Source organism: Gossypium hirsutum, chromosome D11 (assembly GCF_007990345.1).
Source record: "Gossypium hirsutum isolate 1008001.06 chromosome D11, Gossypium_hirsutum_v2.1, whole genome shotgun sequence".
NCBI lineage: Eukaryota > Viridiplantae > Streptophyta > Magnoliopsida > Malvales > Malvaceae > Gossypium > Gossypium hirsutum.
Window position 1 is genome coordinate 25,380,685 of NC_053447.1, and position 144,179 is coordinate 25,524,863.

The 144,179-nt window shown below is 32.9% G+C and overlaps 2 protein-coding genes across 4 annotated transcripts; both read right to left on the reverse strand.

Annotated features, from left to right (window-relative positions):
- Window positions 1-43,880: 43,880 nt before the first annotated feature.
- LOC107913233 (probable E3 ubiquitin-protein ligase HIP1) lies at window positions 43,881-49,104 on the reverse strand. 3 transcript variants are annotated; one of them, XM_016841754.2, is made up of 6 exons: window positions 48,959-49,104; window positions 45,058-46,668; window positions 44,922-44,972; window positions 44,657-44,689; window positions 44,425-44,568; window positions 43,881-44,317 (listed from the first exon to the last, which is right to left on the reverse strand). In XM_016841754.2, exons 2-6 carry the CDS (start codon window positions 46,651-46,653, stop codon window positions 44,186-44,188), a joined length of 1,956 nt encoding a protein of 651 aa, XP_016697243.2. In that variant the 5' UTR covers window positions 46,654-46,668; window positions 48,959-49,104; the 3' UTR covers window positions 43,881-44,185. The 3 variants fall into 3 exon arrangements, with proteins under 3 accessions (XP_016697243.2, XP_040959866.1, XP_016697244.2); XM_041103932.1 differs by having other exon boundaries at window positions 44,657-44,710; XM_016841755.2 differs by lacking the exon at window positions 44,657-44,689.
- A 40,731-nt stretch (window positions 49,105-89,835) lies between these two features.
- On the reverse strand, window positions 89,836-91,110 carry LOC107911106 (probable E3 ubiquitin-protein ligase RHG1A). Its single transcript, XM_016838997.1, has 5 exons — window positions 90,718-91,110; window positions 90,582-90,632; window positions 90,377-90,421; window positions 90,076-90,219; window positions 89,836-89,967 (listed from the first exon to the last, which is right to left on the reverse strand). Exons 1-5 carry the CDS (start codon window positions 91,108-91,110, stop codon window positions 89,836-89,838), a joined length of 765 nt encoding a protein of 254 aa, XP_016694486.1.
- Between the last annotated feature and the right edge of the window lie 53,069 nt (window positions 91,111-144,179).

A 144,179-nucleotide genomic window follows, 5' to 3' on the forward strand; every position in this document is an offset into this window, starting at 1 on the left:
AGGTCTCTCTTGTTCATTATTAGAAGTAGCACCATTTATTTAGCATACCTGAAGTTATTGAGAAAAGTAATACGTATGATACTTGGAAAACAAATCTGTTTTCACCATTCTGACAGGAAATCTTGTCTCAAAAGTCCAAAGTTAATAACTACGGGGGAAGGCTCAGCATGAATAAATTGCTTTCTGATTAAGAATCCCATGTAAAGAAACATCATTCTTTGTTCCGGTAATTTTTGACAGGAAAAAAAGAATATTCCAGAATACAAGCATCATAAGAACTAAGAGAGTGTTTCCAAGAAGAATAAAAGATGAAAACAACTCAGAGATGCTGAAAAAGACTAACCTCCTTTAGTTTAGTGCCTGGAAATGGTTCCCCTTCACTATCACAAGGTTGATAACTCATTGACTCATTCCATTTCCCAGTCATCAATATCTTTGGCTCCTCAGCGGAATTATACACGTATCCATCAATCTCATACTGACCAGCTCTGTGAACAACCAATACCTAATGTTAAATTGTGAAGTGAAATCCTTTCAAGATTTTGATGAACCCTTTTTTTTTTCTTTTTCGGTCTTCAAAGAATATAGAGAGAAAAAAACACTGGCAATTTGTGCCTACATATGCAAATGAATATAATTTCTCGTAACAGAACTATACCCAAACTATTTAAAGGGAAGAAGAAGAAAATAAACTCTCACCTGTGGAAGAGGAACAAAGAAACGGAAAGAGCTTTGAAAGCCGAAAATGTGAAAAAAATGGGTATATAGCTCCAAAGAACCAGCAGAGGGGAAAGAATATTTTGGGGAGAAGACAGGTTAATTTGGTCAATTATCAGCCAAAAGCACATCAAGCTGAAGAAAATGAGAAATTTTTAGCTTCTTCATCTGGAGAAAAGCCCTTTTCTGACGGTGAAATTTTTAGGTGAAATGAGGCCGTTCTTCATTCCTTTGAAGAGAAAATGACTTTTTTCTGAAAAAGTCCGTCTAAAATGTGCAGAAGAACGGGCCCTAAGATGGCTTCAGATGGTGTTTTGGCTTCTAGGGCCTGAGCAATTGAATCAGTGGTTGTTGGGAGATTTGATGAAGACATTGTAATTCCAAATTCTGCAAAACCAACAAGTCAGTTTGACATAGATAAACTCGCAGAAATAACAAAATTCCATTTCAAAAATACAAGTAAACCAAGAAGTTACTACCTAATTTGGCATCATGGATTGTAACCATTTTAGTCAGTAAATATTATACTAAACCAACCCACAAAATGCAGCAGTTGATGGGAATTTAAAAAACAAGCATCATCAAACAACTTGTCTTTTTGATAAATACACAAGTATTTTTATTGTTGGGGATCAACCTGATTAAGCAACGGACAAGTAAAAATAGCGAAAGAAATTGAGAAATCAAACACACAAATTTAACGTGGAAAAACCCCTCCAAAGAGGATAAAAAACCATAGGTTAAGATAAATTTACTATAATGGCAAAAGAATGAAGAGTACAAAAGATGGAGATAAAAACTAAATCTCGAAAACCTGAAAACAAAGAACCCTCAAAACGTAAACACAAAATTCTCTAAATGTGTTATGAGTTCTAATTTATAATAGGTGTATTTTCTAATATTGTAAAAGAGCCTATTTATAGGCTAAATTCATAGGTCAAATAATAATCAAATAATCTAGACTAATCAGAGTTTGATTAAAACAAATAAACAGAGTTTAACTAGAAGATTATTTCTCAAATTTGACTGAAATATGAGTCATACGTAACAAATCTTCACCTTGACTCATATTTCCACAACACCATCTTTGCCAAAGCCTGCCACGAGCCTATCTTGAACTATGCACGAAATTAACTGAGTCGAATTTGTGTTTAGAAATTGGAAGACTTCTAACCTTCGACTTGTGCACTGCCAAATCAAAACTAACCTGGGTCTGATTTTCACGAACTAGTGCCCTCACTTTTCAAAACTTGCATCCAAAAGAGAACCTCTCTTCAACAAAATGACCATACCTTTTTCCCTTCTATGACCAAGTTGCTTCTGCTCCAAACGAGTTGACTTTGACTCCGTAATGGACGAGGGACATCCGATTTCACCGGTCACTGTAGAACCTTTCAGAATATAAAGACTGTAAGTTCTTTTACCTTTTAACAAAACGAGAACTCCACGAGATACTTTAATGTCACTCGACTCGATGTTGATTTTGTATCCTTTCAAGTCTAAAATACTTAAGGAAATGATATTATTTCGTAAATTAGGGACATACCTGACATCTGAGATTGTCCTAATCCTCTCATTGTGTATCCTAATTTTAACAGTACAAATACCAATTACCTTACTGGATGAATCATTTCCCATGCTCACAACTCCACCTTCAACCGAACTATATATGGAGAACCATTCTCTATTGGGACACATGTGGAAAGAACATCCAGAATTTAGGATCTACTCGGACGTAAGCTTAGAGTTATCGCTCGTTGACACTAACAAGAAATCATCACCGCTTTCATCAGCCAAATTAGCACCAGCTACATCTTCCTCGTTACTCTTAGCAGCTCTTTTATTTTGCAGTTTATAACAATCTGCTTTGACATGACCTAACTTTTTACAATAGCAACACCTTTTGTCCCGCTTATTTGATGCTACCAAAATAGAAGCTTGCCTATCTGTCTTGCTATCCAAAACAAACTCATCGTCGAGTTTGTCTCTACTCGACAAATGACCCTTCACATCTTCAAACGAGAGTTTGTCTCCGCCATAAATCAGGGTCTCCTTGAAAGACTTGTATGAAGGGGTAAAGAGCACAATAATAACATAGCTTGATCTTGATCGTCAATCTGAGCCTCAATGTTTTTTAAATCATTTAAAAGAGTAATGAATTAACTGATGTGATCTCTAAGAAGCTCACATTCGTTCATGCGAAATATAAATAGACGTTGTTTCAACACTAAACGGTTAGCTAAAGACTTAATTTCATAAAGAATTTCTAACCTTTTCCACAAGGCGGATGAGGTCTTCTCCATCAATACCTCCTACAATACCATATTCGCGAGGCATAACTAGATTATAGACAAAGCCTTTTCATCAAGCTCTTCTCATTCTATTTTATTTAGATTCTCAGGCTTTTTCCCGGTGACAACCTTTTTCAAGCCGGATTGAACTAGAATTGCCATCATCCGAACTTGCCACAGATTGAAATTTGTCTCAACATCGAACTTCTCAATTTCAAACCTTGTTGCTACCATCTCTAAACGGGCTGATCTATGAAAATTGAACTAGCTCTGATTCCACTTGTTGGGGATCAACCCGATTAAGCAACGAACAACGAAAAATAGCGAAAGAAATTGAGAAATTGAACACACAAATTTAACGTGGAAAAACCTCTCTAAAGAGGATAAAAAACCATGAGTCAAGATCATTTTACTATAATGGCAAAAGAACGAAGAGTATAAAAGATGGAGATAAAAAAGTAAACCCCGAAAACTCGAAAAGAAAGAACCCTTAAAATGTAAACACAAAATTCTCTAAATGTGTTATGAGTTCTAATCTCTAATGGGTGTATTTTCTAAGTGTTGACACCATTTTTTTGATGAAAACGGGGTCGACTTGGTTTTGAAAACAAAAACGAAAACGGGAGTCGCCACCAATCCTTTTTGATGAGGTGTGATCGGATCACCTCGAAAACTGGTTGTTTTTTATAAATGATTTAATTTTATTAAAACAACGAGTTTGGTCCACGAAATTCAGAAAAAATGGGTTCGGGAGTCGGTTACGTACGAGGAAGGATTAGCACCCTCGTAACGCCCAAAATTGGTACCTAGTCGATTAGTTAATACTTAATATTGAAAATTGAAAACTTTGAAGAATTAAAAATACGATCATTGTATTAAAATGTTGAAAATTTTGGGAAAAGAAGTATATTCACGTTAATCGAGAAAGGCATCATATCCAGTAAGTTAGGACACAATGTATCAAATTTACGATACGCGAATGAATGCCAAAATTTTACTTATTTGAAAGATATTTTATTATCTCGGGTTTAGAAAACGAATCATGCCCAGTAAGTTAGGACACGATCTTTCTTAATTCTCGAGATCGTTTAAAAACTTGAGTTTGAAAAGATTCGTGTATTTAGATTTATTATGAAAATCGAAACCCAGTAAGTTAGGGTACGATCTTTTCGAATCTAAACACGAAATATTATTTTTTCAAAAACAAATTTTGTTATATCGAGTAATATAAAACGCGAAAATCGTAGTAAAATATGAAAGCAAATTACATTGTTGTTATGCGTGGTAAAATCATAATACACATAAAAGTATAAAAATGATACGAGTAATAGCAACAATATAGAATAAATAAAAGTCATACCATATAAAATAACAATGTATATAAACAAATAAATTAAAACATTCATTCAAAATGATAAAGAAAATGAAATAAATAAATATCAGATACAATTAAATGTAAAGAGATATACATGGACATGAACCAAAATATGTGTGCATATGTATATGTATTTACAAAGGTTAGAGTATATATATATATATATTAAGAAGGGTGTACATAAATATTACGAAACATAAAAATATATGTATGTAGATAAAATATATATGTGGATTATAAAAATAAAATAAGATAATATATATAATGTACATATTTTAATACGTAAAAAAAAGCATACATATAGATATAAAAGAAACCATATAAAGTATATAAGTACGTATACATATATTCATAAAAGAGGGTTATATAGATACACATATAAAAGGTATTTATATATATTGAATAAGTCTAAAAAGGAAATAATAATAATAATATTGTACATGTATGTATGTCGAAACTATCATATAATAATAGTATGATAAATAAAATAATAATATTATAAATAACAATAATATTATGAATAATGATAATAATAAATGATAATACATTGAAATAATAAAGAAAATGATGAAAATGCTAAACAGGGGGCTAAATCGAAGTAAAATCTAAAATATGGGGCGGAATCGAAAAAAAAAGGACTAAAATATGTAGCGCGCCGAAAGAGGGGGACTAAAGTGGTAAATACCCCGAAGCCCCAAAACGTTGCGCTTAGACATGGACTAAAATGAACCAAAAATAAAATTTTGTGGCCAAATCGCAAAATAAAAAGGTTCGGGGGCTGTAATGAAGCACGCTCAAAATGTGAAGGACTGATCAGGCAATATGCCCCAGTCCTGCAGCGCGCCCCCTATGCCTGGACTAAATCGAGACATGCAACAAATTTGCGAGGCCAATTTAAATAATGAAGAAACAAGCAGAAGGATCAAATTAAAACAAAACGATAATGAAAGGGGTTAAGGGCGCAAATAGCCCATTTGTCAGAAATGCGCGGATCCCCTGGAGCGGGTCGGGTCGCGCGCGGATCTTAAAGGCCAAAACGGCGCCGTTTCATTTTTATTATTTAAACTAAATTTTTTTTACCCTCATTCAGCCCCATTTCTGAAGAAAAAAAAATAAAACTCCCCTTTTCTCTCCCCCTTTTCTCTTATGCTTTCAGGCCGGCCTACGCCGCCGGCGAGCTTGTACGGTGGCTCCGCCACACTCTGCTGTAGCTCCGTCGTGCCGGATGGCCCGAAATCAGCTTTTTAGAGAAGGGTCCCCTTTATTTTCCTTTTTTTTTAAAAAAAATAAACAACCCTAAATAAAAGGTGACCTTTCGGCCTCACCGTCTTTTAGGTTATGGTCCGAGCGGAACCCTAAAGGCCTCCGTGACCCTGAAGAATGGAGAAGATCTCCGACGGTGGCTCGTGGCCGAATCTCAGGTACGTTTCAAAACCCTTTTTCTATATTTTCGTTATTATTCTTATCTACAACAGTGCGAAAAAAGGAAAATAAAATCTAAAAAGAAACAGAGGCTCGAAGTAAGAAAAAAATATCAACCTTTGATACTTTGATTGATTTTTTTTGTTCTCTACTTGTATTCTCTTTGTCTTGTAAAGATTACATTTTTTTTCAGGCTTTATAGCCAATTACAAAGATTTGTTTTTTTTTTCTGTGTTCTGTCCTCTATTTTTGCTTTGTTTTGCAGGGTTAGGCAAGGTCAAAGGAGGTGACCTTGCCATTTCGGTGCAAAGGGGAGGCAGACCTCGGGACGAAGCACCTCGGGTGGCCCGAAAAAAGGGGGGAACGGCGCGAGAGGGGAGGGAACCCTAGGGTTCCTTGGTGCTTGCTTAATTTTGGGCCCCTTTGGGCCGTTTAGATTTTTTTAGAAATTGGGCCGTTTTTGGGCCTATTGTACATGGGTCACTTAGTTTCATTATTTTGGTTTTGTTTTGGGCCCGGGCTGAATTGGGCCTCTACACTAAGGATGTAAAAGAGTCTATTTATAGGCTAAATTCATAGGTCAAATAATAATCAAATAATTTAGACTAATCAGAGTTTGATTAAAATAAATAAACAGGGTTTAACTAGAAGATTATTTCTCAAATTTGACTAAAATAGGAGTCATACTTAACATTTACAAAGCCAATTCCATACTTTAAAGGCCATAAAACAATTTATCCTAAATTTTGAAAATAAAAAATTTTCTTATTGAATCCCTTTGAACATCCATTGATAGTCTAGAAAATCGTTTGTCGTTCCATGTACCATGTTAGCTTCAACTACAAAGCATGTCACTTGTTATAGGTATCACATATTAAAAATGATTAAGAATAAAAAGGCATATCAGTATTTCCTGATCACTACTTGCCACTCAAATCTCATTGAAGTTGGCCTCAAATTACTATGGATTGCAATGCAGTTTCTCACAGAAGAAACAACAAATGCTAATTAGCACCGCCAAAAGAATATATAAACGAATAAAATGATGACAAATCAAAAGTGTCATAGTTTTCTTTGAGAAGTTTGAATAAGAAAGATATTAGAAACCCAATGATTAGCTATTCAATGTTCTATTTATCGCTAATATGGAAAGAAAGAGCTAAGCCATCAAATAGAGGCCTCTTTGTTACCTGGACTCGATAATTTGGGGTGTAGTACCTATGTCGACACGATCCGACATGGGATATGGGTCAGATCCGAATAAAACTAGTAGAAATAGAGGTGGGTGAGGATTAAGATGAAAAGAGAAGAAAATTGATTTACAGAGATGAGAGAGGGAGAGGGTAACAGAGGGATGGTGGGGGGAGAGAGAGAATCAGAGTAGGGGGAGGGATGGTGGGGATGAGGGAAAGGGATAGGAGAGAAGTGGTAGGGGGAATGAGATGAGAAGGGAGGGGAGAGGGAAAGAAGGATGGAAAATGGTAGCCCCGTTAAGTTTGTAACAGAAAATGGCAGCTGAAAATGGCAGGTGTTACGTTTGTAACGGAAAATAGTTAGCTGCGACTGATTTGGTATTTTTTAAAAGTTTAATGAGTGAATTGAAAGTCGAGTGACTGTTTTGTCATTGAAATCAAGCTTGAGTGACAATTGGTGTAATTTACCCTTTTATAAAATCTAAAATAATATTGTTTGGATTGAAGATATTTAAATATTAACTCATAAGACATTTTATCCACATCAGCGCATATTCTCAAGAATACTAGGCACCTTAGGTATGAGATACAAAAAAGAACAATCAATTACCATTACATCCTAACATACATGCCATGTTTGTTGAAAGCCAAAGCTAAATAACATATATGAACAACCACTGATATCTAACTAAAACTTTATAAATAAATAATACTTTAGTCTTACCTTAAGTCGTAAGCCACTATGCCTACGTATAAGTCCTAAGGCATTACAAACCTATTCTGGAAAAGGTAGGTAGTTTAGTAGCAGCTAGTAAGACAATATACTTCAACAAAATATATTAGCATATGGGACAACATACTTTAGATACAAGTCTATTTCTCCTTTGAGCACTAATTTGAGATAATACTATTGATGAGACTCTAGAATTATAACCAACTTGTGTTTCAACCCTTGGTCCCAACCTCATAGGAACATGAGCAGGCCTGGGATTACCACCTCTCACTGAAAGGTCCATGTCTCGAGTAGTTGGGGAAGAACTAGAATGTATCAGATGGTAATTCCCTTGCTTCTAGGGCTTAAATGGATTAGCAATAGCTAGCATTATTTTTCGTTTTGTTTAACCATTTTTGGATTAGGGGACCTTATGGATGAATACGATAGGTGCATGTCAGGACCAGATTGGCTCCTAGAAAAGGAGGCAACGTTTCCAGTGAAGTTTAAATTCTCATTGGCTAAGTTTTTGGCACCTCAAACTCGGCTGGAACGGACCAACCCGAATCTGAAACGTCACATTAGCCATTTATGTGACTCTCCTTACCGGTCATCCAAACACACCATAAAACCATGCTTGATCAAGTATTTCTAGTCATGAAAGCCTAAATCATGCTTCAATTAACACAAATTAGCAATTTAAGAATAGGGGTAAACTTGTCATTTTGCACATCAATGGCGAGAAACACGTAAATCATAAAATTAATCCAACAAGTTTTTTGGGCATTTTATTTTAAACCATTTGTGAAAATTTCATCTTAAAATGACATTTAAAACTCACTTAATTTCAAAACTAAATTTAAGGATTAAAACATAAATTTTACAAAATATCCAGATAAACCATTTAAAGAAATTGAAGTTAAAATATTGAAATTCAATGTATAAATCCATGTCATATAAATTTTTAAAGCCTTTCACGGTGTTTAAGGATCCAATTTTATTGTGTAAAAGTCAAGACTTATTCGCAACAATTTCAAAATATGCCCAGAACACTTTGAAAACCTTGTCGCGACCACGTGATTCTCACGTCGCGACATCGAGCCCTTATTGCGACACCGATTGGAAAAATTGTAGAAAAAATTTAGCACTTACATATAGCACTTTAACACTCAAATGCACATACCAATTCATGGTTTCATGCCATATTCCTTATTCAAACATATCATATAACATTCTTAAATCATATTAATCATGCTTAAACACACAAGGTCATATATTAACATGTTTTGGCTCCAAATCAATCACCTAAGCTAACATGCTTTTCTAAAGTCTCAAACCAATTTACTCAACATAGAAAATTTGCATAAAAGGCAATTTAAAGTGAAATAAAGGTACATTCCTTGCCATTTGGACATTTTACATTTGTCCAAACCCTTAACATATCATTTAAGCTATTTTAACCACAAATCAATAATTCACATGTATGCTATTCAAAAAATTAACTAAATATTCATCTAACATACTTCATGCAATTATCCAAGCAATTAAAACATCCACAGAACAGTCCATGGAAAGTCCATTTACAAATAAAAACAAATCCAAATTCTAATCCCTCAATATAAACCCACATTGCCATCCCTTATTAGCCAAATCCATCCCACATGTATAACCAAGATGCCTTTGCCTTTGGATCTCAAGTTTGCCCATTTCACCACTCCACACAAGCTATTTCTTTGTAAAAAATAGACAAAAAAAAGTGTGAGCTTAACCAAGCTTAATGAGTACTTAAGATGCTACAATAAATCACAAACACAAGAGTTAAAACAAGCATGTTAAATACACTTATCACATAGCATCATCAAACATCATATCATATTAATAAATTGACAACTTGTGAAGATGCAAATGCATAACAATGACTCTCATTGGATACTCGGATCTTCATCACACCATGAGTCCAAAGAGTCTACATGTCCCAAGTAAGTGTAGCATAAAGGCTAACACTCTCCAACACACCCAACATGTCTCATGAATGGAGCAATGCTCTACATTCCCTTATCCCTCCAAATGTCCCAATAGCAAAAGATATAAATGAATACTCAAATTCTATGACATGCCAATTATATCCAATGTTTTCAAAGGTTCACAAGACCAATATATCCGTTTCACACATTTATTTTTTGGTTTATGCACACTACAAATATAATGCTTTTACCATAACCAAACACTTACACATATTCACATATCGCACTAAAAGTTCTAACACTTTGCTGATTGAAATCCTTAAATTCATAAACTTAATTACCAAATGAAACTTTTGTTATGCAGAAATTTATAACATCAAAAAAATAGTACCAACTAACATAAGAATATGTATATATAATGGAAAAAAAATAACAGTATGAAAATGAAAAGCCACTATATTAACATAGAAAAGTTTAAATCTCAAATTCAGACTTAATAAAAAAGTGGAGTGAAAATTAAAAACCAAATTAGGTGAGTTTTCGTGTGTGACTATTTAAACAAATTACTTGAATAAATTTAAATGAGCCCTAAATTATAGAAAAAAAAGAATTAAAGGTTAGATTCAAGAAATAAAAAATTAAGAAAAAAAAGTAGATTAATGAAGAAAAATAAAAACAAATGTATCTAAAAATGAGACAAATCTCAAAATTATACATGAATTTTAATTCAATGTGTAATTTTATACATTAATTTTGATTTGGTGTAATTATATACATAAAACTTTAATATTGATTCAATTATATACACATTTTAAAAAATAAATACATCACATTACCTTTTTTATTGTATAAATATAGTTATTTGTGCATGAAATATATAAACATAAAATGATGTTATATCAATAATCGTGTTAATAAATTGTGAAAATAAAATCAAATTAAAATTTCATGTATAAAACTGCACAAGAAAATAAAGTTAACGTATAATTTTAAGATTATCCCATAAAGATTTAGCAAATTTAATTCAGAGGATGTGATTAAGAGACTAAAGATAATTGCACCATTTATTAAGAAAAATGAAATAAAATTAATTATCACTGACAAAGATATCGTCTTAAGATTTAAACTATTGAGATTTCTTTATATATTTAAACTAAGTAGATTAAAAGGATTTCGATGGGCAAAACGCAAGTATGAAAAGTTGAAAACATTCTCTATCGGCTGATAAAACATAAACCGTCATATTGTTTTTTTATTTTTTCCATCCATTGATTAAAATTTATCAGCTTGAACTAGTAAGTAAATTTGTGATCCAAATTAACATAAGGATGAAAAAGTGCAGATTAAAAACAAATAAAATAACAATCTGAAACTTCCAGGTCCTATATAAAATCAAGCCTATCAATGAGTTAATTCATAAAACTCTTTAAAATATCATCTAAAAAACAAAAACTCATATAGACACCATGAAACCAAATCCCAATTCATGAAAGACCTCTGGCTTGACACAAAAGAAGATCAAAGAAAAGGTTTATACCGAAAGTGATAATGAAAGCAGGCAGTGGAGCCCTTATGGCAAACAGACGCGATTGTGTAACTACCCATAGACTCTTTTTATGTATTGTTTCCCTTTTTTTTTCATCACTCGGTACTTACCTCAAACTTGAATTGTGATTAAATTTAACAATACAAAACAAATAGTTATAAAATGTTCAAAAATAAAAGAGAAATACATACTTTTGGAGATATTTAAGCCAACTTTCCAATGAAAAATTAGAGCCATAATTACAAAAGAAAAAAGAGACGAGTATGGTAGGAAGTAGGTTCCTTGGTTGGCCTCAAACTAATTGGATACTCAACGTTATTGTCGAAACCATTTTTTAAAAACAAAAAATTTAGGTTGTCGACTTTAAAAAATGAAAATTGGGAGTCGCCACCAATCTTTTATTAAGGTGTGATTAGATCACCTAAAAAAACGGCTTTGGTCTACGAGTTTTAGAAAAACGGATCTGGAAGTCAATTACGTACGAGGAAGGATTAGTACCCTCGTAACTCCCAAAATTGGTACCTAGTTAATTAATTAGTGTTTTAATGTCAAAAATTTTAAAAATATAATCCTTAGCAAAAACTTAAAAATGTTACTTATTAAGACCCTTATCATTTCGAAGAAAGAAAATGTCACACCCAATGCGTTAGGGCACAACATTCTAATTTCCTCAAAAATGAATTAGTCTAAAACTCGTGTAATAAAAAATTAAAAGAATATTCATTTGTTTAAGATTTAAGAAATCGCGGCCCAATACATTAGGGCACAATTCCTCAAAATCCCAAACTTGAAATATTTCATTTATTATTATTTTTTCAAAAAAATCCTTGTCTCGAGAAATCAATACGTCACATCCAATACGTTAGGATACAACATATTTAACTCTCCAACAACAAGCTTTTTATTTTATATATTTTTTATTAATGAGCAACTCTCGATCGTTGGATTTAACGAAGAAAATCAGAACCCAATACATTAGGGCTAAATTTCCTTGAAAATCCTAAATACTAGTGTTATCTCAATTTTGAAAATTTTAAAATCGAAAAAAATGATGTGATGCTACATTAAATATAAAATGTAATAATAAATACAGCAATAGCATAGAAATAAACGAAATTAATGTACATAAACAACGACATGTAAAATATCAAATGAATATAAATGAAAACATAAATCAATAAGCAAATGAAGGAAATAAACAAAAAAATATAAAGAGAAAAATGTACAAAATATATATACATTAGAAATTATGAAGAATAAAAGACATAAAGATAATTTACTCATAAAATTTTGGGTTATAAAACTTATATATATATAAAATACATAATGCATTTATGAAAACAAGGAAAATATAAATATATACATATAAAATATATTCATGCATTTACAAAAAAATGGAATATATAAGTATAATATAAAACGTGGAAAATATTTATAATAAGCTTTGAATGGAGTATAAATATATGTGTATATATTACAAAAATGTATAAACATATAAAAATCATATAATATGGGCAAATGTATAAATATTATGAAATATAAATGTGTGTATATATATATGTATAAAAAGCTATGAAAATAAAATAATAATAAAGTATGTATATAATATGTATATATATTAAAACGTTTAAAATATATATGTATATGGGTCAATCTCGATTCTGTCTTTACCTCTATTTTTATTTATATTTTCCCTCACTATTGCTATATGTTGCAATGCAAGTTACTCTCTATTTCTTTATATGAATTTTCTGAAAACATATAGAAACTTGGCACTTCTACTGCGAGCCGCTAGTTTCTTATTGGGACTTTAAAAAAAAAATCTAATTTCTTATTATCCTCTCTTTCTTTGTTTTCAGTTTCCCTCTCTTGTAATTATCTAGTCATTTCTTGTAATTATCTAGTCATTTCTTGTAATATAAAATTCGCAGTGGTATCACCTTCTCCATTTTTTAAAATTGTAAATAAGTAAAAAATAATCGAAAAAGAAAAAAAAAGAAAACAGTAAGCCATCTTTAAAAAACTTCCAATCATTCTCCCTTTTTTATTGATTCTTTCTTTTTCTCTGGACAATGAAAGGAGAGGCCTCTATTTATAGCTGATCCTCCTCAAATCCAACGGTACAGATCAATTACATCAACGGCTAAGATTAAAGGGTATCTACAAATTAAATCTCTAAGATTACAAAATCATATCTTCTAAGATTGTATATATCATATCTAAGATTGCATATGTCATATCTAAGATTGCATATCATATCTAAGATTGTATATCCTCGAAAATTATGTTTCCATATGTGAGCCCGGGCTAAAATTGGGTATTACAGCTATCCTCTTTGCTCGTTGTCGTGTAACAGGAACGGAGCAAAGACTTTAGAAATGGCCAATTTTTGCCCGGTCACGCTGGATCTTGGTGCTCTTCTTCTTCAAGCAGCCACATCCATCCTAATGCATCTTCAGAGGAATAGGAATTGGTGTCTCGATCCACTCTACCGCAACATCGAAGAGATAGGATTGGTGACTCGTAACTTTTAATCTGCTTAACTGTAATTTCAAAGAGATCAAATCCATCACTCTAATCCACTCCACTACAACTTAGGGAGACAGGATTAGTTTATTTAGCCTGTCTCACTGCAACTTCAGGAGGATAAGACTTGTTTACTTAGTCTGCTCCACTGCAACTTCAGGGAGATAAGACTAGACGCGATCAGCTCTCTATAACTTCAAAGAGATAAGATCCAAGGTTTTGATCCGCTCCACTGCAACTTCAGGGAGATAGGATTATCGGCTCTAATCTGCTCCACTACAACTTCAGGGAGATAAGATTTGCCATCTTCAGTCTACCTCACTGCAACTTCAGGAGGATAAGACTTGCTTGCTGAGTCTGCTCCATTGCAACTTTAGGGAGATAAGATTAGATGCGATCTGCTCTCTGCAACTTCAGAGAGATAAGATCCAAGGCTTTAATCCGCTCCACTACAACTTCAATGAGATAGGATTATCGACTTTAATCTGCTCCACTGCAACTTCAGGGAGATAAGATTTGCCATCTTCAACCTACTCCGCTGCTGCTCAGGGAGATAAGGCTTGGTGGCTTAAATCTGCTTCTCACTATCTTGGAAAGATAAGATTTGCCGTCTTTGATCTGCTCCCCTACTGCTTAAGGAGATAAGATCTACAATCTTCAACCTTCTCCGCTGCTGCTCAGGGAGACAAGGCTTGGTGGCTTAAATCTGCTTCCCACTATCTTGGAAAGATAAGATTTGCCGTCTTCGATCTACTCCACTACTGCTTAGGGAGATAGGATCTACAACCTACTCCGCTGCTGCTCAGGGAGATAAGGCTTTGTGGCTTAAATCTGCTTCTCACTATCTTGGAAAGATAAGATTTGCCTTCTTTGATCTGCTCCACTACTGCTTAGGGAGATAAGATCTACAATCTTCAACCTACTCCGCTGCTGCTCAGGGAGACAACGCTTGGTGGCTTAAATATGCTTCCCACTATCTTGGAAAGATAAGATTTGTCGTCTTCGATCTGCTCCACTACTGCTTAGGGAGATAAGATCTACAATCTTCAACCTTCTCCGCTGCTGCTCAGGGAGACAAGGCTTGGTGTTTCACCGATTTGTTCTCTGGGGAACATGACCTGTATAATTCATTTTATGAACCTAATCATGCCTAGTGATTAGGATGTCATGATCAGAATGAGTCAAATGCTCCCAACTAGGTATGTATGAATGATGTTTGCATGAATGCAGAATGTCACTTTTTTTACAGCGATCCTTCTTTATCATTGCTCGACATTTATTAAGGTTTTATCACTACGCGCCGTAACGCCTTCTCTCTGCTGGCATTTCCATTTAGTCAGATTGCCCCTACTGTAAACTTCAAAGTTTAATCCACTAGGACGCAAAATTTGTACCATTATTCTTCCACTGCAACCCGAGGGTAAACATATACAACTTTTTCTCAATTCACTCCTATCATTATTCAAGGCTACAAAATGTGAAGTTTTTTGGTCCTTTACACTATGCCTATGGTGTTGTACCAAAGACTTATGCTCAAATGAAGGCTTTCTTCTCCGAGGGAACCTCTTCCTATTGCCTGGTGATCATTGTTTATTTAAGCCTTATCACCGACACGACATCTCGTTATTTTGCTCAATCGATGCTTTTTGACAACAAAATCCGAAGAGAAAGTCCTTATTTAGACTCTTCCTTCTCAAATTTCCAACTTTTAAACTTGGTGCATTCTAAACAATAGTCCTGTTTCAGGTTCCTATATTATTTAGAAACTTCTAAAATAATATGCAAAACTTCCCTTGTGAAAGTTTTATTAGTCCATTAATCATTATTCCAATGCAACATGCTTGCAAAAAGGTCATAACAATGGATAATAATAAAGTTAATTTTAAGCATAGCTCGAAAGGAATAGATTATCAAAAATAGTAAACAAAGAAATTGAATGGGAATATGTATCTTTGGAAAAGAATTAAGTATTCCAAGAACAACAAATTCAATATAAATAGTATAAAAATTGGGTGCCCCAGATATCGCAGCTTGAGCTTCTCTATACAAACTTTCTGAAGACCATTCTGAGTTTGACATGTGTTTAGGGGATCTACAGTGCTTTGTCGATGCCCCAATATGTCGCCTACCCTTTCCTATTAATTCAGGTATAGTAAGATCATCATATGCCCCAATCAAAATCTAAACTGCTCTGATTACCTCATGCCCCATTCTGATCAAATATTTGAGCCGCCCTTTTTGGGTTTTCAACTCAAATCCTCTTTGATCTCTAGGCGTCCTTTGCAGATTTTCACCTTGGCCTCTCATTTTGCTTTTCTTTTCCTTTTTCTTTCTTTTTCTTTTCTTTCTTTCTCTTTTTTTTTTTGAAAAATTTGAATCTGAACTCATAGGATTAGGCATGTCCCTGTTATCCCTTCTGATCAAAATCGACGCTTTTCAGATAAGGCCTTCCACATAAGATCTTTTCCAGCTTGGGATGAAGTTCTTCTTTGTATGGGAAGGATCTTCTTCAGTACCAAGTCCCTCTCAAAGAATTCTATAGGGCGGACCTTTTTTGTGAGCTCGTATCATTTGCTTTTGGCACATTTGACCATGATGAATAACTTTAAACATTCCTCTTCAATCGTAAATAATCCAAAAAATCAGAGAGAAAGAATCCTGTCTTCAATAGGCAATACCGCAATGGACCTAGGAGAAAGACATTGCCCCGGTGGAGTTTTTTTTCTGCGATATGGCATTAATCGCGAATAGACTGCAAATCTTTGATATTTTGCTATTGTTCAAATTTAGTACATTGTCAGATATGATCTTTTTGGGGTTCCATACTGACATAGGATTCTTCAAGAATTTATTGACTGTCGGCTTTATGACATTGGCATACGATACAACTTCCACCCATTTAGTAAAGTAATTGACGACCACAAAGATGAATCGATGACCGTCAGACTCTTTTGGCGAAATCAACCAAATGACCTTCATGCCCCACATAAGGAGAAGTCATGTGTCCCAATGATTTTTTTGTAGGGTAAGATCTATTTCTCGACTTGTTCTACCATCCTTAACAGGTTCAGAAATAGGCTACGATCTATGTCATCATCAAAGTCATGAGATCCCTTTAAACACATGTCTCGCTCAGAAGGAGATTCTAAGTCATTAGCAGCATCACTCATGTCATTGATATCTGGGGACCCATAGTAAGCGTAAAAGAATATACAAAGAATGTGTGAATTTACGAATAATTATTTGTATAATATAATTATGAATGAAAGAATGATTCAAAAGAATGAAAGAATAATTATTCACATGAAAAGAATGGAAGAATATTTGCTCAAAATGCAAAGATGTTTTTCATTAAAATAATAACATTCAGACATTAGCCTATTTCACAAAAAGTTCTCATTGCTTCTAGGCTAAAAGCAACAAGTGTTCTGAGTATTACTCTAAATAAGCTCTAAAAACTATAGAGATTTCTTTCGCAGTCCAATTATTTAGAACACTTCCAAGTTGATGAGGGCAAATATCGAACAAGGACCATTTTCAGTTGTCTTCATGCACGGCATTGATGTGAACGCTTCCTAACACTTCTTCATACATTGCATTCACCCCATCATCGATGTGATTGGGCAGCAAATTTTCTACACTGGATGAACCATCAAATTTGACAACGCCTATATTGATGAGTCTTTCAACTAAATTTTTGAAGGCAATGCAATTCTCTACTGAGTGCCCCGTAATTCCCGTATGATAATCACATTGCGTGTTTGTATCATACCATTTAGGGTACGAAGGTTGTGGGGGTTTTGAGTAGAAAGGTGCAACAACGTGTGCATCGAATAAGCTTTGATACAGCTCATTATACGCCATCGGAATTGGCGTGAACTGGAGATTCTTAGTTCCTGGTTTCCCACCAGATTCATGCTTTAAAGGACTCTGATGTCTGGTGGTTTCTATCTTTGGCTGGCCCACAGTGATTGGTTTTGAGTGGCCTTTGTTATATCGGCCTGCATTATCCCCCTTATTCCCCTTTCTCTTTGGGGCCTTTATAGTATCTGAGTATTCTACCCTCGCCTGTTTTATTTCTGCTGGATTATCAAGAGCAATAGGATTGACTAAATTATTCTTCAGATTGGATCTTGAGCCTGTCGGGTGATTTATTGGTGTTAAGGTATTGGTCTGATATTGCTGGGATTTGATAGTAAGGGGTGCCCCTTGTGGGTGCATATCTGGCTGGACACTTATCGGGATAAAATTTGAGGGATAATTAAGGTCTTTTTTATCCTCCCCAAAGTGGACCACTGGGCTTTCCTCTCTTTCTAACCCTCTAGCCAATAACTGGGTTAACTGGTTTATCACATTGCTTTGGAATTCTAGCATCTGATCCTTCATATTTTGTTGAAATTTTGTCAATTGCTCTTGCATCTGTATTTGCATTTGCTCTATTCTTTCCAATCTTTGGTCCATGCCTCCTGACTTTGCTCGGGTACTATAACGGAGTTTGGCAGGTTGGTTGGTTTCCAAATTAGCTGAAGAATGATTTTAATCGATTAGGCTCTTTTAGTGGATTTTAATGCGTATGATGTCATGTAACGCGAATGCATGCAATGAATGCATAAAGAGATGTTAATTCTGATTCAATTCCATTTAGAAAACTTTACTAGAAAACAAATCTCTTTACATAAAGTGGATATTTATACGGCTTTGCCCTCATAGGTGAAGATATTCGATCCTCTTCTTCATTCGAGCGTTAAGATAAATCTCACGAACTCTTCAAAAAAACGTCTCTTCTATCTCCTTTTTGCTCAATCTAGGCCGTAACTTGTTGCTCACTCATCCTTGTGATGCTCGTTGGCTTCTCTTTAAGAAGGTTCAACAGCTCTCGAATAATCTTTGTCATCTTGAATCCCTGGGCAACGGAGCCATAGTCGTGTATTCCTCCATTAAATTATCATCTTTCTCTTATCACATGTTCTTGGACCATATTCGGACAACCATATTGTCATCCCATTTATCAAGAAACCCTTTTCCTTATGACAAGCTCTCTATTTAGCAACTGAACGTGAATCAACACCTCTTTTTTAAGATGCAAATGCAATGCAATCATAATAAAAACAATATAAAAAACAAGTTAGTACAAGTAAAAGCAAATGAATAAAGTACCTACTCGGGAAACCACTAGGGTTTGGTGTAATTATTCCTAATGTAGGCAACTAGGGTTCACTATATGTAGTTTGGCTCTAAGGTAAGGGTACCTGAACTAGCAGATTCCTCGATCCTTACCCATTATAGGCTCATACAGACCAAGTTCAATTCAGGGGAATACATTTCCCTATGGCTGCATGGAGATGAAAATCTCACGAAGACATAGGTACGGATGTATCCCGAAAGCAATCCGCTATCCTGCACGGAGGTGAAGACCTCACGAAGGAAATAGCTTCTCACTCCCACCTAAAAGGATATAATCGAGTGGTTATGTAATGCAATATGCAAAAACATCAAAATTCAAACCAATAAAGTAATTACAAATTGAAGTAATTACAATCGTAACAAAAATGGACAAAATACAACAAAATGATCATAAATTTAAACCAAGTTTTCGGGTGACCTCTAGGCATTCGGTGTGATTCTACCTAAGGCAGGCTCCTAAGGCTCATTATATGCGGTTCGGTTCTAAAGTAAGGGTACCCGAACCAGCAGATTCCTCGATCTTCACCCATTATAGGCTCATATAGATTAGGTTCGGTTCAGGGGAACACATTTTCCCTATGACTATACGGAGATGATAATCTCACGAAGGCATAGGTACCGATGTATTTCGAAAGCGATCCACTATCCTATACGGAGGTGAAAACCTCACGAAGGAATAGTTTCTCACTCCCACTTAGAAGGGTAAAATCATTCAACTCATGTAATGAATAATGCAAAGATCAATTAAGCAAGAAAATGAATGGATGTACAATGATCTCATGATTTTTTAAAAAAATTATTTTCTCGATAATAAGATAGAAATTAATCGAATTTGTGGCTCGACTCTAGTATGTGTCCCTAGTGGAGTCGCCAAGCTGTCGAAACCATTTTTTAAAAATAAAAAATTTAGGTTGTCAACTTTAAAAAATGAAAATTGGGAGTCACCGCCAATCGTTTATTAATGTGTGATTGGATCACCTAAAAAACGGCTTTGGTCTACGAGTTTTAGAAAAACGGATCCGGGAGTCAGTTACGTACGAGGAAGGATTAGCACCCTCGTAACACCCAAAATTGGTACCTAGTTAATTAATTAGTGTCTTAATGTCGAAAATTTGAAAAATATAATCCTTAGCAAAAACTTAAAAACGTTACTTATTAAGACTCTTATCATTTCGAAGAAAGAAAATGTCACACCCAATGCGTTAGGGCACAACATTCTAATTTCCTCAAAAATGAATTAGTCTAAAACTCGTGTAATAAAAAATTAAAAGAATATTCATTTGTTTAAGATTTAAGAAATCGCGGCCCAATACGTTAGGGCACAATTCCTCAAAATCCCAAACTTGAAATATTTCATTTATTATTATTTTTTCAAAAAATCTTTGTCTCGAGAAATCAATACGTCACATCCAATACGTTAGGATACAACATATTTAACTCCCCAACAACAAGCTTTTTATTTTATATATTTTTTATTAATGAGCAACCCTCGATCGTTGGATTTAACGAAGAAAATCGGAACCCAATACGTTAGGGCTAAATTTCCTTGAAAATCCTAAATACTAGTGTTATCTCAATTTTGAAAATTTTAAAATCGAAAAAAATAGTGTGATGCTACATTAAATATAAAATGTAATAATAAATACAACAATGACATAGAAATAAACGAAATTAATGTACATAAACAACGACATGTAAAATATCAAATGAATATAAATGAAAACATAAATCAATAAGCAAATGAAGGAAATAAACAAAAAAATATAAAGAGAAAAAGGTACAAAATATTTATACATTTGAAATTATGAAGAATAAAAGACATAAAGATAATTTACTCATAAAATTTTGGGTTATAAAACTTATATATATAAAAGACATAATGCATTTATGAAAACAAGGAAAATATAAATATATACAAATAAAATATATTCATGCATTTACAAAAAAAATGAAATATATAAGTATAATATAAAACGTGGAAAATATTTATAATAAGCTTTGAATGGAGTATAAATATATGTGTATATATTACAAAAATGTATAAACATATAAAAAGCATATAATATGGGCAAACGTATAAATATTATGAAATATAAATGTGTATATATATATATGTATAAAAAGCTATGAAAATAAAATAATAATAAAGTATGTATATAATATGTATATATATTAAAACGTTTAAAATATATATGTATATGGGTCAATCTCGATTCTGTCTTTACCTCTCTTTTTATTTATATTTTCCCTCACTATTGCTATATGTTGCAATGCAAGTTACTCTCTATTTCTTTATATGAATTTTCTGAAAACATATAGAAACTTGGCACTTCTACTGCGAGCCGCTAGTTTCTTATTGGGACTTTAAAAAAAAATTCTAATTTCTTATTATCCTCTCTTTTTTTTGTTTCCAGTTTCCCTCTCTTGTAATTATCTAGTCATTTCTTGTAATTATCTAGTCATTTCAAACCTTTTTAATAGACATATTTCATTAATGGCCAAATTTGGTAAAAGCACTATGGAAGCCTTTGTATCAGGATTTATATTGTATTTTTCCCATTTTCTTCAAAAATAGATAAATTAGTCCCTGTACGTTAGATCAAAGCGCAACTTGGTCCTTTTTGTTAAAAAAATCATCCATTCTTATTGTTAAAAATTGGTGTGACTGTTAGAACAACCAAACAATTACACGTACCTTATGGTGTACATAGATCGATTTTTAATAGTAAAAATGGATGAAATTTTCATCAGAAGGATCGATTTGTTCTTTGATCTAAAATATATGAATTAATTTGATTTTTTTAGTAGATGAGGCAAAATACAATATGACTTTTAGTATAAGAGCCTCCATGATACCTTTATCCGCGAAGCACTTATGTATAGTAGATTTGTTTTCTTATTTATATATTTCCTTTTGTTTACTATAGAATAGTATAGAGCATAATAATAAAGGGCAGAAGAAGTAGTTTTACAACATTTTTTTCTTTATCTAAGAAGCAGTTTTACAACATTTTTTTCTTTATCTATTGTTATAACTTCATTAAAACTTTAATTGTCACAATATTATTGTTCAAAAATAATTGAAATATTAATTAACATAGCTTATGCTTTATATTTTATTAGAGTCCTGGACTTTAAAAAGAGTGAATAAATCACTTAAACTAAATCCAAGATTCATTAAAATTATACTATAATCAATGAGGCAATATTATCTAGTTAATATACAATTGAAATATTAACTAACATTGCTTGCTTTATTGGAGTATTATATTTTAAAATGAGTGAATGAATCATTTAAATTAAATCTATGATTCATATAACATATGTTTTGTAACACCCCTACTCGACCCGTTCGCCAGATCCAGGTACGGGTGTTACAACTGAACTGGATTATCGTTCATACTAAATATCACTAAGTTTAACCATATGGTACTAACACTTTAAAAATAAAAACTTACAACGAGGTTTAAATTCAGTATAAAGTTTAATGGTCCTAGCTTCGAACTCTGTGAAATCTAAGTAAATACAATCTATTCGCCTTATTGACGAAATCCCTAAAGGAGTCCCCTAACCTATGTGCATGACTTTTCCTTTTTCTAACTATAAATCCTTGATTTCAACATGATTTGGCTTGGTCCCCCTTGAGTCCCCCTGTCCATCGAGTCCTGCAACCACAAATCCAACCTTTGTAGGTTCAAAAGAAGTTAGTGAGTTTTTTAATTACACAAAACATACTCCACCCTGCCAGGGTTCAAATAAATGATAATAGATACAACAAACTCCCTATTCATTGGAACATTTCTCTTAATCCGTCATAGTAGACTTTATCCAATTCTTGATCCTATCCACTGACGAATAGATCGTTGAGTGATTACCCTCCGATCACTCTACCAGCTTTCGATCTGCCTTAATAGTTCCTCTTTGTGTCTCGAAATCTCTATGGACTCTACCCTATCCTTTACTTACACTCTTTCTTCCACTTATCCCCAAATGTGGATTCTTTCTTTTACCAGGTCTCTACAAGGTAGTTTTCTACCTACCATTCTATTGATCCTTGAATATTTCTCCCAAGATGACCATTTCAATTCGGTTTAGTCTAGGGCAGTTCCTCCTTTTGCCATAGTCTCAAAAAACTTGCCATCATCTCAACTTCTAGCTTGAATACTGTGATTTCTCACCTCTTAGTGGATTTAACCCCTCTTTGGACTATAACGGTTGGATTACTTCCTTGTAATCCACCTTATCCGATTACCATGCTCGAAGGTATATAATATTCTTTTGTTGAGGGTCACATTGACCTTCTGTACTTCGCTGACAATCGTCGGAGTGGTTATTTGTGCCTACTATTCCTCTCGTCTTGGTCCCCTATGGAACTAGCCTTTTGGCGGGTACTTTTCCAATGGTTTTCCTCCTTTTTGTTAACTTTTTCTGTCCTTGTTGACTAATTGACATTCCTTCGATCAACCACCAACATACAGGGTCCCTTGGACACCCTCTTAATATCCTTGATGGCAGATCTTTACCTAAGATCCTTGGTTAATCATTTCTCGTTCACATGTACATTAGGTGCCAATCGTACGTCAACTTACATGACTACCTTCTGATTAACATTTCTGTACCCCTCTAGGTTACACGACTACTATTCCCGCAATCCTTTTTCATTTCCAATAAGTTCTCATTGGCTAGTGGGTTCCTTTGACCCGCTAATTGTTTGTCGCTTGCCCATACTTTTATTTTCCTTTCAGCCCTCTTTTTCCTCATTGTCGGGTTGTCATAAGGTTCTTGTCCTAAATTCTTTCTTGAGTTTATTATCTCGGTGGACTTTCTCTCATATTTCCTCTATACTGCTATAACCGAGTTACTTTCTTCGTAAGTACCCCATGTTTTCTGTCCCGACAAATTCCGTTAGTTACCATGGTCTAACTAGGGCTCTTCACTTCTGCATTCTCGTGTTGAAAGTCCTGTCGGACTATCCCGTGCTTAATGTCTGAAACGACAGAAATGTGCAAGTGTACACAATTGCAACAAGTAATAAAGTGACAAGTAAATGTTGAGTTACCGTACCTACAGGGACTATGAAAAGAATTATTTATGAATGCAATTAAAAACACTTTGGTGAAGAAAAATATTTTGATTTGAGGAGGTGATTAAAAACTAAGATTTTAACTAAGTAAAATAAATAAAAATAAAATAAAAGTTCCAATGCACGATTTCAAAAGATGATTTGAATCAAGATGACATAATTGTGCTAGATTATTTACATATCTTAACTTAGAATTATTAAACTCATGTTTATGTTGTTACGAATAAATTCACGGCAACTTGGTAAATTGCTAACTTATGAACATACTTACCTACCAAAATCTATTTATCTCTTGACTATATTTCTATGTCAATTCAACAGATTAAACAAAATTTAATAAGCAAATGTGTTAATGCACATACATACTTATGAAATTAAAATAATCTCTTGTACATATCTCTATACCAATTCAAACAATTAATTTAATCTCATAAGCACATAAAAGATTACACGAGGTAACAATGTATTTCTACCTTGAAACAGTTTAATCACAATAATCTTGCAAGTTATGCAAGGCTAATGTATCGTTAGATACCGTTGCTAATTTAACCCTCAGCTACCTTAAATGATTAAACATGCAATGATTAAGTATCGTTTCAATTAATTACAATTTCAATCCATTTAAATAATTAATTCATTAGTTACCTTACAATTGTAATGCAAGAATAACTTAGTCATGATTTTACTTAATCAAACATCTTACCGAGGCCTATAACAACACAAACACAATTTTAATAACTCAAGTAGACGAAATGCAATCAACCTAACACAAATTAAATTTAAACCATATTAATTAAATTAAACATATCAACATAAAAAATATTTATAGGCGTGTTCATAACAACAACAATAAAATTAAAAGGATAATGAACAAGAATCAAATCCAGCATTTCTCCAAAGCTTGACTAGTTTGCTCCGCTCCTCCTTCTCTGCTTGGTCTTGTTGAACTGAGGCTTCCATGAACACTTGAATGCTGCTCCAAATGGTGGTTGAATAACTTTTTTTCAAGAGGTGAAATCGGTAAGGGAATGGGGAAGAAAATGAAGAACAATGAAGAGAGAAAAGTGAGAGAGAAGTGAAGAATGAATGATTTTGAGATGTGTTTGAAATGAGCGGCCAAAGGGGGTATTTATAGGTTGATTAGGCTGCTAAGAATAGAAAACCAGCAGCCATAGGGTCCCCCCATGGCCGGCCACACATGTGGCAAGTTTGAAGGTTTCAAACTTGCTATTTTAAGGTAGGGGCAAATCTAGAAAGACATGATAAGTGGGGGGTTTGAATGCAAATTCAAGGAGTCTTCTAGGGCTGTTTTGCAAGCCAAATAATTAGCCAAACAAGCTGATTGGGTCAGCATGTGGGATAGTTTTGGGCAGCCTAGTGCTCGGTTGGATCGGTTGGATTGGTTCAGCTCAACTGGGCCTCTTTTCATAATTAATTAATAATAATTATTTAACCCAAAATAAATTGGATTAAAATTAAAATTAATTATATTATGAATTAATATTCATAATTTGGACCGTCTTCGGCTGAAAAATTAATTCTCCTTGATGCTTCAAAAGTTGTTTCTCGATTTTGCGCTTTTAGTAGTGCCTGCGAGCCAATTTTCGCCATTTGTGCAAATTTGTCAAAAATGATCAAAATTAATCAAAATTAATTATAAAATTAATTAAAATTCAACATGTTAATAATTTAAATATAATTTAATTATTTTATAATTATTATATATTTTTGGACAATAATTACTATGAACTTGCATGAATTTGAGTTAAAAAGGGAATGAAAAAATGTGTATATTTTCGTGTTTCCACACCCCCAAACTTAATTCATTGCTCATCCTGAGTAATGCACAAATTGAAAAGAATTTCTCGGAAACACCTTTGAAAAATTCCTTCAGAACAACATTCTTCCCAAAATTATGAATTTAGTATACTTATGCTTAAGAACAAGAGTTTTGAGATTTACACTACTTAAGTATACATATCATTCAAATTAATCTCAGTTATTATTATGAGAGCAAAAATAGACTAAATTCTTACTCAATAAAGACATTTTAAATCCCTACCAATATGATTTTATTCCCTTATTTAAGATTAAGCTGCAATCATCAAGTGTAATTTATGCCTTCATATGTTGAGCATAGCAATTTCTCTCCACTAATGTAGGTAGTATAGAAACTTGAATCAATAGGTCTTTTAAATAGGTTGTAACATGGCTAGGCTAGGGGTAGGTAAAAGATAGATAAATTTAGGCTTAAAACCCTAAACTCAGCTTCAACCTGACCTTCAGAATATTTACCTTCAATACACCAACTTATTTTGCTCTCACATGCTCATTTGTACATCTATTTTCTTTCAAGTACGTATGCTCTTCTCTTCTTCTTCTTTTTTTCTTTTCTTTTTCTTTTTTCTTTTGTTGTTTTTTCACGAGCATTTTGTTGTATGTACTACAATTTTTTGAGCATTTGATACTTCTTTTCAACTCCCCCAAACTTATTTTCAAAGAATATTTAAAATAGTACTGAGTCTAGTGTTTGAGACAATTTAAAGATAATTAAGAAAGAAGTGATGGCTAAATATTGCAAGGGTTCAAATAAAATTAGGCCATATAGTCTCAAATTTGAGTTTCAAATGATAAAATTTCATCAAGGTTGGCTTGAAAGGATCAAATGGTCCAAACAAAAGTTGCTTAAATCATTTTCAACATTCCATGCTTCCTAGGATTTCGCCTCAAGAAAATACTAAGTCAATTCTAGAGACTTAAACTTTCATGCATGCCTAACTTTCCTAAGGAACTAAAAATTTTATGGTATGATTTGCATGCTTTAAAAATACATTTATGTCATAATTCAGCTAACATAATAATTATTAAAATAATCAAACTTTATTTATACTGAAGTTTAGCATACTTAACAAAATTTCAAATTTTTGAAAAAAATATAACCTAATCATAATTAAAAGAAAAATTTATTTTGAGAGGAAATAATTTCAATTTTTCGGTCCCCCTACTTATGATGAACAATGTCATCATTGTTAAAATTGAATAAATACTATACACCAGGTAGGATTCTAAAAAATAGGAGGTAAGTCAATTTGACTGCTTAAGTGTCAAGCTCTCTGTAGATCCAATCCTAGACATGTATATATCTATTGACACACTTTGTACTTTGCAACTTATTCATTTTTATTTATAATTTCCACCTCTTGTTTTATTATGTAAAAATAAAAAATTCCTAATAAAACCTAATCCTAAAATATTAAATAACCTAAGAACGAAAAGAAAAAAAAAGTCAAGATCGCCTCTTTTATTTATTCGCAGATCCCTCTGAATTCGACTAATCTTTTGCTCCATCGTCTTTTTTTTTGCATGAATCGCTTCGCTCCCTCTTCGATAGTGGACTCCATAGTTCAAATATGAAATATGGAAATTCAAGCACAAAAATAAACGGGTCATTGTATACTTTTGTAAGAGCGCTTCTGATTGAGTCATCCCGTATTTTTGAATATCTCTAGTAAGCTTGTTGTTGCCACTACATATGTTGCATTATGTCCATCAAATTTGACAGCTCATTTCTAAGATCTGGGCGAGACGAATGAGTTCTGAACATTGAGGTCACGACGTCAGGTTCGATTATTAGTTCCATTGGTTTTGACTTATCAGAGATTTCAACTGACTGCATTAGTTTGATCTCTGTGGGATCTTCTTCTTCTTCTTCGAGATCCTCGCTCTCTTCAACTCGTTGCTAGAGAATAGAATCTTTGGCTATTCGGTAGAGGTCCCAATATGTGATTGTGTCCTGGCTATAACCTGTCTTCTTTATGTTTGCAAGAATTTTAGCTTTCAAGCACAAAATTGTTATCGTAAAGGGAAAGTAATTTGGACCAGAACATCTAGCGGCACAATTTCGCATTTCTCTCAGAATGATTTTTCCCACATCAATGGTCTTTGTTGTTAAAATTGAGTACAACAAGACCATTCGCTCTAATGAAATTGTAGTCCCATGTGAATTGGACATATGTCTAAATCAAATGAAATAGAGCCATACATTCGCTAGTGCTGCCAAATATTCTCTGCGATAAGTGTAAATTCCTTGCTTTGACACAATCCACTTAGAACTTGGAACTATAAGCTCCTCGAGAATTTCTTGCATATTTTAAGTCTCAATATTTCTTATCAAGGAAGAATATTCATCATCTTTGAAATCAGGTAATTCAAAAAATTCATTAATAGCATTTGAGCTTATTGGTACCTCGATTCCTCGGATAGAGACTTCCATCAATTCGCTAGAGGTCAAATTCACATAAAATTCACGAACTAATTCCTCATCTGTACTTGGTCTTTTCTCACAAAACAACTCTTAATTGAGAGCTTTAGCAATTTGTCGAATACACGCCATGAAATCAATATAGTTGCTTTCTTTCAACGTAAAGCCTTTTTCTGGATGCATCTGTTGATTCTTGAAAACTCTTTCGTATCTCGCTTTGGCTTCTTCACAGTGGAATTTGTTTTGTGATTCGTCAATTTGGACAGAGGCACGAGTTCTTTTACGAGGCATGATTAACTTGAACATAAGATAGAAACAAATATTTTCTCAAAAAATTAATTAGTATAAAATATTAATAATTCAATAAATTGAAAAATTAAATAATTAAATAAAATCAAAATGTAGGAGAAAATTTGTCTTACCACCTTTATATAAAAATTAAGAACTCAAAGAAAATAAATATAAAGCAAAAGAGGTCGGTTTAAGGATGGTTGTAGGGTGTCTTGATGGTGTGGTGCGATAGGCCAGGGTGTTGGTGCGAGTAGCAAAGCAGCAGCAGCACGCAAGGGAGCAGCGGTGTGATAGGTGTGGCTTGGCACGATGAAGGTAGCAGCAATGTGTGGATCCTTGCATGTGTTGCGTAGATGCGGGAGTGTGGACAGCATGTAGGTGCGTCGAGCAGGCCTAGCGAGCTGGTGCGGAGGCTGCTGGAGCTAGACATGTGGGGAGGTGTAACGACAAGAAGTAGGCTACTGGGCTATTGGCCCTGCACAAGCTGGAGCTGGAAGTAGTAACTGGTGTGCATTGGGGCTGTTGGCCGACTAGGATTACTGGGCAGTGCTATTCCTGGTGGTTTTTGAATGCTAGGATTGATGGTGGAATGGGCGAATGAATGTTGGTTTGATGAGTGAGGAATGACGGAGAAAGTTGGTGGAATTTATAGGAAAAAGGGTAGGAGTTCAATTAGAATTCTTAGAACAATTTAATAGGTAAAATATTCTAAGTTCTAATTCTACACAAAGTTAACAACAATTAATAATTAATATAATGCATATTAAATTATTATTTGCTATTAATTTATTAAAAAACTATAAAATATGATCAAATTTAAACTAATCCTAATTCTATGCAAAGTTGATAATAATAATATATATTATAATAAATATAATTATATACTAGTTATTATCATCTTATTTATTAAATTAAATTAAAAACATTTATTCTAGATGCCTTTTGAAGAAATTTATAAAAAGAGACATCTAATTTTTAATATTTATAAAAAGAGCAACCAAATTTTGAAAACAATTCAATTAAGTACCTAGACTTAAAGAAGCTTTGAAATTGAGTTGCAATTAAGACTTGGATCAAAATTGACCCTTTTATTTGAGAAACTAAAAATTTATTTTGCCATTTAGGGAATAATTTCTCGAAAGATTATGTTAAAATCAATTCCTAGGAAACATTGGAGGGGTCACAAGCGGTTCTGCTTAAGTTCCAATCTTCTAGATAGAATTTATTTAAACATACTAATCCCGAAAATATACCCTAAATAATTTATTTAAAAAGAAAAATTAAATATGTGATAAAATGAACGAGATTTGATCCCGTTCAATTTTATCCCCTAGTAATGTTTTAAGTGCTGAGCACTGACTTAAAAATTACCTCCCTTACTTTGAAGTTCGACAACTCCGTATGGATAAACTTGGTGAATCGTAAATGGGCTGTACCAATGTGATTTTAACTTACATGGAAATAACCTTAATCTGGAATGGAATAATAAGACTTGCTGACCTGATTCAAATTCTTGAACTCGAATATGCTTGTCATGCCATCTTTTAAGTCTTTACTTGAGTAATTTGGCATTCTCGTATGAGAACATTCGAAATTCTTCTAACTCATTGAGTTGAATCATCTATTTCTCTTTAGCAAGCTTAAGATCCAAGTTGAGTTGTTGGAGAGCCCAGTAAGCTTTTTGCTCTAACTCTAAGGGTAGATGAAAGGCTTTCCGAAAGACCAACCTATAGGGAGACATCCCTAAAGGTGTCTTCTATGTTGTCCTGTAGTCCCATAAAGCATCATCCAGTCTTTTGGACCAATCTCGTCGGTTCGAGCAAACTACCTTCTCGAGTATGCATTTGATCTCTTTGTTTGCCAGTTCAGCTTGCCCATTCGTCTGCAGATGGTAAGCTGTGGCAACCTTATACTTCACTCAATGTTTTTCGAGTAACTATTTCAACCATTTGTTCACAAAATGGGACCCTTCATCACTGATGATAGCTCTTGGGGTTCCAAACCTTGTGAACACATGCTTCTGCAAAAACTTCATCACAACCCTCGGCCTTAACCCACTTAGACACGTAGTCTACTGCTACCAATATGTAATTGTGAGCAAAAGATGGAGGGAAAGGGCCAAGAAATTCAATACCTCAAACATCAAATAATTCTACCTCAATGATGTTTGTTTGGGGCATCTCATTTCTGTTGGTAACGTTTCCAACCCTTTGACATCGATCACAGCTCTTTACGTAAGCATATGCGTCTTTGAATAGCGCTGGCCAAAAGAATTTGGCTTGTAATCTCTTGGCCGCAGTACGTGTACCTCCGAAGTGTCCTCCACTCGGAGCTGAGTGGCAATGATATAGAATATTATGTACTTTATCTTCTGCCACGCATCTCCTGATCATTTGATCTATACACCTTTTAAACAAGTATGGCTCTTCCCAGAAATAGTACTTCACATCGTGAAGAAACTTTTTCTTTTGATGATACGTCTTATCAATCGGCATCAAACCACAAGCTAAATAGTTAGCAATATCAGCAAACCAAGGGGTATTATGGACATGATTTACCTTCAGTATGTGTTCATCTAGAAATGTTTCTTGAGTTGGTATTAGTGGAGAATTCCCTTCTTGCGGCTCCAATCTGGACAAGTTGTCAGCTACTTGATTTTCTACTGTCTTTCAATCTTGAATTTCTAGATCGAGCTCTTGAAGTAGAAGTACCCATCGGATCAGTCTTGACTTAGCGTCTTTCTTGACTAGTAAATACTTAATTGTTGAATAGTTCGTATAGACAGTCACTTTGGTACCTACAAGATAAGATCAAAACATGTCAAAAGAAGACACAATAGCAAGTAACTTTTTCTTTGTTACCGTATAATTCAACTAAGCTCCCGTCAGAGTCTGACTTGCGTAGTAGATGGGAGAAAAACTTTGTTCCTTCGCTGGTCCATGACAACTCCTATCGTAAAGTCACTTGTGTCACACATCAATTCAAATGGAAAATTCCAGTCTGGTGTGATGATTATGGATGCCGAAACTGACCGACTCTTCAAATCTTTGAAAGCTCTTAGGAACTCCTCATCAAATTTGAACGTCGTGTCTTTCTCCAATAATTTGCATAAGGGTTTAGAAATTTTGGAGAAGTCCTTGATAAATCTTCGATAGAAACCGACGTGGCCCAAAAAGCTCCTAACACTCTTTATAGATGTTGGAGGTGGGAGTTTCTCAATAATGTCTACCTTTGCTTTATCTACCTCAGTTCCATATCTTATTATCTGATGCCTTAGAACAATACCTTTTCGTACCATGAAATGACACTTTTCCCAGTTGAGTACGAGGTTTGTTTCCTCGCATCGCCTTAATACCTTGGCTAGATAGGCTAAGAAATCATCATATGTATCTCTGAATACTGAAAAATCATCCATAAATACTTCCAAGTATTTCTCAACCATGTGAATAAAAATAGACATCATACATATTTGAAATGTAGCAGGTGCATTACATAAACCAAATGGCATGTGTCTAAATGCAAATGTACTATACGGGCAGGTGAAAAGGAAAGTGATCTTTCCTAGTCGCCTTGTTTAGCTTCTGGTAATTGATGCAAATTCTTCATCCCGTAACCATTCTAGTCGTTATTCTCGTTGTTAACGACTGTAATACCTTTTTTCTTTGGCACACACTGGACAAGACTTACCTATGAACTATCTGAGATGGGGTAAATTATACCCACATCTAACCACTTGATGATTTCTTTCTTTACCACGTCCTTCATGATGGGGTTTAGTCTTTGTTGTCCATCAATTGTCCCTTTCTCGCCATCTTTTAGGATGATCTTGTGCATGCATACTGACGGACTAATACTGTGAATATCGGCTGTGATCCATTCGATAGCCTTCTTGAATTGTTTCAATACTAGGATGAGTTTCTCTTCTTGCTCAACGGTTAATTCCGCTGAAACAATCACAGGAAAAGTAGAAGCGTTACCTAAATAAACATATTTTAAATGCGAGGGAAGTACCTTCAGTTCTAATTTAGGTGGCTCATCGATTGACATTTTTGGTTAGGCATAATCCCTATTCTCTAACTCTAAAGATTCAAAGTGGGATTGTGGATTAAATCCCCTTTGATTAGCCTCTAGCAAAGCTAAGTATTCATCCTCCACTTCATCACTTGGAGGATCTGATGTCAAAATTTGTTTTAATGGGTCCTAAAAATAGTTGAGTTCCTTTTCCATGATTAATTCCTTTAAATCAGAAACTGCAGAACAATCATCAATTGTGTCAAGAAATCGCATAGACTTAAAAACATTAAATGTTACCTGATTCTCCTGAACACACATAGTAAACTCACCTTTCTGTACATCAATAAGGGTCTTTCTAGTTGCTAGGAAAGGCCTTCCTAGGATGATTGGCACTTCATTATCTGCTTCAAAGTCTAGAATAACAAAGTTAGTGGGAAAAATAAATTTATATACACGTACCAATACATCCTCTATTTTTCCTTCTAGATATGCTAAGGGTCGATTTGCTAATTGAAGTGTAACCGTAGTAGGTCTAACTTCACCTATCCTCAACTTCCTAAATATTGACATTGGCATCAAGTTGATACTCGTACCCAAATCACATAGTGCCTTACCACAATATGTTGCTCCAATGTTGCAAGGTATGGTAAAACATCTAAGATCCTTCAAATTTGAAGGGTGGTTTATCTTAAAGATATGCACTGCATTCTTTTGTCAGGGCTACCGTATCAAATTTTCCAAGTCTTCATTTTTTTGATAGGATATCATTCATGAATCTGACGTAGTTCGGCATTTATTCAAGTGCTTCAACCAACGGAATGTTGATATGAAGTTGCTTGAGTACGTCTAGGAACTTCTTGAACTGAACTTCCTGCTTTTGCTTCTAAAGTCTTAGAGGGTAGGGTGGTGGAGGATTCTTTACTGGAATCGATTGATTCGTCTTCTGTGGTAATTTTGCGTTTAACCAAGTTGTTAGTTTATCAGAATTAACTGGTTTAGAAGTTACCTTATCAGATTTTACAGATTCAGTGTAACACCCCGAACCCGAGACCGTCACCGGAGTCGAATACGAGGTGCTGACAGACTTTTTTTTTTTTTTTTTTAAAAAATTTCCTGACACTGCCCAGTCTGAGTACTAGTCACTTCAAAAATCATATCTTGAGTTTCACAACTCGAAAATTAGTTTTGTGATTTTTCCCTGAAACTAGACTCATGTCCCCACCTATGTATTTTTTTCTAGAATTTTTGGTCAGGCCAATTAGTACAGTTTATTAGTCAAAGTCTCCCATGTTATAGGGGTCGACTACACTGACCTTTTCCCATTACGACTAGGATATCTCTCTGCACAGAGCTTCAATACTAATGCCGTTTGTTTCTATGGAAACTAGACTCAGAGAGGAATCCATACATATATGGTATGACCCTTAATTATCTCTGGTCAATTTATAGTGAATTTCCAAAGGCGGAACAGTGAATCCAGAAACTGTTCTGGCCCTGTTCCACAAGAACCCGAATATCTCTTTCTGTACTGTTCCTATAATTGTTTCGTTACTTCCATATGAAAGTAGATTCATCAAGGTTCGATTACATAATTTATTCACTATTTAATTCCACTCCTACGAATTTATGTGATTTTTCAATTCTACACCACTGTTGCTGTCAAAATCTGTTTTCAAGATAAACTTTACCTATTTTGTGGTTACCATGGACCAACTAGGGTTTTGCCATACATAGGTCCACATGTGATCATATTTAGCCATTCCAATGGCTGATCATTAGCCCAACACTTCCATTTCAAACCATAGTCACATCGTGAAACCATATATATACATACATAAACACAAATGGTCTAATGCCATACTCCACTTTTACAAGCCATTTTCGCATGGCTTTACACACATACATCACAAAAGAACTTAAACAACAGGGGGTAGTCCTATACATGCCATATCCAGAGTTCAACTAAAAGAGTACCAAAAGAGCTTGATAGTGTAGATGACTTCGACTTCGCTGATCCCGAATCCGATAGCTAACGAACAAAATCTATAAAACAGAGAGCCAAAGCAACCGGGTAAGCATTTTAAGCTTAGTAAGTCTCAAGTAATGAAATCGGCTTTGACTACAGTATTACATTCACATAGCTAACTAAATCACTTTATTAACACACATTCTCATAATCATACTTACTTCACACTTCATCAACATAGATACACAAGGTATCAACCTTTCTAAAAGCCGAAAATTCGTTAGCCGATCGCACGAATACTATTTAAAACGAACCGACTTTTCCAATGCACATGCAAACATACCTTATCATTCGGGTTGGTCAAGCATAATTATTAAATTAGTTACAGCACAAAACGCTCACATTCAAACCCAAGTTTCTTCGGTATTTAACCGAATACAGCCGCAAACACATTTGCCTTCGGGTCTTAACCCGGACATATCAACTCGCATAACTGCCTTCGGGTCTTAGCCCGGATATATCATCTCGCATAATTGCCTTCGGGTCACAGCCCGGTTATATCAACTCGCATAATTGCCTTCGGGTCTTAGCCCGGATATATCAACTCGCATAATTGCCTTCGGGTCTTAGCCCGGATATATCAACTCGCATAATTGCCTTCGGGTCTTAGCCCGGATATATCATCTCGCATAATTGCCTTCGGGTCTTAGCCCGGATATAATCCAATGCTCATGCACACATATATCAATAATCATAACACATCCATATCATTTCTTCGTTACTAAGGCTCAAACACAAAACATTTATTAAACCTTTCAATTTTCGGCTCAGTAGCCACACACAAAGAGCATGATTTCAATTGGCTTTATAAGATAGTCTCTAAGCACATTCGACAATCCGTCATAGTATGACTATTCATTTCAATATAATTCAAGTAGGGTCATTACTCGAAGACTTACCTCAAATGTCGTCGAACGACTTCAACGGCTATTCAATTACTTTTTCCTTCCCTTTATCGGATCTAGTTCCCCTTTGCTCTTGAGCTTAAGTTCAACAAAATTTAAAATAGTCATTAATCGACTATTCAAGTATTACTTTCAGAATAATATATATATTGATCCGACTTTCACACACATAGATTTTATTAAATAACTTATCAATTTAGCTATTCGATTTAATACATGTATACCATACAATTAAGTACAAATGATGTTATTAACTAGATATTAAACATCATACATATGCTCTACTCATGTTCCAACGAACATAATTCTAGCTTAATACCATGCATAATCGAATTTATTTAACATCATTTAGTTTCATATAAATACACATATCGTCCCAAATCGACACAAGAGTCAAATTCATCACTCAAACATTCACACCAATTTATTTTAATATTTTGGCCGAAACCCTCAATTGGCTATCATAGCCTTAATAATTCAATATAAATATGTATACATATATATACAATCTAAATCCCTCACTTAACACATAATCTACTAACTTGGAAATTATTTTCTAACAAATTTTAACTTACACTAAAGCCGAGTGTTACTCAAGCTTTAAGCTCATGTTCTTTCATTATTAAGCAAGTGTTATAACACAAGGATTCATGGCCGAAACCTATGCATAACATTATTCAAGATTTAAACTCTTAAATTCATTTACAAAGCCGAACCTTTTGATTTATATATATAAAATAATCTCTAATTATTTTATTCAAGCACCCAATGGCATTTTCTTTAATTTAACCCTAAGATAAACAAAAGATTTATTCATGCAACTTAATAAGTTCAAGTTCATCTCTTTCACATATAAATACCAACAATTAAGTATTTACTAGTTCAAACTCCATTAAACTGTTAGAACATCAATCTATCCCTTACCATATCTCCCAAAAAAACGAATGCACAAATATATATAAATGAAAAATAATGTTAAATGTCATTAACAAATAAAGCCATACACACACAACTTATAAGTAAATTCCATCCTTGCAAAGCCTATAGTTCACTCGGCCACTCAACCCACAACCTATCGAAACTTCAATTTAAACTCATTAGCCGAATATACATATACTTATAATAAGCACATATGACATCTTCTTCAAGACACATTCGGCTATGGCATAATTTCCTTATAAAACCCAATTAATCAATCCACCATCACATGTATCATTACAAAGCTTCACACTTAGCATGCTAATGACATCAAAACAATCCACCTTAACCGAAACTTAACTCATACAAAACCTATCTTCAAACCATAAAATAGGTAGAAGTTAAACTAATCATCCAAATGGTGCATAAGTTTCCCAAGAATGACATTGAACTTACCTTACTTTAGGTATCCACCTTAGCCGAATTTTCTTCCCCAAAGACTTTTCTTCCTCTTCTTTCTCTAGTTACGGCAATGGAGGAGAAAACATAGGCTAACTTTGGTTTCTCCTCCCACTAACTTGTATTTTATTAACCTTATTCATTATTTCATTTTGTAACATAAACTATTAGCATAAAATAGTTATAATATTCTTTAATCCATAACATGGCCGGCCACTATCTAAAATTTGGCTAATTTGACATGCAAGTACATTTTTTTTGACATCATGCACTATTAGATCACTTTTACCTTTGTCTAGCACATTTCTAAATTTTCTCATATAAGTCCTATTTAATAAAATTCACTTACAATTAACAAAATTCAAACATGAAATTTTCACACATGCATATATACATATAATAAGCATCAAATATGACGGTTAATTATTTTTACGACTCGGTTTTTTGTGGTCCCGAAACCACTTTCCGACTAGGGTCAACTTTGGGCCGTCACATTCAGGTTCCGATGAAACTGAAATTTCAACACTTGGTTGAACTTCCTCTAAGTCTTGAGCATCAGCTGGTTCTTTTTCAACTTTGACGGTGTTAGGATCTAATGTCTTTCCGCTCCTCAATGTCAATGCTTTACAATGCTCCTTCCTAGAATTCCTTGGATTCTCCATATCACTAGGTAAAGCTCCTTGTGATCGGTTTCTGAGTTTAGTTGCAAGCTGGCCCATTTGGTTTTTTAGATTTTTCAATGTAACTGCTTGGCTTTAGATTCATGCATCATTCATGGCTATGTATGCCTTGAACAAGTTTTCTAAGCCATTGGATGGTTCAGTTTGAGTTTGTTTTTGAACTTGTTAGGTAAAAATAGGTGGTTGGGTCAGTCTAGGTTGGGCATATATGTTACTGGGTCCAGCCCCTTGGTTACTCCAGGAGAAATTAGAGTGGTTTCACCACGATGTGTTATAGGAATTGGATTGTAGTCCTTGCCTTCCTCGATTTTGGTTCTGGTTACCCATGTAATACACGGATTCTGGGTTCGATGGACATTCTTTGAATAGATGTCCTTCCCCACAATAGACACAGGCTAGATTTTCAAATTGATTCGGTGGCTGAGCTGCAAAACTATTAAACCCATTAGTGGTAAAATTTTTAAGCATTGAGGATATTGATGATACCTGAGATACAAGTGAAGTGAGAGCGTTTACTTCATGTATTCTAGCGACTCGTCTTCCTGACGCTGCTCGATTGGTTGGCCATTGATAATTGTTGCTGGTAATCCTCTCAATGATTTCATAAGCCTCATTATAAGACTTAGAAAGGAAAACATCATTAGTAGAGTCTTTCATAATACCATATAACAAAACATTTCATTCGAACCAATCCATTCACTTGAATCTCATGCATATAATCAAACTACTTTACATTATACCGTTCAACCTTGTTCGACATATAAACACAAGGGTGTATCTCGAGGGGTTGGCAAGGAATGTAAAATTTTTCATTTAGGTCCTTTCAATTTTTTAAAATTTTAAATTAGTAAAGGTAAAATTACACATTGGCCCCTTAAAAATGATAAAATTTTGATTTAATCCTTTAAAAATTATAAAATTATAGGCTATTCAAATGGTGAAATTGTATTTTTACTTTCGTAAAAATTACAATTTAATTTTGCCCCTAAAAAGTTTTCTGACTTCACCCATGTAAACATATCAATGGAACTCATATTCAACTCATACTAATTTTTGTAACATTATAATTAAATTCATGTTCAATACTTCCAATCATTTCATTTCCATTTAAGTAACGTTTTCATCCAGAGAACTACAGTAATTTAACTTTGGATAATTGAAATTACTTTGCTTCCACAATTTGTAGAGTTGATTTACTTAAGTGAACTTTATTCGATGTTGCTCACTCAAGCTATTGAGAATCCACAAAATGTGTTGGATCTCAGCTATCGATAAGGTATAATGCGGTGTTGTTCACTCAAGCTATCAAGAATCCGCAACACATGTTGGATCTCAGCCATCGTTAAATAATGACTCGATGTTGCTCACTCAAGTTGTCAAGAATCCACAACTTAAGTTGTATCTCAGCCATCGCAGGTCGCTAAATAATAATTCCATGCTGCTCACTTAAGCTTTTAAGAACATCAAATAAATCTCTATTCACAATTCCCATTTTTTTTTCTTTTAGAACCCTAATGACTTTCCATTAGTATCTAAACCGTTTATTGAATTCATACTGGTTCTTTTACCTATTCCATATTATTTCTAACCGACAACATCATCATATACATGCTATCCAACCACATACATTCATTGTCATGTATCTTTTCATATTTATCAAGTATTTCATATTTTACGATTTAATCCACTTGATACCAAAAGTCATTAAATTTACAATTATATATATAAACACACAATTCAAGCATAATAAGAAAATTAAAGTAAGTTCCATATGAACTTACCTGGGAAAACAACAACCACGAGGTGTTAAGGACTAATATGCAATTTCTCCTATTCCTCGATTAACTTCCGATTGATTTAAATCTTGATCTATAATAATTCATTACAATTTATCAATTCCAATTAACTTATAATAATCAATTTTATGATTACGACATTTAAATGTTCATTTTCTTACAAAAGTTCCCTAGAGTTTAACATTTTAGTCAATTTAGTCTCTAAAGCCGAAATATCTATATATTTCAAATTCAAGCTTCGTTGTACAATCCAATTCAATTTCATCCCTTTAAAGCCCTCTAAATTCAATAATTACAAAAATTTCATCTCAATTTTGAAATGTTTTCATTTTAGTCTGTAACCTCAAAACTAATAAATTTCACTTTACAAATTAGTCGTTAATCAATTTAAAGCTTACAACTAAGCCATTTAACAATAAAAACATCAAAAACCATCAATGACAACATTTCAAAACTTTAACATTTTTATGATTTATTACCCGAACTAGCTAGATTAAGCTACAACAATCTTAAAAATATAAAAATATTAAAAACCGACCTTAAATACACGTACATGAAGGGTTTGGCCGAATCTCAAGCTTTAAAAATGGCCGCCTTTTCTCTGTTCTTGTTGATGAAACGGTGAAGAAATGTAAAATGATGATAATGTTTGTATTTTATTTCATTTTAACATATATTATTAATCATGAAAATATAAATTTAACATATATAATTTTTAAATAGGCACAAACCGCCCTTAAAAGTGGTCTAATTTCCACTTAGACCCTTATGTTTATTAAATAAGTATTTTAACTAATAAAAATCAATAGTGATTAACTTTTACAAGTTTTACGATTTAGTTCTTATACCTTAATTGACCATCAATTCAATAAAATTTTTAGAAAAAAAATTAATTCACCTATATAACAACTCCGTAAATATTCAATAAAAATATTTATAGGCTCGATTTATAAAAACGATGTCCCAATACCTCATTTTCCAAAACCCCTGACTCTAAGGTCAAACCACTTGTACTCTAACTAACTATCCGAACGGTGTTCTAAAACTACCATTTCCAACACCACCGAAAATCGGGCTATTACAGGTCACTTTGGTGGGATTTTGTTCCAACTAATCTATTTAAAATATCAAACATCCTTAATTAAAACCCAAAGCCAAAATTTGAATTTATTTATTTAAAAATACTTCTCTTTATATATCACATTGAAATTAGATTTGTTAAGAACGTACATATTTTAGCCTTTTCGTTCTTGACAAATCTCTTTTAAATGTCGACCATGAATTATTTAATTATGGTAATCTTATCGGGCATAATACCCTTGAATGTTTCAATGCATATAGTGATGTTGAAAAGTATAATAATAGTTAAATAAATCAAAACAACTTCACATAAGACTTCAAATTTAAACCAAAATAATTTGAATAAAAGAAAATCCCATCTCAAGATAACGGACACTCCATTAATATTTCATATTTGGACAAAAGTATTAAATTGTAAGTGATATCTTATTGTAGCAATTAAAGATTGAAAATAAAAAACATGTTGAATAATATATCTTTCATTGGGCCAATTTATTGCTTACTCGTGAAACCAAATAATCGTCACATGTTTATTACCACAATTTTGTTAACTATTAACCTTTCTTTGGGTTGATTAATATTAATGTAGTTTAAGTTACCTGCACATAACCTTTTATATTTTAAAACAAAATAAATTCAATAACAAAGATCACTTTGGCAACTTATTATTTCAATTAAGTTATTTATATATATATATATATAAGTATTCAAATTTAAAATTTTCATAATAGTCAAAGGTTAGAACTGGAATGTCTAATTGTGTTGCGTTTCCTGAAATAACCCAAAGTAAGATTGTCGTAATAAAAAATAAAAAACGTTAATCTTTGAATTTTTTTTAATAATAACATAAATCCATAAATCATATACTTCTTTTGCTTTAAAACTATATATGTCAAAACTAAACAGAAATAATGTAATGAATTAAGGCCAAATAATTAATAAGCACATGTATTCATAATTTTGACATAGACAAAACACCAATGCAATTCATGCATATATGTAACAATTTGTAAAATTTACCCAATCACCCCATAAAATCTAGAATATAAGTTGAATTTCATTCAGTTAAACCTTAACCTCATTGTTCCTAAACAAAGCAACTGGAAACAAATTTATCCTACAATTACCTTTAAACAACCCAATCAAAGAAACACAACAAATTTGTTCAAACAGTTTCAGAGAATAGTGAAGAGACTAGTTTTTTTTTTATTAACAAATAAAAGGAATTAATAATTTAAATCTCAAATTTAGGATTTATTGATACTCAAAATATCAAAGAAACAAACGACTTAATCTAAAATTTGAGAAGCTCCTTAACATTTAAATGAAACAGCATCATATTTGTTTCGATCGCGAGAGATAAATCTTTGACTGTCAGATTTCAAAATAATCTCATTTAACTTGACAAATCAACCCATACAAGAGATTCTTCATCTCAACAACAATGTAGTGAGTAAGAGTTAAAAGGAAGTTTATGTAAACCAGTACAAAGTTTCCATCTTCTTTCTTCTGTTTCCATGAATAAATAAATTCAATCAAACCAATCAAGATTGAAAGAACTATAACCGAAAATCATCACAGATCAAGATTAACTTCTTCAGGAGAACAAAAAAAACAAACATTGAAATAAGTTGTATACATAATAATTTTGGCGGTGGAAAATCCAAAGTTGTATAATTGATATTAATTTGTAAGTTTCATAAACCCCAAATTTTAATATAATAATTAAAATATAAAAAACTTCAATATGAATCCCAAACATCAATACATATAATCGAAAATCAAAATATCAAATTCATAAAATTTCAAAAATGAATCAATCTAAAAGTAATACAGAATCAATTCGTTCTCAATGATTTAACATGACGAGGCTCGAATGCCTCTTGCTAGAACCGTAAAACTCTTATACAAAACTTAATAAGTCAAGATCTGTTATGTCAAATCATCAAGAGTAAAATTAAATGCGGAAGCATACCTAAATCCATTGATTTATTGGAATCTTCGATCTTTTGGTTTTGATAATCTAAATTAGCACACAAGTAATTTAGACGTCACTCTCTCTTTTCTGAAAATGGGGTGTTAGAAAAATTATGTATGTGTAATTTGGGGACCATAACCCTAATATGTAATTTTTGCACATTAAACTTAATTTCTAATCAGCCCATCATCAATTAGAAGTTAGTTACTAGAGTATCTACACATATTTGACTCATACTTTATTTAATAACTAAACCCCAATAAACCTTAACCAAATTAGATCACTTTTAATTTCAGCTAATCTTTTATGATGATAAATAATAACATGTAATTACTCTTATTATATATGTGATGTTCATATTTTCTAACACGATTCACCTATGAGGTTAGGAAGATATGGAGAGTGAGTATAGGTTCCCTTGTTGATCTTCACGTATAATCTAGACTAAAGCCAACAAACTAAACTAAAACCTACCCATGATAGCCACATATGATGCGACTTGAAAACCTATACACATAATTGTGCATCTATGTTTCTAGGTATTCGAGTCTCACCATGTGAGGGGTTTTGATTCTTCTACTTGGACATGTATTTGTATTTTGTTTGTACTAATCTTTTTAAAAAATAGATTTCTTTAATACATATAGTGTTTTTTAATTGAAAATAATTTTTTTAGAAATTGATTTATTTTCTAGAATAGTTGATTTCTTTTGGTATTTTTGCCTAAAATAATTTTTTTAACAAATTTTCCCTAAAATCATTCTTTTAAAAAATTGTTTTTAATAAAATAAACACAATATTTATAAAAAAATATTTTATAATAAGTTATGTTTTATATAAGCTTAATAATAAGCTATGTACATTAAAAATAACAGATGTCTAATTAAAACTTAATTTAAATTTAGAAAAGTGAAGGTTGATTTTATTGACTAAAAGAAAAGACTGTGACCACACATCGAAACTATAATTATTATTAAAATAAAAATGATAGTATTTAACAATTTTATTATAATAGTAAATTCTATTAATAAATTATTAAATATAAATATGTAATTAGAATAATATTTAAAAATTATAATATTAGAGGTTAATATTTTAATATTTTTAAATATTTTAAAAATTAAAAATTGTTTTTAATGAAATAATATTTGACTTAATTTTATATAAAAATTAATTTAGTTATAAGGGTGGTTTTCAAAAGAAGATGTTAATTGTTTATTTTAAAGGAGAGTTTAGTCTCCTTGACTAGCAAGTCAATGCCATTTTCTAGTTACCAACGAAAAAAGCATATAAAAATGCAAACATTATTTTTTAGGAAACAAACCCACCCCAAAATACTTTGATGTATTTTCTCTTTTAATTTGTGAACAGGCTAGTTATAAGATGATACAATCTCCAACTTCAATTTAAATATTGAATAATAAAAAGAAGTAAAATACTAAAATTCTAGATGGTGATAAAGATTCAAAGGTAAAACACTTCTTAATAGCTGAAGAAGGAAACCATAGAACTCTAAAGTTTTAGAAATTTGGAATATGAGCAGTTAAAAAAATGTCCCAATTTGAATGCACTGGACCTCCGATCATAGTTTCCTAAGTAGAATGATTCATTGTTTGCCAACATGAAAGTCTCCGAAATGGAAGGAAAAGTAAAATAACAAAATGTGTATCAAAATACTAGGTGACCGGCAGGTCCAAAAATTCAACAGCTTATGGTTTTTTTTTTATTCAAATATTAGGAGGCATGAGGATGAGGATCCTGATTTCAAATAGCCAAAGCTGTCTTTTTGCATATGGGGCATGAATTCTTCTGCACCAGCCATTGCTTAATGCAACTGAAGTGAAAGTCATGACCACAGTCCAGCTTACCAAGCTCTTCGCCATTAGCATAATCCTCCTGTAAATCGTTTTCAAGCATAGAGAAATGGAAATTATTTTCAATAATCAAACCATGTCTTATTCATGGAAATAACAAGAAATGAGGGATCACATTCACATACATACCTGACAAATACAGCAGGGTTCAGTTTCTGCTGGGGGTCCCATTGTTATGGACTGATATTTTTGCCTTCTCAGATTCCCCAGAATAGCTTCCTCGCTTAGCCCAGTGCCAAAGTTCCCAATTTGCTCCTCCAGATTCTGTAGTTCCTAGAAAATAAACAAACAGGAGCTTCATCCCGAGCAGTTTGCTAACATTTTATAAAATTTGAAATAATATCCATTGGATTAAAGTTACCTCATTAGACATATTATCAACATCAAGGCGCATCTGCTCAAGAATAACAGGCACCTCAGGTATGCCATAAAAAACAAAACATGAACAACCGATTACCATTACATCCTAACACACATGCCATGTTTGTGGATACCCAAAGATAAAAATTGATATAGCAGCAATTTCCTTTGTATTGAAACTAGAGAAACAAATATGTTACAATATATATGAACAACCACTGCTATCTAACTAAAACTTTATAAAATAAATAATACTTTAGTCTTACCTCAGGTCGTAAGCCACCATGCCTACGTACATGTCCCAAGGCATTGCGAACCTGTTATGGAAAAGGCACGTAGTTTAGTTGCAGCTAGTAAGACAATACACTTCTGCAAAACACATTAGCTTATGGAACAACATACCTCAGATATCGGCCTACTTCTTTGAGCAGCAGTTTGAGATTGTTCTGTCAATGATAGCCTATAATTATGACCAGCTTGTCCCTCAGCTCTTGGTACCAACCTCAGAGGAAGCTGAGCACGCCTAGGATTGCCGTCTCTCACTGAAACGTCCATGTCTTGAACAACTAGGGAAGCACCAGAATGTATCGTATTGTTATTCCCCTGCCTCCAGGGGTCTGATGGATTGGAAATATGTTGCAATCTTTGTCTGTATTGTTCAACCATATTTGGATGAGGGGACCTTATGGATGAATACGGTAGATGCATGCCAGGGCCGGATTGGATCCTGGAAGAGGAGGCTACGTTTCCAATGAAGTTTGAGTTCTCATTGGCCAAGTTGAGGTTTGCTTGCATGTTCGCCAAAGAAATCATCATATTCCTTCTATTGTTTCTTAAGTTGTTTTTCTGTCGCAATAAGGTCTGATAACGAGAGATGGAAGGACCAACCCTTGACATGGTTGTCCCGTTCCAATATCGAGAAGGTAGCGGAGCTTGCAACGAGTTGGAGACTTGCATAGTCTGATGCTGCATGGCTGGATTTGCTAGAACTGGCGCTGGTGCTAAGCTTGTAAGGGTAACGGGGCATTGACTTGTAGGTTGTGCATTAGAATTGATTGAGTTCCACGCCTGCAAGTTTGCTGATGTGGGAACCGGTTGACTTGCAGTCCTTCTCAAACGAGTATTTCTTCCAAAGTTGTCAGCTTGCCTAACTTCTGTTGAAACTTGATAGAAGTTAGAGGGTATCGGCGAAGCAGCCCCATGTCTTGAATGACCACTATTGAAGGAATTAACTGCACTCAAGTAGTTCCTAACATTATGTTGGCCAATATTAGTCCCTGGTTGGTGAGAATTGGCAGCTTGCCGTGCGGAGCTTGAACTACCACCAGTAGCATATTCAAGCGCCTTTCTTTTGCATAAAAGCCTTGTTTGACCATTGGCTGGAAGGCCATCTCTGATTCTATTTTCTTCTAGAATATATCTCGCTATTCCTGAGTAAGTCATGGCTAGGTTAGAAGAAGAACCGCCGAAGGTCTGAATGCGATCATGATCTCCTGCCGTTGTTCTTGTTCCAGCTCTAAAAAGGTCTAATGATAAGTATGGTCCATTACCCTGACCTGCATCGAATCTTCTTCCTTCATGTACCACAGCATTCAGGTCTAAGTTACGTTGTTGTTGTAGAAGACCAGAACCAGCCTCTCGCCTTGGAAATAACGATGAGCCGATCGAACCATTTTCACTACTGTTATGACCATTACCGGCGATGCCGCTATTATTTTCTAGAAAAGGGTTAATGGTTGGCACAGACCTTTGGTTCATGCCAACTTGATCACCTAGAGGAGAAAACCCAAAGTCATCACCCAAGAATTGACTAAAGCCAGCATGATTTTGGGTATCAAGACTAGAATTGGGTTGACCAATCCATCTCATGGAAGTATGTCCGTCTCTGTCATGAACTAAAGCATCTGGAACCACATTACGATGACCAGATCTAAGATGACCATTGGAGTAAAAGTTTCCGGAAGGGAAAGAATTGGAGCCGCTGCCTTGACCTTGCATTTTGTCCCGAAAGACCTGAAAACAAATGTCAGCAAAATTTTTAGTAATAAGTAATTACTTGATTTTACCATAGTCCAAGTGCAAGATAACAATGTAAGATATGCATGATATCAGTAGAGGCAATAGGTGTCAGTTGCTGAATGTCAAAAAGTGAAATAGTATATAGTAATTAACACATATTTATATGCTAGTTTTATCAACTTTAATGATCTCCCATGTGCATTAAGTTCTTTCTTTCCTTGTTCTTCATAAAGCATTTCAGCATTTTAATTTAACCTACTTCAACCTAACCAGTTTACAGCTTTAGCATAAATACTCTGGTCACTTATCTCAATATTAATTATTACTTATATGTTTACATTATGAACTAAAATGAACAGGATTTGCATGCTCTTTTAAATGAAAGGATTACATGATATACCGTCAGGTCTAAAACCAGAAAAAAATGATTGGTCATAATCAGGTAAAAGCTTATTCTATTTTATGAAACGATGATCATAATGCACGCAACAACGTCTGGACGTCCTATCTAATTCCATAAAAAAGATGATAATAGTTTTCGTTAGGTTCAGTTTTTATGATGAAAATTTTATTCCATAATATATATATATATATACACAAACCTATGAGTATGGCGGAATAAACATGGATGAAGTACTTAAAAGGCATGTGTTTGCGACCCTCAAACTATACCGTTAATAACAGTCTAAATAAAAAAAAGCTTAAATGCAAAATAGGCCCTTCAACTATATTATTTTTCTCACTTAGGTACTTTTAGTTTTTTTTATTATCAAAAGTGGTACTTAAACTATTAATTCATCTCATTTTACCCCCAAACACAATATCAGTCAATAAGAAAGTCCCATGTGTCACATTCTTACTAGATTCCATTCAATTTTGAGGTAAAATGAGACATATTTGATATTTCAAGTGTCACTTTTAATTAAAAAAAACTTAGGTACTTAAGTGAGAAAAATAGTATTATTTGAGGCCAATTTTATAATTAAACCTTAAAAAAATGTTTGCAAGAATGAAAAGTTCTTGCCAGAATTCCTAAAAATACAGATTTAACAACCAACCAGTCAATCTAAACTCTAGATTTATAAACATGATTGTCTATTTTCAAGAGGAATAGCAGCATAGAAAAGCAAAGGGAATACATATAATATTGAAATATTAATACTATCAAAGTTTATGCGGCAAACTCACTGTAATTTTAACTATCTTGTTAGCTTAGATTATGGTACATATGCAAGCGGGCTATAAAATTACAGGTACATATAAAATCCTTGAAGTCACAAACTTAATTACCAGACGAAATTTTCATTATGCAGAAATTTATAACATAAGAAAAAAATACCATAAGAATATGTATATATAATGTATCAAATAACTATACGAAAAAATATATATTAACATCAGAAACGTTTTTTTAAAATACTAGAGATAGGGGATGAGGTAACACTGTTTGAACCCATGCTAAACGGTATCTAATAAGAATTTTAATCATCATTTTTTCCAAGTAAAAACATCAAGAAAGTTTGAACCTCAAATTCTAAAGAATATCAAAATAGAGTGAAAATTAAAAACTAATGAGACGAGATTTTGTGTGTGAATATTTAAACAAATTAATTTAATAAATTTCAATTAACCCCAAATTACAAAAAAAAATAAAGGTTAGAATAAAGAATTAAAAATTAAGCAAAAAGTGTAAGATTAATGAAGGAAAATAAAAACAATGTAGCCAAAAATTGGACTTGAAGATTTAGCCAACTTGAACCACACAATCACCTAATAAGGATGGGATTAAGAGACAAAAGATAATCAGAAACTTAATCATTAAACTTATATATATATATATATATACACACACACTAACTTGTTTCAAAGGATTTGGATGGGCAAAACGCAAGGCTGAAAATTTGAAAACAATACCAAAATGAGTTATTCACTATGTCAAATATATAACAATTGGCTAATAAAACATCAACCCTCATTTTGTTTTTGTTTTATTTTTTCCACCATTGATTAAAATTTATCAACTTGCACTAGTAAGTAAATTTATTAATTCAAACTAATATAAGGATGAAAAAGTGCAGATGAAACCAAATAAAATCCAACAAAACACAATTTAAAACTTCTGTATCCTATATAAAATCAAGCCTATCAATGAGTTAAGTCATAGAATTCTTAAAAAAAAAATCATGTAAAAAGAAAAATTCATATAGACACCATAAAACCAAATCTAAATTCGTTAAACAACTCAAACTTAACACAAAAGAAGGTCAAAGAAAAGGGTTTATACCGAAAGTGAGGATGAAAACAGGGAGTGAAGCCTTTAAGGGAAATAGACACGATTATATAAGCACCCCCAAACTCTTTTTATGTTTTGTTTCCCCCTCTTCTTTTTTCACTCGGCGCGTATCTAAAACTTGAATTGTGGTGAAATTTGACAAGGCAAAATAAGTTATTATATAATGTTCAAAAATAAAAGAGAAACGCATGTTTTTGGAGATATTTAAGCGAACTTTCCTATGAAAGATTATAGTCATAATTATAATGGAAACAACGGACAAATATGGTAGGAAGCAGGTATCATGGCTGGCCTCTAACCAATTGGATACTCTGCATTTTCAGACTCTTTAAATGGGTTAGCCTCGATTTTGTCTTCACCTCTCTTTTTATTTATTTCCCCCCTCAATATTGCTATATGTTGCAATGCAATTACTCTCTATTTATTTATATGGATATTCTGGAAAAGTATAGAAACTTGGCACTTTTACTGTAAGCCGTCAATTTCTTCTTAATTCTCATTCATCCTCTCTTTCTTCATTTTTAGTTTCTCTCTCTTTCTTGTATTTTTTGTTTCAAACATTTCTTAATAGACATATCTCCTTAATGGCTAAACACAGTAAAAGTCTCATGGAGGCTCTTGTATTAGGAGTTGGATTGTATTTTGCTCATTTACTTGAAAAATGGGAAAATTAATCCTTGTACGTTAGATCAAAGAGTAACTTGGTTCTTCTTGTTAAAATTTTCATCAATTTGTATTGTTAAAAATTGGAGTGGCTGTCGGAATAGCCAAATAGTTACACGTGGCATAGCACATGTACCTTATGCTAACGTACAAGGACCAATTTTTATTAATAGAAATGGATTTTAACATAAGGACTAGTTTTCTCTTTGATTTAATGTATAAGGATTAGTTTTCCCATTCATTTTAGTAGAGGGGGGAAAATGTAATCTAACTTCTAGTACAAGAGTCTCCATGGTACTTTTATCCACCAAACACTTATATATAGTTGATTTATTTTATTATTTATTTATATATTTGCTTTTTTATCGTAAAATAGTGTAAAACATAATAAAAATGGGAAAAGGATGTCACACACCAAATTTGGCGGGTCCAAGAATAAGGCATATAGATGCGAAATTGTCTGTTTTGGCGTACTCTGATAGTTAGTCCGCCAATTTATAGGCTTCTGGCAAACTAATGTTTGGCACATAGAGTATTTGTTCATAGAAGTATCTAAGGATTTATTCTCGTAGTATTTTCTAATTGAAGAAAGAGTACGACAAGCAAATAGTATGCCTCAGAATGTTGGATTAAGTATGACGCGCCTACTAAGTGTATGTTATATCTAAAAGGGGCTAAAGTCTTTTTAAGGCCATGCCATTTACGAGTTATCGCCATAGGTGTGATACGCGAAGTTTACTCAAACGATGTGCAAATTGGGTTCTGTATCGTGATTGGTTGAAAGTTAACTAAATGGTTTGACTAGTCAAAAAGGATTGGCATCAGATCTTCTTTATTTACTCTCTCCGATTTTTGTAGGACATTAAAGGGACAACTTCTCCATGTATTTGACACTTGTCAAGATCCATTAAGAGGTATTGAGTGTAAATATATATGATAAGAAGGGAACGTCGAAATGATTTTTCTTCTTTCAATATTTCTCTTTGGTTCTTCTTCTTAAACTTAAATTTTCTTTTCTTCTTTCTTAAGTTGGAAGTTAAGGTTTCTGAGTTGGTCAGTGGATGTTCCACCTCCTAGTAAGTTTAATAACTTTGCATGCTGAGTTTTTTAATGAGTAAAGAAGTTATGAAGCATAAACAACAAGATATGAATAAGAAACCCTTCATACGGGTCGTCTGAATTAAGATGTTAGCAATCTGTCTGCAAATGGGTTTTAATGGTAGTTTCATGTTCTTTAAGCAGTTGTTGTTGCTGGTTCAAGAAGAACGTTTGGCTTTGGAACTTTGAGCTGCAATAAATGTGAGTTTTAGGTGAGTCATTGTCCTGATTCTTGCATGTTAACTGTTAATGTGTGGAACATAGTAATGTTGCTACATGTTCACATTTGAGACAAATGAATTATTGTGTGAATAAAATGATGTGTGATGTAAACGTATGTGAAATCAGGTATGGAAACGTGAATTTTGTTAAGAGAATATGAAAAATTTAGGTATGGAAATGAATCTGGGTAAGTTTATACTGTGTTGGATAAGCCAACGTTTATTTGTGATACCTCTGGTAGGACAAGGTCATCGCTAATTGGACAGGCAGATCACGATGATAACGAAAACACTCATGGTGATGCCTCCTGTGAGATAAGGACTAGAGTAGTAGATCATGACATGAGATTATGTATAATACCATGTGGGAGAAACCCCATAACAACCTCTGAGATAGTGCGACAGGACAGTAAAAATGTAACTCTCTATGATGCCTTCATGGCCTGAACTGTAAGGCCTTTATGGTGTATTTTGATGAAGTTTGTCTGGCTTATTCTGTGATGTTTATGTTACGTATTCTGCAATGCCTTTATGGCAAAGTCTGATCAGACTCTTTGGTGTCGTGATCTGGGTAAAATTCGAGACTTCTCTACTAACTAATGTGATGATGGAGAATTGGTAAGTTTAATGATATATCTACTTGGTTAATCTTAGGGCGGAATTTGAATATGATCTAAGTAAAACTTTTGAAAGAGTCTCTAGCAGTGTTATTTGAAGGGTGAATCCACTATATTAGTTTTTCAGTACAAGAAATTGGCGTATTTGTAGTTATGAAAGGTTTAAGTGTTTGCTGGGCTTGAGTTTGACTATGCCATTCAAGGAAGTAATTTGATTTATCTGGTAACCACTAAATCTAAATAATTTTCACGTCATGTATAGAGGCCATCTGGAATTTGAGTTGTTTTGTCAAGATGGACGCTCTTGTGATATGTAATATAGTTGTCTGGAATTCTTTTAAATAATTTAGAACGTTTCATTATCAATATAAGTTATGATATTGGGTTGATTTGAGATATGATCTGTTTGGTATTTTGATTGTTACCAGAAGCAGTATGAGAATCCGTCAAAGGTAAGGTCAGTATAGAGTTTTTCTTAAAAGATCAGTTAGATTAATTATCCGAAAGGAATAGTGTCTATAAGTAACCATCCTAGGTGACAAGTATTCAATGTTTCTTTGAAGAAGAATCTATTGATGATAGGTTTTGTATAAATATTGTTCTGAGAAGTACATTTGCAGAGAAGGAAATGAGATTACTAGTGATTAATGAAATCTGGAATCAGTCAAAAGGGTGATTTGTGAATAGATTAGTCAAGTTCGGAAGTTGATGAATGTGTATACGTCGATATAGTAAAGTATCCGTAAAAAACAAAGATGAAATCCAAAATCTTCAAGATTGGAAGTTCAACTGAAAATGTTTCAAGGTAATTTGGGATAAAACTCACTAAGTTTGTATGGACTTACAAATGTTTGTTCTTGTCCCAAGTTTTGCTATAAGATTGAGTTCACTTGGAGGGACCAAGCTAGGAATGCGCCAGGGTAGCAACTAGTTGGGATATTATGCATACAGAGGACATTTTAGGATATGGCGTGTAGTTCTCTATGCTAGAAAGAGTATTTTCAAAAATATATATATTGTATCGATATATATTGTTTGATACTGGAATGTAATTATTGAATATCGTCTTTTATATTAAAAAGCAGTTCAAAAGAAACAATAAATATGTTTAAATATAATTTTCAATAGTAGTTTGAAATTTTCTGTTAAGGGTTTTGAGTTGTAACATCCAATATCCAGATTTGATAATTTGAGTCTGGTTGAGGGTGTTACGGAGGAAGCATTTTAACATCTTTTTTTTTTCTTTATCTATTATTATAAATTCATTAAAACTATTTTTTCTTTATCTATTGTTATAAACATCATTAAAACTTAAGGGAAATATTAGGTACACTGGTAGTGGAGTTTTTAGACTCAATAAGCAAGGTCACAGGGTTGACAAGTGTCCCATAAATGTATAGTAAAATATTAAAAAATAGTTGTTTAAAAAAAATGAGACATGTGACAATTTTTAAAGATTGTTTGTGGAATAAAAAAGTACACTACCAGGGTATCAAATACTAGCCCAAACTTTAATTGTCACTATATTATCCGATTAATTTGTAATTGAAATATTTATTAACATAGCTTACCCTTTATATCTTATAGGAGTCCTAGACTTTAAAAAGAGTGAATGAATCATTTAAACTTGATTCGATATTTATTAAAATTTTACCATAATCAATGAGGTCTTATTATCTAGTTAACTTCTAATTGAAAAATTAAGTAACATTATTTGCCTTTTTGTAGTCTTATATTTTAAAAATGAGTGAATGAATCATTTAAATTCAATCCAAGATTCATATAATATATGTTTTTTTTATCCTTACAACTTTACTAAAATTTGTACTATCAATAATGAGGTTGTGGCATTCAATTAACTCATAATCGAAATGTTAACTAACATTGTTTACCTTATTAGAGTCTTAGATTTTAAATAGATTGAATGAATCATTTAAATTAAATCCAAGATTCATATAATAAATATTTATTTATCCTTATAATTTCATTTAAATTTGTATGATCCTTAATTAGTTCATACTATTTTGTTAACTATAATTGAAATATTAATTAATTGTTGTTTACCATTTATTTTTTTAATAATATCAATTTTTAAAATTAATTATAAACACTAATATAAAAAGATGATTTTTTGAGCACGTTCAATAAATATTACAAATTAGTATAATAAAATTTAAGGAGTGTGCAATAAAAGAAGAGTATCAGAGCAAACCTTGAAAAACAATTGTGATTTCTAATACATATTTTGAGTCTATATTGACCAATTTCTAAATCATATTCTAATATGTCTAACCTAGTTACTAACTCATATTTCAGTATCAAGCTTTTAGTTTTTTCCCTTCACAGTAGAAACTTAAGAGATGTTTAATTGTAATCAAATTCTACGACTCTCAAACATTTCTTGAACTTTCATCAAGTATAGCAAAAGATGCAGTATAATAAGCCTTATTAACATAATCTAGGCCCTCCTAAAATTACATATGTTATGCTGATTTTTCTAGCAAATGGTAATTCATTTTGAAGACATTCCAAAAATCACCATAAATAAATACAAGATTGCATAGTACATAAAAAAAACAAAAATATAATGACCTAATAATGACCTAGGCAAAATGAAACAAAGGCCAGTCCAAAAAAACCCAAACCTAAAGTAGCCTCAAAGTCAATAGCTCAACAATCCTAAAAGAACAATCATCCAACCGCATGAAGTACCAACTACTGTACCTACTCATTACTTCCATGCAAAATGGGATGTAAGGTTTGTCTACCATCGATCCTCATTGGAAAGTCTTAATTTGAATTGAGCTCAACCACCAGGAGCCTTCCGATGTGTTAACAATGCTAGGAAATGGAGGAACAAATAAAACCATCTCCGTTGACTACCTAACGATAGGAGATGACCCTTCCTCAACTTCTAGAACAATATTATCAATTTTAACACCAACAAAAATAGGTATAGTGCCTTACCAAGACTGCAATTACCACAAAGTGGCAAAGGATGATTGTACTATCCCCATACTTTGGAGAGGTGAAAAGAGTTAAAAAAAGCTTACAAAAACAATAGTAATGCCAGATATTGTCCCATTCAAAGGTTCAAATAAGATAAGGTTTCCTCCTTTAGTTGGAGAAAAAAACTCATGAGCTCATAAACATAGATGGGTCCCAGATCCTTCTAGAATTTAATGACATTATTTCTATGTAAATCCATCTTAAGTAAAACTTCTCACTTTAGGTAAGACTAAAATCACTTCTAAATAATTCCCTATCCTTTTTCCTTTCCCATCTAGTTCAACCTCTCATAACGGTGTAATGTGAAGGAAACTTTTACAATGTTTGTATTTTATTCATTCTTATATGTAAACCTTGCTTATAGTTTTGTATTATTTTGGTATTGTGGGGTCTTTGAAGAGCATACTAGCAAACTCACATAATTTATCCAACTTAGTAACTAGTTTTCTATTTCCAAAATAATATTTATTTAAATAAACTAAAACAAATATAACTAATTCTTTCAATTAAATTATTCCCTCAACTCAATTTTAATTTTATTAAAGTCATGATACATAATCACGTTTCTTTTCCATCAACCATGCAATGTCAATGAGATATTGTTTACTCTTTATTGGGCAATGAATTGCACTACTATAAGTAAAGTTATTTCATACATAAGTTGTATACCCAATGTACCAGCTTTTGACTCTATTACCAATTGAATTCAGGTTTTTAATATATCAAATTATACGAGGTACATACACATAGTCAATCACTTACTCAAGATTGAGGTAAGTCACACCATGAACTTCAAAAGTAAGTGAATTAAACTTGGGTCCTATCTAATGTATTGCCAATCTAGACAATCACCAGATAACTACATTTAAATTTCTATCTTTTTGGGAGCCATTCGCTTCAATGCTCAAGATAAGATATCTCCCCAATTGCACTTGATAGACAACATAATAGTCTCTTGAATCAATTTGTTTAATTTTGATCCTTCAAACTACGGGTCATTTAAATTACCTACTAATATAAGTTATTTTCTCACATCACGATCCAACCACATGCTACAACTTAATATTAGTTAAACCTTAGATAATCAGTGAGCCAAAGTAAGCAAATAAAAATAAAAAATTCATACTACATCTTGAGTGTCTATTCTCTTTACCATATTTAGATTATGTTCAACATACACATGAATATATATAAGAAAAAAAATTGGAATTCTAAATTTCCATTAAAGTATTTACAAATAATTTAAATTAGATGAAAATTGAATAATATAAATGGTATGGGAGAAAATAAAGGATTGTAGTATTTCTTATAGGACAAAAAGATGATTTATTAAACATTTATAGCATCACACATAAAAAAGTCACAGATAACATCCGGATGATAAAAAACAAAATGCAAAACATTCACACAACTACATACCCAACTAGCGAAGTGGTGCACAACAAAACTATTGATATGATTAACATACACAAAAGAAATAGAAGTAAAAGTACTAATAATATTATCAGCCACCGGAAAGTGCACGCCAAGTAATGATAAATATGTGCCTTTCGGGCTGAGTCTATTGATCACAATCATGGAATCGCTAAGGATTGTAATGAATATATTTACGAGAGAAAAGAAGAAGAAGGATGAGAACGTGCAATATTGAAACACACATGTAGACATGCATTCGTGTATGAGACAATGAGCGAAGCATTTACCTCCACTCCTATATGTTTATATGAGCTAACTTACATTATGAAAGGAAGGCGACCTTTTGAGGGCAACTGGACAGGTTTGGAATCTTGTTTAATTACTAGCAAACAATAAATCAAAAAATATGTCAACTTTCAACACAACATTTAGACATACAAGTGGTTGCTCTCTCATGCTTGGGAGGAATTTGCTTGAATAGAGGTTTGTTACAATACTTTTTTTGCTACATAATTATCAAGTGAGTTTTTTTTTTATTTCAAAATATCAAACCAACAAATTTTACAGAAAGGATTTTAACAGAGTTAATAGCTATACCTAAATTTTAAAATTTGAAAAGTAAGGCGAGTAAATTACTGGAAATAAAAACAAAAGAATTGAATTCCAAATATATGAAGAGTACAGGGAGTTGGAGCATATTTTAACCATGTTAGAAATTCAGAGTTTTTTTTATTATCATTTTAAAGTCTTAGCAGGCGAGTTTTACATTATAATTTTTTAAAATTTTTAATTAATCATTGATGTTGCATATAAGATAAAATAGTCGCATTAACAATGAATACATATGAATTATCGAGTGACATTCACATCATCAAGTTAATTATTGTGTCATAATTATTTTCTCTAATTAATTTAAATTAATTAAGAGATAAATAATAAAAATTTATGAAAATAATAAAAAATTATGTAACGCCCTTCGCCTGACCTGATAATCAGATCCAAGCTGCAGGAAGCTACAACCATTGTTGGAGAAAATTCAGACAATTTTACAACATTTGACGAATCACATATATGAACAGGCATTATTCACGTTCTAAATATGCATTCCAATCATTTTCGAGCTCTCATCTTTTCTTAAACCGTACATGAATTAGGACCAAATTGTAAAATTTTAAAAATTCAGGATTGACGTCGTGACTTCACAATCTCCACGTTGTGACGTCGCCAACTCATTAAGTCATGTTGTGATGTCATGCATACCGACGTCGCAACGTCACTCACTTTCGGCGTCATGTTGCAATGTTGGAAGTTAGTGGTCGTGACATTGCCTCTGTCTTTGGCTAAAAGCACATTTGGTACCTAATACAAACTTTCAAACAACCACCTAAAGGCTTCCTACATCTTCATACCATTAAATAATCTAGATTCATGCCAAATCTAAACTAAACAATGCTCATGTTCATTTAACACCAAACAAAAACATAATACCCCAAGTATTTAACATATAAACATAATCATTGCATGATATTAAATCAACTACAACAACTAACTTCATTTCCAATTCAAATACTTCACATCTGTGCAATATAATAACTAAACAATCAATGAACTTGACCTATAATTTACCAAAACATACAACAAGCTACATTTCATGCTTAGCATTCAAAACTTACCATTTATTTCAGTAAGCAAGTCTTAGCATATATATATTTCATGTGCAAGCTTGAAAACATCAACTAAATAGTAACACTTAGTATATACACTAAACTTCATATGCAACTTAACCATTAATACTAATTCAAACTTATCATTCTGTCAAGAAAATGACCATTTCTATAATACCTTATCCTTATATACATGCCACTGTTGGGAAATGTGTTCATATTGTAGTAAACATATAATTGTTTTCTATGTATTTGAACGATGAATAAATAAATAAAGTTAATTTCAAATTTCATTGTTATATATTTTGTGTTTATGTATTTCATGTTTTGCATACATAACAAAATTGTGACAAGCAAATATTAGCTCATTGATTGTCTAAATTCAAATTGATTATAAGTGGCACTGTAAGAACGCTTACATTGCGAGAATGACAACGTACTTCAATAGATAATCTAAACGAGCTTGTAATCCCATAAAAGAATCAAAGTGAGCATTTGATGCAAATACTTAGAAGGATTATTATGTTGTCTACAATTCCAATTGGGGAGATGTCTAATCTTGGCTATCGGAGCATTTGACTTCACAAGTAGAGACATAGATGTACTCATTAGAAGAATGATACATTAGATTGGAACTATGTTGAATTGATTTTGAATTCATTTGTGACGTTCATGGTGTAATTTACCTAAATCCTAAGTTAGTCACTGACCATGTGTATGTAACTCATGTGTTTTGACATAAGTGGAGGCTTATGCTCTAAAGATGATCGAGCCCATTGTCGATATGTTAGGTACATGACTTGTGTATGACATGGCTTTACTAGCAACAATGTAAATCATAGTTCATTTAAAGAGTTAACGATATTCTCCCATTGGCATTGTGTGGATTGATAAATATGGAATGTGGTTTATCACTGTCATTTGTTGACAATGATCATATTAATCATTAAAAAGACACAATGGTGATAATGAGATAAAATAGGATTGTATTGAGTTAACAGATTTAACTCAAAGGAATCAAGGATATCATATAAAGGTAACACACACATGACGAGGTCATTGGACAAAATTGTTGGATGAATTGCTTTCGTAAAGAGTATACAATAAGGAGTTTTCAATCATGGTACTTCTTGTGGACCGACTCCATGAATAAGTAAATTGCAAATTATCGGAGCGATACTTCTGGACATAATTGCAATTACTAGAGTCTAATTGTATATGTCTGGTTGGCCACTCCACTAGCTCAACAAAACCTTAATCAAATTGTATTTGAATCTGAAGAAAATTCTACGAATTTTGAAATAATTTCATTGATCCAATTTATTGGACTTGGAATTAAATTATGCAGTAGTAAGAATTGTTCAATTAGAAAATTTGATTAAAGAATTTTCTTGAAAATTTAATTGAAAAATCTTAGTGATTTTTGGGAAATTAATTTTGATAAAGTAAAATTAAATTAATCAAATTAATTAAAACAAATATGATATTTTTGGAAGTTAATTTTCAAGCTAGACAATTGGCCCAATGGGTAATCTAACTTGAAAATCCGACTTGATATAAAAAATTGGGCACGAGGACCAAAAACCCAGATCGAGACCCAAAACTAGTCTAAACGAGCCCTGTATGTGAAACCGAGCATACGATTGAGCCATCACTAGGCCTAGACTGATTCAACAATAGTCGAACCAGCTTGTGGTGCGGTGAGGGTGTCCCAGCTACGATGACACCACCGGACACAACGATGCAGGCAATGACGACATTCCGGTGACTGGCAGGTGGTCCTTTGACAGTTGACACTCCTACTGGGACTTTACTAGATAATTTGATTTCAGATTAACTATTCTAAAAATAATGTTATTTTAATAGTTTTAATATTAAATTTAATTTAGTACCTATCTTGATAGTGTTTATATTAATTTAATATTAAAATAATTATCTTACTATTAAATTTAATTTAATATTTATCTTGGAGATAAATGTTCTATTAAATTAATAGATTTAATATTAAATTTAATCTAATATTTATCTTGGTAAGTATTATATTAATTTAATATTAAAGTGATCAAGTTTAATCATAGTTGAACTCTCTAAACTCTTCCTATATAAAAAGAGCTTTGAGTCATTATTTTTCACACACTTGAATTCAAGAGAAAGTTGTAGAGAGAAAATTCTCTGAAGAAATTATTTCAAAAGATTTCTAGAGATATTTTTCTTATTTATAACTTGACCCAAAAGTTTAGAGAAATCTTAAAATTATCCCATGACCGCCACCGAACATGCTAACGTCTAGAGTAATTACCTACGACCAAATATGAATGTTAGGCGATTTCCGCAAGTATACAGATCAGGTTGTAATATAGTTTGTACAACGAAGTAGGTGAGTACTCCAAGGATCATACCTAAGGGAGGCAAGTACAAAATTTATAATGATCTAAACGTTAATAGATCTAATTAGTATTTTAATTAAATTATAGTACGATAAAATAGAAAGTGAAAAGATTTTGTTTTTATAAGAAAAGAAATAAAATTGCATAAAAGAAAAACAGAGAACTAATATGTTGACTCAATCAAATCTAAGCATAAGAGAGTAACTCGCTTTGGTGGTCATAACTAATTCTTACTCCAGGTTTTACTCAATCAACAAGTCGCTAACCTAGCAGTATCTTTTGATCTTTCACTAAACTAACGAGTTGACAAGAACTACTTATCTCTCAACCTCATAGTCCATACCGGATTGGGGTAAGGGGTTCACGAATAGGTAATATCAATTTTGGGTTAATTCCCACCTAGATGACTTACTAGGGTTGTTAGGCCTAGGGTTTAGGTTCTTCCTATCCCAAATAGCTGATCCGTTAAGAAAACCTATATAAAAATTAAGTACCCCATGTCTATTCGCTAATCCCCCATAAGAGGATTAGTTTCTCATGGATCTCATAAACAATATAAACTTGATGAAGAGGATGAACATGAAAAAAAATCAAGAGTAAAAGTTTAGAGAAATAATAATTTGTAGTGAATAATTGAAGTTCATAAATCCACAAAGAGTTTGTTGAATCCACAAGTCAGATTCTCTACAGAACTCTAATGAAAATAAATTGAAAAGAAATCCTAAGTACAAAAGAAATTAAAAACTAAAACATAAATTTGAAAGAAAATTCTAAGATATAGAAAAGATGTCTCTCAGGTGTTTAGTGAGGCCTATTTATAATATTAGGGTTGGCATTCGTCCCTAGCCCTAGTTCGGCTAACGTTTCTAAATTAAATTTCATTTTGCAGACCAAAACACCCTCAGTTTGTTAATTTTTCATGTACAGGGCTAGTGTCGCGACATCATCTGCTCTATATCGCAAAATTGATGGCAGTTTGCTTAGCTACGGCTTGGATTCAAGGCTGTGTCGTGACATCCTGTCACGTAAATATTTTTTTATGCTAGTTTATATCATAAGGGAATTAATGGTCTAGTGGTTAAGTGTGCTAGTTGTTTCCGTAATGTCCCAAGTTCAAGCCCCGCTTTTTAATTAAATTTTTTGACAATTTTGAGCTAGTGTGAACACTATTGTCGTCCAACCCATCTTGCCTTGTCGGGAGGATTTCTTTCCCTTTTTGTTAGGTCAACATGCCTTTCACAAAGGTCAACATGCCTTTCACAACCCCCTTTTCACTCTTTTATTCTCTCATGACCCACCTTTCACACCCCTTGTCCCCAAACCTACCTTTTCTTCCCAATAGACCACCTTGGGCAGCCATTGAACCTAGACATTCCCCATTTCTTTTTTATTTTCTCCTTTTTGCTCTCTTCCTCTTCTTAAGCCACTCCTTCACCTTGCGCCTCCATTTTTTCATCTTTTTCTTCCTTTTGACCACCTTTGACATCCTTTTTTCCTTATTTCTCTTCCAGTCCACCATCACACAAGGCTATTGCACTTCCACCACACCATCACCTCTCATTCGCCCCCGTCGTCTGCTACCACCAAAATTCTTTAGTTTTCTTCTTTCTTCCTCTTTTCGAAACTCATCTCTATAATACCTCATTTTTGATTTTTTATTTATTAAAGATCACTTCTCATCCTATTTTTCTAACTCGTCATTTTATGCATTATAGTGTCGAATCCTTCTCTATAGTCAACTTTTCGGGTAATATTGTTGAGCCTTTTCCTCTGTCATTACATAAGTATGGAAGATCCTTCGTTCATGACTTTCTTTCGTACTATTACTTCAATTAGAATGTTACTAATAATGTAACACCCATATCCCATCTCCATTATCGAATTAAAGTTATAAAGTGTTATCAATCAAAACAGAACATTTCACATTATTTTAGAACAGTTAAACAAATAATTTATAAACATATAACAAACAATATCAATTCATGCTATGAATACAATTATGGGCCTTAAATTGGGCTTATGGGGCCTTAAAAAATAGTTTTAGAATAATCCGAGATCAAATCCAAACAAAATAGGAAATTTTAGAAAAAACTTGAAAATTTGCAAAACAGGGGTCACACGGCCGTGTGACATAGCCCATATCATGTGAACATTTGAAGTTAGGACACATGGTCGTGTCCCAGCCCGTGTGTCCACCCATGTGAGTATTTGAAATAAGGCCACACAGTCATGTCGTGGACCATGTGCTAGGCCGTGTGCTAGGTCGTGTTGATACTATACCTAAAATCGATATTGACACATGGCTGTGTGTGTTGACCATGTGTGGCACACGATCGTGTGGTAGGCCATGTCCCAAGAAACCCGAAATATACCTTAAAATTCAAGTTTACCAAAACATGCTTACTTAGTCATCAAGAAACCCAATTTCCATCAATTAAACTCATTCAAAACATGATTAAATCAACTCAAAACATGTCAAAACATCCATCCTAAGTGCCTAACCAATGTGCCCTCATTGACACCACAATTCAATAATCACATTAATATCACATTGCAAACCAAAATATATGCACTCAAGCACTCAATCATTAATAACATTTCATACCAAAACACCAGTCCTTTCAATCCATAACTCAAATTGCCAAATTCACACTCTTTTATAATACTTATACCTTATATATCCAAAAAGTTCCATATTTACATATATACCAAATTCAATCAAACATATTCTTATGTATTTAAAACTATTTAAAGACAGGCACCATTCTAGTCAATAAACTTCACAAATAACCAACATAAAACATATAAATAAAAATCTATCCAATGTACCAAAAACTATCTAAACCACAAGACATTCACAAGTGACCAAAACCCATACTTACGTATATACATTTATATGCTAACATCTAGTCATTTAGGCAATTAAACTTAAACCACATCACATTTATAAATATCACAAAATAAATTCCTATTACATGCCATTTATAACTGATAACTAGAAGAACTAAGAACTACCAATTTAACGAATGGATAGTGTGATGGTGCTCCGACGAGATTCCAACCGATCGAGCTTTCCGATGATCTATAGGAAAATAAAACAACTAACCTAAGTAATAATGATTAGTAAGTTTGTACAAAGGCAACTTAACTTATCAAACATTTTAAGTTAAACAACCAAGCCTAATTTCATTATATCATAAGCTAACTTTCATTTCATATACACATCACCTCACATGATTAATTGGTGTAACATTACACATATATATAAATTCAAATACTCATTTCAGACATCCCTTTTTCTATATTTATAATCTTATGAATATTTGAATATAAATATTTCATATAACCATTTCATATATATAAATGTTTCTATATAATCATTTTGTATAACAATTTCACTTAAACATTTCATCTTACCATATCATTTTCACATTTAACACATAACAATTCTGTAAATCACATTTCGTTTCAAACATTCATATAGACATATCATCCCCAAATCACTTACTTTCATTAAACAATGTGAAAACTAAATAAATAGATTAATCATACCTGTCAATCATTACGAGACACCTATAGGATTAGTACTAAAAATGGTTTATCATATGCTTCATGTACTATTTAATTCAATCCAAGGTAAAACATATTTGTATATAAATATCTATCTTTAATCACATAATTATCAATATGAAACATATTATAAGATCATTCATGATACGATATTCAAATGGCATTCATCAATATTTCAACATTAAGCACATATTTTCATATCTCGATGAACTATAGCAACATGACTCGGATACTCAGGTAACTACACCACACCAAAGGCATCAAAGATACATACAGAGGCACCGAAGTGCAGACAAAGGAAAAATGTGCAATCAGAGGAACCAGAGTGCAAATAGAAACACCAAAGTGTTTACAGAGGCGCCAAAGTGCAAATAGAGGCACCGTAGTGCAATCCCATACAAGTTGCAAACTGACTTTATTGTCATGCCAATTATATCTTAATTGTTTACTACGTTCAAACGAGCATTTTTAACAGAATTCATATCACTTATAAATCAAAACATTCCCACTTTATCTATACACAAATTGTAATAAAATCATGTCCATTCATAAATACGTATGTATCATATTTCACTTGTATTTAGCAATTCTCAATTTAATCCTCTCTCACCTTAGCAACCATTTGTAGTATGTCAATGTCAATTCATAAAATCACCAACATATGTATATATATAAACAAAATTTGCAGCAAGCAATATATATAAATTCATTGCAATACGCTATGAACTTACCTCAACAATTACAATTGTAAACGTAAAGCCGATGACTAATCTAAAATCTTAGCTTTTCTTCGATTCAAGTCCAATTGATTTGTTTCTTAATCTAAATAATATTTTTTATTCAATTAAACCATTTAAATAAATAAACATTATTAATTAAACTTATAACTCTTATCAATGGGAAAGTTATAAAATTACCCCCAATGTTTTACCTTTTATGCAATTTAGTCCCTAAAATCGAAATATGCAATTTAATCATTTTTCATTAAAATTCATGCTAGTTTATTTTCCCTTACTCTTATAACAGCACATACTTTTTCTTCTTTCACACAATTTACATTAAATTTTACTATTTCTACAATTTAATCCTTAAACATTAAAATCATCAAAAATCACTTAACAAAATACTTATATCTACCTATTAACTTTAATAATTTAACAAATAAATTCAACAACACATCAAAATAATTCATGGAAAGTCCCTAAAATTTTAAAAAAAATTACAAATTGACCTCCAGGCTAGCTAGGTTAAGCTAATACAAGCTTAAAAACATAAAAATTACAAGAAACGGGTGAAAATGGTTTACCATGCATGAGAATATTAATGGCCGAACATTTTTTCTTCTTGCCATGGTGTTTCAATTGCTAAATTCTTAATGAAGAATATGATGGTTTTAATTTTATTATCATTTATGCCCTTATTAATTAAATTACCATTTAATAACTAATTAAATTTCATGAAATTTGCCATCAAAACCATCCACTATAATGCTAAATGGCACATTTTCCATTTAAGTCCCCTTATTAATTCTTCCCTAGCCATTTGAAACCATTATCTAATAGCAACTTACTGTTACAAATTTTACAACTTTTACAATTTAGTCCTTTTCGTGTAATTAACTATATAAACATTAAAATTTCTTAACCAAAACTTAATAAAACCTTAATAACACTCTGTAAATATTTTATTAAATATTTACTGGTTCAGTTTATAAAAACGAGGTCTTGATACCTCATTTTCTAAAACCACTTAGAATTAACCACTTGAACTTGATTATACGACTATTTAGCAAATTTTATTAAATTATAACTTCAATAATATTATACATAACTCATAAGTATTAATTAATAATATGTACAAGCTCATTCGTTGAATTTGTGGTCTCGAAACCATTGTGTCTAATGCCACTAAAAAACAGGTTGTTACAAACAATTTGTTTATCTTACATTCATGAAGTGCCACTCAAAAATCTCGGAATCGTATCCCACTTGTAGAAGTGTGTGAATTGAAAATCGTTTGCTTAAGTTTCACTGAATCACAATAATTTTTAATCAAGGGTTGTTTATTGATTAATCTGTACTAACACGAGTTTTGGTCGAAATCGTAGTGACTTAAGAATCGAACTCTCCCATTTCGAAGTTGGAATCGGATTTGTACAATAAGTTATACAAGGTGTAAGGATTTATTTTTAATAATAATAGGTGATATTTATTATGATAAAAATAATAAAATGAATAATATAATATTATTTTTTTATATTATTCTATGAATAATGAAATATTGGGAGATTATGAAAATATTCATAAAAATCAGTAAGATCCGATAAAAGAGGATACCAAGTAAGTATTCCTGAAACCTAAGATATGTGATGGTGATTGTGATTTGATGATTTTTTTATAATATGTTATTATGTGGTTTCCATTACTTATGTCATGTGATTTATGGCTAATGAAATATGTATGTGCAAGTGATGTGAAAATATGATTATCGATGTTCTGATTTGCATGAAATTATGTTATTATTCTGATCATTTGATTTGTATGTTAAGCATGCTATTGTGAAAAATATATTGAGATCTAATTCACATGTTACGTATGTTATATGTCTGATTTCTGATTCGCATGTAAGCTTGCCTACTAAAAATCTATTTTGTATGCCATAACAAATGCATGGGGTTGGGAAAAATATGTACAAAGGAAGTATCTGGAAGTAAATCTACATTGTCTGGCAGCTTGTTCACAATATTCTGTATCTGACAGTAAATCTGCAATATATGGTGGTTCGACCACAATAATCTGTTTCTGGCAGCTTGACTGCATGATTTGATGGCTAGACCACAATATTGGTGTGTTATTGGATGGACGAGTTCTGGAGGACTCTTTATGGTGTGTAGAAGAATTGGGTAGGATCTGTTTTCTAAAAATCTACATTGTTTTCTGAAAACCATTGCATTGACATTGTCATTATACATTTTGCCATATCTGATTCCATGACAGAATATTTAATATGTTGTGATATATTTAAAATGATGTTGTTATTAGTTAAATTTTGTTATTATCATTATTTGTAACCCACAATAGGCTTTATAAGCTCACCCCATTTAAATTCTAATTTTTCAGATAATCAAGGTTAGGATGGGCTTGACTACGGAGTTGCTCTCGTTCATTTTCAAAATATATATTTATTGGTATTTGATATTTTGGGACATGTTTTATTACTTTGGACTTGGAATTTGGTATTTGGACTTTGGATTTTGGATTTGGATTCTTTTGCATGGTTTTTTTTTAAACTATCATAAAAGGGATTTGTGAAAATAACAACTTACGATGGATTTTATTTAAAATAATGTCATGAAAAGCTCAAATATGATGTTCTCCAAATTCAGTACTATGTTTTCAAAACTCGACTCTATTTGCCTCTGAAACTTATATTTTACGAAGTTTATGTTTAATCCATGTTTATGAATGACAAATGGGTTTTTAAAATAGAAATTGTCCACTGCAATATTTTAGTTGAAATACGATTTTCCCAAAGATATCGATATTTAAGTTTCGTATCGATGTGTTTGTGGTGTTAATTGATAAATTATTAATCGTGGTTGTAAAATAAACATGTTTTGTTAAATGATTTTTGATGAAATTGCAAATAGGGATTAAATTGTTGAAAATGTAAATATATGGGTTTTATTGTAAAATGTTGGTAATAATGGGTTGTTTCAAATTCCCTTGTAACATTGGTTAACATGGATTTAGATTAAAATGATTAATGTTCAAGTTATGAGCTTAGGGACTAAATTGTAAAAATTTAAAGTATTAAGGGTAATTTCATAATATTAAATAAATATTAGTAATGTATTGAATTGAATACTTGAAGTACTTAATTGAATGAAATTATTTATATAGATCAAGATAAACCATAATCGAACTTAAATCGAGAAAAGGCTAAAGTTACAAATTAGTGTTTAATTCTATATTTATGACCCTAGTTATCGAGGTAAGTTTATATGAATTATGATCATATTAATGTTAGTTAAATTGAATATTTGCTATGTTGTATTAATATAAATGTACTTGAAATTTGCATATATATATATCGATGCTTGAGAAATTGGCAAATAATGAATCTTGTTTAAACCTTAAGAATTATTAGAATATGAATGACATGTCATTAGGGATTTCATGTTTCGGGTGCTGGTCTTGAATGTTCTACCGATGGCTAAGGTCCTACATTTGTTACGGATTCTCCACAACTCATGTGAGCAATATTGTATAGCTAACATCCTACCCCATAGCTCGTGTGAGCAAGCTCATTTCACAGCTCGTGTGAGCATTGTTAAAAAGGAAATGTTACAGTTATATGGAAAGGTACACTATGTGTGTGAGCATTCCTGAGTATCTGATGTAATTTTAAATGGTTCAACGGGTAAGAAAAGGAATTTTATGGTAAGTACATAATGGGATATTGAATCATGATCTATGGAAAGGCTAATGAAATAAATTTTGTGCATATGGAAATCTACTTACATTATGGTTGAATTCATATATATTATTGATGAACTTACTAACTTGTGAGTTTGATGATGCTTGTGTAGGCTTTTACTAAGCTTATGGTCTTGGTAATGACATTATACTTATTCTATAAATTGTGTTAATGAAATGGTAAGTTTTGTTTGAGTTTATACGAGCTTACTAAGCACTCGTTGCTTACGTAGCTACTTTCCTTTGTTTTATAGATTATTGAAAGCTTGATCGATTGGAAGCTTGTTAGGGATAAATCACACTATCCAGCAACCATTTCAGTAGTTTTGTGTATTTTGGCCAATGTTATATGTGGCATGTATAGGAACTTTTGTAATGTTATTTCTTGAATGTTCAAATGGCTGATTTAGTATGTTTATGCCTTTAAAGTTTATATTTGGCTAGATGGACTTGTAATGTCTTGTTAACTTAGGTCATTTTGACCACTTTTAGGTAATTGAAATGCATGATATTTTGGTATGTTGTGATGGCTTGGATATGGTCATTTGTGATATGATCTGGTAGGTAATTGAGTTAGGGTATATGCTTGAAAAGTAGCTATGCTGCTTTAGTTTGATCCATGATGGTTTGATACAATTGTGGTGCATTTTAATGGCATATTGGTCAGATGAATTAGAATGTTTGAAATGGTATGTTTAGGTGTATTTGAATGATGTTTAAATCCCTTAAATGTGTACCCAAATGGAATGATTCGTTAGGTATTGTTTGGTCTTGAAAAGGTTTGATTTTAGGGTCAATTTTTTGATCACACGGCCTAGGACACGGGCTATCACACGGCCATGTGACGTACACGACCTGGCTGCACGGTCGTGTATCATTTGCAAATTCAAAGTGTTTTAAGTCAGTGAGTTACACGGCCTAACACACAGCCTGCAACACGGCTGTGTGTGGTAACATAGAGAGTTACATGGTCTGACACACGGTCTGCGACATGGCCGTGTGATCCAACCCAGTAAGTTACATGGGTATGGACACGAGCTGGGACACGACCATGTGTCCCTTATTGGATTGTTACATAGCCTGGGCTTTGTTACACGGCCTTATGTCCCCTGTTTTCAAAATTTTCAAATTTTTTCTAAATTTCTTATTTTGTTTCAATTTAGTCTCGAATTGCTTCTAAGCTATTTTAGGGCATCGAAGGCTCGATTTAGGGACCAAATGCATATGTTTGATGTGATTTCAATTGAGATTAATTTATTAAACGTTATGATGCTAAATGTTTTTTTGATTGTTCGATAATGCTCCGTAATCGTAATTTGGTGACGGAGACAGGTTAGGAGGTGTTACATTTAGTGTTATTAGAGCTACAGTTTAGTCGGTTCTTAGGCTAAACGTAGCATGTGTGGAGTGTAGAAATACATGCCATTATATAACATGTGATAGTGCGATATCTCTTGAATCAAAATGAATTATGTTTTCATATAGATAAAAGATGTCATCCAACTGAGCTGATTCTAATGAGGTTAAAAGTAATGTGCAAGCCTCCGTTCACGGAGCAAGTAGTAGTGGGCCCATAATTGAGGGTTGGGGAAGTGAGGCGAAAGAAGCCTTCTTCCAAATGATGTTTGAGTGGTTCTTTGAGTTCGTTAGAACTAACCTTATAGCTCAACGAACTCCATCCCCTCCAGTTGATAAAATTCGTAAGTATAGAACTGAAGAGTTTCGTGGAACAACTGAAGACGACCCTAGAAAAGCTAAATTTTGGTTAGAATATACTATGAGGGTTTTTGATGAACTATCTTGTTCCCTCGTTGAATGTTTAAAATATGCGGTATCTCTGTTAAAAGACTTAGCGTATCAGTGGTTGAATACTTTGATTTTTGTAGTACTAAAGGATCGTGTGAACTAGGATTTCTTTCAAACAAAATCTAGGAAGAAATATGTTAGTTAGTGGTATCTATGTTAGTCAGTGGTATCTCGACAAAAGGCGAAAAGAGTTTTTTGAGTTAAAATAGGGTCGTATGGCTGTAGCTGAGTATGAAAGAGAGTTCGTGCGACTTAGCAAGTATGCTCGGGAATGTATATCATCTGAGGTTGTTATGTGTACCTGATTTGAAGACGGTTTGAATAAATATATTGAATTGCTAGTTGGGATTCTAGAATTGAAAGAATTCGTGGTTTTAGTAGATCGAGCACATAAACTTGAAGAACTTAGTAAGGTTAAAGAAAGGCAGATTCCGAGGCTCGTGACACTGGTAAACGACCTATGGGAAAATTATTTTCGTCTCCATCGAAGAAATCAAAAGAATTTCATAGTCGTACATTAACTTCAGTGGGATTTTTGATAAGAGACAAAGGAAAGCAACATTCAAATTCGAGACCTCAGGCTATTTTTGTAGCAAGTGTGGGAAGGGTTTGAAATAATAAACCCAAAGGTCAACAGTGCAATAGACAACATTTCAAAGAGTGCAGATTGAGAGACAGGTCGTGCTTTAAATGTGGTTCCTATGACTATTTCCCTAGAGACTGTCTTGAAAGATCTGATAGAGAAAAAGCTCAAAATACTCGGTCGACTAACACCACTGCAAGAGGGAGACCACCCAGATTAAATTTTTCTATGTTTTTCCTTAAGGTTTCATATGTTTTTGATTTAGTCCCGAATCATTTTTAAAGTGTTTCTAAAGCCCCGAGGGCTCGAATAAGAGACAATATGCATGTGTTTGATTGGACTATAATATGATTTACGAAATGTTTTTGAAATGGATGATTTTAAATTATTTTTTATGGTAATGTTTTGTAACCCTATTCCGGTGATGGATACGGGTTAAGGGTGTTACATGTGAAGCTTAGAAAAGTGATTTAGAGTTGATTGCTAAACAGGAACAGATTGAAAAGGCACCTAATTCGAAATTTCATGTTAGTTCTAACAGTATTTTATACTTTCGAAATAGAATTTGTGTTCCGAGAAATTTTGATGTCATTTAGAAGATTTTTATAGGAAGCTCACAGTAGTAATTTTTTGATACACCCTAGTAGTGATAAAATGTACAGTAATTTGAAACAGATGTACTAGTGGTCAGGTATGAAACGAGAGATTTCAGAGTTTGTATCAAAATGTTTGATTTGTCAGCAAGTCAAAGCCGAACATTAGGTACCTTCTGGGTTATTATAGCCTGTGATGATTCCAGAGTGGAAATGGCAATGGGTTACTAAGGATTTTGTATCGGGATTACCTTTGCCTCCACGAAAAAAAGATGCTATCTAGGTTATTGTTGATCATTTGACTAAATCTGCATATTTCATTCCGGTACGTACGGATTATTCACTTGAGAAGTTAACAAAATTGTACGTTTCAGAGATTGTTAGACTGCATGGTGTACCTGTATCTATTATCTCCGATAGATACCCATGATTTACTTCTAGATTTTGGCGTAAGTTACATGAAGCTCTAGGTACTTGACTGCATTTCAGTACAACATTCCATTCGTAGATTGATGGTCAGTCTGAGCGAATGATTCAGGTACTCGAAGATATTCTCCGTTGTTGTATTATCAAGTGAGTATTAAAATGGCACCGTATGAAGCTTTATATGGTCGAAAATGTCAAACTCCATTATATTGGATTGAACCGAGTGAGAAAAAGCTACTCGGTGTTGATTTAATTCGAGAAACTGAAAAAAATGTCAAAGTAGTACCTGATAGTTTAAAAGCTACTTCTGATTGTCAGAAATCACATACAGATTTGAAAAGAAAAGGCATTGAATTTCAAGTTGGCGACAAAGTGTTCTTAAAAAGATCGCCTTGGAGAAAATTTCTCCGTTTTGGCCAAAAAGGAAAGCTTAGTCCACGATTCATTGAGCTGTATGAGATCATTAAGAGAATTGGGCCAGTGGCTAATCGTTTGGCCTTACCATCTGAATTAGAGAAAATACATAATGTATTTCATGTATCGATGTTACGGAAGTATCGATCAGGCCCTTCACACATGATTTCACCTGTTGATGTTGAGATTTAACTAGATATGTTGTACAGTGAAGAACCGATCAGAATTTTAGCTAGAGAAGTTAAAGAGCTAAGGAATAAACGAATAGCTTTAGTTAAATTTCTCTAGCAACATCACAAAGTCGAGGAAGCTAGCTGGGAAGTCGAAGAAGCTATGAAAGTGCAATACCCGAACCTATTTTCTGGTAAGATTTTCAAGGACGAAAATTCCTTCAGGGGGGAGAGTTGTAACAACCTGTTTACAGTGGTGTTGAAAATAGTGGTTTCGAGACCACAATTTTGACGAGTGAGTTATTATGTTAATATTTATTTAATTTCTATGTACGAGATTAGTTTAAGGTTGTATTAAAATTCTGTTTAAGAAATTTGATGTTTAAATGGTTAATTAGGTAAAAAGGACTAAATCGTAAAAGATGTAAAAGTTGAATTCTATTAGTTAAAAGGGTTAAATGGCTATGAAATTTTAAACCAATTGACTAAGATAGTAATTATACCATTTAAAAAGTTAGTGGACAAATATGGACATGGTTTACTTGAAATTGTTTATTATTAATAAGGGTAAAGTGGTAATTTAGTAAATAAACCTAAAATAAACTAAGTGAAAGTTATCATCTTCTTCCATTTTCACTTGTTATTGTCAAAAATCACAATTGTTAGGTTGAGAGCATTTGGCCAAGCTTTCTTTGATGCATGGTAGGTTTTCTAAACTCGTTTTTAATGATTTTATGTTTTTGAGTTTGTTTTAGCTTAATCTAGCTAGCTTGGGGGTTAATTTGCAAAAATTTTAAAGGTTGAAGGACTTGCAATGAATGAGATTGATCTGTTTGTGGTGTTCATTGATAGATTATTAATCTTGGTTGTAAAATAAACATGTTTTGTTAAATGATTTTTGATGAAATTGCAAATAGGGATTAAATTGTTGAAAATGTAAATCTATGGATTTTATTGTGAAATGTTGGTAATAATGGGTTGTTTCAAGGTCCCTTGTAACATTGGTTAACATGGATTTAGGTTAAAATGATTAATGTTCAAGTTATGAGCTCAGGGACTAAATTGTAAAAAGTTAAAGTATTTTTAGGAATTCTGTTTGAATCTTAAGAATTCTTAGGATACTAATGGCATGTCATTAGGGATTTCATATTTTAGGTGCTAGTCTTGAATGTCCTACCGGTGGCTGAGGTCCTGCATTTGTTGCAGATTCTCTACAGCTCGTTTGAGCAGCATCTTGTAGCTAACATTCCGACCCACAGCTCATGTGACCAGGCCCATTTCATAGCTCGTGTGAGCACTATTGAAAAGGAAATGTTACAGTTATATGGAAAGGCACACTATGTGTGTGAGCATTCCTGAGTATCCGATGTAATTCTAGACTGTTCAACAGGTAAGTAAAGGAATGGCATGGTAAGTACATAATGGGATATTGAATCATGATCTATGGAAAGGCTAATGAAATAAATGTTGTTCATGTGGAAATCTACTTACATTATGGTTGAATTCATATATATTTATGAACTTACTAACTTGTGAGTTTCATAATGCTTGTATAGGCTTTTACTAAGCTTATGGTCTTGGTAATGACATTATACTTATTCTATAAATTATGCTAATGTAATGGTAAGTTTTGTTTGAGTTTATACGAGCTTACTAAGCACTCGTTGCTTACGTAGTTACTTTTCTTTGTTTTATAGATTATTAGAAGCTTGATTGGTTAGAAGCTTGTCGAGGGATCAATCATATTATCTAGCAACCATTTTAGTAGTTTTGGTGTATTTTGGCCAATGTTATCTGTGGCATGTATAGGACCTTTTCTAATGGTATTTCTTGAATGTTCAAGAGGTTGATTTAGTATGTTTATGCCTTTGAAGTTTATGTTTGGCTTAGGGTATATGCTTGAAAAGTAACTATGTTGCTTTAGTTTGATCCATGATGGTTTGATACAATTGTGGTGCCTTTTAATGGCATATTGGTTAGATGAATTAAGATGTTTGAAATGGTATGTTTAGGTGTATTTGAATGATGTTTAAATCCCTTGAATGTGTGCCCAAATGGAATGATTGGTTAGGTATGGTTTGCTCTTGAAAGGGCTTGATTTTAGGGTTAATTTTTGGATCACACGGCCTAGGACATGAGCTATCACACGGCCGTGTGACGCACATGGCCTAGCTACACAGTCGTGTGTCATTTCCAAATTCCAAGTATTTTAAGTCAATGAGTTACACGGCCTAGCACTGGCCTACGACACGGTCATATGTGGCAACTCATAGAGTTACACTGTGTGACACACGGTCTGCGACATGGTCGTGTAACCCAACTCAGTGAGTTACACGGGTGCGGACACGGGCTGGGACACGACCATGTGTCCCTTATTCGATTGGCACACGGCTTGGGCTACGTCACACGGCCTTGTGTCTCCTATTTTCAAAATTTTCAACTTTTTCCCAAATTTCCTGTTTTATTTCAATTTAGTCCTAAATTGCATCTAAGCTATTTTAGGGCATCGAAGGCTGGATTTAAGGACCAAATGCATATGTTTGGTGTGGTTCTGATTTAGACTAATTTATTAAATGTTATCATGGTAAATGTTTTTCTATTGTTCGATAATGCTCTATAACTCTAATCTGACGACAAAGACGGGTTAGGGTGTTGCATTCCCCTTTAATAACCTTCACCTGTTCATCGCATTGTTTCTCCTTCTCTCACTTTCGTTATTTCTCTATGTAGGAAGTCACAACATAATAATGTAACTATGGTTAGCTCAAAAGTTTTTGTGCACTAATGACTGATGTTTCTAATTTTGTGGCTTTTATTTTTGGAGTCACTTTTGATTTTTTCAACAATTCTCACTCGCAATTCTTTTGTTTTCATTGCTCAAGTACTTTTTCTACTTGTTTCGACTTTTTTCTGGATGTTACTTTTATTTTGCACATTTTTTGCTAGACCTATAATTACTTATCACACTGCTTCTTCCTATTTCACTCTCATTTTTACAAAACCACCATGATGTATCTACCTATCCCTTAATACGTATGGTCAGGCATCTAAATTTGTGCATTTCTGAGACCAAAGAAAAAAGGTAAGTACAAATTTATATTTTGGCTTAGGTTTTGTATGAAGGTTCATCAAGAAGCGTTTTCTAGCTCAAATATGGGTACTAAGATTGATGAATAAGGTTAGCTTTTTTGCACTGGTTATACCAAACAATGCCTTAGGTCATCCCTAAGTATCTTAATATTCATAAATCTAATCAATCAAGCAATCACAATATTAACTATTCATTATACATACTATCATACTCGTTTCCCTATATTTTCTATGTCATTTGGTATATTCAATTACTTAATGCCTATTTACAATGTAATATATAGAACTTAGTAGTCTAATAACTGAAAATATAAAATCATTTGCTATCATGTCAAATTTGTAGTAAGTACAATCCACCTATATACATGCTCCTAATCAATCACTTATATTTCTTCAAGCTCAAGCATATTTTTTACAAGATAAATAAAACAAAATTTTCTATGTTACCCCCCACACTTTAGATAGCACATTGTCCCTAATGTGCAACCCCTAAATAAATAAATAAAGAATTCACTCGATTGATCATGACATTATTGTAATCTTATGGTGGATGCTCCCTTCCTTGTTCGTTGAAAGCTCATAAATGACATGCTCCCTTAATGTGAGTTCCTACATAGAAAATTTAAAAATAGAAAATATATTTAAATTTATTGTTAATCCTACTCCTAAAACAATAAAATAAAAAAATCATCCTAATTATCCTTAAGTACCTAGGTAAGAGTGTTTGATGCTGCCATATGAGATATAAGACTTATAGATGGTCGTAGAAACATGAATGCTTGAATTGATTATTATTCTTTCAATTTATTTTGAAGAATGAAAGAAATTGTGTATGGTGGGAATATTAGTACCAGGACGATGCTTCCATTCACCCCTACCTTCTATTAGATGGTTTATAATGTTATCCATATTAATATTTCAAAAATACTTTAAGTCACTTACTTCCACAAAATAGGATTCATAATATGAGGCATTATAAAACTCACAAACTTCTCTAGGGGTGACGAACATCTCTTTCCCATGTACTGGTATGGTTTCCTAAAAAGCCCCATAAAGTTTCCTCGACTCTTGGTCCCAAAAAGATGCATAAAATTCTTATACTATCGAGGCTATAGTGGGATATTTAGGGGTTACGCAAAAGCGTTCCCACATATGGTATTGAACCAATGACCAAATTTCCTTACACAAAATCATTGATGGTTCAAACCCCCACTCTTGTATAAACGTCTTTCCTTAAAGATCTGAAAAGAGTTTTTCGACGTTTGGGTTTGGAAATTTTGAAGGGTTTGCAACCACCAATTGTTCAAGTTCAGTAATTCTTTTAGATGTCCTAGGAGGCATTTTCAATGATATTCTAACTAAAAGAATTAACCCAAGATCAATCAATAAATTTCAAAATCAACAAGAACAATGCAATGGAGCAGTAAAAATCTAAGTTATAACCCATAACCTTTACTGAAAGCTCGTGATTTCTCTTGAAGATTCGTTACACCTCCTTGTTGATGTGATGCTTTTATCCCTACACAATACAAGAATAGAAAGAAAAAGGAAGAAAAAGTGCAGCAAAATAAAAAGAGAAAGAAGAAGCAGGTTTAGAGTTTGAAGAGTTTGAGAGGTTTTAGAACTAGACGGAGGTTAGAAATAGGTTAAAAGTGTTTAAGTTTTTTTTAAAAAAATAGTGTTTTTAAGTTAACAACCTTGTAAAATAAGGGTTAAAACCGGCAGGTTGCACAATAGGTCAGGTCGACCTTGCAGAAAATTGCAGTGATGTCGCAACATAAGGATTCCATGTCGCAACACCCTTGGCAGGACAACGATGTCGCAACATCGAGGTTCAATGTCGCGACTCACCTTGAAATTTTTAGACTTTCGGGTAAACTGGTTGTTTTTTCGTGACACAGAGGTACTCTGTCGTGACAATGAGCTGAATTGCTCGATTCTATGAACCTGTGATCGGTGTTATGACATAGAGGTTTTGTGTTACGACATCAACTCTGGTTCGGCCCCTCCTTCTGAATTTCAAAGCGCTGGGAATAAAACTAATTCCTAAACTATACGTAAGTCTATTAAAAATACAATAATATACAAAATTTTAACTCAGTTATATCAAGTATTGCTGTCAGGTTTGTCCGTCAACTCTGTACGTATTGGTCCAACATCCATCATGCCACTCCATTTTACTCCGTTTGTCATGCTCTTTAAATATGCTCTTTCAGCCTGCACTTATTACAAAAAATACATTTTTTGGCTCAAGGTAATTAGGGATTTTTACATATATTTTGAAACATGTTCTCTCTAACTTTTCCCTACTTTCCCTCATTCTGTTAGTAACCACATTTAAATATTTCACTTTTATCCCTTAACACGAACGTCTCCTTAATATAGTAGAATATCATGAAATCAAATTCTTACTAACCCAAGTGGCGATTACCATACGCTTACACATATACACCAAAATGATCATTTGAGTGGATACTACTTCGCCATAGACTATTTTGAAATTACGCGCCATAACTTGGAATTCACCAAAACTGAGGTGTTACAGTGAAGCTCTTATAGCTAACGGTGGTGAACAACTGAACGGCGTAGCACCTTTTGCTGTTGAATTAATAGCTTCTAGGGGTTTTTTTTTTTTTGCTTTTTGGGTGGGTTTGGGGGGGATAGGTTTAGACATTTAGCAAATGTTGGGGGGTTGTTGAGGAATCAGGGTTGAACTTTTATTTTTTTATTTGGGTTATGTTTTATTAGATTTATGGTTAGTTTAGTATGGTTTCTAAGAAGTATTTTTGGGGCAAAAAAAATACTTTTTGAAATACAAAATATTGCTAAATAAAATGCTTTTAAGCTTTTCAAAAGTGTTTTTGAAAAAAAAAATATTTTACAAAAGCACTCTTTTAGTCAAAAGCAGTAGCAAAAAATTTTAACTTTTGTTCAAAAGTACTTTTTAACCCAACACTTGAAAAATAATGTTAAACTAAACCTTAATGGTTTAAAGATTAGGTTAATGGCTTGGGTTTTATAAGTTATTTATTCATTACATAATATAAAGAGTAAATATATTTTAAATAATTAAAAATGATATAATATAAATTAATTTTTTTGATTGGTTGAATTTGTAAGATTCAAAAATAAAAAACAGACAACTAAGGGTGGGTTTGGATGGGCGATTGGATGCGGTGCGGTGCGTTTAGCTTATTTTTTGTCTCACGCTACAGTATCGCTACAGTATCTAATCTCACTGTCACTGTTATTTTTACACTAACCGCAAATAAACGCACCGTCCATCCAAATTCACCCTAAATCATGTAAATCAATTATAAAGCTGTCAAAATTAACTAAACCGAAAATGAAGAAAATGACTGTTCTGCTCACCCCTACCCTAAAGTGCCTAAAGTAACACAAATCAGAGCAAAAAATAAAAAATTAACCCCCCCTGTTCCCTAAGGTTTTCGGCCCGTCATTCACCCCTCTGCTGCTCCTGCCTCCTGTTTCGCCTTTTGTGACCATCTTCTAGTGAGCTCTGTTACTTCTGCCCCTACTGCCAATAACCACGGTGGAGTTTTTTCTTATGGATTATTATTTGTTAATGTTACTTTTTCTTTTTGGGTACAAAATTTGTTAATGTTATTAATATTACGTTAGTTTGTTAAAAAAATGTTAGTGTTGGAATATAAATGTGTTTATGATTCTTTTTACAATTTTTTCCAAATTTTTTTTTTAATTTTCCTGATTTTACTCACTTCTCTCTCTCTCTGGTTTTTTTAAGTTCTTTTTTTATAACAGTAAACGAGTTGAACTCAGCGATCAAACCATTTAATCGAGAGCCGGTTGTCTAAGTAACCCGACCATAATCCAATTTCAAACAGTGTGTTTGATAGATAATAAAAAATTTCTAGAAAATGTTTTTAAACATTTCGGGTATTTGATAAGGGTTAGGGAAAAAGTCAAAGGAAAATGTGGGTTAGGTCAAAGGGTAAAAGGGGTGTTTTCCTGTAAAACAACTTACAACTTTTTTTGGTTAGTCATTTCATAGCAGCTAGCCCCTAAAACCCAAAAGTTACCTCTGTCAATATTTATTCTCCTCACTCAATTGTCACCGACCCTAAACCCTCACTGGCGACCAAATCAGCAAGCTCACCAGTGGTCTAAATCCAGTCAAGTAAGCTCTGTTCCTTGTTTTTACTCCTGTTGTTTTGCATCAGTACAGAGGTTGTTAATCTGTGGAAACTCCATCACCGGCAACCTTGTTTATTCGGCATCTTCTTCTTATAGTATAGTGTTTCTGTTTTGGGTTTAGCAAGATCTCTGGAAGCTATTTCTAGTTAATCTCGAAAGACGGTGGAACTTGTCCATACACCATTTCACGACTCATGTCTTCAAAATCTGAGGATCACTAGCAATAACATTGGTAGCAAATCTAGTCATCCCAGGTCGTAAGAGTTCCGCACCTGTGGTATATTTTTTCATATAATCAACTGTCCAAGTATGATTGTATATAAAAGAAGTTATCTTTTTTTTGCCTCATCTAATTCTTTTTTCACATTTTTTCTATTACCAATTTCTTCCAAAATAAAATTCAAGTAATGAGCAAAACATGTAGACCAATACAAGTGCCTTCTCTTTTGCATCAACATATGACCCTTTCTTTTGCATCAACATATGACCCTGACTTTGAAAGCTGCTTCATTGTCTGTAACAACTTGAACAACAAATTCTTCACCGATTTCATCGACCATTTTATCCATTAAACCAAAATAATACTCAGCAGTATGGGAGGTAACACTACTAGCATCAATGGATTTTTTAAAAATAGTACTCTTGTACTATAAATCAAGAAACTGATTATATGTTGTTTAGCTGTCCCTTTCCGCCCATCACATATAATGGTCACCTCTCTTTCTTCCCATATAGGCCTAAAGCTATTTTCCTATTATTGTATCTCTTTATACTCATCTTTCAAATGCACCCATGTCAACTCATAAGCTGAAGGACCCCTAAACAATTTTCCAACTTCCGCTACAACTTGAAGTATAGGTTGGAGAAATGGTGACTCTGCGATTCTGCAGGTAAAGTTTCATGCAGTATCAACTTGGACGTTGCTTTCCCTAGCTTAGCTTTTGCATTTTTAAGAAAGCTCGAACTAAGTTTTGATTGCTTCGAACTTTTTGATGTTTCAAGAACAGTATCCATGTTTGCTAATCTAGCTCTAGCAGAGCCAAGATTAGTCCATTGACGTTCCCTCCCACTTCTTTCAGAATTAAGGACACTAAATGATCGTTTAATTCATTGAGTTCCAAAATTACTACCTCCAATTTCAAAAACTGAATCTTGACTAGTTCTTGCTCTTCGACGTTGCCTTTCTTCCCATTCAACTTGAGATCTCATACTCTCACGTCTTGCGATAGTTAACCCATCGTCATCATCATCACCACTATCACCATAGTCTGCATGGTCTCTTAATCTTATTTTTTCCTCTAATCCTTCTTTCCTCCTTTACTTCGCAATTCTTGAAGCTGTTGTGGAATGGTTTTTCTAATTTCTGTTAAGACATGTGGACAAGGTGCTACATTCCTTTCTTTTTTTTTTTGCAGCCAAATGCTCTTTCAATGTGTTATTCCTCTTTAATAATTCTTCCACAAAATCTGTATTTGACATTATTACGATTACCTTCAACAGGTTTTCCTCATCTCTAACCATAATCATCACTAGAACCTGCATCTTCTTTATTTCTTGAAAATTATATCTACATGAAAATTATTATTAATCATTACTTGAGTTCAAACCAACTAGTAAAATATTCATAAAAATGAAACAAAAACCGTAGGACTTAAAACTAAAAATAAAAAATATTCACCAAAATAAAAAAAAATGATAAGGCTTAACAAAAATAATAAGACTTAAAACTCTAACAGCAGAAACACTACTAATAAGACTTAAAACTAAAAAATGGAAAAAAAAATTATAAGACCTATAATTAATAATACAAAATATTCACAAAAATATAAAATTTATAATTAACACTACAAAATATTTACAAAAATTCAGATAAAATTCAATATAAATGTAAATAATTATTAATTAAATATGTAATAAACAAAATATTAATATTTTAAAAGTAATAATTACATAACTTACTTGTATTTCCTGCTTCAAAAATGAGTTGAGATGATGTTGATTTCTCACTATTAACTCAAGAACGCAACTCTTGAAATAGAAAGCAAAAGAAATAGCTCTTGAAATGTTAGGATAGAATAGTTGAGAGAATTTGAAATTCAATACTCTGCTCTTTCACCCGAAAATGTTATTATGTAGTAAACTAGTAGTGTAAAAAAAATTAGACCTTTTACAATTTTTACTTTAAAGCTTTTAGCTGAATTTTAGGAGAAAAGGAATATATATATATATATACTCACATATATAAATACATTAGTTCCTATTGTTATTCAAAGCATGTGATAGTGTCATTTCACATAGCTTTAGACAGCTTTATTTTTTAAAAATTCAAAAGAAAATTTAATACCCACATGCCTAGTTTTTGCCAAAATAATTGTACAAGAAGCCACAACTCTTCAATATAATAATTGATATAAAAATTTGATATACTACCAAAAGTTCAAAACTAAAAATTTCGGTCAAACTAAAAAAATGTTTTGTAATTTACATAAACATGATCTAAATCTGTCTACTTTTAACAAATTATATTTATACATTTTATGAGTTTTATTTAATTTTCAAGAACAAGAAACCGAATCATTTTAATTGCTTTATTGTATCTTAGGGGAACTTAGTTTTCAAGTTTCTCAGAATGTCTACAAGTTTCATGCTTGCTACTGTCATACTGCTAATGATTATTTATGGTTCTTACTTTAAAATTCTCAAGATTCAATGGTGTTTTCATTTTGATTCTCTTATTCTTTTGACCCAACAGACAAGTATCTTTAGCCATTGATTATCTTGGTGGTTGCCTACTATAGTTATCCCGTTATAGCCTAAACATTGAAAAACTCCAACATTAATTTATAGAAGCTTTAAATTTGATTATTAGATGCAATTAAATTTGCATTAAGCAAACAAAGCTCTAAACCACCTGTTATGGTGCTGATGCGGTGTTGCGCTGCTTTTTAATAATTGCTGAGGCGTTATATAATGGATTTTAACTGCAACGATCGTGATACGATTTCTTTGATGCGTTGCGCCAATATTACATCGCGGTAGTTTCCATTTCCGTTACGATGCGGCCGTTACATTGCGTTGTGGCCGCAATTTAATACTATGAATTCATTTAACCTTTTAAGCCATTGCCAACATGAAGCTGAAAAGACCAAAATTTTGAAGAAACATACTTGGGATCATGGTTAATGGAAGGCCGAACTCATTGGTAAAGAAACCTTGGGGTGGAATCTTGCATATATTCACACACATCCCAACACACCCACTGTTCTCCAGGTACCTTTTGAGAAAAAATGCAGAGTTAAGTAGATTTAAAAGCTTTCATGAATTCATATATGAATGAATAATCAAGTTCTGCCCCTGCATTTCTTAATATGAACTCCACTTTTTGGCTTCACTCCATTTACCTCCACTTCCACAACCTAATAAAAGTATCATCAGTTAGAATTAGAGATGCAAAAATGGAGAATATATGAGGCTTTTGATGTTAAAGAATCAAGCTTATGTTGCTTGGGAAGATGACCATTTAAGATTATGACCAAAGCAATCAAAGGGATATATGCTTTTATCTTACATTGAAAAGCAGGGGAAGCAATCAAATGTACAACCTATGATACGAAAACCGCATTTTTCTTAGCAATATTCGAATTGGTATGCAGGGCCCAACACTAATCAACGTTTCCATTAACATATAATTTATTATAAAATTATTGAGTAGAATTAACCATTCATAAATTTCAAATTGAATTTATTTAAACTTACATATTAGATTATAAATTTTTCTCAATCAAATAGAAATAACGAGTTACGTTTTAATTTTCATTCATCGTTTTATATTGATCTTCGTTCCAAGTAATTTGATTACAATTAGGTGACAAAAGAAATTACTAAACAGAACAGATTGTTCAAAGAGTACACATTATTTACCCACAGATGGACCAACTAACCATTTTGGCCTTGTTTCTATATGAAAACTTGCAATTGAGGAAATTAAAGTGACAAGCACGTATACTAAAAATTGCTAATAGAAATTATTTGAGATATCAAACATTTATAAAATATCTGTGTGAGCACCTTCAGGATTTCATAACAATTATGAATATATATATATTTCAATGTTTTCATAATATCATGGCAAATTTTTATGAAATTGTTTTTTTTTCATAATTTAATGTTTATTGATTTATATTTAATACTCAAATTTAGTTTTACAAATTAATTAATGAAAGTGGAATTTTGTTTAAATGTGAAAATGTTTATGTTTTGTTTGTTTCGATAAAACATTTTTTGAAAAATAAAGTTTAGAAAATTTCTCAAACAGTAGAAAATATTTTATACAGATTTGTTGGGGATTGACCTGATTAAACAACAAACAAGTAAAAAAATAGTGGAAATTTTGAGAAATTGAACGCACAAATTTAACGTGGAATCCAAGGATAAAAAAATCACGGGTAAAGATAATTTTACTATAATGGCAAAAGAATGAATAGTACAAAAGATGGAGATAAAAACTAAATCCCAAAATTCGAAAATAAAGAACCCTCAAAAAGTAAACACAAATTTCTCCAAAAGTGTTATGAGTTCTAATATTTTAATGGGTGTATTTTCTAATGTTGTAAAAGAGCCTATTATAGGCTAAATTCGTAGGCCAAATAATAAAATAATCTAGACTAATCAGAGTTCGACTAAAACAAATAAACAGAGTTTAAATGAGAGATTATCTCTCAAATTTTGACTGAAATATGAGGCATACTCTCCACCTTGACTCGTATTTCCATGACGTCATCTTTGCCAAAATTAGCCATGGGTCTATCTTGAACTATGCAGGGAATTAATTGAGTCGAATCTGTGCTTAGAAGTTGGAAGACTTCTAGCCTTCAACTTGTACACTGTCAAATCAAAACTAACTCGGGTCTGATTTTACAAACACAATGCCCTAACTTTTCAAAACCTGCATCCAAAAGAGAACCTCTCTTCAATGAAACGGTCATACCTTTTTCCCTCCTATGACCAAGTTGTGTCTACTCCAAACGAGTTGACTTTGGCTCCGTAATGGACGAGGGACATCTGGTTTCACCGGTCGCTGTAGAACCTTTCAAAATATAAAGTCTTTCTATCCTTTTACCTTTTAACAAAACGAAAGCTCCACGAGACACCTTAATTTTGCTCGACTCGATGTTGATTCTGCAATCTTTTGAGTCTAAAATACTCAAGGAAATGTGATTCTTTCGTAAATCAGGTACATACCTAACATCTGAGAGTGCCCTAATTGTCCTATTGTGCATCCTAATTTTAACAGTACAAATACCAATTACCCTACTGGATGAATTATTTCTAATGCGTACAACTCCACCTTCAACCAAACTGTATGTGGAAAACCATTCTTTGTTGGGACACATGTGAAAGGAACATTCTGAATCTAGGACCCATTCAAACGTAAGCTCGGAGCTATCGCTCATTGACACTAATAAAAAATCATCACCACTTTCGTTGGCCAAATTAGCATCAGTTACATCTTCTTTGTCACTCTCAGTAGCTCTTTTATTTTAAAGTTTATAACAATCTGCTTTGACGTGACCTAACTCCTTACAATAGCAACACCTTTGTCTCGCTTCTTTGATGCCACCAAAACGGAAGTTTGCCATCTGCCTTTCTATTCGAACCAAACTCATTGTCGAGTTTGTGTTTACTCAACAAATAACCCTTCACATCCTCGAGCAAGAGTTTGTCTCTACTATAAATTAGGGTCTCCCTGAAAGAACTTGTATGAAGAGGGTAAAGAGCACAATAATAGCATAGCCCGATCTTCATCATCAATCTTAACTTCAACATTCTTTAAATCATTCAAAATGAATAATAAATTGACTAATGTGATCTCTAAGAAGCTCACATTCGTTCATGCAAAACGTAAATAGACGTTGCTTCAACACTAAAATGTTAGCCAGAGACTTAGTTGCATAAAAAGTTTCTAACCTTTTCCACAAGGTGAATGAGGTTTTCTCCATCAATACTTCTTGCAATACCCTATTCGTGAGGCACAACTGGATTGCAGACAAGGCCTTTTCATCAAATTCTTCTCATTCTGTCTGATCTAGATTCTCAAGCTTTTTCCCGGTAACGACATTTTTCAAGCCGGTCTGAACTAGAATTGTCATCATTCGAACTTGCCATAGATTGAAACTTGTGACACCATCGAACTTCTCAATGTTAAACCTTGTTGCTGTCATATTTGAGCGAGTTGATCTACAAAAATTAAAGTAGCTCTGATACCACTTATTGGGGATCGACCTGGTTAAAACAAGTAAAAAATATCGTAATAAATTGAAAAATTGAGCACACAAATTTAACGTGGAAAAACCCCTCCAAATATGATAAAAAATCACGGGTACAAATAATTTTACTATAATGACAAAAGAATTAAGAGTACAAAAGATAAAGATAAAAACTAAACCCCAAAACTCGAAAACAAAGAACCCTAAAAAGTAAATATAAAATTCTTCAAAAGTGTTATGAGTTATAATATTTAAATGGGTGTATTTTTTGAGGTTGTAAAAGAAAATAGCCTATTTATAGGCTAAATTCGTTGGTCAAATAATAATAAAATAATCTAGACTAATTTGACTAAAATAAATAAACAAAGTTTAATTGAGAGATTACCTCTCAAATTTGACTGAAATATGAGGCATACTCAACAAGATTCAATCAAATATCGGAAAAAAAAATCATGTTTTCCAGAAAACTAATCTATTTTTTTGGAAAATGTTTTTAGTGAATCAAACATACCCTAAATCGGAAAATAACAAAAAAATCCATTCTTTTTATAGATTATAAATATAACTATTAAAGTATTTTTTTATATTATATATATATAAAAATCAATTTAAACCCAAAATAACTCTAAAAAATAGCCACAAATGTTTTAAAGTAAGAGAACCATAGACTTCAATGTCTTAATTTTACCCTTCCAATCCAACTAAAGTCACATTTGATTTTTATATAAATCTTTAGTAAATATATCTTACACCATGGATATACTGTAATCTAATTATTTATATTATTATTTAAAAAGTTGATTGAGTTGATGTCACCCATCAATCGAGTCCCAGCATAGTTGAAAAATTACTGAAAATCCCATCATTTTATAAAGTAATAAATATTACTACGATGGGAGTATTTTTTTTTCATTTTACATCTTATGTAAAATCTATAAAATGCACATTATGAAAATTGAACTAAAACTTCGGTTTTAATATTTTAGCTTTACCATTTCAACTAAAGTCTCATTTATTTTTTACATCAAAACTTTAAATATATTTATTACATTTTTTTCACCAACATCATAGATGTACCATAATCTAGTTATATATAATGTTCTTAATTAAAATAATTAAAAGACAAATTAGAAATAAAATATATTTATAAAATTGTTTTAATAATTTCATTTTCTTAAAAGAAGCCTATATTGCTTTTATGAACACATTTCCACCATTTTCACCCTTTAAAAAGGTGCAAGTAATTTTTGCAAAAATAAAACTAAAATTATTTAATTATTTTTTATTAATTTTTATTTTAATTATCTTATTTTATTTATAAATATATAAACATTTAATCACCAAAAAATAAATACATAAAATAATTTGTTGATACTAGTGTACAATAAAAAGGAGGGAGAGAGGAGGAAGGGAGGAAAAGGTGATGGTTATTAAGAAGGCTGGTTCACCTGTAATAGAGGAAGAGTCGGAGATAAAGACTAAGTAGGGAAGATGAGATCAGACTTAGGATGATCTAGAGAGTGGGTATAGATTGTCTAGTAGTGTGCTTGAGGGAGAAGAAGATCCCTTGTTCTTCGTGTACAATTTAGAGTCTAGACAAAAACTAATAAACTGGACTAAAACCTACCATGGCAACTGCACATGATAAGACTCGAGAACCTACACATCTAATTGTGTAACTATGTGTATAGATATTCAAGTCTCACCATGTGTGAGTTTCTATTTTACTAAAAATAAAAATATATTGTGTTTTTAATTGAAAATAACTTTTGAAATTTAAGTTTTGGAAATAGATTGATTTTTTAGAAAAGTTGAATTTTTTGGGTGTTTTTAGAATAAAATATTTTTTTGCTGTTTAACAAATTTTTTAAATCATTTTTAAAAAATTAATAAAATAAACACAAAATTTATAAAAGCATTTTCTTTAGACAATCGGAATTTATTTTATAATAAAATAATATTTTATAATAAGTAATGTTTTCTATAGACTTAACAATTAGTGATGCATTCTTAAAAAAATGATGCTTAATTAAAACTTAATTTGAATTTACATATATGAAAATGTCACGAGCCACGGATCAAAGTCCATGACAAATGCATACAAAGCGTCTCATGGAGTTCAATTGATTAAATGAGGCTCATTTGACCCAATTGAATTGGCACGGTTCATAGAAAATGTGCAGAAACCCATCTACTTGAAGCCTTGATAGTCCGGTGAAACACTTAAGTAAAACTAGAGTTACCAAGATAAATATGTAAAGAAATATTAGAAAATTTTGTAATATTAGAGGATCTTGGAAAACCCCTTAAGAATCTCAATTTATAGATTGATTTTGATCTCGGTCTTTGATGTAATTTAAACTAAAATGTTAGATCTGGTGGAGCTCAACTATAAATAGAGGACTTCCCCTCTTTTGTAATCACTTCATTCTTAAGTAAGAATATTTTTTAGAGCACTTACTCAAACACTTGGTGTGTTATTACTTTCTTATGTCTTTTTTGTTTGATTTGTGCTTCTTTGTCTTTTGTGTTTACTTTTGTTTTAATTCGGGACCTTACAAAATTTCCTCTGTGAATTCTCATTTTAGAGAGTAAGACTAACTTGACAGATTTGAAGTTAAAAAATCGCCTAAGGCCACACAATTTGTAAAACAAAAGTTTTAGTCCCGTGACAAAAGTAAATGATGATCACATTGACCAAAAGAAAATATAGTGATCACACATTGAAACTATAATTAGTATTAAATAATTGGGTAAACTACCAAAATATTCACTTTTGTTTGCCTTAAGTTACATTTTAATCACTTATGTTTGAAATGCTACGTTTTAGTCACTTACGTTGTTGTGTTGTAACATTTTAGTCACTAAGTTGTTAATTGCTGTTAACAGTATAACGGTAAGCTGACATGGCATGTTAAATCATCATTTCAAACGAAAATTTTTGGTTAAAATCTACAATTGGTCCCTATATTTTTTCATTTTGAGTAATTTAATTTTTTTATGTTCTTTAAACTTTCATTTTTCCATTCTCTTCTGCTTCTCCCTCTGTTTTCCTCCCTTCTTCATTTTTTTAACGTAGTTTTTCTATGATTTTCATTTGTTAAAACTAGTTCACAAGTTCGACTCACTTGAAAAAATTAAATTGTTCAAAAAATAAAAGTATAGGGACTAGTTTTAACAAATGAAAAACATAGAAAAATTACGTTAAAGGAAATGGATAAGGGAGGAAAACAGAAGGAGAAACAGGAGAGAATGGAAAAAAAAGAAAAAAAAAGTAAAGTTAAAAAAACATAAAAGAAAAAATTTTAAATTGCTCAAAACGAACAAATATGGGGACTGATTGTATAAATTAACCTAAATTTTTTATTTGAAATGATTAGTTAACGTGTCACGTCAGCTTACCGTTACACCGTTAAGGCAATTAATTACTTAGTGATTAAAATGATACAACGCGATAACGTAAGTGACTAAAACGTAAAATTTCAAACATATGTGACTAAAATGTAACCTGAGGTAAACAAAAGTGACTATTTTAGTGGTTTACCCTAAATAATTTTATTAAAATTAATTTGAATAATATTAAAACTATAATATTAGAGATTAATATTCTAATATTTACAAATATTTTAAAAATTAAAAATTTTAATTTATTTTTAGTATAATATTCTCTTGACTAATAAGACATTGTCATTTTCTATTATTAATCTATTTTTCATGAAATAAACAAAAACAATATAAAAATTATTTTTCATGAAACATACCTCGAAATGATTTGATGTATGTTTTCTTTTAATTTGTGAACAGGTTAGTTATATGATCACACAATCTCCAAATTCAATTGAAATAGTGAATAATAAAAAGAAGTAAAATACTAGCAGTCTAAATGGTGATAAAGATTCAAAGGTAACACTTTTTCATAGTTTTAGGGTAAAAAGGCTAGGCTAAAGAAGAAAACCATAGAACTCTTTAAAGTTTTAGAAATTTGGAATACGAGTAGTTAACAGTATCGCCCAATTTGAATGCATTGGACCACCGATCACTGCTTTCCTAAGTAGAATGATCCATTGTTTACTATCATGAAAATCTCCAGGAAAAGTAAAATAACAAATTTGTATAAATATACTGAGGTGACTGGCAGGTCCAAAAAATTTCAGCAGCTTATGTGTTTTTATTTATTTATTCAGATATTAAAAGGAGCCATGAAGAATGAGGATCCTGATTTTAAATAGCCAAAGCTGTCTTTCTGCATATGGGACATGAATTCTTCTCCACCAGCCATTGCTTAATGCAATTGAAGTGAAAGTCATGACCACAGTCCAGCAGACCAAGCTCTTCGCCATTAGCATAATCCTCCTGTAAATCGTTTCCAAGCACAGAGAAATGGAAATTAATTTCAATAATAAAAAAGATGTCTTGTTCATGGAAATAACAAGAAATGAGGGATCACATTCACATACATACCTGACAAATACAGCAGGGTTCAGTTTCTATTAGAGGTCCCATTGTTAAGGATTGATATTTTCGCCTTCTCAGATTCCCCAAAATAGCTTCCTCGCTTAGCCCAATGCAAACGTTCCCAATTTGCTCCTCCAGGTCCAGTAGTTCCTAAAAAATAAGCAAACAAACAGGAGCTTCATCCCTAGCAGTTTTCTAACAATTTATAAAATCCGAAATAATATCCTTCGGGTTGAAGATATTTAAATGTTATCTCATAAGGCATATTATCAACACCAAGGCGCATATGCTCAAGAAAATTACGCACCTCAGGTATGCCATACAAACATGAACCATCGATTACCATTACATCCTAACATACATGCCATGTTTGTTAAAACCAAAGTTAAACATGGACATAGCAGTAATTTCCTTTGTATTGAAACTAGAGAAACGAATATCTTACAAAATATATGAACAACCACTGATATCAAAACTAAAACTTAATAAAATAAATAATACTTTAGTCTTACCTCAAGTCGTAAGCCACCATGCCCACCTACAAGTCCCAAGGCATTGCGAACCTGTTATGGAAAAGGCAGGTACTTCAGTTGCAGATAGTAAAACAATATACTTCATCAAAACATATTACCTTATAAAGCAACAAACCTCAGATACCAGTCTACTACTTTGAGCAGCAGTTTGAGATAATACCGTTGATGAGAGTCCAGAATTATCACCGACTTGTCTCTCAGCTCTTGGTCCCAACCTCAGAGGAACCTGAGTAGGCCTGGGATTGCCACCTCTCTCTGGAATGTCCATGTCTTGGACAGCTAGGAAAACACCAAAATGTATCGGATAGTGATTCCCCTGCCACCAGAACTCAGATGGATTGGCAATATCTCGCACACTTTGTCTGTATTGTTCAACCATATTTGGATGAGGGGACCTTATGGACGAACACAATAGATGCATGCCAGGACCGAATTGGATCCTGGAAGAGGAGGCAACGTTTTCAATGAAGTTTGAATTCTCATTGGCCAAGTTGAGGTTTTCTTGCATGTTCGCCAAAGACATCATCATATGTCTTCTTGTTGGAACAATGAGACAATAACAGGCTGTTTTGTATCTTGCTTGAATAGCAAGCCTCGAGCCTTGGTGAAGAAGCAAACTCGGAAGCAGAAACAGAAAATGAAACTAGCTAGTGAATAACAGAAAAGAGAGAAGAAGATTGAATGAAAAATGAGCTGATATTTTTCATTAACACACCAACAAGGCATTAAGCCATTACATATTTTAGTCAACAAGTAAAACAAACAAGTAATCACCTAATCAACTACCTAACTCCACTAATTTGCATTGAAACTTACAAGATTAGCTTGTACAACTTGCATTGCTGATTTTTCAGTCAATCAATATCAAAACATTTACCTACTTAGTTCAACATGAACTAGATTACAAAACAATCAAAATGGAACTAAAAACAGCAAGTGGATTGGCAGCTTCAAACTTCAGTTGCTGCACACCATGGCACCACTGCTTGCTGCTATTTCTTCGAGCATGACCACCTTTGCATGTCGTGCATGGCCACCTTTGCATGGGAACTAAACTTAACACTTCTGTTGTTTCTTAAGTTGTCTTCCTATCGCAATATAGAGATAGAAGGAACAATCCATGACACGGTTGTTCCGTTCCAATATTGGGAAGGTTGTGGAGCTTGTAACGAGTTGGAGACTTGCACAGTTGGTTGTTGCATGGCTGGATTTGCTAGCACTGGCATTGGTGCTAAGTTTGCTGATGTGGGAATCAGTTGACTTGCAGTCCTTCTCAAACGGGTATTTCTTTGAAAGTTGTCAGCTTGCCTAGCTTCTGTTGGAACTTGATAGAAGTTAGAGGGTGTTGGCAAAGCAGCCCCATGTCCTAAATGAATTCTATTGAAGGAATTAACTGCACTTGAGCAATTTCTGACATTATGTTGGGCAATATTAGTCCCTAGTTGGTGAGAATTGGCAGCTTGCCGTGCGGAGCTTGCACTACCACCAGTAGCATATTCAGGTGCCTTTCTTTTGCATAAAAGCCTTGTCTGACCATTGACTGGAAGGCCATCGCTGTTTATATTTTCTTCTAGAATATATCCCGCTATTCCTGAGGAAATCATGACTGGGCTAGAAGAAGAACCATCAAAGGTCTGAATGTGATCATGATCTCCTTCCGTTGTTCTTGGTCCAGCTCTAAAAAGGTCTAATGATAAGTATGGTCCATTACCCTGACCTGCATCGACTCCGCTTCCTTCATGTACCACGGCATTCAGGTCTAAGTTACGTTGTAGTTGTAGAAGACCAGAACCAGCCTCTCGCCCTAGAAATAACGATGAGCCGATCGAACCATTTTCACTACTGGTGTGACCATTAACGGTGACACCGCTATTATTTTCGAAAAAAGGGTTAAAAGTTGGCTCAGACCTTTGGTTCGTACCAACCTGATCACTAAGAGGCGAAAGCCCAAAGTCATTGCACAAGAATTGACTAAAGCCAACATGATTTTGGGTATCAAGACTAGAATTGGGTTGACCAATCCATCTCATGGAAGTATGTTCGTCTCCGTCATGAACTAAAGCATCAGGAACCACATTACGATGATCAGATCCAAGATCACCATTGGAGTAAAAGTTTCTGAAAGGGAAAGAATTGGAGCCGTTGCCTTGACCTTGCATTGTGTCCCGAAAGACCTGAAAACAAGTGTCAGCCAAATTTTCTTAGCAATAAAGTAATTACTTGATTTTACCACAGTCCAAGTGCAAGGTGACAATGTAAGATATGCATGATATCAGTAGACACAATAGATATCTGTTGCTGAGTGTCGAAAAGAGAAATAATATATAATAATTAACGCAATTATATGCTAGTTTTCTCAACTTTAAAGATCTCCCAATGCTAGTTTTATCAATTTTAAAGATCTCCCATGTACATTAAGTTCTTTCTTTCTTTCCTTGTTTTTCTTCTTAAAACATTTCAACATTTCAACTTAACCTACTTCAACCTAACCAGTTTCCAGCTTTAGCCTAGATACTCTGGTCACTTATCTCAATATTAATTATTACTTATATGTTTACATTATGAAGTAAAATGAACAAGATTTGCAGGTTTTTTAAATGAAATGATTACATGATATACTGTTAGGTTTAAAAGCATAAAAAATGATTGGTCATGATTGGGTAAAAACTTGCTCTAATTTGAGAAACAATGATCATACAAATATGTTGCATGCATGCATACAACGACGTCTGGACGTCGTACTCAATTCCATCAAAAAGATGATAATAGTTTTCTTCAGATTCAGCCTTTAAAACGAAAATTTTATTCCATGAAATATATAAACACAAACCTATCATCTATGGCGGAATAAATATGGATGAATTACTTAAACCCGAGACTAAGGGTGGGTTTGGATGGGCGATTGGGTGCGGTGCAGTGCGTTTAGCTTACTTTTTGTCTCACGCTACAATATTGTTACAGTATCTAATCTCACCGCCACCGCTATTTTTACACTAACCGCAGGTAAACGCACTGCCCATCTAAACTCACCCTAAGCTCAATAATAACACAGTCTAAAAAAGTCTTAAATGCAAAATAGGCCCTCAAACTATACTGTTTTTCTCACTTAAGTCTTTAAATTTTTTTTGTCAAAAGTGGTATTTAAAGTCTCATTTTATCCCCCAAACACAAAACCATTCAATAAGAAAGCACCACGTGTCACATTCTTACTAAATTTCGTAAGATAAAATGAGATGAATTCAATAATTTAAATACCACTTTTAATTAAAAAATCTTGAAGTAACTAAGTGGAAAAAATGGTACAATTTGTAGCTAATTTTATATTTAAGCCTTAAAAAATTGATTTGCAAGAATGAAAAGTTCTTTGCCAGAATTCCTAAAAACACAGGTTAAACATCAATCATTAAATCTAAACTCTAGATTTATAAACATGATTGTCTATTTCAAGAGGAATCCCAGCATAAAAATGGAAAGGAAATACATATATTATGGAAATATTAATGCTATCAAATTTTATGTGGCAAGCTCACTGCATTCTTAACTATCTTGTTCGCTTAGATTTATGGTACATTTGCAAGCAGGCTATAAAATTACATGTACAAATAAAATCCTTTAATTCACAAACTTAATTACCGGATGAAATTTTCATTATGCAGAAACTTTTAACATTAAAAAGGATAGTACCAACAAAATAAGAATATGTATATACATAATGTATAAAATAACTGTATGAAAAAAGAAAAGCGACTATATTAACAGGGAATAGGGTAACACGATTTGAACCTATGCTAAATGAGTGTTTAGTAAGAATTTTAATTACCATTTCATTCAAGTCAAGACAACATTAAGAAAGTTTAAATCTCAAATTCTAAACCCTTAATATATCAAGTGGAGAGAAAATTAAAAACCAATAAGGTGAAGTTTCATGTATGAATATTTAAATAAATAAATTTAAATTAACCCCATATTACAAAAAAAGAATTACATGCTAGATTAAAGAATTAAAAATTAAAAAAAGTATTAGATTAATGAAAGAAAATAAAAAATATGAACCCAAAAATTGATCCCAAGGATTTAGCCTACTTGAACCACATAACCAACTAGTAAGGATGGGATTAAGAGACTAAAGATAATCAGAAGCTTAATCATTAGCAGAAGATTCCACCAGAAAATAAGAAGTAAAATGAAATAAAACTAATAATGATTGACAAAGATCTCTTCTTAAGATTTCAACTATTGAGTGTTCTTATATATATACTAGTTTCAAAGGATTCAGATGCGCAAAACGCAGGGATGAAAAGTTGAAAACAATACCATAACGCGTTATCAACTTGGCTAATAAAGCATCAACCCTCATTTTGTTTTTTGATTTTTGTTCCATCCATTGATTAAAATTTATCAACTTGCACTAGTAAGTAATATTATTAATCCAATTAAGATAAGGATGAAAACGTGCAGATTAAAACCAAATACAATCCAACATAACACAATTTGAAACTCTGGATCCTATATAAAACTAAGCCTATCAATGAGTTAAGTCATAGAAATCATCAAAAAAAACGAAAATTTATTTATAGAACATGAAACTAAATATAAATTCATTAGACTTGACATAAAAGATCAAAGAAAAGCATTTATACCTGAAGTGTTGATGAAAACAGGCAATGAAGACCTTAAGGCAAATAGACACCACTGTAAACAACCCACAGACTCTTTTTATGTTTTGTTTTCCCCTTTTTCTTAACGCGGTACTGATATGAAACTTGAATTGTGGTTAAATTTGACAATGAAAAACAATTGGTTATATAATATTCAAAAATAAGAGAAAAATGTATGTTTTTGGAGAAATTGAAGCGGAACTTTCCAATGAAAGATTAGAGTCAAAATTACAAAGGAGACAAGAGACAAGTATGGTAGGAAGCATATATCATGATTGGCCTCTAACCAATTGGATACTCTGTATTATCAAACTCTTTAAACGGGTCAGCCTCGATTATGTCTTCACCTCACTTTTTATTTATTTTTTCCCTCAATACTTCTATATCTTACAATGCAATTACGCTCTATTTCTTTATATGGATTTTTTGGAAACATAAGAAACTTGATACTTTTACTGTAAACTCTGAGCTGTCAGTTTCTTCTTGGGATTTTTTTAAAAAAAAATTATTAATTCTTATTCATCCTCTCTTTCTTTGTTTTTGATTTCCCTCTCTTTCTTGTCTTTATCTGGATATTTCAAACCTTCCTTAAAAAACATATTTCCTTAATGGCCAAACACAATAGAAGTATCATGGAGGCCATTGTATTAGGAGTCAGATTGTATTTTGCCCCTTTACTTAAAAAATGAGAAAATTAGTCCTTATAGGTTAGATCAAATAGCAACTTAGTCCTTTCTATTCAAACTTTTATCAATTTTTATTGTTAAAAATTGGCATGGCTATAAGAATAACCAGATAGTTACACATGGTGTGTCACAAATACATTAAGCTGACGTACAACAACTAGTTTTTAATAATAGAAATGAATTACATTTTTAATAGAAGGACTATTTTACTTTTTGATCTAACGTGCACAAATTAATTTGCCCATTCTTTTTAGTAAAAGGGGCAAAATGCATTTTAACTCCTCCTACAAAAGCCTCCATAGTAGTTTTGCCACCAATCACCTATGTGTAGTAGATTTATTTTCTTATTTATTATTTATTTATATATTTTCTTTTTTCTTTTACCGTGAAATAGTGTAAAACAAATAATAAAGGGAAGAAGAAGCAATTTTACAACTATTTTTCTTTATCTATTGTTATAACTTCATTAAAACTTTAATTATCACTATATTATCAGATTAACTTGTAATTGAAATATTAATTAGCATAGCTTACCCTTTATATTTTATTGGAGTCCTAAACTTTAAAAAGAGTGAATGAATCATTAAACTAAATCCAAGATCCATTAAAATTGTACCATAATCAATGAGGTTGTATTATTTAGTTAACTTATAACTGAAATTTAAGTAACATTATTTGCCTTTTCAGAGTCTTATATTTTAAAATGAGTGAATGAATCATTTAAATTCAATGTAGGATTCATATAATATATTTTGTTTTTATTCCTACAACTTTATTAAAATTTGTACTATTAAGAACAAGGTCGTGGTCTTCAATTAACTCATAATCAAAATATTAACTAACATTGTTACCTTATTGGAATCTTAGATTTTAAATCGAGTGAATGAATCATTTAAATTAAATTCAAGGTTAATATAATATATATTTTCTTATCCTTACAATTTTATTTAAATTTGTATGATCCTTAATGAGGTTATATTATCCCGTTAACTCATAATTGAAATGTTAATTAATTGTTATTTACCATTTTTTATTTTAATAATAATATACAAAGATAATTTTTTTTAGCACATTAAGTAAACTTTACAAATTAGTAGAATAAATTTTAAAGAGGGTGTAATCAAAGAAGAGTATCAGAGCAAACATTTAAAAGAAACTATGATTTCTAACACATATTCTAAGTCTATATTGACCAATTTCTAACTCATATTTCTATTTGTTTGAACAAATTTCTAACTCATATTTCGATATCAAGCTTTTAGGTTTTTTCCTTTCACAGTAGAATCTTAAGAGATGTTTGATTGTAACAAAATTTTACAATTCTCAAACATTTCTTGACCTTTCACCAAATCTAGCAGAGGGTGCAATATAATAAGCCTTACTGACATAACCTAAGCCCTCCTAAGATTACATATGTTGTGTTGATTTTTTTAGCAAATGGTAATTCATTTCAAAGACATGCCAAATATTATCATCAATAAATGCAGGATCGCATAGTACAAACAAAAAAGAAAATAAAAAAATTAACAGCCCAATAATGACCCGAACAAAATGAAACAAAGACCAATCCAAAAAAACCAACCCTAAAGTAGTCCAAAAATCAATGGCCCAACAATCCTTAAAGAACAATCATCTAACCGCATGAAGTACCAAATTTTGCACCTACTACCCACCACTTCCATTGTAACACCCCAAACCCAGCCTAGACGTTATGGCCGAATCTGACGATGTCACAAGGTAGTGCTTTTCGAAAAATATGTCGTCACTAAATCCCCTTTTCTATTTAACCATTTTTTCATTATCTTATGTTAATTTCAAATTGTGTTGTTCGTTTTCAAAATATTATTCATTTACAAATCGTTATTCAATTTCAAAACGTTTTCTTATTGCGGAAGCTTTTAAATGATTTGCGTATTCATGGTATTTTTGATAAAATATTAATTTTATTTGAAAACCCGAGTTTTACCTAACAGTAGCAGATTTAAATCATAAAACCATATAAAAACCAAATTTAAACCAAAATCCGTAAAGGCCATAATTACAGCAAAATACTCCCAAATAAAAGTAAAATCATAAATAGGTAATACACAGTGTAAAAGAAGTCGTGTGGCCACCACTGAGTCCTCCGCCGCACCGATCTGCCTAAATATGGGGATTACCTGTACAGATTAAACAGAAGGGGTGAGTTTACGTAAACTCAGTGTGTAATCCCTATACAAATGAACAGACAGTAAACAAATAATCACAGTTTGGGCTTAAGCCCTTTTCAGTATTAATATCAGTCCAGTTTGGGCCTTAGCTCATCTCGGTACAAAAACAATCATGCAGTAGGGGCTTTAGCCCATCACAGTATCAGTAGCAGTAACAGATATTCAGTTACAAAAATCTTACCCATCTAGCCTCTACATACCATCTCCGTCCAACCCTACACTCTATGTGGGGATATAATCAACCCACCCATCCCTACACTCCAAGTAGTACCAAATGCGGCACTAGACAGTAGTTTACAGCTTAGCTGCAAGTAGATTAGGCTCGAGGCCTTTCAGTACACTTCCTCCAAACATTATAATCCCCCAACCCAATGCAATGCAATATACAGATATGACATGCTATAACATAATATCATGCATGTAAACAAGGCATACATTATCAAATCAGTGGGACATCATCAGGCTTAATCATATCAGTCATACAGTCATTTCAGTCAATTAGGGGTCTAGGTAAGCTTACCAACCCTACAGTAGGTTCACAATCGACTTGGGCGACCCGTGCAACCTTATCAGTCAAACAGTGAAAATGGGCCTACAAGCCGGTGATGTTAGCCTATGTGGACCCACACTCCCGTGTGGCCCACATGACCCAAATTGGCCTTGGCCTCGTGATCCATTTTAATGTAGCCCGTGTTAGTTAATTATTCATATGTGTTTCCACTATTTACTCATATGATCCTTCAAAGCTATCTACTTGAGTCACTGTTACTAAATTATTTATATCTTAAGCTACAGAATTCCAAATTAAGATTTGCAAATTTTCTCTGAAACCAAATTCACATAATTTTCAGAATTATTGGTTTAGCTAGTAATTATAGTTTATTCCTTAAAGTTTCCCCTGTTCTGCTGTATGATAGTTTTGACCTTTTTGCACTAAAAATTAATTATCTTCTCGTACATAATTCAGATGATATTCCCATTTATTTCTCTTGAAATTAGACTCATTAATGATTTTAAACATTTAAACTATAACCCATAATTATTTTTATACAATTTTTAATAATTTTCCAAAGTTAGGACAGGGAATTCCAAAATCATTCTGACATTGTCTCACTAAAATTCGAAAATCTCATAATATGATTTTTTTACTTCGTTTCTTCTATGAGAAACTAGACTCAAATATCTTTAATGTCATATTTTTTTCGTCCTCTAATTCGATTTCCACAATTTATGGTGATTTTTCAAAGTTAGCCTACTGCTGCTGTCCAAACAGCAAGCAATTTCTACTTTTCGTCGAATCCCTTATTTTTGTGTTTTAGGTACACACCTGGTTTTGTTTGATGCTAAAACAGTCCTCGAGCACTCCAAAGCCTATAATTGAACAAATAACACCATAATCAGTCTTACCTCATGATTAATCAAAATCCCGAAACCAAAATACTTACTCATAAAACGATGAACACTTACCGCAAAAACTTCAAATTGGTACGTTTATGAAAATCACGAGGAGAGCCTTAATCCTCGCGAAATGCTACTACCAACACCCCGAAATTAGACTATTGAACACAAAATAATCTCTTAAAATGATACCCAACAACTTACTGAATTTGCACAAGTGCTGCTTAACGCTACGAAATCAAGAGGAAAGAATGGTTTAGGGGGAACAAGGGAATTTTGACAGTAAAGGAAAGAAAAGAAAAGATAATCGAGTAAGAAGCAAAGAAGAAAAAAAAATTCGGTAGAGATGGGGGACAGAAAACGTCAAAAAGATAGAGAGAAAAATGACTTTTTTTCGGAAAAGGAAAAAGTGATCAGATTTTGGATATTCTCCCCCATAATCCCCTAATTCACTCCTAAAATTGCTCCCTCACCTCCCACTATACATCCACCACTCAGAAACCCAGTTTAGCACAACTCTTGCCAAAATTAGGAGCAAAAATACAACATTTGCCGTCCCAAAAATTCGAACCCATGACTTCCCTCACACCAACACTCCACTTATCCACCAGACCAGCAGGCCCATCCTGTTAATTGTTTGCCAAATTTTATTTAAAAGCCTATTGACCAAAGATAGGGCGGCTTATTCACAAAAATTCCAAGATTTGCCCAAGTACTGGCTTGAACTTGGGACCTCCCAAACACTTCCAGAACACATAACCACTAAAGCTGACAGATTTTTGTGTCACACATTCATAATACCCAAAATTAAAATTTTGGGGCGTTACATCCATGCAAAATGGAGATGCATAGTTTTTTTGCCATCGATGCTCATTGGAAAGTCTTACTCTGAATTGGGTCAACCACTAAGAGCCTTTTGATGCATTGACAATGATGAAAAAATGGGGGAGCAAAAAGACCCATCTCTATTGGCTACCTAACAATAGAAGTTGACCCTTCTTCAACTTCCAGAATAATATTATTAATTTTAACACCAACAACAATAGGTATAATGCTCCACCACGACTACAATTATCATAAAGTGGCAAAGGATGATAATACTATCCCCATCCTATGGAGAGGTGAAAAGAGTTTAAAAATCTTACAGCAATAATAGTAATGTCAAATATTGTCCTATTTAAAGGCTCAATGACCGCTTCTACCATTGGCGTGCGAACACCGAGCCAGAGAATCAACACTGGACAATCAACTATAATGTGGTATGCTGCAAGTATGACAAGTCAGTTGTAATATTTGTAATGTTCAATGGAATACTCGAGTATTCTAAGGATTAAACCCAAAAAAGTCAGGGATTAACTGCTCTCTAAAAAATTGGCATGCAAATATGGAGTCTAGCTAACTACTCACTAAGTGTCATATAATGACAGACTAGAATTGAGGTTAATTGTGCTAATTAATTTCCTAATTACTAAAAAGGACTAACTTTTAAAACAAGCAAAATTATGAAATTAACTAATTAATAACATATAGCAGTTCGTTGACTTCCATGTTGTTAATTAACTTTCAGATTAGGGATCTAAATCACTTGCACTCCTAAATTGGCTTAATTTTACCTCTCGGTCTCAATTTTACTAAGTTAGACAAATTAGTCTGGTTTATCTCTCAACTTCACCAAACTAAATCTGGGACTATCAAATTGGTGTTCAATAAGATCTCCTTTCGGTATCACTCATCTAAATTTTCCCTTAGGGTGTCAATCCTAAGTTTTGAAGTCTATTCAATTTATTCCATATTTTGTAATTTATTCCCTGAACTAAAAAATAACTAAACAACATTTTCATCAACCAACCACTTAGGATTTAGCTACTCATATTCATTTCTAAATAGGTAAACATCCAACATTGAAGCAAAATATGCATTAAAGTAAACTTAAAGAAAAATTGATGAGAAAAACTTAAGCTTTCTTGCAAAATCTTAAAGAAAACAATAATTGTAGTAATAGTAGTAGGTAAAACCAAAAAAGATCAGATTTTTATAAGGTACAAGAAAACAAGGTTGAGTTATATTAAACCTAAGGATTAAATTGCAAATACAAAGAAAGTTTAAGGTACTAAATAGCTGTTAGCACCAAGCTACAATAAACTTAACTAACCAACTAACTATTTAACCAAAAACCAAAAAAATTGAAACTTAAACCCTAAAAAGATGAATAAAGTAACTAAACCCTAAGCTAAAAATATGATAAAAGTTGAAGAATGTGAAAGTGTATTTTTTTTCCTTCCAGCCAAAATGCAGCTTTTCGGCTTATTAAAACCCAATTTTTGTGACCAAAATGCCCCTCAACGTCTGATTTTGATTGGTGTTGAGTTTGGATAAGGACTACCCTTGCAGTAATTTTTGTCTCTGCTTGACAAAGGTATTGCAATACCCAAGCTCTGATATCACAATATCCACGACAGTCTTGAAATGGTGGGTCCTTGGATGTCTCGGTATCTTGACACCTATGGCTAGTATCGTGATACCACTGAAAATGGCATCAATTCTTTTCGTTTCAACATTGTCAGGGGCATCACGAATTTCATGCTTCAATATAATAAAACCCCCTATTCTAGGTGATGTTTTCTTCATATTCGGACCACCATCAACTCCCTACAACACTTAACCAACTTGTTAGGTTACGTATGACACATTTGGTCAACTCGGATCTCAAAAATAACATAAATCACACAAAATCACTTATTCAAGTGAAAATCTAAAACTAAATAAAACATGAAAAAGACATCCAAATTGCTCGAGAATAAGGTCTTCAACTGTAATGGAAATCCTAATTTAATGTATCACACTACGACAAATTAAAACTTGCCCACACTTAAGTCTTTTCTTGTCCTCAAGCAAACACACAAAACATACAAAAGAAAACCTTTAAACTAAATTGGACAAAAGAGAACATGATCGTCGAATATCGAATTTGAGCAAAGATTATCTTACATGCAACTTAAGATTGATATTTAGTTTACTACTCCTAAAGCAAACATGCATAGTTCAACAAGTTAAAGAACTAACAAATTTAGAGGTAATTTAAATGAATACGTATTTAATTGTGTTATCCATAAACATAAACTATGTAAATACATAATAGACACAAAATGCACATCAAAAGCATTTAAGTATACATAAGTCAAGAAAATCATGCAAAGGAAATGTTTAGGTCAAATAGGTCTTCTAGGCTTGTAACAATTAGAGGCTTAGGACGGTTTGGATTCTAAACAAAAGATAGCTCAAAATGGTTTCAAGCACTAGAAAAGGTGAAGCATATGGCATTGTCCCCTAATTACCATCAATTTAATCATTAAGCTCACCTCCTTATTTCTCATTCTCTTACCTTTCTTATCTCTTTAAAGATTTAGAAGATACCATTTGATATTGGTGCATACAAGAAGCTAGTAAGTGCTAATACATTATAAACTAAAAGATTCCTTTTAAGTCTTGAAATTGTTTTTTTTTTCGTTTGAGCTTTTTTAATTTTTTTCACTATTTCAATCACAATTACTTTTATTCTACGCACTTTGCTTTTAACCCTCACTTTGCTTTTATTCGTTCACTTTTCTGTTTCATTTAGTTCACTTAGCAAAGGGTTTATATGCACCATATCAAACAATCTCTTCTCTTTTCTCTCAAGAACATATTGAAACCACCATAATGTGTCTACCTAACTTTCAATATCCTTTGCCCAACATCTATTTCATAGTGCATTTTAATATTAAGGACAAAGAGGGATTGAGTTTTTAACTCAGTTTAGGCTCAAGGCTTCAATAATTTGAGTTTATCAAGAAAGGATTATTAAAGGCTCAAAATATGGGAACTAAAGATATATAGCATAAAGGTTAGTCTTTTAAGCTCTTGGGTAGTCAAACAGTGCCTAAGGTCCTTCCCAAACATTTCACAAAACACAATTTCTATCATGTCTACATTTATTCAAATTAACAATCATTGATTCAAGCATTATTTATCTACAAATAATTATACAACCTATCTATTATCTGGCACAATTCATACATTTTTTCATGAAAAACAATTTCCTTTAGTCTATTATGTGATTTAACCTATTGAACTAACTAGTCTACTTTTAAGAAAACCAAATTTAACTAGTATTGATCAAAATTTACATGCATGAAAGTCTAACATAATTTATTTAATATTCACAACTAATGGCCTATTGCCCAATAAAAAGTCCAAACACCATGCAAAAACAAGACAATAAAAAAACCAAAAGAAAAATATTTTTGAATTTTTTGAAAAATGGCATAAAAACATAAAACATGCAATCAAACATACAAAACCAAAGCAAAATAAAATGTATAGTCTCCCCACACTTAAATTACACATTGTCCCCAATATGTATGCCCTAAAAAAAGATAAAAGGTTATTGGAATTCCCTATTGTCATAACGATTCATAATTGCTATCGTTCAAGCTCAAAATTGTAGTGTCATTGTTGCATGGGGTGGCTTGCATAGAAAAACAAAAAAAAATAAAGAAAACATATGAAAATAAAAAAAGAAAAAAAAAGCAAGTCTAAAATACGTCTAAAAATAAGTTCAGTAGTTATTTAGTTACATTCCATGTAAACATAAAAATATGCAAAGAAATGCAACTAAAGGGATTCATTAGAGTTGGTCTCCAACTTCACGATCATCTTTCCTTTCCCTCCTTAGTGGTCCTCTTGTAGCTTTGCATAGGTGGTTGACGACGTGACTCGTCCTTATTGGGGCCACGAAAGACTACCCCTTTAGTGGAGGGATGTTCAAGAGCGAAAACCACCTCGTAATCATCAACATATGGTGTGAGGTCATCGTCTTCATCTTCCCCTTCCTCTTCATCCTCTTTTTTTTTCTTCTTTATTCCCTTTATTTTCTTGGGTGGATATAAATCTCGACTTCATCAACCAATGTAGGTCCTCCTGCCCATGCCTTGCAACGTAATGGTCTACGTACAGTTTCATTGAATCCATCATCTGAGTGTTGTAGTGCATGGCCTCTTGCAACTCATCGAGTTGCAATTGTGTACCTCCAGAAGCGTTCTTTGAAGTGGCTTTCTTCGAGAGGGATGGAGGCTTCTCCATTTTGTGTTTGTGGTATTAATTCCACTCTTGAATTTGCTTTCACTATAGCTCTCGAAATTGAAAGAGCATGGAGTTGCCAATTATGCTCCATGTGGGGTGATAGAATTGCTTAGTCAATTCCATCACCACCCCCACTTTACGACATAAATCCATAATTAGGTGGAGGAAATAGATATTGACCTTGCCACCCACAACACATTTCCTCATCTCTTTGAGGATCCATGTTCCTAGACAGATTCATATACATTGTAAAATTGAAAACAACAATACAAATTGAAATACGTTAACCGTGTTAGTGTTAAGTACAAGGCTAACACGAGTGAAAATGAATTACATTCACATTTTGGCTAGTGTGAACATAATGGCTTAAATTGAAAGATAGAGGAAAATACTTGCACAGTTCCCTTTTCCATTCTCCCCTATTTTCAGTTAAATAGGCCAAAATGGAATCCTTATTGACATTACAGAAAAATTGTAAATTCATTTCCTCAATGTCGTCATTTTTTTAAAACAAGATGCCATAATAGATGCAAACCTTTTTAGGAGAGATGTCAATTTCCTTGTTGTGGACAATCACCCAAGTAGTAGTAGAATATTTTAAGTTGGAGTAAAACTCCAAAATGATAAGTATTACCGCGGGTGCTCCTGACAACGAACATAAATTATGCCACCCATGGAACTGAGCAAGATCCCAAATTTCCTCACATAATGAAGTGGCTGGGTCAAAACCACGTTCAAGGATGAACGTTTGTCCTTGAAGTGTTAGGAAGAATTGTTCAGCCTTTGTTGATTTAAACTTAATCGAAACATACTTTGGTGGCGGAGGAGGTTTCCATTTGGATCTAATTCATTTTATTTGTGTTGAGTATGACTCCTATTTCAGTCAAATTTGAGAAATAATCTTTCAGTTAAACTCTGTTTATTTGTTTCAATTAAACTCTGATTAGTCTAGATTATTTTATTATTATTTGACCTATGAATTTAGCCTATAAATACAATTTTTTACAACCTTAGAAAATACACCCATTAGAGATTAAAATTCATAACACATTTAGAGAATTTTGTATTTACATTTTGAGGGTTCTTTGTTTTTGGCTTTTCGGGGTTTAGTTTTTATCTCCATCTTTTGTACTCTTCGTTCTTTTTCCATTATAATAAAATTATCTTTGCCCGTGGTTTTTTATCATCTTTGGAGTGGTTTTTCCATGTTTAATTTGTGTGTTCAATTTTTCAATTTCTTTCGCTATTTTTACTTGTTCGCTGCTTAATAGTGTCGATTCTCAACAAATGGTATCAGAGCTAGTTTAATTTTCATATATCAGCCCATTTAGATATGGCAGCAACAAGGTTTTAAATTGAGAATTTTGATGGTGAGACAAATTTCAATCTGTGGCAAGTTCGGATACCGGGAAAAAGCCTAAGAATCTAAATCAAACAGAATGGGAAGAGCTTGATGAAAAGGCCTTATTTGCAATCCAGTTGTGCCTTGCGAATACGGTATTGTAGGAGGTATTGATGGAGAAGACCTCATTCGGCTTGTGGAAAAGGTTAAAATCACTTTATGCGACTAAGTCTCTGGCTAACCATTTAGTGTTGAAACAACGTCTATTTACGTTTCGCATGAACAAAAGTGAGCTTCTTAGAGATCATATTAGTCAATTATTACTCTTTTAAATGATTTAAAAAACGTTGAGCTTCATATTGACCATGAAGATCAAGCTATGCTATTATTGTACTCTTTACCCTATTCATACAAGTATTTCAGGAAGACCCTGATTTATAGCAGAGATAAACTCTCGTTCGGAGATATGAAGGGTCTTTTGTTGAGTAGAGACAAACTCGAAAATGAGTTTGGTTTGGATAGCAAGGCAGATAGGCAAGCTTCCATTTTGGTAGCATCAAAGGAACAAGACAAAAGGTGTTGCTATTGTAAAAAGTTAGGTCACGTCAAAGCAGATTGTTATAAACTACGAAATTAAAGAGCTGCTAAGATTAATAAGGAAGATGTAGCTGGTGCTAAGTTAGCCGATGAAAACGGTGATGATTTCTTTTTAGTGTCAATGAGCAATAACTCCAAGCTCACGTTTGAATGGATCCTTGATTCGGGATGTTCTTTCCACATGTGACCCAATAGAGAATGGTTCTTCACATATAGTTCTATTGAAGGTGGAGTTGTGCGCATGGGAAACGATTCATCTAGTAAGGTAATTGGTATTGGTACTGTTAAAATTAGGATACACGACGGGATGATTAGGACACTCTCTGATGTCAGTTATATACCTGATTTACGAAAGAATCTCATCTCATTGAGTATTTTATACTTGAAAGGATGCAGAATCAACATCAAGTCGAGCGACATTAATGTATCTCGTGGAGCTCTCATTTTGCTAAAAGGTAAAAGAACTGGCAGTCTTTATATTCTAGAAGGTTCTACTGTGGCTGGTGAAATCAAACATCCCTCGTCCATTACAGAGTCAAATTCAACTCGTTTGGAGCGGAGGCAACTTGGTCATAGGAGGGAAAAGGTATGACCGTTTCATTGAAGAGAGGTTCTTTTTCGGATGCAGGTTTTGAAAAGTTAGGGCACTGTGTTCGTGAAAATCAGACTTGGGTTAATTTTAATTCGGCAGTGTACAAGTCGAATGCTAGAAGTCTTCCGGTTTCTAAGCACAGATTCGACTCAATTAATTCTTTGCATAGTTCAAGATAGGCCTGTGGCGGGCTTTGGCAAAGATGACATTGTGGAAATATAAGTCAAGGTGGAGATTTGTTGAGTATGACTCCTATTTCAGTCAAATTTGAGAAATAATCTTTCAGTTAAACTCTGTTTATTTGTTTCAATCAAACTCTAATTAGTCTAGATTATTTTATTATTATTTGACCTGTGAATTTAGCCTATAAATACGATTTTTTACAACCTTATAACATACACCCATTAGAGATTAGAACTCAAAACACATTTAGAGAATTTCGTGTTTACGTTTTGAGGGTTCTTTATTTTCGGCTTTTTGGGGTTTAGTTTTTATCTCCATCTTTTGTACTCTTCATTCTTTTATCATTATAATAAAATTATCTTTGCCCGTGGTTTTTTATCCTCTTTGGAGGGGTTTTTCCACGTTAAATTTGTGTGTTCAATTTTTCAATTTCTTCCTCTATTTTTACTTGTTCACTGATTAATCAGGCCGATTCCTAACAATTTGTCTAGGTGAAGTTGTAACAATATTTTCCTTTATTTACAATAAATAATTCAATAAAAATACTAACCAACTAGCCTCAATAGCAACAATCATACAAGCAAAACTAATAAGTTTCCTAATTATTCTAACATGCAATAATTAATTTTTGCAAAAATTACAACAAATCGAAAGAATAATAGAGTAGGAAATTTAAACTGTAAGTGATTGTTGATGATGAATACTATTCATTGTGGTCCTTTGTGGTGTATTCATCCCCCATACAAAGGAAGATAATTGAATATAAGAAGGAAAACAAAGAAAAACTAACAATACTAATGCAAAAGATGAAGAGATTAGAGAGAAATTTGAAAGGAAAATAGAAAGGAAGATGTTTAGAGGGAGTTAGGGTTTGCAAATGAGGAAGATTTGGGGATTCTTTTAGGGGTTTGAGGGTTTTAATAGTGAATATACACTAGTTGCAATATCGAAAATGGGTATTTTCAAAACCCGTTAGAGGTATCACAATACCAAGTTTGGGTATCGTGATATCCCTAAAATTTTTGGTCCCTAATTTTTGAAACTTTCCTAGCTATTGTAATACCAAGGGACTAGTATCGCAATAACCCTAAAGTTTTTATTCCTCTTGTTTGAATCTATTTAGGGTATCGAGATACTGTGGGATCGATATCGCGATACTAGAGGGTCGAATTGTGATATCCAATAAAGTTTTGGCCTTCCCTCGAAACTACTCGAGGTATTGTGATACCGTCCCTTAGGTATTGCAATACCACTATATGGTATCCAAAAAAATTCCTAATTCTATATTCTAACTCTTAAACACAAAATTTAACTTATAAAGCCTAAAAATTCAACATGCAACAAATTTAAAACCTACATTAAATAGGAAAATTAAATGGAATCTATGTTTGGATTATTCAATTATTTAAAAATTAAGTTTTAATTGCCTAACGGCAAATTACAAATAGAATTTGGGGTGATCTGTTATGCCCCCAAAATGGATTTTGCTTGACATCTTTGAAACTTTGATGCACCTCTTGTTCTTCGATTGAATAAGGCCACTCGAGGATCACCAACATATCATAACTTTCTTTAGCTTTCGAATCCTTCTTGGTGCCGATTTTAGCCTTGGACTTTCACACCATTTTACACAAGCTGCAAGGTTAGTAGTATGATAGAATGAAAAATCAATTGCTTTGCACTCGTACCTCGGAAAGGTTGACATTTCCTTAGAGATACGGTGCGGCTCGACACACTTAAAGTGTAACAACCCATACCCAACCTAGAAGTTAAAACCAAGTCTGAAGGTTACATGAAACTATTTTAGAACAACCTAACCTTTGATTAATTGAAATTCAACCATCAAAAAACTTATAATTATTTAAATCAAACAAAAAATCCAATTTCTGAAACGTAATTGAAAATAAACATGCACTTGCATAAGTTTATAAAAAGAACGATAAAATAACTAAAGAGAAAGGATCGAGCTCCTGTCATGTTGACCCACCTAAGCCTATGGGTTACCTGTAATCCAAACAAAACAACTAATGAGTTTACAACCCAGCGTGTAACTTACATTAACAATTAAATAGTAAAAGAACAGATGTGACTTTAGTTCATCTTTAGCCATTCACTTCTCAAAATCAGATGCAGAAATAGACACAGAGTATCTCAGATACAGATGTAGAACATATTAGATACAAATGTAGATCCCTACCTCCATCCGCTACACACCATCTCCGTCCATCCCAACACACCAGATAGGGCATCAAGTACCCTTCCATCCTTACACACCATATAGTGACGGTATGTCACATTTCAAAATAATTGCAGCCTAGCTGCCATATTAGAATGTGATAATTCACCAGAATTACATATGTATGTGGCTCAGCTGCTAGATTTGGCAGATTATTAAACTACTCATAGTTCTTTCTTCATATAGTTCTAATCTCAATGCAGATACAAAATTAATAGATATAAGATACAAATATACAATAATACAGTTTCAGACCATGATCATGTAATGCAATTACATTGATTTATCAAATCTCATAACAAATGTATATATCAGAACAAAAAATTACTTAGTAACAAATTGTCAGATAACAATTTAAATGTCTAATTCAAATCATACAAACCCTATGGTAGGCGCAGATTCGATCCGGACGATGATTACGAGCCCTAGAGGAAATTTCTGATTTTTGGGCCACACACCCATGTGGATTCACACGGCCTTGGTGGTTGGCCCGTGTGGTTCACATAACCTAGCACATGATCATATGGCTCAAAATAGTGAGTTACATGGTCTGGAAAATGGCCAAGCACATGCCCATGTGACTCACAAACCTTCACATGGCCCGGACACACACCCGTGCTCTTGGCCCATGTGACCCTCATCCAAAACAATGAGTTACGCGGCCTTTAAAGCTACCCGTGTGCCTCCAAGTCGAACACAATGAGTTAAAAAGCTGTGTAGCGTCGAGAGCCATGTTTTTTGTTGTTCGCAATTTGCAAAAAATCGGGTTTTCGTTACACACCTAACACGATTTTGATGTATAAGAAACCGGGGTGAATCTGAGGCCTAAAAATGACAATCCAGCGACCAATTACACAATTATTCTCAGACAAATCACTAGAAATAACAATCAAACCAAAGTGATGTCAAAAACCTTTGACACAATGCCAACTTGAACTTCACACACTCACATTGCACGTAAAAGTAAAAAATGAAACTAGCGCATTGAGGAGCATCTCTAGTAAGATCCTCGCCTAAAAAGGAAGTCAGCCGTACACTTAAATAGAGAATTCGAGCAAAATGAGCAGAAAACTCATTTCGACAAAATTAACGATAACAAACGAAAAACACGCTAAAACAGAAGAGAATAGTAGCAGAACTTACACAATAACCTTCCAATCAACAGAACGAACTTCTAATTCGACCCAGTAACAATTTACGACAAAATGAAAAAGAAAAGAAAAAGAAGGGAGAAGAACAACAAGAAAAGGAAAAGAAAGGAACATTTAAAACTATTTAATGAAAGCAAATTATAACTAAAATTTTCCCGAGTAGCATAAAATATTTCCTTATTGCCAACGTAGAGACTCAAACACAGGACTCAGCAATACACAAAACTTAACCATCGAACCAACAGGCTCATTCTTGATATAGATTAACAAGAAATAGACTTAAGTTAAACGTTCAAGGATAGGAGTTGAACCAAAAGAATAATAAAATTTTCTAAAAGCGAGACTTAAACCCCCTTACCTCAATCACACAACATAACACTTAACCACTAAAGCATATACTTAATTATTGATGAAGACTAACAACATAAAGATTTCAACCTCCTCCATCAATGTCTATGGTCAACTCTCCCTTACCTACATCGATGGTGGCCCTCGAAGCAACTAAGAAAGGCCTCCCTAATAGGATCAGAATCTCTAAGTCCTTCTCAAAATCTAGCACTATGAAGTCAACTAGAAGAATAAATTATCGAAATCTAACTAACACGTCCTCAAAGACTCTCTTTGGATGGACTAATGATCGATCAGCAAGCTACAAAGTAACTAAGGTCTCCCAGATTTCCCCTAATCCTAACCTACGATAGATTCATAACATTAATACTAGCCCCAAGGTCATAAATGGATTTACCAAAATTCACCCTCCTATCTCTATTGGTAAGGTGAAACTACACAGGTCTTTGAGTTTCGATAGGACCTTCCTAGACACTACAATGCTATATTTGACATTTAGAACAATTTTTCCCCTCTTCTTATTTTCTTCCTCCTAAACATCACTTCCTAAAGAAATTTGGAAATTTAGGCATCTTTTCTAGGAGTTCAAGTAAAGGAAGGTTAACTTTTAATGCCTTACACATATTGAGGAAACTTCAAAACTCATCACTCTCTATTTTTTTTCTTTCTTCTAACCTAGTTGGGAAAGGTACAAGTGCATTAGGCTCGGACTATTAAACTCTCTCCTACCCCATCTCCAACACTAGGAGTGCGGGTGCTATTTTCGTTCTATCCTACCTCTTCAATTTTGGGTCTCACCGCTTCCTATTAGATCTAGTGCACTAAGTGTAATATTTTCGTCTAAGTGTACTTGTAATTTTTCGAACAGATTAGTTAATAAAATTATTGATGAATTACATTATTACTTTGTATATTGTCCTCATATGGTTTTTGCAGACAAAACAAAATGGAAGCAAATGTTGTTCACTAGTTGTCTAATATTGAACTAATATTAAGCGGTATTATGTGGTCAGATCATAATACGAAAATAAAACTTGTATTAGTAGATGGATCTGAACATGTACTTAGTTTATTCAAAAACGAGCAAATCGATTGAAAGACTAATATGTTGTCTATCAAGTCCAATTTAGGAGATGCTTTATCTTTGGCATCGAACTGCTTGACTCCCAGAACAGAGACATAGATGTGATTGACTGGACTGCCAGTACATCGAACAGGACCTAAGATGAATAGTTCTTGAATCTGTTTATGAATTTATTCGTTTGTGACATTCATAGTGTGGTATACCTAAATCCTGAGTGGATAACGGACTATGTATGTGTGACTCGTAAACTTTAATATAAATAAAAGTTTGAGTTCGAATATATAAGAAACCGAAAGCTGGTGCGTTGGGTGTATGGCTTCTGCTATATGTAGTATCATTCACAACAATGAAATTCATAGCTCGAGACATTGGTAAATGATATTCTCTCATTGGCATTACATGGTTGGTGAGAAGTAAACATGGGCATAGGTCATTTGTCTTTGTGATGAATGTCTTTAGTGAGAAGTAATTGAATTTTGATGAAGGAAGATGTAATGGTTACCATGAGATAAAATAGGATCATATTGGGGGAACATATATTATCCTAAAGAGATCAAGGATATCTTACAAGGGTAACATACTTATGACAATATCATTGGATAAGCACTGAGTAGTTGCTTTCGTAATGGTATGTCATTAAGGAGAGCTTAATCACGATACTATAGTGGAATGACTTTGTGAGTAAATGAGTTTATAATTAATAGGTGAAAAGACAGAACTTATTTATAAATCATTTGGGCCCTAGTTGCATATGTACAATCGATCCCTCCGCTAATTCGTTGAAACCAGAAATGAATTGCATGTTTGAATCAAAATGAAGAGAAATAGAGAAATGAGAAACATTCAGGAATGATTCTGATTTTCTCTGAAATGGAAAAATGGAATCATTTGGAAATGAATGTAGGTTTTTCAAAATTGAAATGGAAATGAGAATGTGAAATGATACATTTGCAAATGTTAATAGATTACCCAGAAATAACGGAAGAATGAGTCTATGTTTTTTAGTTATTATAAAGCTCGAAATAAAAATAAACTATTCGGTAATAGTGAACATGGTGAGTGGTGAATTATTAAATATATTTTCTCAAAAATTTTACTAAAGGTAAAATTGTCATAATTTTATCAAGGGTAAAATTAGGATGAGAAAAGTATTTAATATAAAATATTGAAGTTTATTTTGGAAAATATAAAAATAGAATCGGGTTGGATCAAATTACAAAGTATTGGGTCAAAAAGTTCAAGAAGTACTCGTAATTAGATCTAATATGAGAGAGGCCCAAATGCCTTCATGGAATATGAAGGGGCGGCAACCCTAGTAGGAATACAAGGGGATGCCGTCCACCCTAATCTTACTCTAAATAGAAAGTTATTTTTCTAGTTGAAATAAACTTCTACAATTCAACAAGGGTTTTACTTTCTTTTCCTATAAATAGATGGCACTGATAGATATATTAATACAACTTTGAAATATTGTTACTCTACCAAATAATGAAGAAAATTTATTCTCAACTATTAAATATATTTTTTCAAAATAACAATTCTACCGGTTTTTATTCAAGAAGAGAGAATTTTTGTGTTCATCCCAAAAAGGAAAAGAAAACTTTTTCTAGTTCTGTGTTTTTATTCAATTGGTTCGAGCCCACACTCAAAGCAGGTCGTGGTACGAGAATAGTTGAGAAGATTATTTGGTTGAAGACTAGAAAACATCAAAGATTCGTTTATCCAAAAACACAAGTATGATTTTGGTCTAAGGTTTATTGCTATAAATATTATAAACTAGGTCGACTTTCAAAATTTTATTTTTTTTCTGTGCAAAAAAATCGTTTTCAAATCGAATATTTTCCAACCATTAATATCAGAGCTGCAGGTTGTGCTATGTTTATAGTGTAAACTAAGACCGAATCTCTCTCTTCATCTCGTTTGATTAATATTTGATAATATGTGTCATTCTTATAATTATTCGCATTTTTAGGGGAATGTATGTGAATGAATGTATATAATAATTTTATTGTTATAGATGAAAAAGTAATTTTGTCAAAGTTGTAATTCCTAGAAATTTATTTGTAATTTAATTCGTTTTTTAGGCATGTATATTTTAGATCGTAGACTATCATGTCTATGTGTGATTTTAATTTTATTATTTCAAAATCTAACATGTGAGCCAGAAATGGACATAGGAATTTCTGTAAAATTATTTTTTGACGAAACCTAAGAACCGAGACAGTGGCCGCCGTCAGACCTGCACACGTCTAGACTGGAAATACTGCAAAAAAATATAAAATTAAGAGGCGGTGTTCACAAGTGTACAGTCAAATTGTAATATAGTTTGTACACTTGGTAACACCTAATGTGCAACTGTCTGGACTGGAAATACCTAGGTTCTGAAGTTAATTAGGTACACTTGGTAATTATTATGAGGATCGTACCTAAGGGAGGTTGAATTAAAATTAAATCAATCTTTTACACTAATAGGGCTAAATAGTACTAATCTAAATTATATTACGAAAAACCAAATTAACATAAATAATCTAAAATAACATAAATTATCTAAAATTAAGACAACCAGTTAAGAATCGACATTAAATCCATTTAAGTAGATAGAAGATTAACTTACTTCAGTGTACCTAATTAACTTCAAAACTCGGGTTTCATCGAGTTAGCTATTAATTAACTAGTTATTACCTCTTAGCCTCTAACTAATTGACCTCACTTTCTTGACTGGGATAAATTATGATTTGCTTAGTAAAATTATCTCTCGATCTTGTTTATCTTAAATTACTTCCTAGGATTGTAACACCCCAAAACCCGGCCTAGAATTTAGACCAAATCTCGGAGGTCACACTCACCACTGAAGTGATCTAAAAGCAAATTTACAAAACGAATTGTTAAAATCTCATTTTGAACGCAGTTTGCTTGATTCGAACTAAACCGTTTAACATTTTAGAATTCAAAATAATAAATTTAAGTTACGTTAAAAACATTCAGGAGTATAACTCCACAGTTCAAAAAAATTCAGTCCAAAATAAAATTTATACTACAGTTCATATAAAACATTAATAGTCCAAAACAGTTTAATAACTTAAGGTTTGAAGAAAAACTTTATTAGCTTGATTCAAAACGTATCACTCCGAGACCTCCGGCATGCCGAGTCTACCTTCAGGACACAAGAGTACTTGAAAGGGGAAAACTAAGGGGGTGAGCTACGCGAGCTTAATATGAGTCTGAAACACAACATTTGGTAGAAAAAGGGGATAAAACCATAAATATTTCAGACAAGCATTTGTATGATGGTCACTTACAAAAATCTTACACTGGTAAGTCAATATACAGTACCAAACCATAGAAGAAATGTCTCAAACACATGTAATAATCAAATTAGTACAAGCATTCACAAATAATCTTAAAAATAATCATAATCAGACACATATGCTCAATGCAAATCACATGCAACAAGTAAAAAAAAAACCACCCAACCATCTGAACACCACTTCAACCACCCTGCACACCACATTAGGGCTACAGAAGGTCTATCCATAAAAGATTGCAGTTAAAACTGGCAAACAGTCTTCCTTCTCTTCGTTATCAAATCCCAACCCTTAATGCAAATGTAAAAATGTCCATACATAAAATAGACATACAGAAGCAGAAACACACGTTTCAGTTGCCCAATTTCAGTAATAGATTAACTTATGTACACGAACACTCGATCATAGAACCTCAAACAGATATACCAAATGCATAACCATCCAACCAAAAAAAATCAAAACTCACTCAAACTTAAACAAACCGTTAATTTACTCCACAATTATGAATAAACGCACGAGTCTGAACTGATTAGAGTCCCAAACATCCTTACTAAGGCTTAACTGAAGGTTGGAATACACAGAGGCATTAAACGAGTCAAAACGTGACTTAGAACGAGATAGGGCCACATGGTCGTATGGAAGCCCACACGCCCGTGTGAAAGCTACACACGCTCGTGTGGAGGAGACACATACTCATGTGACCGAGTTACATGGCCGTGTGAGTAGCCCATGTAACTCACTATCCAAATGTGCCAAAATAAGATGCAGAGTAGTCCCGACCGTGTGGAAATCTCACACACTCATGTGTTTAAGAGACACAGCCGTGTATCCCAAAACACACACCCATGTGAATGTCAACTAAAAATCCCTGAATCGAAGCCACACGGCCATGTGGCACCAAAATTCACCCAAAAACCCTAATTACCAACTTCACACGGCCGTATGAACCGCCCATGTGTGGCGCACGCCCGTGTGGTCACAAAACCACCCTAAAACAGCCTGAAAATCATGTTATTCCTCAGCAAATCCATCCCTAACTTTGACAATATTGAGACACACTGAAACCAATCAGAAAACATGTATTTCACTATCAATTTAATCCTTAACCACATAATTTCAAAAACATACAAAAAATGTCGAATTCTACAAAACCCAATCAACAATTTGATAACGAGTTTGAAGAGTTTCTAAATACACACATTAGAACGCAATCTCAAGCACCAAGAATCGTTCAATTTGCTCCACCAAACTGTTCAAAAACCTCAATTCCAAAAACATACTAATCTATAAGAGATCAACTAAACCATTCGAAAGCAATAACAAAATAAATCAGTTAATAATCCAAAGGACGACACTTACCCGATACAACAATCAAAGAATCAAGAAACGACTTGAGAAGCAGTAACCAACATCAACAAAGTTGAAACCCCAAAGAAAGAAAACAAAAAAAATTAAAGAATAGAAGAGAAAGAAAACTTCTAATAAACCAAAAGAGAATGTTGAGATAGAGAAGTGTGGGAGAGGGAGAACGTGAGAAATTTTTTTTGATAAAATAAAAATAATAAATAAGTATTTTAAAATTTTAAAAATAATTCTAAAATAAAATAAATAAAAATTACTCCTTAAAACACACATGAGGATTCAAACCCAAAACCTAAAGGTAAACTAACACACATCCAACCACCAAACTAGCATGCTCATTCTAACATCAAAACGCGGAAACAAACACAAATTGCTTAACCTACGCACTGACCCTAAACACATACCTTAAAACTTCTAACCCAGAATTTTGGGGTGTTACAAGGGTCATCACTTCTAAGGGTTTAAATGCACATAATTTAAGCCAACTAACTCAGATTTAACCCTAATTCATTCGTTAATTAGTCACATATCCGTTCGTTAATCTCCCTAAGGAAATTAGCCACTCATGGATCTAGATGCAATAATCCCTAAATTCATATTCAACATGCAAAACAACAAATTAAATAAAAGAAGGGAATAGGAAAAACAATTTGTTTTGATGTTGATTTGCGCACGTAAGTAGGATTTCATTTAACAGATGCGAAGATAACTCCGATTACGATTGGAAAATGAAAAGAAATAAGTAAAAACTATTTAATTGAAATCTTGGATTGAAATTGAATCCAAATTAGGAAAGAACAAAAATTGTTTTAAGACTAAATTGAAAGAAAAGGAGAACTGAAATAAAAACCCAAAACTAACTAAATGGCTTACTTGGCCAAGCCTCCTAAAATGAGGCTAAACATATCTATTTGTAGAGTTAATGATCTGACCTAATTAGGGTTTATTAATAGCCCTAAAAACTAATTAAATTACATTGTGTGGACGAAAACACCCTTAATTAAAATTCTTGATCGTCGCCTGGTGTTGCAACACGACAGGACCGGTCTCACGACATTGCCTTTCGAATGTGAATATTTTTGCTTCAAAGTCTAGTGTGTCGACATCTCTCCTTGGTGTTGTGACGTTGCAGCCACCATTCATCTTTTAAGCCCGAAAATAGTGTTCTACACACTAAATGAAGTCCTTAGATCATCCCTCGGCCCGTATTGGCCCATTAGGTCATGACATTACTCAAAATTGCGTAAAAACACTTATTTTGTATAAATTAAACACAATATACTAAATATTCAAAATGATATAAAAATATATCAAATTTCAAGAAAACAAGCTCATAAGTACCAGAAAGAACTTAATTTGCCACAACGAATTATGACAGGTCAAACTCCCCCACACTTAAGTCATTGCTTGTCCTCAAGTAACAAAATAAAAACACATAAAATATGAAAGTAAAATAAATAAATAATGCTTGAGCATGAGAAATACGAGAAATCAGTGTGGAACAATATAAACATGATAATGTAATTAAAGACGTAATTCTAGCATGATATGTAATTGACTTCCAATTTTCAATATCAGACACAATAGTATTCCACCGAAACAAGTACCCAAAATTTACATTTATGCTCGAACAGTACAAGTGGTTAGAAATGTCAATACTTAGTTAAAGTTTCATCTATGAATCATATCACTTAGGTCATATAGGGATTTTTGGCTTGCAGCGTTCTATGACTTAGGTTGGTTCGGGATTGAAGAACTAACTCTACAAAATGGTTTAAACATGAAATTAGTTTGACATATTATATTGACCCGATACTACCCCTATTATGTCCCTTAGCTCACCACATTATATCCACTTCTCTCGCCTTTTTTTTCTCTCCATTTATTAAGGTACAATATAGTATTATGAATACAATCATCTTAGTGAGTCTTATGTGCAAAAATGAGTATTTTTCATTCTTTTTTTCTTTTTTGAATTTTCTTTCTTTTCTTTTCTACTCACTTTGCTTTTTATAATTGACATTTCCTCACTTGGCTTTGGCCTTTTCAAAGTTTTTCTTCCAGTTCAATTTTTCTTTGCTAAGCACAAATTTACAAGAATCTTATACTAACTATACTATACTATCCATTAGTTTCCACTCTTGACTATTTTGAAACCTCTGTGATGTATCTACCTAACCCTCAATATTAATGACTTGACGTCTAAGTTTGTGCTATGAACAAAAAGAGAAAGGATCAAGAATTTACGCATTAGGCTCGTGGTTTCATTTGAAGTTCATCAAAAAAATGGAATTAGGCTCAAAAATTGAGTATAAGGTCAACCTTTTGGCTCTAGTGGTGACCAAACAATGTCTTAGGTCATCCCTAAATGTCTCAATTCATGGATTACAATTAACTAAATACTAACACTCTAACAAGCTATAAATCAAACAAACACATATGCTTTTCATCCACTTATTTTTCATTTGGTTTACCTAACACAATATCACCTATTCACAATGTAACAGAATGAATTAATTAGTCTAATATTAAACAACCTAAAATCGATTGCTATCGAGCTAAATTTACAGTTTAAACACAGAATCCTATTTATATGCTCCTAACTAATCACTTGTATTACTACAAGCTCACGCAAAAACAAACAGACAAAACTAAAAATAACTACGAAAATAATAAAAAACAAGAAAAAAATTAAAAATTTTGAAAAATTCTATGTTAACCCCACACTTTATTTGGCATGTAACAACTCGTTTTTAGTGGTACTGGAGTGGTGGTTTTGAAACCCTGTATTTCAAAGATCGAGTCAATAAATATTGATAATTAATATTTACGAGTCTATTATAATATAATATTGAATTCTAGTTAAGTGATTTTATTAAACAGATTATAATTTAAAGTTCATGGACTAAATTGTAAAATTTCAAAAGTTGGGTTCTATTGATTTGATTGGTCAAAAGGCTTAATAAATTATTGTTGAGGGTCTTAAATGGCAAGTTGGCCATTAACACATAAAAGTGGTCGGTTGGGCATGTTAATGATAAAAAAAATTGATAAATTTTTTATAATTAATAAAAAAAATTAGGTGATGGTGAAAGGAAAGAGAAAACATTTTGTCATTTTCTTCCTTCCACTAGAAAAACACCATTGAAGGAGAGCTTAGGAGAGTTTGACATTTGACCAAGTGCATGGCAAGGTTTTGGGGTCCCGTTTCACGTAAATTTTATGTTTTCAGGATATTTGTAACTCATTCTAACTCATTCATATATTTATTTTTAAAATTTTTATGCTTTAAAAATGTTACAATTTTTTATATTTGAAGCTTTTGATGTTAATTTATTAGATTTTGATCTTAGAAATGAAAAATGATTAGTTTGTAAAGTGGAAATTGCTAGTTTTGAACATAAGAACTAAATTGTTAATATCTTGAAATTGGTATGTAATTTCTGTAATTTATTTTTTATATTCGGAGGCTGCAATTGAATATATTTGAAGTTGGTTTAAAGTTTGGAGCTCAAAGTTGGAAGTTATGACAAGTTTGAATTTAGGAACTAACTTGAATAAATAACTGAAAGATGAAATTGAGCCTACATATATTTTTAATAGGCTATTATATGATATTTGAGTGATTAAATTGAAATAAATTTATATCATAGATCAAGATTTGAAAAAGAAGGATGAAAATCACAAAAAAGGAAAAATTACAGAGTTGTCCTTATCATTGTGTTTATTGTTGTTTTGCCAGGTAAGTTCAAATAGTATTAATAAATATAATTTCCTTTTGAATTACATTTGAATGTATATTAATGTTTCTTGAAAGTATGGATTGGTTAAGAGATATTACTCGAATTGGAGTTAAACTTAATCGTAATGAAATAGTACAAAATTGAACTAAATTGAGATAATCTCGATGAACTTAGTAAAATTCTCGTATACGATGTTACGAGTTGATGCCCGATGATTCTGAGCTCCAAAAATTGTTGCGGATTCAAAGATACATGTGACACAGGTTTAGCTTGGACGAGTAACCTGATGTCGTTTTATAGGTTTAGCCCGGAACAGTAACCTTACATGTATATTAAACCTTGTCCAGGCTATTTAGTGTGTTGATAAAGGATTAGCCTAGACAGCTAACCAGACACTAATGTATACAATTAGCTCGGACAAGCACTTGATATTACTTCACCTATATACTAAGTTCTTTTACGATGTTTCATCGGGTAAAAATAAAAGATGGAAAAATGTGGAATTATGAAATTGATGTTGGCAAAAGATGAGCATGATATGGATATGAAATGCAAACTGACTTGTGCTTGATATATGGTTATTTGAGATTATATGTATGATTATAATTCAAAAACCTTACCTATTTGATAATGTTGTATTATGCCTTGATAAGGATAATTATTTTGCATATTGAATAGTATGTGATAAATAATTGAAGTAAGTAACTTGTTTATATTGTATGAGCTTACTAAGTATTTATAATACTAACCCGTGTTACTACTCTCTCTATAGATTTTGGATATTTGGAACGTGTCGATCAGGTCTACGAGAATCACACACCTACCATCTTCTGATTTGGTAGACTTTTGAATGTTCAAGCTTGGTTATTTTTGGCATGTACATAAGGGATAAAATACTTGCAAAGTGATGAATATGTTTTGGCATGGTTGATTCTTTTTTTTTTGTATACATAGATATATGATAAATTGATGAAATGATGAATGGTTGAGTTCATAAATTTTGGGTAATTTGTTATGTAAATGTGAATGGTTAGTTTTGATAAGTTTTGATCTTGTGACTATTTTGGTATGAAATGGATAAGTAATATAAAATGGCTATTATTAATTCTTGTACATGTTGTGCTTTGGTGTCAAATTTGGCATAATGGTTTAGGTATTGATGAATTAGTTGGATTGATTTTGACATGGTTAGGGCATGATTTTGAACAAGGTTTTATGGCTTAAAAATGTATTATAGGTCATTTTGAAGATACAGTTTGTACTTGGCATCTTAGGGGTTATATACACTACACACGAGCTAACACACGACCGTGTGTCACATACGGGAAGGTCACATGGTCGTGTGCTTAATGGAAATTATGGAACACTTGTAACGCCCTAAACTCGGTCCTTAAGTAAGACCCAGGATTGGCGCATCACTATCTTAAAATCTTTTCCTTTAAACTTGTACAGGCATGGTCTTCATGAAAATACAGTTCAAATAAATATGAATTGTAAATCCTTTGCAAACATTTTTACTTCGTCAAATAAGAATTGTAAAGTACAATTCAAGGAAAATGAAAAACATAAAAGCTCCATTAAAAGCTCTTCAAAACCGTATTTCGTAAACCTATTTTTAACTACCGCGTTGTATACATATACATATAATTAAGCAAACATTAATCATTCAAAGTAAATAATTTGATACTTTGCAAAAACATAATCACCTCACTGATGTTTCATTGAATTAATGATTTCAAAAGAATAACTTTAAAATAAAAAATTCATTCTTCAGAATGACACCATATTGACAACACCCCCATGCCATGCATGTCATAACGTTGCCTACATAAGAGTACGAGGACCTAGTAAGCAAAGTTTGACACAGAGGGTCTAAATTAACGTAGAGTCGCCACTAACCAATTAGGGCTAGGTTGGCTAGCCACCTATCGTCTAAAAGTTTAGAATTCATACTACAGAAAAATCCTAAAAGTTTAGACTTGATCTCATCACCAAATTTTGAGTTTGGGAGTACGGTTATGTGTAAGGAAGGTTATAGTACCCCCACAATGCCTATCCAGGGATAGTCCTACGGGATCTTAGGAGCTATGTTTTTTTATTTAAGCATATTAATGTCTTAATCTAGGCTAAAATCTTATGGAAATCTTAAATAAAAACTCTAAAGAAAATGCCTCCGGTTTACTTGTAACTCGATTAAGATGTGTGCACCAAACTTGTCTAATTTGAAACCTAAATTAGAGATTTTTAATTTTAATGGGAACCCTAAAGGATACCTAAATAATTCTAGTCAAGTAGCTTCAATTCCTAAAATTAATTCTATTTTAGAATTATAAAAAAACCTAGAAATTACCAATGAATTAAAAGAAATATTAAAATCCATCTACAACTTATTCGATCTTTTATTATTATTATTTTTTAAATGATTTAATTAATAACATTGAACCTATCAAGATCTTACGAAAGTATCCTATCTCGGGTTTATGATTTATCTTACTTTAAAATTATTGATCTAAGGTTTAAATTCGTCAAAATCCTAAAATAATATATCTTAAATAACATTTATTATCTTTCTTAAAAAGTTTCTAAAATAAAATACTTAAAAAGACCTACTTATGATTTACAATTCACCTACAAAAATCTTTAGTTTTAATCTTGAACAAAGTCCTAAAGAATATTTACATATTAATTTAAGATTCTAAAGAGGAATCTTATACGATATTTAAAATTAGTTTAAAACCCTAAAAAATCCTAAATATTATTTATAACTTTTCTAGGGTAAATGATAGATAAGATCTTAAAGACTAACCTAAATCCAAAAGTAAAAATCTTATGGTTTCATTAAAATGTAGCACCTATTTAACTAACTTCATGTCAACATTTATAGGATGGAAAAATGACCTATAGTTCGATCTTTTAAAACGAATAGTAATAAAATATGAAAAATAATTAAATTGACTAAAATTAATGAAAACTTAAAACTCTTTCAAAAAGGGAAATAATAAAAAGAAAACTTAAATAAATGAAATAAATAAGACATTGATAATAAAAAGAAAACTTAAATAAATGAAATAAATAAGACATTGACATGATGATGATAATAATAACAATAATACATCTTATTCATAATACAATAAAATAATCAAAGTAACATAAACAAATAATATTAAAATGTATGTGAGGGGAATGTGTAAAAAAACATAAATATAAATAGACATGAAAATAAATAAAGACGAAATAAGAATAAATAAAAATTATACAAGTGTGAATAAATATAAAACATTAAAATAAAGTGCATAATTGACATTAAATATATAAGGTATAAATGCAAATGAAAGGGAAGATACAAGTGTAAATAATTTATTAAAGATGGAAACAAAATGATATAGCTTGATTTTGAGATTAAAAGATAAAAATGTGGAAGATAGAGGACTGATGTAGCAATTAATTTGCTTTTAATTTTGAAATTTCAACTTAAATCGAATGTCTAAATAAAAAAAAAGGTTATGAGTGTAAATAGGCCAAAGAGTGAGGGCAGTACGGCAAAAAATGGAATATTTTTTTGTAAATTTAAAAAGTAAGGGGTGGGAATAAATTATCCATTTTGGCACTTATAAATAGGAGAAATTCTTTCTTTTCTTGTAACCTCATTTTAAAAAAAAAAGAAAAAGAAAACTCTTCCTCCTTGTCTTCATCCTTCTATGTTGGCCATAGCTCCATCACTGGAGAGTCCAACAACTCTCCTGCCTCCGATGGTGGAACCGCTGCATATGGTGGCTGGAATTTTTTTTTTTGTAAAATCAAAGTTTTCTTTAGAAAAATCACTACTTTTCTTAAAAATCAAAACTTTATTTTGAAATAGTTGAAAAAGATCAAAATTTTGTTTTAAAATTTTAAACTTTTCATTTAAAATGACTAAAAAATATATTTTTATTTTTAAAAATCTAAACTTTCTCTTTTAAAAAAAATCACTCTTTTTATTAAAAATCAAAATTTTATTTCGAAATAGTTGAAAAACATCAAAAAAAAAATTTAAATTTAATATTTTCCTTTAAAATGACTAAAAACATATTTTTATTTTTAAAAATCTAAACTTTCTCTTTTAAAAAAAATAATCACTATTTTTCTTAAAAATCAAAGCTTTATTTTGAAATAGTTGAAAAAGATCAAAATTTTGTTTTAAAAATTTAAACATTTCCTTTAAAATGACTAAAAACAAATTTTTATTTTTAAAAATATAAAATTTCTCTTTTTAAAAAAATCACTATTTTTCTTAAAAATCAAAACTTTATTTCGAAATAGTTGGAAAAGATTAAAACTTTGTTTTAAAAATGTAAGCCTTTCTTTTCTTGTGACCTCATTTTAAAAAAAAAAAGAAAAAGAAAACTCTTCCTCCTTGTCTTCATCCTTCTATGTTGACCATAGCTCCATCACTGGAGAATCCAACAACTCTCCTGCCTCCGATGGTGGAACCGCCGCATATGGTGGCTGGAATTTTTTTTTTTGTAAAATCAAAGTTTTCTTTAGAAAAATCACTACTTTTCTTAAAAATCAAAACTTTATTTCGAAATAGTTGAAAAAGATCAAAATTTTGTTTTAAAATTTTAAACTTTTCATTTAAAATGACTAAAAAATATATTTTTATTTTTAAAAATCTAAACTTTCTCTTTTAAAAAAATCACTCTTTTTATTAAAAATCAAAATTTTATTTCGAAATAGTTGAAAAACATCAAAAAAAAATTTTAAATTTAATATTTTCCTTTAAAATGACTAAAAACATATTTTTATTTTTAAAAATCTAAACTTTCTCTTTTAAAAAAAATAATCACTATTTTTCTTAAAAATCAAAGCTTTATTTTGAAATAGTTGAAAAAGATCAAAATTTTGTTTTAAAAATTTAAACATTTCCTTTAAAATGACTAAAAACAAATTTTTATTTTTAAAAATATAAAATTTCTCTTTTTAAAAAAATCACTATTTTTCTTAAAAATCAAAACTTTATTTCGAAATAGTTGGAAAAGATTAAAACTTTGTTTTAAAAATGTAAGCCTTTCCTTTAAAATGATTAAAGAAATAGATTTTTATTTTTAAAAATCTAAACTTTCTCTTTTTTGAAAAAAAAATCAAAACTTTTCCCAAGATCAAGCCTTTTTTTTATAAAAAACAGGATTTTTAGAAAAAGGAAAGGAAAAAAAAACTAGATTATTGGGGCTCCTAGGGGCGGAGGACCGATGGTCCGATGACGTCCCCTTCATTAGAGCCCAAAACCCGATCCCTCATGATATGTCTATGGCAAAAAGAAAGGAAAACGAAAACATGCTTGTTTTTTTTTTACCTTTTTATTATTATAAAAAAAAAGAATATGAACAGCTTCCTCCTTTTTTTCTTTCATTTCAAGTATATATATTTTTTTAATCTTGTTTATTCATAAAGAAAAAAATAATAATGATATTTAATAATAATAATAATAATAATAGTAGTAGTAGTAGTAGTAATGATAATAATAATAATAATTTGGGCCTTTAACAGACCCAAAAAGAAAAGAAAAGGAAAAGGAAAAAAAGGCCTCCAATTGACCAAAATCGGGTGGGCTTCAAACCGGCCCAAGCGAGAACAAAAATTTAAAGGGAAAAAATAGGCCTCTAATTGGGTTTAGACAAAATTGGGTATCTACAGCTACCCCTCTTTGTTTGTGGCTTGCGTAGAAAGGAATGTACAAACACGTAGACACCTAACCACTATCAAATCTCACTAAACATCGTAGTACAATGAGTAACATATTTTGCAATTACCAAAACCGAAACAGATCAAAACATGTTACGTTATTCAAAACTAGAAAAATAGATATCAAACCATCAAAACATGAAAAGTGAAACAAGATAAATTCAGACCTCACAGCCAAATCTTTGAAATGAGAATGCAGAAGAAATGTAAATAGATCTCACACCTATGCCTTCATATACACTACAATTAAAAGTAAATGGACCTCCACATCTGGGCTTCTAAATGCAATGAAAGGTAAGTGGACCTCCACACCTGGGCCTTTAAATGCAATGAAAAGTAAATGGACCTCTACACCTGGGCCTCTAAATACAATGAAAAGTAAGTGGACCTCCACATTTGGGCCTCTAAATGTAATCAATGCTTTCCTTTCTTCCTTTCTTGAATTTTTCATAAAAGGTCATCATTTTGAGAATCATGTTTTTAGGTTGAAAAAGATCAAATCCCTATCCACACACAACAAATCATGAAAATTAAATTTCATGGGATATCACATTAACAAATTTCAAAATGGTTTTGTGACTCGTAAATTGAATTCTCAGATAATAATTCACATAATAGACTTGGTACTACGGATTTCATAAATCCACCCTTGAAACATAAATAATTTACATTAAGAGTCAACTCGTTAATTCTCGTGAAGCCAAATTTCATTTTTCTAACTTTGGACTCTTCCGACTGTGAACCCTGTACCATTCTCTTTTCCAAAATTTTGTCTTAAAGTAGATATTCTTCAATTTAGTTCCTTTCTCCTGCTCTCTCTCTCTCTCTCTCTTTCTGTCTCTCTCTTTCTTTGTTGTTGTTTTTTTTTGTTTTGTTTTTTTTTTATTTAGGAAAAATCTTTTTTCTATAGGCTCTTACATTCTCCAAGTAGATTAATTCCCTAATTTAAATAGGCCATGAGGAATCAGAGATGGACTTGTTCCAAGGTTATAGTGTCAGCTCGAGTTTGGGTGCCAAAGAAAGGGCTAAAATAGGCTTAAATAGATTACTTCAGAGCTCGTACCGAAGGATCAATTTCTTCTGAAAATCTTCATTGTCCTCCAAGGCATCTCATATCTTTTTTTTTTAGAAATCTCTCTAGATTGCTCATTTCTGAGGTTTCACCCTAGAGTTCATCTCTCTCTTTTATGCTCTTGAAGACGTCACAATTTCCTAAGGATTAACTTCTTTCTTTGAACAAACATATTCGATCAAAATGGTCATTTAAGGGTTGTAACGTGGTCTAAGGGTTAAGGGTCAATCAGAGAAAGGTTTTCCAGGCTAAAATATATATTATGTGAAAGAGTATAAAAACCATGAGGAGTTATTTTGAAGTTTTTATTGCTTCTTCCATCTCCCAATCACTTTTCTTCATTCTTACTCCTTCCTATTTCCTTTCTTTTCTTTTTTGTTTCTTATTCGCTTTCCCTATTTCCTCTTTTTTCTTTTTTTGGAATGAGATCAAAAATTTAGAAATTTTCTTTCATTCTTCATGATCTTTCTTGTAAATCATGATGTTCGATGGATAAATTTAATTAGGGTTTAGAAAGAAAATATATCAGGCTCAAAATTGGGTAGCAAGAAATATAATTTCTCCAAGTGACGAGGAGAACAAAAGGATGCCATTTCTCATTTTGAAATATAGACAGTCTCATCACAAAGGTCATTCTTGGGAATGCACCCATCTTTTCAATTTAAATTGCACATAATCTCATGTTTGCCTCACAATATTGTAAAATCATCGATCCATACTCAAAACCTCACGATTTGTCTTCCAACATGGAGGGTGATTCCTCAGTAAGGGTCAATTTTGAACAATCAAGATGGCCAAAGTGGTTAACAGAGGATACAATTTTCTTCAAGTGAAGGATATTTCAAAAATTTCATTCGTCACTTTGAACATGGACAACTTATTAAGTAATTAACCTTAAGGAGAATGCAAGATTCCACAGCAAAGGGTAACCTCAAACGTGATGCACAAAGAAAAGAAAAACAGAAAAAGCCAATATTACTTAATTTGAATAACTCTTTAAGAACAATCAAGCTTAGAATTTAAGCAAAGTATTTTTTCACTACATCAGAATTTACAGGGTTCAACATCTTGTCTCCGTCCAATTCAACGAGAATAAATGCTCCACCAGAGAAAGCTTTCTTCACCACATACGGTTTCTTCACCACATACGGTCCCTCCCATTTTGGCATCCATTTCCTACGATGATCATGAACATATGACAGAATCTTCTTCAGTACCAGATCCCCTTCTCTGAACTATCTTGGTCGCACCTTTTTGTTATAGGCCTTCATCATTCTTTGCTGATAAAACTGGCCATCACATAAAACTGCTAATCTCTTTCCCTCAATTAAATTCAACTGCTCATATCTCTCTTGCACTCATTCAGCCCCTTCTAGTCACACCTCCTCAACACTTGTAGAGATGGGATTTGCACCTTGATAGGTAAAATGACCTTCATGCCATACACTAATGAAAACGGAATAACTTTAGTCGAAGTCCTTACTGATGTACAGTATGCATGGAGAGCAAAAGGGAGTTTCTCATTCCAATCCCTCGACTAACCCATTTATTTTTAGACGATATGGCACAAAATTATGATGCTTGATCTTAAATTCTACACAAACCTCTTCTATCAAGGCATTGCTCAAGTTCTTGGCATTGTCTGAGATGATTCTTTCTAGTAAACCGTACTGAAAAATGACCTCTTTTTTTAGAAATTTGTAGATCACTGATCAAGTTACATTGGCTTATGAAGTGGCATCGACCCACTTGGTGAAATAATCAATGTGCGTTTGATGCTTTCGATGTAATGGGACCAATGACATCCATGCCCCACATTGAGAATGGCCAATGAGGTTCCAAGACATGAATATTACTAGGAGGAGTGTTAATACTATCTGCGTAAATCTAGTATTTATGACATTCCCAAGCATAATTTATATATTCTCGTTCCAACATCAATCAGAAATATCCAGCCCTCATGATTTGCCTTGCCATCACGTGTCCATTACTATGTATTCCACATAATCCATCATGGATTTCCTTCATTACCTGGTTCACCACTTCTATGTTGACACATCTCAACAGGGTTTGGTCACATCCTATTTTGTATAAAAAATCACCGTCCAAGAAGAAACCCATAGCCAGCCTCTTAATTATTCGTTTATCATTTTCTGAGGCGTAATCTGGGTATTGCTGGTATTGCAAATATCGCTTAATATCAACATACCATGGTTTCCCATCCGTTCTCGATTGTACTCCATGTAGTGGGCTGACGAGTCCTTGACCCTTAGGTATATATGTTGTGCTTTTTTTTCGTAGACAGCTAGAGTAGCTAATGCATTTGCTAATTGGTTTTCTTCTCTTGGCAAATGACAAAATTGGACATCATCAAACTCTTTGATCATTCCATGCACATATGTTTGATAGTGAATCAGTTTGGAATCCCTTGTTTCCCATTCTCCTATTAATTGTAAACAACTAACGTTGAGTCACCAAAAACTTTTAAAACTCAGATATTTTTCTCGATGGCAATTTCAAGTGCCAAAATACATAACTTGTATTCAGCTACATTGTTCGTACAGGTGAACGTCAGTTTAGATGTAGTGAGATTAGTACTGCCCCAATCCCATGCCCAATCATGTTGTATGCTCTATCGAAATACACTCTCCAAATTTCTTCTTCACGCTTCAAAATTGACATGATCTTTTCGTCTGAGAAATCAAAACTCATGGGCTCGTATTCCTCTTTCACGTGATCTGCCAGAAATTCCTCTACTATGCTTTCTTTTATAGCCTTTTGGGACACATAGACGATGTCATACTCAGACAATACCACTTGCCAACAAGCAACTCCCCCAGACAATGGTAGCTTCTCGAAAATGTACTTCAAAAGATTCCAACTTTGCGATGAGGAAGGTAGTGTGATACATCATGTATTGCCTTAGTCGACACGTGGTCCATGCTAAAGCTCAATAGATCTTTTCCAAATGGGAATACTTAGCTTTATATTCTGTGAACTTCTTGCTCAAATGATAAATTGTGTAATCTTTCTTATTTGAACCATCTCATTTCCCAGAATACAACCTAAAAAAGTATCCAACACTACCAAATACAAAATCAAAGGTCTTCCTAGCACCGATGGAATCAAAATTGGTGGCTTAGCCAAATACTCTTTTACTTTCTCAAACGCTTTTTGACAATATTCAGTCTATTCACCATCACTATCCTTACGTAAAAGCTTGAAGATGGGATCACATTTATCCATCAACTGTGAGATGAAACGAGACACGTAATTTAACTGTCCCAAAAAACCTCTTACCTCTTTTTGAATTTTAAGGGGTGTCAAATCTTGAATTGCTCGAACCTTGTCTGTATTTATTTCAATTCCCTATTCACTCACTACAAAACCCAACAATTTCCCCAACTTTACCCCAAAAGTACATTTTGTTGGATTAAATCTCAATTTATATTTCCTTTATCTTTCAAATAGTTTGCGAAGGTTTTCCACATGACTTTCCTCTTTAGCGAACTTTGTTATCATATCGTCAACATAAACTTTGATCTCCTTATGCATCATGTCATGAAACAATGTCACCATTGCTCATTGATAAGTGGCCCTAGCATTTTTTAGACCAAATGGCATGACCTTGTAACAAAAAGTTCCCCAGGTTGTGATGAATGAGGTCTTTTCCATGTCCTCCATTGCCATTTTGATTTTATTATACCCCAAGAATCCATCCATGAAAGAGAAAACACAATGTTTAGCAGTGTTATCCACCAGTGTGCCTGTATGAGGTAACAAAAAATTTTCCTTGAGGTTGGCTCAGTTCAAATCTCTATAATTAACGTACATTTTGACTTTCCCATCCTTTTTAGGCACTGGTACAATATTGGCCACACACTTTGGGTATTTAGCTACTTCTAGAAATCCCGCATCAAATTGTTTCTTGAGCTCTTCTTTAATCTTCAACAGCATCTCAGGTGTTATCCTTTTCAACTTTTGGTATACGTGCTTGCAATCTGATTTCATATGTAGCTTGTGGTCCACGATATTGGTGTCCAAACCCGACATATCTTGGTATGACCATGCAAACACATTTGAGAACTCAATGATTAGATCATTCAAAAATTGACTTTGCTCTGACATGAGAGTGGTTCCAATCCTAATTTCTTCTCTTACCTCATCATCACCCAAATTGATTAAATATATTCCCTCCAAGTGAAGTTTTATAAGCTTCTTTTCTTGTTCAACTAGCCTTAAAAACTCCTCAAGTACAACTTCCTCCTCTTCCGTCTCATGATCGTTATAGTGAAAATAATTATGAGAATTTGATTCATAGATGTCATTTGGATCATTTATCAATTCATGATGTATATCCTAGAAATAATTATGAGTATGTATATTGGTATTATGAATGAAAATGATTGAATGAATAAAAGTGACTAGGGACATGATCCAAATCAGATTTCATTAAAGAGAAAAACAAATTTACATAGATTTTTTAAGGAAATTAAATTAACTGAATGATATTAAACTTTGGAAATAAAAAATCTTAAAAAAATTACATCTTGGAGGACTCAAGGATAAAAGGTAACGGTATGAGCTACAAGTTGTCCAAGGCGAAAAGGTCGTAGAGAACCCAGTCTCTTGACATCAACACCCTATCGCTAATCATGTTTAGATCCACTGTATCTTTATTAATCATTAACTTGACCGAGGTCCTTTCCTGGTGCTCAAATCCCACAGAGTAAAAGGTCTCAGATAGTGGAGGACAAATCAAAGGAGGTTCCACCCCCTTCTTTCCAGCTATGCAGCCCAACCTCTTTGCTCTCCACTCCTTACACATCCTCTCGACGTCCTCCCTCATAGGCTTATATCCCAACCCTCTTATATCCTTCTGATTGAGAACAAAAATGAATTATGAGATACCTTGTAGGTCTTTTCCCAAACCTAAATGGATTTGCCAACTCTTCCCTACTGTTTGGGGAAATAACATGTTCGCTATTTGTGGCACATGAGGTATAAGGGCTAGCATTCCCTCTTCCACATAAGATGTAATGGCAACCTCAAAGGTCTAGAAAGAATTCTCTATTACATCATCATCCACTTCTATGAAAGGAAAATTTGGCAAGCTAGCTACCAGCAGGTCCTCTTTGCCTCTCACGATGCACAAATTTTGTTTGACTACAAATTTCTATCTTTGGTGCAAGGAAGATGGTACCACCCCAGCCGAATGAATCTAGGGTTGTCCCAACAACATATTGTAAGAAGGTGTTATATCCATTACCTGAAATCGATTAAGAAAATTAACTTCTCCTACCAACAAGGGAACCTTTATTTCACCAATCACGCTTCTTTTGGTTCCATCAAAAGCTCACACCACTAAATGGCTCGATACCATGTACGAGGTGTCCAGAGGTAGCTTGGACAACGTTGAAAAAAGTATGACGTTGATTGATGACCCATTGTCGATCAGGACCCTAGCCATAGAATAGGCTTTACACTTTACTGACATGTGTAGTGCCTTGATACTTCTTCTTCCATTCGGGGGTATTTCATCATCATTGAAAGATATGTAATTTGGGGACAAAATGCTCCCTGCTAAGTGACTGACATTATTTACTAACATGTTGTGAGCGACGCAAGCTTGTTTAAGAACTCGTACAAAAGCCTCCCTGTGTGGCTTCGAGTTCAAAAGTAGTGACAACAAAGAAATTCTTGCTGGTGTTTTATTCAACTACTCGACCACGCTATATTCGTTGTGCTTTATCAAATGCAAAATTTGTTAACTTCGTCATTCTTGACTTCTCCCTTTTGGTCCTCCATCATTTCTTTATCGGCTTCTATAACGTCAATTTTTGATTGATTTTCTAAAGTCACTTCCTTACCACTGGATTCTTTCCCCGTTGTGTTGGGCTTGTAACAATGCCCGCTTTGAGTTATGCCACTGACTCCTAAAATGTTAGAGGCATTAGATCCAACAACCTCATAATCATATCTCCAAGGAACTCATTGGTCATCTCCATATTTAAAAGGGCCAGGAACCTTGATGACAACACATCATCCTGTATGGCTTTTGAGGTAGACTCTTTTTTAATAGGGCTTATCTTTCCATATACAATGGTGACAGGTTTCTTATCTAACGTGTTTATCTCATTGGTCTTAACATCCTCTCGTATCTCTAGTTGGAAAGAATCCAAGAGACATTGTATATGTTCCTTAAATGTTGGGCAAACTTGTATATAGTGTCCTCGAGGTCCTTGGTGGGATTTGCAGATTTGGTCCATATCAATTCCCATTATAGATTTGAATGGCTCGGTGGGAATTAGATTTGACTTTCTCAAGGTGTCGAAGAGTTATTCGAGTGAGGTTGTGATTTCTTCCACTTTTCCCCTTTGAAGGCTCTTTTCTTCAATTATAACATTAATTGTTTGATTCTGGTTTGGCAACAGATTCTTATTAATATCTGGTGTATTTTCTCGCTAGAAATTTATCTTTCCCACCCTTATAAGATCTTGCACCTTATATTTTAACGCTAAGCAGTTCTCGATGGTATGACCTAGATTGCCAGAGTGATACTCACATTGAGCATTGGCATCATACCACTTTGGAAATGGCGGTTGCATTGGTTCCTTGTGTATGGGTACAAGGAGGTGCGTCTCTACTAGAATCGAAAAAAGTTCTGAATAGGATATGGGAATTGGATCAAACACAGGCCTCTCCCGTGGTGGCCTTAATGGAGCTTGGATCTGTAAGGACCGGGTTGGCATATTTAACATGGGGGGATTTGTAATGAGTACAAGTGTTGGTAACATTTACAGTCAGATATTGGGGGCGTGGAAGCATTAGGCTCGGGTATGGAAAGTAAGAGTATGGGTATCCACTCGGTGCGATTGTTTGCATTTTTGCTTCCTTTTTCTTCCTAACAACACCTCTCTTCGAGCTCAAAAGGTCATCTATTTTTCCCGACTTTAATACATTCTCTATCATTTCTCCAGATAATACCATATCTGCGAATGCCTTAGAGGCATTGCCTACCATCCTGTTGTAGTATACGCCTTTTAGCGTACCAACGAATAAAACAGTGGTCTCCTTTTCCATGAGTGAGGGTTGTACTTACGATGCCAGGTCCCTCCACCGTTGTGTGTATTCCTTAAAACTCTCATTTGACTTCTTTTCCATGTTCTACAGAGTTAGGCAATCTAGGGACATGTCCACAATATGTTTTTTAGCAATAAATACCCGTGCGAACTCTCCCCAAGTTCAAATTCGACTCTTATCAACTTTACATACCAGCGAGCCGCAAATTCGATCAGACTATCTTGAAATATGTGGATTAGCAGTTTCTCATCTTTCGAGTAAACAACCATTTTCCTACAGTACATGGCAAGGTGAGTAATGAGGCAACAGCTAGCATTAAATTTTTAAAAGTCGGGAAATTTAAATTTTGGTGTGATGACCACATCAGGTACCAGACATAGGCCTTCTGCTTCTATAGATTCGAAGGTGTCTAATCCTTCGATGGTTTTCAAACGTTGCTCAATTAGGCTGAATTTATGAGCTTCTTTATCCATAATCGACTTTCCCTTGTCCACTTCTCTTTGCTCCTTACTTGCAGGCAACTCGTTTACTCTTGGGATCTGAATGGTCACACCTGACGCGTGAAGTGGTAAATCTTCGCGATATACCCCTGTATCACCATAAAGAGGGATTGGATTGTCCAAAGTGTCACTTCATTCATCTACTTTGGTCTTGCCTTTTACCATTGTAGTCATCATTTTCATTATCATTTCCATCTGTTCTTCTAGTTTGGCCATGCATGCTAATTCTTCTCTCGTCATCTTCCTAGCATTTGAGCGGGTCTTATACTCGTGAGCTATCCTTGGTCCTTTTTCAAATAGCATTTATTTCAAAAGTTAGAATTTTATTTGTATTTATCATAAAAAATGTTCCTTTTTTTTCAAATAATATTTTTGAATAAAAAAATGAGTGAATGAATGAAATTGGGACACATTGTCATAAATATACTCGAATATAAACATTTTCTTTCATGGAAGATTCAAAAATTGTTTAGCTTACAAAGTTTTTTAATTTTTCATTCACATTTAAAGAAAATCATAATCGATCCTATTGTCATAGGGCAAATCTCTACTCGTCGTTCTTCTTCTTCCTCTTCATAAGCTTGATAAACTTTTAGTAATATGCTTGAGCCACCTCCAAAAGTTTCATTGTAGGTTCGTTCCTAGTCGCAAAAGGGGTAGATTATTTTTTAAGTTCTTAATTATGTTCACATATGTCTTCGGCTTGCTGAGTGAAAACCTGACCTTCCATGTGTATTGCTGCAAACACCTCTTGTCAGCTTACTGCCATTTGTTCCACCACGATAAAATGCTTCGCAAGCTCCACATATCCTTTCGTGACATCTTTTTTTGTTCTTCTTTTGTTTTAAATTCTTTAGTCAGACATCAAATTTCCTCCTCTAGCACCTCCATTTCAGCAGTTTTCTCATTAGACACCCTCCTTCAGGTTCGCTCTTATCCTTGCGCTTTCTAGAGTTCACTAGCCCACAGACTCAGATCCACCTCCAATCTTTGAATCTGAGCGAACAAGTCAGATCTTTGACATCGTTCTAATTGTATTCTTAGTTCTTCCTCTCTTGCCATCATGTTTGACCGGTGTTGTTGTTTTTGTCTCATGATTTCTTCCTCATTTTCTTTTACATATGTCTGATGCTACTCACGTTGTTGTCTGACCTCTTCATCTTTCCCCCTCAAACGCATCTCTAAATTATGTATCTTTTCTGTTAGCTCGACTACATCATCTAGGACCTTCCTCTTTCCTTTGAATTGTGTTAACACAGAGAATTTTCTTCTTTTTAAACACCATTGAATATACGTTTTTGAGGGGGAATGGTTGAACACGGTTCCTGATTGCAAGCTCAAGGTTTGACACCACTTGATTTGTATCTCTTCCAATTTCTTCCAAAATCTCAGTTCTTAAATCGAAGCTTCTACCCTGTTTAAACCAACTATAGTAGGTACGCGTTAATCATACCCATATTGGCTTAGAACCATCAACGAGGAATAACTGTCAGCTCTCCATATGCCAATTAAGGGAACCCACAAATGACTACCACACCCGATGAGTATCGTGTTCTGAATCATCTATGGAGCCCTCCATTCTATTTCTTGGTATGTCAATGTACAAAGGTTTTGAACCCACTCCTCAATCGATTGATTTGTAGGCCACTCAATTTTCAAAAATTCCTATATAGGCCTGGTCGAAGGAACGAACACATGACAAAAGCGCTTATAGAGGCACCTAAAATGGCTTTTCATCCATATGAACAACTATACGCATCCTAAGAAATATCTGTCTCTTTTCCTTCTAATGAAACTGATTGAAATGATGGTTTCAACTAAGATTGCTGGAGCGGGATTCACCATTTTTTTTCAATCTGAAACAGAAAATTAGCTAGCTCCACACTCACATATCCCAGAGCTTTTGGGAACACAATCAACCTGTATATGGTAAATGCGAATAGTGCCAAATGTCTATCACCACTAGCCTTTCCCATAGCATCCCTAATGTCAGACCAGGAAATGCAAAAACCATTTTTATCTTTTAATCTTTCTTTCACCGTATCTACAGGTAATCCCATCAGATTGGCTAAGGGTTCCTAGAAGTCGACATTCTGCTTCTAATATACCCTGAGTGGATCTCTAAAGTCATAGTGGAGAAAGGTAGAATATTCCTTTATAGTCGGCACTGTATCTCCTTCATTGAATGTAAAACACTTATAAATGGGATCCCAAAAACGTACCATGGCCTTCAACATGGCATCATCCATTTTAACAAACAGAAGTTGTGCTACATCGCCATACTTGTCTCGGAAGCGTGTTTTCTTAGCCTCATCCCATGATTGTCATATTCCCTTTAACTCATCTTCGCGATTCCTCCTACATTCTATGCGAACTATCCGAGGTAGGCTTGAGTCAAAACTAGCTATCCGACAATCACCTTCTCTGCTCTAAGTATCCTCTGACATTCTCACTATTATCCCTATATTTTCTACCCCATTCCGAACAACAGGATCTTTTCAAAGTGTGTTCATGTTGAATATATATGTGACACTGTGCCCTAGATATTTAAATGATGCATGAATTATTCCATGGACAGACACAAACACAAGGAAAACAAAGTCCATAAAAAAATAAAGTCAAATGAAAAAAATGCAAAATTAAATCATAAAGCATTGCAAACAAATTCAAACACAAAACATACGAATAAATGCTCATGAGGTCCTATAGAGCATGATTACGAGGGGTAAGGTATGGCTTTTATGTCTAGGCTTTACATTTAAAATGGTCATAACATGCTGGCTTACGACTGAATCTAATACACGGGGAATCCAAGGCTTAAATGCGACATCTATAGGGATGTGTTCCCTTTTAAAAAGGGTTGGCCCTTGGGTGGTAACGTAATGTCCTAGATTTTGGGGTTAGAAGTTTTGAGATTTGTGATTAGGGACTGCGCAAGGCTTGACCAATTATATGTCTTTTCGCATTTTAGTTTCAGAATGGACCTGCTGGTCTGGTGGTTGTGTGAGTGTTAGTGAACCTCTAGGTTTTGGGTTCGAGTTCTTGTGTGTGTGTTTTTGAGAAATATTTTTGTTTTGCTTTTTTTTTGTTAAATAGTAGTTTTTTTTAAGTTAATATTTTTATTTTTATTTTCTTTAGACGTTCTCCTCTTTCTTTTTCTTTTGTTTTCTTTTTGTTTTTTTTCTTTCCTTTTTTGAAAAGGCTGGTGTTGTGGTTTTTAAAGAGCTTGATTTCCTTGTCATCGAGTCAGGTTCTGGACGTCTTTAATTGCGAATCAAGTGTGGGTTTCAAACCTTTTAAATTTTTTATAACGAATTGTAGCTTGTTTCTGTGAAATTGGAAATTGTTGTGTGCTTGTGGAATCGATCTTTCAGAAGGGGAGATTATCGTGGAATAGCTTAGAGTTTTGTGTGATTTTGATATATTTTTGAGTGATTAAGGATTGAGGAATGTTTTGGCAATAAAAGCACGACCAGTAGCCAATTTTGGTGTGGTTTTGGTACCACACGGGTGGCCACACGGGCGTGTGCCCCTACACGGGCAGTCCACACAATCGTGTGCAGATGGGAACTAGAGTTTCTACGCAAATTTGGTGTCACACGGTCTGGCCACATAGCTGTGTGGTTGTTTTGGGGATTTTTACCGATTTCCACACGGCCATGTCCCCTGGGCACACAGGCATGGGTGTTTGGGAATTAGGGATTTAGTGCTTTGGTGCCACACAGTCGTGTGGCTAATTTGGGGATTTAAGGATCCTACACGGGCATGTGTTTTGGACATGCGGCCGTGTTTGGTGGGCACACGGGGGTGTGAGACCCTCACACGGCCGTGTCTGCCCTATACTCTATTTTAGCACAAATGGACAGAGAGTTACACGGCCTGTTCACACGGCCATGTCCCTTGCCCACATGGGCGTGTGCCTCATCCATACAGCCGTGTGCCTCCTCCCACACAGGCACGTTGACCCCCCACTTGGTCAAGGCATTTCCACATGGCCAGAGCACACGGCCGTGTGGTCTTAGGTCACCAATTTTAGATATGTGTATGTTTTTGGTCTGAAAATGTGTCTGTGTGTTCTGATCCTTGGCTAGGCTTTAATAGGGTAGCTAAGACTCTGATTTGGGCTTCGGCTTATGTGTTATTTGTAACTGTTGCGTGAGATGTCTTATCCTAAACCCGGCTAGCTAGGTGTGTGTGCATATATGTTTCTATCTATTTCTTTGTTGATGTGTTCATTATTTCTTTGAGGTTGTAAGCATACATACACTTGCATAAAGGAATTTTGGGGTTGGTTGTGAAGAGAAGGAAGACTGATTCTGATCTAATCTGGCAATTTACTGCAACATATTCGTACAACAGTTTATCGCACTATATAGCACGTACGTCAGCTTTTCTGCGTACCATTATCTGATCTAGCAATTTAAACTACAACATGCTCGTACAATGGTTTACCCTACTGCACTAAACTGCGTATACGCCAGCCCTGCTGCATATTAATATCTGAGTGGCTTAGTCCACATACATGGTTTGTAGGGCTGGATGGGCCTTTGGAGGTCCTGTATGGTGTGTTTGGTTGGATGAGCTTAAACAACTCTTTTGATGTGTGATCGGGGTACGGAGAGGTGTTTTGGCTGGATGGGTGGGTTTTTATTATCTGACTGCATTCATACGCATTCATTTGAGTGTTCTGAGTGTAAGATTATCTGACTATTTTCTATTTGATTGAATAACACTTGTGACTGAGTGTCTGTGTGTGACTTTGTGTGCTTGAGTTGTTTCGTTCTATTGGGACGTTGGTTTTAATGTTACTTTCTGACTCTATCTTTATAAGTAAGTTTATTTCGCAATTGAATTGAGTTTTGTAATTCTATTATTAGTCTCGTATCGAACTTACACTGAGCTCGCGTAGCACACCCCTTTAGTGTTTCCCCTTTCAGGTACACTTCCATTTCCTGTAGCTCAGACTCGGCATGCTGGAGGTCTCGGAAGCATCATGTTTTTTTAAACTAGTTAATAAAGTGTTTTCTATAAATTTGAGTTGTTTTGTGTAATCGGTTTTGGACTGTAAGTTTTGTTTTAAATATTGTGGTATGGAATTTTGTGTTAACTGTAAGTAGACGTTATTTGGTTTGAACAATTGTATTTAGGAATATCAAGATTTTTTAACTGAAGATTTTTACGTAACCAAAATATTGTTTGTTTTCTCACGTATTGTACCAAAATTTTCCTACGATCACTTCCATGATCAATGTAACCTCTGAAATTTGGTCTAAACTCTTAGGCTGGATTTAAGGGTGTTACAAGTAAGACTTCCATAGCGTACACGGTATCATTTGCTACACGAACATATATGTCCATCTTAACCATGGAATAGTCCTTAAACTTATGCGGTGAAATATTGCCACACGAAAGCCTAAGGCTACTCCTCCTAAACGAGATAGGCCCGGGCGTAGGACCGAAAGCAAGATGCAACATGAATGACAATTATAGTTGCCCACGACGATAGAGTCGACATACTCATTAATCAATTTCATCAATAAAAGAATAAACAAACACATTGGCATGCATATCAAAATAGGATAAGTAAATGAAATGAACAAATAAATCAATATTTAACACATATCCAATAATTTAAAACGACATTAGACAATTAAATTAATTAATGCACGAATAAATAAATCTAATATGCACAAATACTAAAAAACCTAGCTCTCAAACCTAAGTAAGTCGACTCACTAACTTCCCCAATGGAGTTGCCAAGCTATCATAACGTTGCCTACATAAGAGTACGGGGGCCTAGTAATAAAAGCTAGACACGAAGGGCCAAAATTAACGTAGAGTCACCACTAACCAATTAGGGCTAGGTTGGTTAGCCACCTATCATCTAAAAGTCTAGAATTAATACTACGGAAAAATCCTAAAAGTCTAGACTCGATCTCATCACCAAATTTCGAGTTCAGGAGTACGGTTACATGTGGGGAAGGTTATAGCACCCCCACAACACCTATCCGGGGATAGTCCTACGGAGTCTTAAGAGCTAGGCTTTTTATTTAAGCATATTAATGTTTTAATCTAGGCTAAAATCTTATTGAAATCTTAAATAAAAACTCTAAAGAAAATGCCTTCGGTTTACTTGTAACTCGATTAAGATGTGTTCACCAAACTTATCTAATTTGAAACTTAAATTAGAGATTTTTACTTTTAACGGGAACCCTAAATGATATTTAAATAATTCTACTTAAATAGCTTCAATTCCTAAAATTAATTCTATTTTAGAATTATAAAAAACCTAGAAATTACCAATGAATTAAGAGAAATATTAAAATTCATCTACAACTTATTCGATCTTTTATTATTATTATTTTAAATGATTTAATTAATAACGTTGAACCTATCAAGATCTTATGAAAGTATCTTATGCCGGGTTTATGATTTATCTTACTTTAAAATTCTTGATCTAAGGTTTAAATTAGTCAAAATCCTAAAATAATATATCTTAAATAACATTTATTATCTTTCTTAAAAAGTTTCTAAAATAAAATACTTAAAAAGACTTACTCATGATTTACAAGTTACCTACGAAAATCTTTAGTTTTAATCTTGAACAAAGTCCTAAAGAATATTTACATATTAATTTAATATCCTAAAGAAGAATCTTATACGATATTTAAAATTAGTCTAAAACCCTAAAAAATATCCTACATTTTATTTATAATTTTTCTAGGGTAAATGGTAGGTAAGATCTTAAAAACTAAACTAAATCCAAATGTAAAAACCTTATTGTTTCATTAAAATGTAACAGTTACTTAACTAACCTCATGTCAACATTTATAAGATAGAAAAATCACCTAATGTTCCATCTTTTAAAACGAACAGTAATAAAATAGGAAAAATAATTAATTTGACTAAAGTTAATGAAAAGTTAAAACTTTTTCAAAAAGGAAAATAATAAAAAGAAAACTTAAATAAATGAAATAAATAAGACCTTGACATGATGATGATGATAATAACAATAATATACCTTATTCATAATACAATAAAAGAATCAAAGTAACAGAGACAAATAATATTAAAATGTATGTAATGGGAATGTGTAAAAAAAACATAAATATAAATAGACATGAAAATAAATAAAGACGAAATAAGAATAAATAAAAATTATACAAGTGTGAATAAATATAAAACATTAAAATAAAGTGCATAATTGACATTAAATATATAAGGTATAAATGCAAATGAAAGGGAAGATACAAGTGTAAATAATTTATTGAAGATGGAAACAAAATGACATAGCTTGATTTTGGGACTAAAATATAAAAAATGCGAAAGACAGAGGACTAATGTAGCAATTAATTTGATTTTAATTTTGAAATTTTGGTTTAAATCGAATGTCTAAATAAACAAAAGGGTTACGAGTGTAAATATGCCAGAGAGTGAGGACAGCATTGCAAAAAATGGGGTATTTTTTGTAAATTTAAAAAGTAAGGGGTGGGAATAAATTATCCATTTCGGCACCTATAAATAGGAGAAATCTATTCTGTCTTTCATTTTAACCTCATTTTTTTTCAAAAACGAAAAAAAAAACTCTTCCTCCTCTTCATCCTTCTATATTGGCCATAGCTCCATCACTGGAGAGTCCAACAACTCTCTGGCTTCCGATGGTGGAACCACCACATACGGTGGCCGGAATTTTTTTTTTACAAAATCAAAATTTTCTTTAAAAAATCACTACTTTTGTTAAAATTCAGAGCTTTATTTCGAAATAGTTGAAAAGGATCAAAACTTTGTTTTAGAATTTTAAACTTTTCCATTAAAATGACTAAAAATCATATTTTTATTTTTAAAAATCTAAACTTTCTTTTTTTAAAAAAAAATCACTATTTTTCTTAAAAATCAAAACTTTATTTCGAAATAGTTGAAAATGATCAATACTTTGTTTTGAAAATTTAAACTTTTTTCTTTTAAAATGACTAAAAAACATATTTTTATTTTCAAAAATCTAAACTTTCTCTTTTTTGAATAAAATGTAACACCCCTAACCCGTATCCTTCTCCAGAATAGGGTTATAGAGCATTACCGGAGTTTACAAATTAATTTTCAGACATTTCATTTCATCAAGCATTCATATTTATAACCAATCAAAATCAGAACATTTATAAGTTAACATTAACCAATTTAACTAGACAAGTCATTATAACTAAAATCAAATCATCCAAAATTACTGATAGAACCAATAGATAATGTGATATATCTCCCACAAGCTTTCAACCCAATCGAGCTTCCGATAATCATTTCAAAACATCTAATAATTATACATATTACTAATAATAATTCAATTTCAACAATAAAACACACACATATATATAATGTTCATTACCAAATAGCATTCAGTTCAATTAAAATTATACAAAATATAGTTCATACGAACTTATCAGGCTAAATTGCAGAAATACCAAAATTCAGGGACATTTTAGAAAATTTCTATTTTTCTCGAATTTCCACCCAATCTTGATCTAAATTAATATTTCATTCAATTAAGTAATTTAAATAATAAAACAATTCATTTCATGCAATTTGGTCACTTTTTGACATTTTTACAAATTTACCCTTAAAGTTTCACATTTGTTCAATTTAGTCCCTGAACCTAAAACATGTAAATTGGCCATTTTTAATGAAAATTCATGCTAGTTGAGTAATCATATATTTTCCTCCTCCTCCTCTCCATTCCACATCCTTAATATATATAACATGCTAATATGTAGTATAATCTATAATTTCACATTTATTTATATTCATTCAAAGCTGTCCACTTGAGTCATAGTCACTAAATTATTTATATCTTAAGATACAGAACTCCAAATTGAGATCCGTAAATTTTCTATGAAACTAGACTCACATATCTTCTTACCATAAAATTTTCAGAATTTTTTGTTTAGCCAATAAGTACAGTTTATTCTATAATATAATCCCTATTCTGCTGTTTGACAGTTCCGACCCTTCTTCACTAAAATTTAATTATCTCTTCATGCAGAAAGAAAATGATGTTAATGTTTGTTTGTATTGAAAATAGACTCTTTAAGGATTTAAACATATAAATTTAAGACTCTAATTATTTTTCCCCAATTTTTTATGATTTTCCAAAGTCAGAACAGGGGAACACGAAATTATTCTGACCTCATCTCACA

Coding starts and splice junctions, on each gene's coding strand:
- LOC107913233 (XM_041103932.1), bottom strand. CDS start 46,653: ATGCAAGGTCAAGGCAGCGGCTCCAATTCTTTCCCTTCCGGAAACTTT. Junction 44,973..45,057: donor GAAGTAGGCCGATATCTGAG/GTATGTTGTTCC, acceptor TTTCCATAACAG/GTTCGCAATGCCTTGGGACA. Junction 44,711..44,921: donor ATGGTGGCTTACGACCTGAG/GTAAGACTAAAG, acceptor GGCATACCTGAG/GTGCCTGTTATTCTTGAGCA.
- LOC107911106 (XM_016838997.1), bottom strand. CDS start 91,110: ATGCAAGAAAACCTCAACTTGGCCAATGAGAATTCAAACTTCATTGAA. Junction 90,220..90,376: donor GTTTGTATGGCATACCTGAG/GTGCGTAATTTT, acceptor CTTATTTTTTAG/GAACTACTGGACCTGGAGGA. Junction 89,968..90,075: donor AACCCTGCTGTATTTGTCAG/GTATGTATGTGA, acceptor AACGATTTACAG/GAGGATTATGCTAATGGCGA.